Source organism: Ovis canadensis, chromosome 13 (assembly GCF_042477335.2).
Source record: "Ovis canadensis isolate MfBH-ARS-UI-01 breed Bighorn chromosome 13, ARS-UI_OviCan_v2, whole genome shotgun sequence".
NCBI lineage: Eukaryota > Metazoa > Chordata > Mammalia > Artiodactyla > Bovidae > Ovis > Ovis canadensis.
This window is the reverse complement of record NC_091257.1, coordinates 15,626,122-15,754,348: the sequence shown is the minus strand read 5'-3', so window position 1 is coordinate 15,754,348 and position 128,227 is coordinate 15,626,122. Positions and strand designations below refer to the sequence as shown.

The following is a 128,227-nucleotide window of genomic DNA, read 5'->3' as shown; positions in this document are numbered from 1 at the left end:
TCTGAGTGTGGTGTCATACCCATACAAGGCGGTAGGAAGCAAAGAGTTCTAGGAGATATGCTCTTAGGCAGGAATCCAAGAACAGTGCTTCTTTGATAGAATCCCCTTGCTGTGCCAAACCTTAACTATAGTGTGGAGAGAATCAGTACCCAAAGGCTCTTTTGAGGCATGTTTGCCACCGAAGCATGCTTGCTCTCACACATTGAGAACACTCATTTGGCCAGCAGATCCCAATTAGCATTTACACCCAGCATATTTCCCTACATTGTCCCAGGGGTGCAAAAACACACTGGGGACAAACTGATGTTTTCCATGAAGGAAGTGTTGTGAACTTGTACTTCTGTACAGTTTCATACCCATACAAGGCAGTAGGAACGGAAGAATTCTAAGAGATGTGCTCTATGGGCAGGAATCCAAGCATAGTGTTACTTGCAGAGAATTCCCCTGCTTCTGCTAAGCATTAAGTATAGTAAGAAGAGCATCTGAACCCAGGAAGTTTTCCGAGGTGTTTTTGAGAGTGAACCATGCTCGCTTTCACAGACAGGGTGAGAACACTTTATTCCAACATACCCAAATTGGCTGGTTCTCACCCAGCATATTTCCCTTCAGTGTCCCAGCACTGAAAGGACCCTTGAAGGACAAACTGATGCTTTCCGTGAAGGAAGTACTGAGAACTGGTAGTTCTCTGTTAGTGAGTGGCATCCCCAAATTCTAGGAGATGCTCTCTTAGGCAGGAGATCCAAGGGCAGCGTTTTGTTCAGAGAAGTCCCCTGCTTGCGCCAAGCATTAACTATTTAGTGCGGAGAGAATCCGAACCCAAGGAGTTTTCAGAGGTGTGTTTCAGAGTGAAACATACTAGCTTTCACACGTTGAGAATAGCCATTTGGACTGCAGACCCAAATTAGCATTTTCATACCCCGCATATTCCTTGCAGGGCACCAGCACTATAAATACATGCCGGGGACTAACTGATGCTTTCGATGAAGGAAGTGCTCTGAACTGGTAGTTCTCTGTTGGTGGCGGCATACCCTTACAAGGCATTAAGAACCTAAGTGTGCTATGAGATGCACTCTTAGGCAGGAGATCCAACATTGTGCTTCTTTCACAGAAGGCCCCTTCTTCCACTTAGTATTAATTATATTGCTGACAGAAGCAGAACCCAAGTTTTCTGAGATGGATCTGTGTGTGAAACATTCTAGGTTTGACACAGTTCCATTCACTCGCTCAGTCGTGTCTGACTCTTTGCAACCCCAGGACTGCAGCACACCAGGCTTCACTGTCCATCACCAGTGCCCGGAGCTTGTTCTAATTCATGTCCATCAGGTCAGTGATGTCATTGAACCATCTCAACCTCGGTCATCCCCTTCTCTTCCTGCCTTCAGTCTTTCCCAGCATCAGGATCTTTTCCAGTTCTTTGCTTCAGGTGGCCAAAATATTGGAGTTTCAGCTTCAACATCAGTCCTTCCAATGAATATTCACGACTGATTCTTTGAGCACTGATGGGTTTGATCTCCCTGCAGTCCAAGGGACTCTCAAGCGTCTTCTTCAACACTACTGTTCAAAATCATCAATTCTTTGGGACTCAGCTTTTTTTACGGTTCAACTCTCACTCACACGCATACATGACTACTGGAAAAACCATAGCTTTGACTAGACAAATTTTTGTCAGCAAAGTAATGACTCCTCTTTTTAATATGCTGTCTAGGTTGGTCATGGAGAAGGCAATGGCAACCCACTCCAGTACTCTTGCCTGGAAAATCCCCTGGACAGAGGAGCCTGGTAGGCTGCAGTCCATGGGGTCGCTAAGAGTCAGACACAACTGTGAGACTTCACTTTCACTTTTCAGTTTCATGCACTGGAGAAGGAAATGGCAACCCACTCCAGTGTTCTTGCCTGGAGAATCCCAGGGACGGGGGAGCCTGGTGGGCTGCTGTCTATGGGGTCGCACAGAGTCAGACACGACTGAAGTGACTTAGCAGCAGCTTAGCAGCAGGTTGGTCATAGCATCTCTTGCAAGGATCAAGTGTCTTTTAATTTCATGGCTGCAGTCACCCCCTGCAGTGATTTTGGAGCCCAAAAAGATAAATTCTGTCACTGTTTCCCCATCTATTTGCCATAAAGTGATGGGACCAGATGCCATGAACTTCATATTTTTGATGTTGAGTTTTTAGCTAGCTTTTTCACTCTCCTTTTTCACTTTCATCAAGAGGATCTTTAGTTCTTCTTTGCTTTCTGCCATAAGGGTGGTGTCATCTGCATATCTGAAGTAACTGATATTTCTCCTGGCAATCTTGATTCCACCTTGTGCTTCATCCAGCCTGGTATTTTGCATGATGTACTCTGCATATAAGTTAAATAACCAGGGTGACAATACACAGCCCTGACGTATTCCTTTCCCAATTTGGAACCTGTCTGTTGTTACATGTTCAGTTCTAACCATTGCTTCTTGACTTGCATACAGATTTCTCAGGAGGCAGGTCAGGTTATCTGGTATTCCCATCTCTTGAAGAGTTTTCCACAGTTTGTTGTGATCCACACAGTCAAAGGCTTTGGCATAATCAATAAAGCAGATGTAGATGTTTTTCTGGAACTCTTGCTTTTTCAATGATCCAATGGATGTTGGCAATTTGATCTCTGGTCCCTCTGCCTTTTCTAAATCCAGCTTGAACACCGTGAAGTTCATGGTTCATGTACTCTTAAAACCTGGCTTGGAGAATTTTGAGAATTGCATTGCTAGCCTGTGAGACAAATGTATTTCTGTGGTAGTTTGAATATTCATTGGCACTGCCTTTCTTTGGGATTGGAATGAAAACTGACCATTTCCTGTCTGGTGGTCATGGCTGCATTTTCCAAATTTCCATATTTCCAGTATGCCATGGCTGGCATATTGAGTGCAGCACTTTAACAGCATCATCTTTTAGGATTTGAAATAGCTCAACTGGAATTCCATCACCTCCACTAGCTTTGTTCATAGTGATGCTTCCTATGGCTCACTAGACTTTGCATTCCAGGATATCTAGGTGAGTGATCATAAGTGATCATACAATTGTGATTATCTGCGTCATAACGATCTTTTCTGTATAGTTCTTCGGTGTGTTCTTGCCACCTCATCTTAATATTTTCTTCTTCTTTTAGGTTCATACTGTTTCTGTCCTTTATTGTGTCCATCTTTGCATGAAATGATCCCTTGGTATCTCTAACTTTTCTAAAGAGACTTATGGTTTTTCCCATTCTATTGTTTTCCTCTATTTCTTTGCATTGATCACTGAGGAAGGCTTTCTTATTTCTCCTAGCTCTTCTTTGAAGCTCAGCATTCAAATGGGTTTATTTTTCCTTTTCTCCTTTTCTTTCTCTTCTCTTCTTTTTGTAACGCCTCTATTTGTAAGGTTTCCTCATATAGCCATTTTGCCTTTTTGCATCTCTTTTATTGAGGATGGTCTTGATCCCTGTCTCCTGAACAATGTCATGAACCTTCATCAATAGCTCTTTAGGCACTCTGTCTTTCTGATATAATCCCTGGAATCTATCTGTCACTTCCACTGTATAGTCGTAAGGGGTTTGATTTAGGTCATACCTGAATGGTCTAGCGGTTTTGCCTGCTGCTACTGCTGCTAAGTTGCTTCAGTCGTGTCTGACTCTGTGCGACCCCATAGACAGCAGCCCACCAGGCTCCCCCGTCCCTGGGATTCTCCAGGCAAGAACACTGGAGTGGGTTGCCATTTCCTTCTCCAGTGCATGAAAGTTAAAAGTGGAAGTGAAGTCGCTCAGTTGTTTTCGACTCTTCGTGACCCCATGGACTGCAGCCTCCTCCATCCATAGGATTTTCCAGGCAAGAGTACTGGAGTGGGGTGCCATCACCTTCTCTGAGCGGTTTTAACTACTTTCTTCAATTTAAGTCTAAATTTTGCAGCAAAAAGTTCATGATCTGATCCACAGTCAGCTCTCGGTCTTGTTTTAGCTGTCTATATAGTGCTTGTCCATCTTTGGCTGCAAAGAATATAATCAATCTGATTTTAGTATTGACCATCTGATGATGTCCATTTGTAGTGTCCTCTTGTGTTGTTGGAAGAGGGTGTTTGCTATGACCAGTGCATTCTCTTGGCAAATCTCTGTTAGCCTTTGCCCTGCTTCATTTTACACTCCAAGGCCAAATTTGTCTGTTACTACAGGTATCTCTTGACTTCTTTCTTTGCATTCTAGTCCCCTATGATGAAAAGGACATCTTTCTTTGGTGTTAGCTCTAGAAGGTCTTGTAAGTCTTCACAGAACCATTGAACTTCAGCTTCTTCAGCATTACTGATTGGGGCATAGACTTGGATTACCCTGATATTGAATGGCTTGCCTTAGAAACGAGCAGAGATCATTCTGTTGTTTTTGAGATCACACCCAAGTACTGCATTTCAGGCTCTTGACTGAGGGCTACTCCATGTTTTCTAAAGGGTTTTGCCCACAGTAGTAGATATAATGATCATCTGAATTAAATTTGCCCATTCCAGTCCATTTTAGTTCACTGATTCCTAAAATGTCCATGTTCACTCTTGCCCTCTTCTGTTTGACCACTTCCAATTTGCCTTGATTACATGGACCTAACATTCCAGGTTCCTATGCAAGATTTTTCTTTATAGCATCAGACTTTACTTCCATCACCAGTCACATCCACAACTGGGCCTGGTTTTCACTTTGGCTCCATCCCTTCATTTTTTCTGGAGCTATTTCTCCACTGATCTCCAGTACAATACTGGGCACCTACTGACCTGGGGAGTTCATCTTTCAGTGTCCTATCTTTTTGCCTTTTCATACTGTTCATAGGGTTCTCAAGGCAAGAATACTGAAGTGGTTGCCATTCCCTTCTCCAGTGGACCCCGTTTTGACACAGTTAAAACACTCTTTTGTCCAGCAGACCCCGATGAGAAGGTTCACACCCACCCTGTATTCCTGCAGTGTTCCAGCACAAAAATATAAACTTGGGGGGGGGGAACTGGTCTTTTCCATGAGGGAAGTGGTGTCAATTTGTAATTCACTGTGTGGCCCCTGGCATACTCATATGATGCCTTCTGAAGCTAGGTGTACTAAGATATGAGCTCCTAGTAAGGATGTCCAGGCACTGGATTTCCTTTAGAAAAGTAACTCATGTGCTGATAATTAATTTTGTGAAGAGACAATTGGAACCTAGGAGGCTTTCTTAGGTGGGATTGAGTGAAATGGTCTAGCTTTTCAGAGTGTATGAACACTGTTTTTGCCAGAAAACAACAAATAAGCATTTAGACACCCAGCATATTTCCCTGCAGTGTCCCAGCACTGAAAATACACACTGGGGAGTACTGATGCTTTTGATGAAGGAAGTGCTGTGAACTGGTTGTTCTCTGTTGGTGAGCAGCATACCCATACAAGGAACCTAAGTGTTCTCGGAGATGTACTCTTAGGCAGGAGATCCACACACAGTATTTCTTTCAGAGAAGGCCACTGCTTCCACTTGGTATTATATTGTGGAGATAATCAGAACACAAGAAGTTTTCCAAGGTGGGTCTGTGAGTGAAACATTCTAGCTTTGACATAGTTCAGTTCCATTCACTTATTCAGTTGTGTCTGACTCTTTGCCACCCATGGGCTGCAGTACACCAGGCTTCCCTGTCCATTACCAATGCCTGGAGCTTGCTCTAACTCATGTCCATCAAGTGGGTGATGCCATCCAACCATCTCATCCTCTGTCATCCCCTTCTCCTCCCATCTTAAGTCTTTCCCAGCATCAGGGTCTTTTCCAGTGAGTCAGTTCTTCACTTCAGGTGGCCAAAATATTGGAGTTTCAGCTTCAGCCTCAGTCCTTCCAATGAATATTCAGGACTGATTTCCTTTAGGATTGACAGGTTGGATCTCCCTGCAGTCCAAGGGACTCTCAAGAGTCTTCTCCAATACCACAGTTCAAAAACATCAATTCTTTGTGGCTCAGCTATTTTTACAGTCCAACTCTCAATCACATTCATACATGACTACTGGCAAAACTGCAGCTTTGACTAGATGGACCTTTGTTGGCAAAGTAATGTCTCCGTAGCATTTTCACACCTAGCGTATTCCCCTGCATTGTCCCAGCAGTGAAACTACAAAATGGGGACAAACTGATGCTTTCCATGAAGGAAGTGTTGTGAGGTGGTACTTCTCAGTGTGGTGTCATACCCATACAAGGCAGTAGGAATCAAGGAGTTCTAGGAGATGCACTCTTAGTCAGGAATCCAAGCACAGTGTTCCTTGCAGAGAATTCCCCAGCTTGTACAGAGCATTAACTACACTGCAGAGAGAATCAGAACCCAAGGAATTTTCTGAGGTGTGTTTTAGAATGAAACATGCTAGCTTTCACATGCTGAGAACACATTTTTTTTTTTTTTGCCAGTGGACCGAAATTAGCATTTTCACACCCAGCATATTTCCCTGCATTGTCTCAGCAATGCAAATACACAGATGTTTTCCTGGAAGGAAGTGTTTTGAACTGGTACTTCTCATTATGGTGGCATACCCTTACAAGGCAGTAGGAAAGAAACAAGGAGTGCTACTTCTCTGTACACCAATGCCAAATGAAATCTCAGAGACAAGAGTTTGTGTGAAGTAGAAAAGGATAGCTTTATTGCTTTTCCAGGCAAAGTGGGCTCCAGCAGACTAATGACTTCAAAACCAAGTGTCTCAATTTGGGGAAGATAATGACAAGTTTGATAAGTTTTATAGTAATTGTTCAAAAGAGGGCATGATCAGCTCATGGACATTATTCTGATGTGTTAGTGGTGCAGTAAGTAGGGGTCCACATTGTCAACCTTCATTTCCAACTAATTTTATGTCTATATGCTTGTGGACATAGACAAGCACGCCTTATGAATCATTAACTTCACCCACGTAGAAGGAGTTTCAGTATCTGCAAAATAGCTCAAAGATTATGTGTGTATCTTTTCTCGGGGAAATAGGACCTTGCCCCAAGGCTGCTCTTTATTGTTTGTTTCTTCATGGTCTCCTGTTTCCTTCTTCTCTAATTGACAACTTCTTGAATCTACCCACTGGAACTCAAGGAAGGTCATGGAGGCTGAATGAAGGGTTATAATCAAAGAAATGAGGGACACCAAGTGTTTGTGCCCAGGGGCCCCACAAGGCCCTTAATAGTGTCAATTATGATTATTATAAAATATGAATTAAATGGGTAGAAGAAAGAAGAGCTAGGGAAAGGGTGAATGGAGTGTAGCTGTTAAAAATCAGACAAAAATAAAACAAAACAAACAAAACCCAAACAAGAATGGTAGGAGGAAAGGCAATGAAACATTTAAGAAACCAAGACTGGTGAGTAGTTTTCAGATGCCAAACAATGTAGAGGCCTTTAGGAAGATAAGAACTTGGACAATGCTTTGGGATCTGGCAATTAACACATCTGTAGTAATCTAAAAAAAAAAAACAAAACAAAACACACACACACAATCAATGTGACTTTTAAAATAAAGAATAAGCGGGAAAGACACTTGGGAAATTAGGTTAGGATCTCCTTTGGAGAGGGAATGGGAGAGTAGGCAAGTTTAAATGTTTGGCTGGAGAGTCTAGACTTTATATTTAGGCAATTGCACAACCTAGGAGGTATCTGAGTATAAGAAATCCTGGTGCTGCTGTTTACAATAGCAAGGACATGAAAGTAACCTAGATATCCATCGGCAGACAAATGGATAAGAAAGATGTGGTACATATACACAGTGGAATATTACTCAGCCATTAAAAAGAATACATTTGAATCAGTTCTAATAAGGTGGATGAAACTGGAACCTATTATACAAAGTGAAGTAAGCCAGAAAGAAACACACCAATACAGTATACTAATGAATATATATAAAATTTAGAAAGATGGTAATGATAACCCTGCATCAGTTCAGTTCAGTCGCTCAGTCGTGTCTGACTCTTTGTGACCCCATGAATCGCAGCACACCAGGCCTCCCTGTCCATCACCAACTCCTGGAGCTCACTCAGATTCATGTCCATAGAGTCAGTGATGCCATCCAGCCATCTCATCCTCTGTCATCCCCTTCTCCTCCTGCCCCCAATCCCTCCCATCATCAGAGTCTTTTCCAATGAGTCAACTCTTCACATGAGGTGGCCAAAGTACTGGAGTTTCAGATTTAGCATCATTCCTTCCAAAGAAATCCCAGGGCTGATCTCCTTCAGAAAGGACTGGTTAGATCTCCTTGCAGTCCAAGGGACTCTCAAGAGTCTTCTCCAAGACCACAGTTCAAAAGCATCAATTCTTCAGCACTCAGCCTATTCCCAGTCCAATTCTCACATCCATACATGACCACAGGAAAAACCATAGCTTTGACTAGACGGACCTTAGTCGGCAAAGTAATGTCTCTGCTTTTGAATATACTGTCTAGGTTGGTCGTAGCTTTTCTTCCAAGGAGTAAGCGTCTTTTGATTTCATGGCTGCAGTCACCATCTGCAGTGATTTTGGAGCCCCCCCCAAATAAAGTCTGGCACTGTTTCCCCATCTATTTGCCATGAAGTGATGGGACTGGATGCCATGATCTTCGTTTTCTGAATGTTGAGCTTTAAGCCAACTTTTTTACTCTCCTCTTTCACGTTCATCAAGCGCCTTTTTAATCCCTCTTCACTTTCTGCCATCTGCAAGACAGCAAAAGAAACACAGATGTATAGAACAATCTTTTGGACTTTATGGGAGAAGGCGGGGGTGGGATAATTTGAGAGAATAGCACTGAAACATGTGTATTATCATATGTGAATTAGATTGCCAGTCCAGGTTCCATGCATGAGACAGGGTGCTCAGGGCTGGAGTACTGGGATGACCCTGAGGGATGGGATGGGAAGGGACGTGCGAGAGTCAGGATGGGGAACACATGTACACCCATGGCTGATTGATGTGAATGTATGGCAAAAACCACCACAATATCGTAAAGCAATTAGCCTCCAATTAAAATAAATTAAAAAGAGAAAAAAAGAAGAAAAGAAATCCTGGTGCTGGCTTGAGACATGACTGGATGGGACAAAGGGAAGGAAGGGCTGAGGCATCAGTGGTAGAATGTCAAACCCACCCTGATAAATGTTAGAATTTCATTGACAAGAGCTTAACATTCCCATGTTGAGATCTCAACCACTCAATCATTCCAGAGACTAATTTAGGTTGATTTATGTTTTACCCCACCTCCAAAAGCGCAATAAGGAGAATAATATGTAAATCCCCCAAATTTACACTTGCACAAATTGGAAGCAGTGGGCAGAGAGAAAAAGGAGTTGAGATGGGAATGTTGCAAGACGGAGGCAGACTCAGGCAGATGGAAGTTGCAGCTGTCAGTATTTTTTTCTGATGAAGGCTCCCATATATAATGATAGAAGACTCTGAGAACCTATAAATAATAAGTTTTATTTGAACCTCTCCTGTTGGAGGGTGCTTACTGAGCATTTAATCTCTGAAGAAGACCTCAATTAACATAGCTTGTCAAATTTTATCATGATATTTCAGTGGCAATGAGAGCCACCCAGAGATGACTTGTAAACAACCCAGATCATTGGAAATACCTAGGGTTTGTTATCTGGTGAGCAGAATGATTAACACAACACTAGAGTCTATGCCCCAACCAGTAACGCTGAAGAAGCTGAAGTTGAATAGTTCTATGAAGACCTACAAGACCTTTTAGAACTAACAGCTAAAAAAAGATGTCCTTTTCATTATAGGGGACTGGAATGCAAAAGTAGGAAGTCAAGAAACACCTGGAGTAACAGGCAAATTTGGCCTTGGACTGTGGAATGAAGCAGGGCAAAGACTAATAGTTTTGCCAAGAAAATGCACTGGTCATAGCAAACATCCTCTTCCAACAACAAAGAGAAGACTCTACACATGGACATCACCAGATGGTCAACACCGAATCAGATTGATTATATTCTTTGCAGCCAAAGATGGAGAAGCTCTATACAGTGAACTATAACAAGATCAAGAGCTGACTGTGGCTCAGAGCATGAACTCCTTATTACCAAATTCAACTGAAACTGAAGGAAGTAGGGAAAACCGCTAGATCATTCAGGTATGACCTAAATCAAATCCCTTATGATTATACAGTGGAAGTGAGAAATAGATTTAAGGGCCTAGATCTGATAGAGTGTCTGATGAATTATGGAATGAGGTTTGTGACACTGTACAGGAGACAGGGATCAAGACCATCCCCATGGAAAAGAAATGCAAAAAAGCAAAATGGCTGTCTGGGGAGACCTTACAAATAGCTGTGAAAAGAAGACAAGAGAAAAGCAAAGGAGAAAAGGAAAGATATAAGCATCTGAATGCAGAGTTCCAAAGAATAGCAAGAAGAGGTAAGAAAGCCTTCTTCAGTGATCAATGCAAAGAAACAGAGGAAAACAACAGAATGGGAAAGACTAGAGATCTCTTCAAGAAAATTAGAGATACCAAGGGAACATTTCATGCAAAGATGGGCTCGATAAAGGACAGAAATGATATGGATCTAACAGAAGCAGAAGATATTAAGAAGAAGTGGCAAGAATACACAGAAGAACTGTACAAAAAATATCTTCACAACCCGGGTAATCACAATGGTGTGATCACTCACCTAGAGCCAGGCATCCTGGAATGTGAAGTCAACTGGGCCTTAGAAAGCATCACTATGAAAAAAGCTAGTGGAGGTGATGGCATTCCAGTTGAGCTATTTCAAATCCTGAAAGATGATGCTGTGAAAGTGCTACACTCAATATGCCAGTACATTTGGACAACTCAGCAGTGACCACAGGACTGGAAAAGGTCAGTTATCATTCCAGTCCCAAAGAAAGGCAATGCCAAAGAGTGCTCAAACTACTGCACAATTGCACTCATCTCACATGCTAGTAAAATAACGCTCAAAATTCTCCAAGCCAGGCTTCAGCAATACGTGAACCGTGAACTTCCTGATGTTCAAGCTGGTTTTAGAAAAGGCAGAGGAACCATAGATCAAATTGCCAACATCCGCTGGATCATGGAAAAAGCAAGAGAATTCCAGAAAAACACCTATTTCTGCTTTATTGACTATGCCAAAGCCTTTGACTGTGTGGATCACAATCAACTGTGGAAAATTCTGAGAGAGATGGGAATACCAGACCACCTGACCTGCCTCTTGAGAAATCTGTATGCAGGTAAGGAAGCAAAAGTTAGAACTGGACATGGAACAACAGACTGGTTCCAAACAGGAAAAGGAGTACGTCAAGGCTGTATATTGTCACCCTGCTTATTTAACTTCTATGCAGAGTACACCATGAGAAACGCTGGACTGGAAGAAACACAAGCTGGAAGCAAGATTGCCAGGAGAAATATTTCTAACCTCAGATATGCAGATGACACCACCCTTATGGCAGAAAGTGAAGAGGAACTAAAAAGCCTCCTGATGAAAGTGAAAGTGGAGAGTGAAAAAGTTGGCCTAAATCTCAACATTCAGAAAACAAAGATCATGGCATCTGGTCCCATCACTTCATGGGAAATAGATGGGGAAACAGTGGAAACAGTGTCAGACTTTATTTTTGGGGGCTCCAAAATCACTGCAGATGGTGACTGCAGCCATGAAATTAAAAGACGCTTACTCCTTGGAAGAAAAGTTGTGACCAACCTAGATAGTATATTCAAAAGCAGCGACATTACTTTGCCGACGAAGGTCCGTCTAGTCAAAGCTATGGTTTTTCCTGTGGACATGTATGGATGTGAGAGTTGGATTGTGAAGAAGGCTGAGCGCTGAAGGATTGATGCTTTTGAACTTTGGTGTTGGAGAAGACTCTTGAGAGTCCTTTGGACTGCAAGGAGATCCAACCAGTCCATTCTGAAGGAGATCAGCCCTGGGATTTCTTTGGAAGGAATGATGCTAAAGCTGAAACTCCAGTATTTTGGCCACCTCATGTGAAGAGTTGACTCACTGGAAGACTCTGATGCTGGGAGGGATTGGGGGCAGGAGGAGAAGGGGAGGACAGAGGATGAGATGGCTGGATGGCATCACTGACTCGATGGATGTGAGTCTGGGTGAACTCCGGGAGTTGGTGATGGACAGGGAGGCCTGGTGTGCTGCGATTCATGGGGTCTCAAGGAGTCAGACACGACTGAGCAACTGAACTGAACTGATGTGCTTAGCAAAAGTAATATATAAAATGAATTTTTTAAAAAGCAGATAAAGAATACTACCTTAATAGAAAAATAGAAAAAGTACATAAATTTACAAATGGCCAACAAACATATGAAAAGATATTCAACTTTACTAATAAAAACATACAAACATGATATATAACATTTTTGCCAATCAGAAGAGCAAAGTAAGAATAACAGAACAAAGTATAGGAGAGGGTGCAGAAAGAAGAATATATTCAACATTCCAACACTTGGAAATACTTTTTTGACTGTCCCACACAGCTTGCAGAATCTTAGTTCCCCAAACAAGGACTGAACCTGGGCCAGAGTAGTGAAGTGTCTAACCACTAGACAGCCACGAAATTCTCCATTTTCAAATACTACTAGAGGAAAAGCAAAGTAGTTGGTATTTCAAAAAAATATAGCTATGGACATCAAAAACCCTTAAAATGTATATAATTTGATTCAGCAGACATATTCTACAATTTATGCTAAGAAAGTAAACACAAGTACACATGATGTATAACTGAAATGTTAATACAGAAACCCAGAGACAATCTGAAAGTCTACCAATAAGAAACTGGTTAAACTAAGGTACAACCAACACATAACACACTAAAAATGATGAGCAGGATCCTTATACACTGACTTGAAAAGACAGTAACAATACAATAAGTGAAAAACAAAATTTTAAATGGTTTACAAAACAGCATATAGTCTCCCACTTTTGTCAAAAATATACATAAATGGAACAGAATAAAACTACCTGAATTGTTTAAAAATACAATATTACAGGGACTTCCCTGGCAATCCAGTGATTAGGACTCCACACTTCTACGTCAGGGAGCTCGAGTTTGATCACTGGTCAGGGAATTAAGGTTTCACAAGCTGCACAGCATGATCAAAAAACAAAACAAGAAGTAGTAAAGTATTATAAATGCTGCAATATTATTTTAAAGTCTGTCGCATGTTATTTCTGTATGGGAAAATTAAGTCTGCTAAATCTATGAATGTGTGCTGACAATACTACTACTTGAATCAATGATTTACTGGCTGTTGATTGAACAACAAGCCAAGGGACACAAAAATACCCTACTACAGGTAGCAAGAAAAGCAAAAAAAAAAAAAAAAAAAAGATGATAAACTTAGAATGGGTCAAAAATTGATTTTCAATACTGAAAAAAAATCAGATCACCTCTCAGCTGAACCAAATATTACGCACAGTTAAACAAACAAACAAACAAACAAACAACTTTTGATATGTATTCTAAATGGCTTTTCAATAACATAATGAAATAAATACTTCTAATTAGGATCACGTGAGTATGGATAGCAACAGTCCTTTTTCCTAAGAGAACCATTCTTGAAGAAGCTGTAAGTTTCAGAGGGCACACAGAAGATTGAGGAAACCAGGAAATACAGACAAAATATAGCAACTGATCACATAAAGGTTAAACAATTTTTTGCATTCTTTTCGACATTTTATCTTTTACTATAGGAATCTGCAGAATCTCAGCTGAATAAAGGAAATTGCTGGATTAACTGGAGGGAACAGTTTCAGAGGCCAAGGATCAGTAAAAAATGAGGGGTCTGGCAACAGTTTTTCATGCCCTAACCCTGAGAAAAGAGACATTCACTTCTTTACAGAGCAATATAAGATATATGGAATAACTAATTTCCGATTAAGTGACCTGATGACTATTTCATCAGAAAACAAAAAGGACTAGATACATTTAACCCTACACTTTAATTTTTATCAATGTGTAACATCAGGAATCTGATATTCCCCAATTTACCAGTTCTCTTTTGATGATAAAAAGTTCAGTTCAGTCGCTCAGTCATGTCCGACTCTTTGTGACCCCATAAATCACAGCACGCCAGGCCTCCCTGTCCATCGCCAACTCCCAAAGTTTACCCAAACTCATATCCATTGAGTCGGTGATGCCATCCAGCCATCTCATCCCCTGTCATCCTCTTCTCTTCTTACCTCCAATCCCTCCCAGAAACAGGGTCTTTTCCAAAGAGTCAATTCTTTGCATGAGGTAGCTGAAGTACTGGAGTTTCAGCTTCAGCATCAGTCCTTCCAATGAACACCCAGGACTGATCTCCTTTAGGATGGACTGGTTGGATCTCCTTGCAGTCCAAGGGACTCTCAAGGGTCTTCTCCAACACCAAAGTTCAAACGCATCAAGTTTTCAGCGCTCAGCTTTCTTCACAGTCCAACTCTCACATCCATATATGACCACTGGAAAAACCATAGCCTTGAATAGACGGACCTATGTTGGCACAGTAATATCTCTGGTTAATATGGTATCTAGGTTGATCATAACTTTTCTTCCAAGGATTAAGTGTCTTTTAATTTCATGGCTGCAATCACCATCTGCAGTGATTCTGGAGCCCCAAAAATAAAGTCCAACACTGTTTCCTCATCTATTTGCCATGAAGTGATGGGACCAGATGCCATGATCTTCGTTTTCTGCATGTTGAGCTTTAAGCCAACTTTTTCACTCTCCTCTTTCACTCTCATCAGGAAGCTTTTTAGTTCCTCTTCTTTCTGCCATAAGGGTGGTGTCATCTGCGTGTCTGAGGTTATTGATATTTCTCCTGGCAATCTTAATTTCAGCTTGTGCTTCTTCCAGCCCAGCGTTTATCATGATGTACTCTGCATATAAGTTAAATAAGCAGGGTGACAATATACAGCCTTGACATACTCCTTTTCCTATTTGGAACCAGTCTGTTGTTCCACGCCCAGTTCTGTTTAATTTTTATTAATGTGTAACATCAGGAATCTGATATTCCCGAATTTACCAGTTCTCTTTTGATGATGAAAAGTAAAAGCCCCTAAAATAAGTTGAATATTTGTCCTGAAGACCAGCAATAAAGGGGATGCAATCTTGGAAGACTGTCTTCAGAGGTTGGCTACAAAGCCAGACCCAAAGAACTCAGGTGGGAAAAGCAGGAGATGGCAACTGTGAAGAGGAAAGAAAGCAGGCAGAATCCCAGAAGAGACAATGAAAAAAGTGGGCCCTGGGGGCTTGTCAGCAAGTCCCTGCAACAAAAGATGTTAGCAATTCTATTCCAATTCACGCTTTCTACACAGAAAGTGATTCCCTTCATCTTTCTCAGCTTAGATTTACTTATCTGGACACACTATACATGTACATAACATTTGCATTTCCAATTCACAAATTAAAGGTTGCCTCAAACACACCGGCTACAATGGGAACAGGAGGATATTCTTTTGTCTTCTTTCAGTTTTCTCCAAGACTGCATTATAAGGATTGGCAATCACTACCTCTGAAGCTTCTTCTCTCAAGGAAATTATCATCTTCTTAGAGAGCAAAGTACACACTGAGAGCATATCACTGCTCAAAGTGCTAGATTCCTGTTCCTAAAACTCATGTGGGTTTTGGCCTTTTGATTTCCATATCTTATTTAAAAAATAAATTCATTCTCAGGATACTGTTTTCTGGTTGCTAGTGTATATAGCTTCATATTTAATTCATCGGAGAAGGCAATGACAATCCACTCCAGTACCCTTGCCTGGAAAATCCCATGGGCAGAGAAGCCTGGTAGGCTGCAGTCCATGAGGTCGCAGTGGGACACGACTGAGCGACTTCACTTTCACTTTTCACCTTCATGCACTGGGGAAGGAAATGGCAACCCACTCCAGTGTTCTTGCCTGGAGAATCCCAGGGACGGGGGAGCCTGGTGGGCTGCCGTCTATGGGGTCGCACAGAGTTGGACATGACTGAAGCGACCTAGCAGCAGCATATTTAATTCATAGGGCCTAGATTGTTACTAATCTCAAGATATCACTTTGCTACTTTATCTAATTTTTAAAGTCCGTCTAGACATCTACTGATTACAAAAGATAATCTAATCTTCCAGTGTGCTGAGTGATGGGGCTTAAAAAAATACAGGAAAAACAAATACAGTTAAAAACTAAAATGAATAGTAGGCATCAAAATCCAGTCCATCTTACAAATTATACATTACTTTTAATAGTAGAGAAAGCAGAAGCAGAAGATCTTTTAAAGCTAAAAACAAAACTGGAAAGTTAAAAGATGGCCAGAGTCTGGACTTAAAAAAAAAAAAAATCAGGTTGAAATTCCAGCCTGGTTTCCCTTTTCCATTAAAATGTGTTCAGAAAATGCTCTAATATCAAGCTCCTGATTTTTTTTCCCCCTTTAGCATGGTTGCATGTTTTGACTATAAAATTAGTTTAATGATATAAAATTTGGGGACCAGGATTTTTTTTTAGGCCTACTAGCCTAGTCGTTTGGAGAAGGCAATGGCACCCCACTCCAGTACCCTTGCCTGGAAAATCCCGTGGATGGAGGAGCCTGGTAGGCTGCAGTCCATGGGGTCGCACAAAGTCAGACACTTCAGACACGACTGAAGTGACTTAGCAGCAGCAGCAGCCTAGTTGTTTTTTCTTAAACTTCATTCACAGCACATTCCTTGGATCCCCCAAAACTGTTGCTAGTTCTCAGCATAACAAATTGTAACTCAAAGACAGATTCATCATTTCTGATGCAACAGTCAGTTAAAACTAATTTCTAGTCAAAGAGGAGTTGTTACTCTTCAAACATTCATTCCTAACCTTCTGGAAATGCCACTATTAAAAACCTTCACTTCTTTCCTCAAGACGCTGTGACCCTTCTTCTCCCAAATCTATACTGAACAATTCCTCTCATACATATTTCAAAGTCTTGCTTTTCATTTGCACTACTGCTCTTTTTGTGGGCAGCTGCAGCTTTAAACGTCTCTAATTCTAGAGATTTAGGGGTTAAAAAACACTTGAGGCCAACACTGCTCTTCCCTGTAAAAGAAGGTAAAGTTGCAGCAAGAACTGTTTCCTATCACATGTCTCCTGAAGAAAATAAAGTCAACAGCAGTCTAACATCAACAAACTAACATGCTCAGAATAAGTTTTCAGAATGAAATCTCATAGTTTTACTAACACACAGGAAATTTAAATCGGGGAGAGAGATTTTTCTGTCTGTCAAGTTGGCAACAGAGGACTTACAGTGAGTTTAAAACCCTCTCTCTTTGTCCACTGACGACGTGCTCACAACACTGTGCTATACAAAAAAAGAACGCGCATTTTACTATTTATCTTCCCCTCAAGCCTCCCTACTTCAAATATCTCAATCATGGCTGGGGATCTCTCTAGAAAAATCCACCTAAATGTTCAAAGCACAAAATAAAAGCTCAGAGGAATACAGTACCTAAGATGAAAAAAGGGATGAAAGAACCAAAAGTCCTTTCTTCCTCTATTAATAGGGCACTGGTAGATTTAGGAGAGATGTAGAGTCAGGGAATATTAATGGATGAGGAAAAAAAAAAAAAAAACGGAAGAGGAGGAAAGACAATAGGCTTTACTAATTTTTGAGGTCCTTTAATGGACCGGAACCTGGTGGTCCGGAGTCGATGATAAGAAAGTAAAGGAGAGAAAGAGGCTGATATTCCTTGGTTTATGCAGAAAGCCAATAAATCCCCTGGCATGGAGCCCGCTCTGTTCACAGAGGCCTCAGGCGCCCTCTCGATGGGGTGAATGCGCACAGCACTTTCTCCAGAGGGTCTTAGAAGCCCAGGCAGGAAAGTGAACTCAGAGGGCCTCTGCGCTCCAAAGAAATAGCCTGAGAGAGAGAGAGAGAGAGAAAGAAAGACACGGGGACCAGAGCTCTGATGGAGCAAAGGTGTTTTAATTAACATGGTGTGGGCATATATACTGTCTTACAAGGTAGTTATTCTCAGGAAAGATAAAGATTAAAATTCCAGACTTACAAAACATAGGCGATCCATATTAAAGAGAGAGAGTTGTAAACAATCACTTTTACCGTATGGTTCACAAGAAGGAAGAGGGCACTTTTCTCAGTATAGAAAAACTATTGAAGGAAATGCTTGGATTCCTCAGCCCCAGGGAGAGGCTTGCCTCTCCTCTTAATAAATTAATAAGGAACAGAGAATTCCTGACAGATCCAAAACAGCACACAAGAAGCCTCCTGTTAAATGCTTCCTGACAACTAATTACCTTCTTTTCCTAACAGTTTCAAAGCATTTGGAGGGAGGGGGGTAGAGGAGCAACCTGTTATTTCACTAAATAAAAGGCAACACTCTAAGAAGAACTGCATCTCAATTATCTTTCATTTTCAGCTCTATCCTTGCAAGCCTGCCCACTTAAGCTTTTACATCACTTTCCTATCTTATTACTTCTATGTTGTGGTTTGGTACTTCAAACAAACACTTTTTTTTTTTCCCCCTTCTTATGGAGGAAAAAGATGGTATTGATTTGCTTAAAAGTACGGATGGGGGAAAAAAAAGGGATGGATGGAAAGCATTATCTTGAGGAGTAGATGGTTCCTAGTAACAGAACTACGGATTTATCTATCCCTTTGACTGTCAGTACACCACTAAAGGCTAAAAGAACGCTCAAGAGGGAGGTAACATCCCCTTTGTCAAGTCTTTGTTTCCTTGCTCCTGCGGTATTGGCTTTGCCAAGTAACCCAGTTCCGGTACATAAACATAGGTCTCTCCAAACTGCTTCTATAAAATAAGATATTGTTTGACCAATCTTACAGAGCAGTCATTTATTTCTATAGCTGCTGGTCTGCTCTGCTGCTCTGCCTACATTCAGAAGGGAACCAAAATTCAAAATTTCATTTATTCTGGACCAAAAACTGGACCTTTTGTCCTTCCTAGATATTTTGCAATTTCGAGTTGACTCCTCTGCCTAAATTAGTGGCATATGCTTTTGTTCTTTTAACAAAGAAAGAAAAAAACCACCCCTTTTTCTCTTATTGAGGAAGGCACCTAATTCTGAAAAAGGCCTCTAGGAAGATGTTAAAATGTCTTGAAATGTTTAACAGCACCTTATTTCAGAGGCTATGGATGAACTTCCCCACAATACCCCAGGGCAAACACACGGAGCGTCCAAGGGGCAGAGAGGGAAGCCGAGGAACATGCAGACTTTGCAAAACTGATGGGAGGGAGGAGAGGGGACAACTTTCAGGACTAGGAACAGGAAGCTGTCCAGATGCTGCGACGCCGCCCGCGCCCCCGCACCCAGCCCTCGGTGCATCGTCCTCCCCGCCAGCGGCCGCGCGCTCCATCCACAGCCCGCAGCGGCCCGGGAGCGCCACATGCCCTTGCGGCGCCGACCGAGCCCCAGGGCTGGGCCGAGGGCGGCGCGCAGGGAGCGCGGGCCACACTCCAACAGGTTGCTCGGCGCGGGCTCGGGACCGAGAGGGTTAATCCAGTCCGCGCGCTCGGTGCGTCCAGCCCCAAACTCGGGCTCCCCCGCCGGCCGAGAAAACCCCGAGACGCCCCTCCACAGCGCGGCGCCCAAGGCTTGTGTTTTGGCGGCGACGAGAATAAGGATCCCTGAGGAGGAGGTGCGCGGCTGCTGGCGGCTCTTCGGCGCAGGGTTAGGCCGAGGAGCGGGCAGCCGCGACGGCACCTCCTCAGTCCCCACTCCCGAGTCCTTTCCCCGCTGAGCCGGACGGGAAGGAGCCTGCACGACCCGGGGCTCACCTCACACCTCGGGGCCGGGCTCCCGGGGGTTTGCGGCGCCGGCCGGGGGCGGCCGCAGGCCCCTCAGGTAAACGGAGCCAGCGAGGACCGCCGGCATGCGCCTCGGAGGGACCGCGAGCTTTCGCGATGGCCGGGGCGCGCGGCCCGGCGTCGGGGCGGGGAACATGCGCACCCACGTACGGTGCAGGCGCGCTGCGCACGCTCGGCCGAGCGCTCCTATTTTAGCCCAGCTTCTGGATTCCCATCTGCGGGTTGTGTTGCTCTTTACCTCGCGCGGAGGCTGATACCTGGCCCTGTCCTGCTCCGGCGGAGTCGTTCCGAGGTCTGGAAGCTTTTCTTAAATGCCCTCAGTCCCCTTTGCAAAGCTCTCCCTCCCTTCCCTGCTGAGACAGTGCAGCGACTCTCTTCACTCAAGCCTGGAATGCTTTTATTGCGAGACCACCAAAATCTGTTTCGAAAACCAGCGTGGCCCCTGGGGACGCGGGGATTGGAATTGGTTAAGAGGCGGGTGCTGAGAGTGGTACTGGGTGCAGATGGAAGTAGTCAGCTTTAATACTGCAGAGCTCCAGGCTAAAGCAGCAGAACAGATACCCTCTTTACCAACACTCACTTTAGCGAGCAGGTGGGGCTTGAGGTTATTGCTGGCATTCCCCATCTTCTGTTCTTTGAGAAATGTTTCTTCTTTTTCTATATAAGTGATTTTATTTTTTTCTACATAAGCTATTTCAGAACTTAAAAGATTCCTTAGAAATCATCTAAACCTAACCTCTCATTATTCAGACACGGAAAAGAACGGTCCAGAAAGGTTAAAAAGACTTAGCCAAAGCCAGGCAGCGTTTTAAGGGCTGAGTCTGGATTCACTCATTCCAAGCTAAAGCTGTTACCTTTGCCTCCATCATTTTACCTACCTTCCTTTCTCTTCCTTTTCCTCCCTTTTCAACCTAGACTTCACAGGCATCATTTTGTTCTATGGTAGCACGTAGGACTTAAATACGTTGATCTTGTAGCATAGTATGACTGTACTTAACGTTATCCAACTGTACGCTTGGTTAAAATGGTGTATTTTAATATAATCTTCTGTCTGAATCTTTGCCACCCCATGTTAGGAGACTGACCAAAAATAGCTATATAATCTGTGGTTTGTCCAAACCCTTGGAACACATCTCTGTGGCATCTTCAATTATAGGCAACTATTTTATACCAAGAAAAGTGGAAGCGTTAGTCCCTCAGTCGTGTCCCACTCTTTGCAATCCAATGGACTGTAGCCCACCAGGCTCCTCTGTCCATGGACTTCTCCAGGCACGAATACTGGAGTGGATTGCCATTCCCTTCTCCAGAGGATCCTCCCTACCCAGGGATGGAACCCAGGTCTCCTGCATTGCGGCCAGATTCTTTACTGTTTGAGCCACCAGTGAAACAATCTTTTTTAAAGGTTCTCCCTAAATGATAATAAATGCTGAGCTTAGACAGTCATAAAGTTTAATGTCAGATGAGCTATAGGAATTGCATCATAAAAGGGATCTGAAATGACATTTTCAATTTCATTAATAAATACTAATGAAGTAATACTTTTTTTAAAAAAAAAGTAATGTTGATCCCTAGGCTGATTCTTATCAAGTCATTGTGTCTTGTGGAGCCAACACTGCCTCTACTGAGGGTGAGTGAAGCAGCTAAGAGCATTTATGAAAATCAGTGTGGACCTGCTTCGGGCACTTCTAGATCCCTTGTACCTTCAGATCCTCTAGAGATGTGCTGCTCTCACATGTTTATGCAATTTCACATGGTCTTGTGAAAACTGTCAGCCATAGAACATATCTTGGCTCCTAGTGGGAGGTGGGAATGATGTAGAAATTATCATTGAATGTATCAACACGATCACATCTCAGAAATAGACCACTGAGTGAAAGAAGCGGACTACAAAGTATATAAATTATGATAGCGCTTTAAAATACTCACACTGTTTACAAGGCCAAACATGTATATATAATAAGCATAAAAAGTGGACAAGTAGGCAGCACACTAAATGTCATGACAGTGGATGCCTCTAGGCAGGCAGGGTGGAAAATGAGATCTGGGCAGCATGTAAAAGAGGCTTCAACTGTTAATCACACACACGAAGCAAAATGTTAACATTTTTAATAATCTCTGCAGGGAGAAAAGGGTGTTTCTTAGGCAAGTCTGTAAACTTTCTTTATAGTTGAAATATTTCCTTTAAAAATAATGTTGAGGGGCTTCCCTGGTCATCCAGTAACTAAGATTCCACCCTCCCAATGCAGAGGACCTAGGTTTAATCCCTGGTCTGGGAACTAGTGAAAGACAGGGAAGCTTGGAGTGCTGTGGTTGATGGGGTTTCAGAGTCAAACATGACTTAGCGACTGAAGAACAACTGGGAACTAGATACCACAAACTGCAACTAAAGGTCCAAGGTCTTGTGTGCTGCAACTAAGATCCAGTGCAGCCAAATAAATATTTTTTAAAGGAATTTTTAAAACATTTAAATGAAAGTAATGTTAAATTTTCAAGGACATTGAGCCAATGTGCTCACCGTGAACGCAGTGTGAATGGTGTTATTCATTGCGGGATCAGCAGTCACACTGACGAAGGGCTGAACAAGGAGAGGTCCGGAGGATGCTAGTTGAGAGGATCAATGAAAGGGACCTTATTTTCAGGGATAAAAATATTCAGATCTAACAGGGATAAAGTGTTGGGCTCTCTTTAATCCCATCTTTCTTTCATTCAATGTTATAACCACCAATAGAAAGTCTTTAGGTCTTCCCTGGTAGCTCAGAAACTTCACCGAGACCCAACACTCCCAGGGAATTGTTAAAACTGGTCTCTTTCTGGATGAACCCATTTTGAAACCATCCATGTTAACTGGTAATACATGGTAATTTCGTATTGCATCTACTTACCTCCACCAGGCCTCCACCCCTGCAAAAGTCTTTGTTTATTCATTTTACATACAACCTGATCATAAAACATACAACCATACTTAAAACCACTGGGCTGGAATTCAGACAACATAAGTTCTCATTTCAATTTGGCCACTTACTGATCCTTTGTCAACTCTAAAGAAAGCAGCAACCTCTATGAGCTTTACTTTTCATTTTCGTTTTAAATGGGAGATATACAAATGCTGCCTATTTCAAAACAATGAAACAATATAAACATAGGGTTTACATTTATTTACCTTGGAAGAAAGTACATTTTTATTTTAGAAAACGTGAGATAATGAGAAAAGTCTTTTTTTTTAAATTTGGTTATCTGCTTCCCATAAGAACTGTTTTATACTTCCCAGATGTCCCTTCTGAAATGTTGTTTTTCTCCAGCATTAATTTATAGTTATATCCCAGTAGTTATTTCTACATTGCATTTTCAAACCCTCCTCATTAGATTTCTTTTTTTATTCTTACATTCTCACTCTGCCTCTCATTACATGGTAGATGCTTCATAAATTTAATTAATTAAATTAGACCAGATCGTAAAATTCCCCAAATTTGGAGTTATCCTTACTCAGGCATGCCATCTGCTGGTTCCCTGGTGTATCTGTTAGTCTGCCTGAATTCCCTAATACAATAACTTGAAATTCATGTTGAAGCGTTGCAGAGTTTGTGTGTTGGGCAATTTTCCCACGTTCTTCCACTTCCTGTGTGCAAGTGCTATTCTTTCATTGAACTTCTCCAGAATTGCTTTTCCTGCAACCGTCTTTTACCTGTCGGCCACTCTAAAAACCCGGAGAAACGGTGTTTACGTTTCAGAACCCTGGAGTGACCAGAATGATATAACTGGGCATGCTCAGTAGGTTGTCCTGATTTGGAACATACTTACGGCTTAAATGGGGGCATTTAATGCTGTTTGTTTGAGGATTGGCTGCATATTCGTCCTAGCATTATATCGAGAGACGGCAGCCTTTCCCCCCCTCTGGGCGGTCCCACTTTGTCCGTGTGCCCAATTTTGGAGCCAGCCCTCTAGGATCTTCCAGCCAATCAGGAGACCACACAGTGTTGCCTAAGAGACCCCGGATGCCAGCGAAAAGATTTATAGGTAGTGATTGGCCTACTGGAAGGGGTAGGGGCTAGACGGAGTCACAGAAAAAGGAGCTATGGCAACACCAGCGCTAGAGGCGTGAGGAGAAAGCCTTGAACAGGTGAGAGCAGGGATCACTGTATGAGAAAGATGGAGACTCTTGAGAGCTCTTCTCTCAGGTCCTCCTGCGCTTCTCATGAGCCGTGGCAGTGACCCCGGGAATTACATTTTGCGCTATGTTAGCAGTTAAATTACCAGATGTATCATATATATGAAATTAATAACCAACAAATAATTACTTCTATGCTTATCAAAGCACTATGTCTCTGCACTGTCTTATAGTTTCTCTTTGTTTCCACCTAGTTGAATATAAGTTGAATTCATATTTAAATCTAACCGTACCCTCTTTCCTGATCATTTCCTGGTAATCTCTATTTCCTTCTCTGATGATACTACAGTGTACAATGGGTGAGCTGTGTGTTAGTGGAGAAACTGAACCGTGTTCTGCTCTGTAAACGCCAAATAAAAACCCGATTATCCTGAGTCTAACCCCAATGCTCGGTTCCTAATGTTGAGTTTTACCTTCTTTGCCACTAGCTTTAATCCTTAAACCATCTCACCTCCACTATTGTGTTCATTCATTCCACTGATTTAGACAAGTTTTTATTGAGCATCTACTGTGTACTACTGAGTTTAGGATTCAGGTGAGCACATTCAGAAAACAGCATTAAAGCACCAGTGTTGCACCCCATTCTCTGGTCTGAAGTGCAGTGTCTGTACAGATAGTGCGTGAAGGGAGAGGAAGGAGGATGAACCAAAAAGGTAGATTCATGGTGTACCTAGATCAGCATGCTAAGGATTCTGTAGCCATTAGCGAGTCTCTGAAGGTTTTTGAGCTGAAAAATAACTAACAGACCTTTTAAAAAATACTTCCCTGAATAGAGTAGTGGTTAGCCAAAGTTGGGGCGTAGGGAAATGTGGAGATATTGATCAAACCTTCAGTTATAAAATGAATAAGTTCTAGAGACCTTATGTACAGCATGGTGACTGTGTGGTGATGGTGGTGGTAGTTTAGTCGCTAAGTTCCCACTCTTGCAACCCCGTGGACTGTAGCCCACCAGGTTCCTCTGTCCATGGGATCCTCCAGGCAAGAATACTGGAGTGGGTTGCCATTTACTTCTTCAGGGGATCTTCCTGCCCAGGGATCATGGCGACTATAGTTAATAATAATATATTATATACTTGAAATTTGCTGGAAGAGTAGATCTCAAGGGTAATCACACACATAAGCGCACACATGCACACACACGCACGCACGCACGCACACACACACAGTAACTATGGGAGGTGATGGATATGTTACATAGGTTGATTGTGGTAAGCATTCCACAATGTGTACATATGCTAAAACATCACCTTAAATATATACATTTTTATTTGTTAAAAAAACCCCTCTTGTAGTAGACTGTAATCTCCATCATAGTCAAGACTTGTCTTTATATCTGTAATACAGACCTAATAAGTCTTCAGTGAAGCTGTGCAATGGTGACAGTGTGAAGAATGGCTTTGAAGATGGGACTGGAGGTGTGTAACCACTGGCACTTTACCAGAGGACCTATCCTTGCCTTTAAACAGGACACTAGAAGCACACACTGGGGGGTAAGGGTCAGAAGCCCTTTTTCTTCCCCTTTATCCAAAGAAAAATTAAAGGGGAACATGCAAGGACAGCCATTAAGGGGGAAAGAAGTCATGAAAATACAACAGCAAGGTTTGTATGTAGAAGGAGGGAAGGCAACTTGCTTTGTCTTGTAATTGTTTTTTATGTTGTATGAAAGCGTCTGAGTGGTCTATACTGTGAACCAGTGTGGGCATGCAGATATGTACACTGCACGTCTTCTAGAGTGGGCAGAGGAAAAAACTGTAAAAGGATAATGACAAAAACCAGGACAGGATACCTTCATTTGCCTGCTTCAGGAAGATTATTACCAAGAGGGCTCTTTTTCTCAGCCAGGCCTATCTCCTGAAAACCAAACTTTGTTCAAGTTGATTTGAAAAAAAAAGCCTAATTCAAATAATTTCTAGCTCTGAAGAACCAGGAAGGAAAAAAAAAATAATGCAAAACCTTAGGGAGGCCCTGGAAAAGCTGCTGCTGCTGCTGCCGCTAAGTCACTTCAGTCGTGTCCAACTCTGTGTGACCCCATAGACAGCAGCCCACCGGGCTCCCCCGTCCCTGGGATTCTCCAGGCAAGAACACTGGAGTGGGTTGCCATTTCCTTCTCCAATGCATGAAGGTGAAAAGTGAAAGTGAAGTCGCTCAGTCGTGTCCGACTCTTCGGGACCCCATGGACCGCAGCCTACCAGGCTCCTCTGTCCATGGGATTTTCCAGGCAAGAGTACTGGAGTGGGGTGCCATCACCTTCTCCGCTGGAAAAGCTACTTTGTCCTAATCAGAAATTGTGCTTAAAATCAGTCAGATTGTTTTCTACTCAAACTGGGAAAAGAGTTTCTGAGCTTGCAATGGAAGTTTTTAACCTGGTATAAGCAAAATGTAATGTTAATATACATTGTTCTAGGGAGAAGATTCATAGTTTTCATCATATCCTCAAAGAGTTTTATAGCCCTGAAAAAAATAAAAGATTGAAAACAATTGGTTTAAGGAATTCCCTGGCGGTCCAGAGGTTAGGCCTCTGTACCTTCATTGCCGAGGGCCAGGGTCAGTCCCTGGTTGGGGACTAAGATTCTGCAAGCCGTGTGGCTTGGCCTAAACAGATATATAAAAATGAAAGCACACACACACACACACACACACACACACACACACAACTTCAATCAGTTTAAATAGAAGAAATATCTAACGTGAATAAATAGCAATATAAAAGGAAATATGTGATTTTTAACTGAGCAGATCTAGACTCAGTGACCGTGCTTTATATATTTGCCTGCTCATGTGTGTTTTTATAGCAGCCATTTAATAATACTGTAATGAAATCATTTCTTACACCTTTGCAACTTAGCTGTTAGGAGCTAAGAATGTAGGGCTCATCTGAACCTCCTTAATTTCCCCTTATTCCAGTGGAGTGGTATCAGCAGGCAACTGCAGGAAGATATTATCTAAGGTTTAAAATCCTGAGGTTTTAAAACATTGGCTTTCTCTTCAGCTCTAATTTAAACCTGAGAGGGAATATTACATGTCAAGTGAGAGTCACAAAATTTCAGATCTAGCATTTGGGGGAGTCATCTGTAAGTCAAAAACTAATGGTGTTTTAATTTAAAAAAATATTTATTTTTATTTATTTGGCTGTGCCAGGTCTTAGTTGTGGCATGTGGATCAAAAAATTGTCCAGGTAAATTCTCTGGTGGTCCAGGGGACCTGGGTTCTATCCCTGGTCAGGGAACTACAACCCATATGCCCTAATGAAGACCTGGCTCAGTCAGATAAATAAATAAAAATAAATATTTTTTTAAATTGTCATATTTGTTGCTATAATCTTTTGGAGCCCTGGCTCAGGCAGGCAGGCAAATCCTGTGCAGTCCCCAACTCAGCACCACTGCTTTGGATATGAAACATACCTTCAGAGAGGAAGAAGGCACAAACAGAAACACTGAGGATATATACTGAAAATGCCATCAATCTGCTTTAAATATTTTTTACCTTAAAATATTTTGTTGTGTCCCCTTCAAGGACAGGCTTTGAAGAACTCTGTAAATAACAGGAAGTTCTAAGAAAGTCTGTGGTGATGCTACTAATTTGTTTTAACTTTTTATTTTGTATTGGAGTATAACCAATTAACAGTGTTGTGGTGGTTTCACATGAACAATGAAGGGTCTCACCCATACATGTACATGTATCCATTCTCCCCCAGCCAGGCTGCCATTGAGCACGGTTCCCTGTGCTATATCGTGGGTCCCTGTTGGTTATCCATTTTAAATATAGCAATGTGTACCTGTCCAAGTCAATCCTAAAGGAAATCAGTCCTGAATATTCATTGGAAGGAATGATGCTGAAGCTGAAGCTCCAATTCTTTGGCCACTCGATGCGAAGAGCCCACGCATTAGAAAAGACCCTGATGCTGGGAAAGATTGAAGGCAGGAGGAGAAGGGGATGCCAGAGGACGAGATGGTTGGATGGCATAACTGACTCAATGGACATGAGTTTGAGTAACCTCCGGGAGATGGTAAAGGACAGGGAAGCCTGGCGTGCTGCAGTCCATGGGGTTAGTCGGACACGACTGAGTGACTACTTGCAAAAAGTTTCAAAGCTAGTAAGTTTTAGAGCCAGGATCCAAAGTGTGTGATGTAAAAAGTTTTGGTTGCAAACAACAGAAATAGATTCTAGCTACTGTGTGCGTGCTGTGTGCTTAGTCGCTCAGTTGTGTCCAATTCTCTGTAGCCCGCCAGGCTCCTCTGTCCAGGCTCCTCTTGGCTGGGGATTCTCAAGCCAAGAATAATGGAGTGGGTTGCCATGCCCTCCTCCAGGGAATCTTCCCAACCCAGGGATCGAATCCAGGTCTCCCGCACTGCAGGCAGATTCCTTACCATCTGAGCCACCAGGGATGCCTGTACAAGAAGGGTCTTCTAGCTAATGTAGGTGAAATTTATTGAAGGCTATCAGGTGGCTCAGAAAATGGATAAGAAAGGACATGCGTGTATGCTAAATTGCTTCAGTTGTGTCTGATTCTTTGTGACCCTGTGGACCATAGCCTACCACGGTCCTCTGTCCCAGGGATTCTCCAGGCAAGAATACTGGAGTGGGCTGCCATGGCCTCCTCCAGGGGATCTTCCTGAGCCAGGGATCAAACCTGCATCTCTTATGTCTCCAGCATTGGCAGGCAGATTCTTTACCACTAGCACCACCTAGGAAGCCCCTACAAGAAGAGTCTAAGAACAGCTTAACAAACTCCTCAGAGCATCTACAGTTCTTTGAATAATCACCTTGGCTGTAAAGCAAGGATAAGCCAGCATCAGTTACCTGGCCTAGCTTAGTCTCATGACTGGGCAAGGGGAGGCCACCTTGATTAACCAACCCGGCAGACCCTATACACTGAGGGAAAAATAATCCCTCATGGAAATTAGAGTGTTTTAATTCAATGAAGGCAGACATAGGGACTTCCCTGGCTGTCCAGTGGTTAGAACTGGATCATAAAGAAGGTTGAGCATTGAAGAATCGATGCTCTTTAATTGTGGTGCTGGAGAAGACCTTTGAGACTCCCTTGGACAGCAAGGAGATCAAATGAGTCAATCCTAAAGGAAATCAACCCTGAATATTCATTGGAAGGACTGATGCTGCAGCTGAAGCTCCAAAACTTTGGCCACCTGATGCGAAAAGCCGACTCCTTGGAAAAGACCCTGATGCTGGGAAAGGTTGAAGGCAGGAGGAGAAGGGAGGCAAGAGAGAATGAGATGGTTGGATGGCATCACCAACTCAATGGACATGAGTCTGAGCAAACTCTGGGAGATAGTGAAGGACAGGGAAGCCTGGTGTATTTCAGTGGGGCAATGTACCCCACTCCAGTACTCTTACCTGGAAAATCCCATGGATGGAGGAGCCTGGTGGGCTGCAGTCCATGGGGTCGCTAAGAGTCGGACATGACTGGGCGACTTCACTTTCACTTTTCACTTTCATGCATTGGAGAAGGAAATGGCAACCCACTCCAGTGTTCTTGCCTGGAGAATCCCAGGGATGCGGGAGCCTGGTGGGCTGCCATCTATGGGGTCGCACAGAGTCTGACACGACTGAAGTGACTTAGCTTAGCTTAGCTTACATGGCCAGAGTTGGCAAGAGATACAGAGCTCCTGCTTAGAAAGAAAGATCTTAGGGACTTCCCTGGTGGTCCAATGGCTAAGACTCTCTGCTCCCAGGGCTGGGACCCAGGTTCTACCACTGGCCAGGGAATTCAGTCCCACATACTGCAACTAAAGACCTTGTGTGCTGCAACTAAGACCCAGAACAGCCAAATTAATAAATATTTTTAAAAAGATTTAGGAGATGAGAAGGCAGAGTGTCTACCAGCTCCACTTCACGTCCATATCCAACTGGTTTTCAGGCTCTGTGAGTCTTCCTCCGAGGTCTCTTCATCCAGACCCCTCTTCTCCTTTGACTGGTGCACATCCAGCTCCACGTTCTCAGTTCACACACTCACCCCTCTTCGCCTGGCACATTGCAGTAACCACTCAGCTGGTTTCACTGTCTCTAATCCATCCTCTATTCTGGTCCCAGAATGATCTTTCTAAAATACCAAACTAATCCTATGAAGCAAAAGTGATAACAGAGTGCTCCAAAGGATAAATTCCACCCTACCCACCATGCATAGCACAGAGGACCCTTCGTGTGTGTTAGTCACTGAGTCGTGTCCGACTTTTGGAGACCCCATGAACTATAGTCGGCCAGGCTCCTCTGTCTGTGAGATTCTCCAGGCAAGAATACTGGAGTAGGTTGCTGTGACCTCCTCCAAGGGATCTTCATGACCCACGGATCGAACCCTGAGTCCTTTATATCACCTGCATTAGCAGGTGAATTTTCTTTTTTTAATTTTTTTGGTTGCAATTGTTGGTGAAGCATGTGAACCTGTAGTTGCAGCATGTGGGATCTAGTTCCCTGCTCAGAAATCAAACCCAGGCCCCCTGCATTGGGAGCATGGAGTCTTAGCCCCTGGACCACCAGGGAAGTCCCAGCAGGTGAGTTCTTTAACACTGGCTCCACCTGGGAAGCTTGAATAGCTTTTGTCAAATTTTATGAGAATTTCTAGGGTATTCCCTGGTGGCCCAGTGGCTCAGAGCCTGTGCTTCCAATGCAGGGGGCCTGGGTTCCGTCTGTGTTCAGGAAACTAGATCCCTCATGCTGCAAGAGTTTGCATGCTGCAGCTAAAGAGCCCACATGGCACAACTAAGACCCAGTGCAGTCAAATCAATACAAATGTTTAAGCTTTCATGATAATTTCTAGGTGAGCAATGATAAGAGAAACAACAGTTTCTATTAGGAATGATATTTATTTTGTTGTTCAGAACTCCCATTTTATCACACCCCACCCCCCATTTTTATTTTGGTTTAGTTAGGTTCTAGTTTGGAGTAAAAGCATTTTCAAAAATCTTAGCCTGCCATATGCAAAATAGATAGGCAATGGGAATTTGCTGCATGGCTCAGGAAACTCACACAGGGGCACTGTATCAACCTAGAGGGGTAGGGTGGGAGGGAGAGGGGAGGGAGGCTCAAAAGGGAGGGGATATATGAATACCTATGGCTGATTCATGTTGAGGTTTGACAGAAAACAACAAAATTCTGTAAAGCAAAATCCTTCAATAAAAAAATAATTAAAATTAAAAAACTGTCAAATCACTATGTTGTACACCTGAAACTAACATTATATTATATGTCAATTATAATTCAATAAAAATTATATATAATGCAAATTAAAAAAATCTTGGCCCATGTATATACCCATATGTATGTGAATGAATGTATCAGTACTTAGACACACACATGCAATTTGCATATGTATACAGCAAACTGTTAATAGTGTGTGCACATGTGCTCAGTCTTGTCCGACTCTTTGCAACTCCACAGACTATAGCCCTCCAGGCTCCTCTGTCCATGGAATTTTCCAGGCAAGAATATTAGATTGGGTTGCCATGCCCTCCTCCAGGAAATCTTCCCATCCCAGGGATTAAACCCACATCTCTTTATGTCTCCTGCATTGGCAGGTGGGTTCTTTACTGATTGAGCCACCAGAGAAGCTCAGCTATCAATAGTGGTTTCCCCTAAAAAGTTGGATGACATGGAAGAGTGGGAGGGAAGTCTGTTGGAAGAGAGAGTTTTTGTTTTTTACCATATACAGTGCAATGATATTTAACAATTTAAAAAACAAATATAAGTAAAAGCGAGCAAAGAACGGTAATGCTGAGACTTGAAAAACACAGGTTCCAGATCATCTATACTAAATAATCTCCTGCTTGACTTCAGCAAGTCTCTTATGCCTCTGATCTTTATTACCTGCCTTTGGAAATTGAGTGGCTTAGATCAGATGACCTCAAAGGCCCCTTCCAGGTCTAACATTCTGACACTGTGAAAGGGGTTACAAATAGATACCTAAGTTTACAGCTGGGCAGACCGTGTTCATACGATAACTTCAAGGGCTTTTCTACACTTCTACAACAGGGCATTTGCCAATGATCAGCGTAATTTTGAGGTCCTCTTTTTTTGTTTTGGCCACACTGCACACATATGGGATTTTAGTTTGTTGGCCAGGGATAGAACCCAGGCACCCGCATTGCAAGCACGGAGTCTTAAACATGGGACCCACCAGGGAAGTCCTTGGTTTTTGTTTTAATTTGGCCTTTTATCTATTCTGTAGTAAAATGAAAAATATGAAACTGTTTCAGTCTAAAATAAACCTCATAGGAGTTTAACTTCACAAGAGGCTTTAAGCAGAGAGATTGAATTCAAATGTAGATGCCAAAATTATAGCATCCTCAGATTACAAGATAATTCAGGCCTTGTGAAAACGTTGAGAGGAGGAATGTTTTATAAGTATGTATTTCTTTGCTGTCTAGTGTAAGGTTTTTTTTTCCATCTAGTGTTTTAATTGAAAGTGATCAACATTTCTTTTTTTTTTTTTAATATGGTTCACACATGTAGTTCAGTACACGTGTAGTTAAAAGGGTGTTCTGAGAAAAAGCACCTAACCACCATCCATTGGTCATAATTCAGGAGCGCCAAATGTCTTATGCCTCCACGGTAATGATGGCACTTGGTGAAATATGCAACCACAGTGTCAACAGACTAAAATAACAACCGTGGGATTTTGACTTAACAGCAGGCTCTGAGTAAACTGTGATGTAAACAAATTGCAACATTCTGCAAGGAAAGATGATTCACTCTAATGTTTTCCACTTGAAGTGATACTGTTTCCAGGCTCTTTTTTAATTTTAATTGAAGTATGGCTGATTTACAATGTTGTGTTAGTTTCAAGTGTACAGCAAAGGGGTTCAGTTATACATATCTATGCTTTTTCAGAGTCTTTCCCTTATGGGTGATTACACAATATTGAGTAGTGTGTGTCCAACAAGTAGGTCCTTGTTGGTTATTTATTTTATATATAACAGTTTGTATATGTTAATCTCAAACTCCCAATTTATCCTTCCAACCCTCTTCCAGCTTTTAAAGATCAAAAAATCTGATTGCAAATCCTTGGAATGAAGACTTGCTCCCAACCAGAGACTACAAGATTCTGAGTCTGCCTGAGGGCCTGACAGTTAAATAATTTGTTCCAAATTAAACTTCTTGTCAAGGGTAGAGTCAGAACCAGATCTGGGTTTGTCTAGTGTTTCTCCTTCTGCCCCTCATGCCTATCAGTTCCTACCTGACTCTAATCGCCTTTTGGTGAAGAACTGGATTTGCTTGGACTCTGCTTAGACTTGGTCATTGGCCCTCTAAAGACCCTATCTCCTACCCTCTTTATTTTATTTTATTATCAATGACTGACTTTATTATTTTTTTATTTATTTAAATATTTCTTTTCTTTATCTATTTGGCTGCACTGGGTCTTTGTTACAGCATGCAGGGTCTCTAGATGCGGCGTGTGGGATCTTTTTAGGTGCAGCAAGTGGAATCTAGTTCCCTGACCAGAGATGGAACTCGGGCCCCTACATAGGGAGTGTGGAGTCTCAGCCACTAGACCACCAGGGAAGTCCCCCTGCCACTTTCTTGCCGACTCTCCACACCCCGTCAAGTCAGTGCCCCTTTCTTTCTGATGCCTTCTGTTGTCATTGCACACCACAGCGGTCCTCCCAACCTCCTTTTGAAAGGAGGTTGTCATCCTGGGACCTAATTGGTTTGTTTTTTCCCCCACTGTCAGGTCAAACCATGGGCAGCAATTCATTGAGAATGTAGGGCTTGAGATCAGAACAGGGAAGATCAAGGTTGGGGGTCAGAATAGAAAGACCATGGTTCTAGCAGGGTTTCCTAGGTGTTAGTGATGAAGAATCTGCCTGTCAATGCAGAACATGCAAGAGACGTGGGTTTGATCCCTGGGTCAGGAAGATTCCCCTAGAGTAGGAAATGGCAACCCAGTCCAGAATTCTTGCCTGGAAAATCCCATAGACAGAGGAGCCTGGCAGGCTACAGTCCATGGGGTCTTCAAGACTTGGACATGACTAAGCACGCTTGCACCACAAAACCCAGTATATTATTCAGCTGAACATACAGTCTAGAACCAATGATTTTTCTTTAAAATCTATAAAGGTAACCCTTTGGGTCTCTGCTTATCCTCTCTAAAACAGAAAAAGTGAACAAAAAGATCCTAAGATTCCTTTTAGCCCTAATATTCTATGACATCTGAATCTCTTGTTGTTATTCAGTCAGCATGTGTTTTGCTGAGAGCTTCCCCTGGAACCTGTGGATCATACAAGGGAAAGTAGCTGTAATCTACCTGGGAAGAGAAAATGAACAGAATCACCTGGGGTGGGGGCAATAGTGAATCCTAGAAAGGCCAGGTGGAGCATGGGCTACAAGTGGAGGAGGAGTTGGGAAGAGTGAGACCAGTGGGTGCCAGAGAATTGCTGGTGCCCGAGACTTGGGAGGGGAATTAGATGCTTGATAGGACTTTGTTAGACACAGAGAAGGGTTCAGGAAATGTGTGAATCCTGATTTTTCTCTTTTTTTGTTATTCTTTATTTTTTCTTGGCTGCACTGAGTCTTCGTTGGTGCATGAGGGCTTTCTCTAGTTGCAGCAAGCAGGGGCTACTCTCTAGCTGCAGTACGTGGACTCTAGGCCATGCGGGATCAATAATTGTGGATCACTGGCTTAGTTGCCCTGAGGCATGTGGAATCTTCCTGACCAGGAATGGAACCTGTATGTCCTACAATGGCAGGCAGGTTCTTAACCCCTGGACCACCATGAAAGCCCTGAATCCTGATTTCTCAGTCTTCTGAAAAATTCTATAGGTTTTTTTTTTTTAAATTTTATAGGCTCTCTTCTGTTTTCTTTTTCTTTGTTTGCTTGTTTTGACCACTTCATTGGCCTGTGGGACCTTAATTGCCCAACCAGGGATTGAACCCTTGATTTCTGCAGTGGAAACACACAGTCTTAACCATTGGACCACCAGGGAAATCCCCTCTTCTACGGTCATCTAGAAATTCTGAGATTATCTGTCACTGTTATTTGAGGGTCCTAGTCCAGGGGGCAATTAATTAGAAGGGAGGACAAAATGGTATTCTTTTTCTTCTTCTCTAAAGTATAAAAAGTGTCTACCTGTGATATACGATATTTCCTGGTTAGTAGCAAAGATGGCATTTTACAGGCCTTGAGGTTGTTGTTGAATCAATTATTTCAGTCTCCATTTTGCCTGCCCTTTGAAAGCAGCATTTGAGAATCTAAAAAAAGGAAGGAAAACAGATCTGTTGGAAGCATGAAACCAGCTCCTCATCCTCCTCCACAAAAGGGAAGAAACATCGCTGAGCGCAGTCCATGGAGTCGCTGAGTCGGACATGACTGAGTGACTTCACTTTCACTTTTCACTTTCATGCATTGGAGAAGGCAATGGCAACCCACTCCAGTGTTCTTGCCTGGAGAATCCCAGGGACGCGGGAGCCTAGTGGGCTGCCGTCTATGGGGTCGCACAGAGTTGGACACGACTGAAGCGACTTAGCAGCAGCAGCAGCAGTTTCTAAATAGGAATGTTCTGACAGTGTGAGAGAATTTAAAAAGTGCCAGGAGAAAGGGAAAACATTGAGCCCAAGTTTGAAAGCTGACAGAGTGCAGGGTGGGCGCCAGAGAGACAGTCACACCTGTTACCTGCTGTCTCTTGCTTCCTGGCTCCAGCTTGCCCTCCTCTGCCAAACCTTCTCACTCGAGTTATCCCTTCCTCAGATAGATACACAAATGACTGAAGCTCAGGAAAACACCTCTCCACTAATACGTAAACACACTTACATGGTAGCGATACATCCAAAGGATATTCATTTGTCACAAGCATAATCATTCTTTCCAGCAAGCTTAAGCACCTGTAATATGCCACGTACAGCACTCTGCAGTGGAGAAGTCAAGGCGAATAGGACATAACTTCTGTCCTCAATGGTATATAACAACAAACCTATACAGATAAACACTGAGCTCTAAGCCCAGAGGTGCACATATGCAAACATATATGTAATGTACACCCACTGGTATGTGAACTCATGAAATAAAAAAACAGAGCTACTCACTCATAAATTTCACAAGTTCTAATACTAGTAATGCTGAAATGTTTGGAGGGAGGTTGTCCGTTTTCCTATTTTTCCTTTGTCAGTTTTGTCACTGCCTTTCATATTTCAAAAATGATTTCACTTTATAGTTCCATTCTTTTCTTATTTCTTGCCTTTAAAAAATTATGTATTCTCTAAGATGAATTGTCTCACATGGAGAAACTGAGAAAAAGGGAAGTTTGCCCAAGTTATAAATAAAGTTACCCTTTCAGGTACAAAATCTGTCTCAGTTGATAAAATGGAAAAGACTGGCAATATTTAGTGATTGATCTTTAATGATGTCTTTTTTAAAATTTATTTTATTTTTGACTGTGCTGGGTTTTCATTGCTGTACATGAAAGTGAGGACCATAGTAAGTCCACTCTGTATGAATGAGTTCTGTTCCAAAAGCCAATTCATAGGTCCAGTTTGATCATAAATCCAACACAGTCAGCCTTGGTACCCAACTAACACAACTGGCTACACCCCGCTGTTTGTAAGCTTGCTTCCAGACATCCTGGGCTTGAAATAAAAAAAAAAAAACTGCTCTACTGTACTGTAAAGTACACAAAGCACAGCCACCTGTAGAGGATGGACACACATGACCATGCACGCCAGGCATATGAACTGATGTGACTGGACACGCGAACACACATTTGCATCTTTGAAAGTTCGAAACTCAAATGTTTGTATGAGGAGACTTACTCTATCCATCTCTGGCTAATGTGTATTACTCATCAAATTCCTCTACAGTCTCATTGAGAGTCTCTTCCACCCAAGAGAACTGGAAATATGGTCATACAAAAATGTGTACACTAATGTTCATAGTGGCATTATTCATAATTGTCAAAAATGTAAACACCCAAACATCCATTTGCTGAGAAATGGATAAACAAAATGGGGTCTAGGCAAACAATGGAATAGTATCTGTTTCAAGCTACTCACATGAATGAACTTTGAAGACATTGTGCTAAGTGAAATAAACCAGACACTAAAGGACCAATATTGTTTGATTCCACTTTTATGAAGTTCTTCGAATAGGCAAATTCACAGAGAAAGAAAGTAAAATAGAGGTTACGAAGAACCTCTATTTTACGGGTTATTTAACAGGTAGAGTTTCAGCTTGAGTTTTAAAAACAGTTCTGCAGACGGATGGTGGGGATGTTGCACCACAGTGTGCGTGTGCGTCATGTCACTGGACTGTACGCTTAAAAATGGTTAAATTTTAAAAAGCACAGGCAAGAAAAAAGAATGAAGTACTGATATATGCTACAACACAGATAAACTTTGAACATAGTATGTTGAGTGAAAGAAACCAGACACCGAAGCCATCTAGTATATGATTCCATTTATATGAAATATTCAAAATAGACAAATCCATACAGACAGAAAATAGATGAGTGGTTTCTAGGGGTCAGGGAGCAGGGGAGGAGTGACTGACTGTAATGGGTATGGAATTTATTTTGGGGTGTAATGAAAACGTTCTGAAATTAGACAGTAGTGCTGGCTTTACAGCCTTGTGAATATACGAAAATGCTGGGTGGTATGGTGTATGAATTGTACCTTAATTAAAAAAAAAACAACAAATCCGGATCCCTTTTAAAAAACTATGCTTTGATTTCTTTAACTCTAGATGTATATAATGAACTTGAAATAGTCCATCTTTAAAGTATACAGTCAAAGCCTTCTTTCCTTTTAAGGGAGCATCTTTGCCCCAGAATATGGCAGTAGACAGAATATCCTACCCTGTAAGTTACTGAGATTTATTTTCCCATATGTCTTAGTCCATCTCAGGTGCTATAATGAAACACTGGTGGGGGCGGGGCTTATAAACAGCAGAAAATGTGTTTCTCATAGGTCTAGAGGCTGGAAAGTCCCAGATCAAGGTGCTAGCAGACTCAGTGTCTGGTGGGAACCTGCCTTCTGGCTCAGAGACTCTCCGTGTGTCTTCACATGACAAAAGGGCTAACAGGTCACTCTGTAGTCTCTTTAATAAAGGACACTAAACCCATTCATGAGGGCTTCCCTGGTGGCTCAATGGTAAAGAATCCGCCAGCCAATCAGGAAACTCTGGTTCGCTCTCTGGGTCAGGAAGAGCCCCTGGAGTAGGAAGTGGTAACCCACTCCAGTATTCTTGCCTGGGAAATCCCATCAACAGAGAAGCCTGGTGGGCTACAATCCATGGGGTCACAAAGAGTCAGACACACTGAGCGACTGAGCATGGATGCTCGCAATCCCATATATGAATGCTCTCCTCATGACCTAATCCTCTCAAAGGCCCCACCTACCTCCCTGGGTCATTACCACAGGGTTAGGGTTTCAATTTAGGAATTAGGGGTGACATAAACATTCAATCCATAATAAAGCTCTGTATCTTACTGTTCTTGTTTGTCTGATTTAGTCACCACTTCTTTTCTGTGCTGGTCTACAAGCTCCAGTCTAAAGATATTTACTAACCTAAAGAAGGAAAAAAAAAAGTCATGTACACAGTGTTTCTGGAAGACTTTACATATCCCCTGGAGAAAGAAATGGCAACCCATTCCAGTATTCTTGCCTGGAAAACCCCATGGACAGAGGAGCCTGGCAGGTTACAGTCGTGGGGTCGCAAAGAGTTGGACATGACTAATCGACTTCACTTTACTTTTACTTTTACAAGAAAAGGGGCAATATTGATTTCCTTCAGACAGGAAAACTGTCTAAAGGGTGGAAGAGACTCTTACCTGGAGAGCCTTTTGTGTCTTTTGAATTTTTAATCATGTGAAGGTAATATCTATTCAAAATAACGATAAAATTTTATAAAATAAATTCACTAAAAATAGCAAAATGAGAAATACCTGAAATTTAAAATCTAGCTAAGTTTTTCTCATATTGTATTTGTGTTTTTAAACTAACTTTGTTACCAATAACTTTAAAAAGAGACTTATAAAAAAAGCAAATAGATAAAATAAAAACGGACATATTTAAAATGACTATATTTGCATTTTCATTCTACTTACTGTGAATGGAAATCCCTAAATTAATATAACCAGGGCTAATGTTCACACAGAATTCATTGGTATGGCTGACCAGCTTCTGTCTGTTTTGATTGGTTGGTAGAATTGGTTAAACATTTTTAATATCATCCTGGATAAAATTCAAGGTCTTCAAACTTTTTAAAAGATCTTGTTAATTCTTTTCTTTTACCATAATTAATAGAAGCATATATTTCAAAGGTCATTGATATTTGCAAAGATCACTAATTATCTCTCTCCTCCAATCAGCCAAACTACAGGGTCAGGGTCAGGCATGGTTTTACCATGCTCCTTGTTGTACATTGCTTGATGCTATTAGGCATTTAATAAATATTTTCTAAATGAATAAATGATACTCACTGATTTTTCTCTTTTGCCCAACAACAAACTTATTGCATAAATTCACTAGATCATATGGTAATCTTTATACCTCCATGAAAGCCACAGGAATTAAGTTTGAAAGGGATATTTCAAGTTTATTTTTATTCAGTTTTCTCTCTCCATTTTAGGTTTTAGGCTTTATTTGTCTGTGTGTTTTATGAACAACATAACAAATTGATAGCATAAGAAATGCATTTTCAATAAAAAAAAGAAAGGAGAGAAGTAAGCATACAGATTTTTAAAAATTTCCTTTATTTATGGCTGTGCTGAGTCTTCCTCGCTGCACAGGCTTTTCTCTAGTTGTGGTGTGCAAGCTTCTCATTGCCATGGCTTCTCTCGTTGCAGAAATTGGGCTCTAGAGCCTTCTCATTTAAGTTGTAGTGCGTGGGATCAACACAGGCTCACTAGTTGTGGCACACGGGCTTAGTTGCTCTGCTGCATGTAGGATCTTCCCAGATCAGGGATCAAACCCATGTTACCTGCGTTGGCAGGTAGATGCTTTACTACTGAGCCACCAGGGAAGCCCAAGGATACTGATTTTTTTTTGACGAACTCAATTTATTCTTTTTTATTTTTATTTTTACTTTATTTTACTTTACAATACTGTATTGATTTTGCCATACATTGACATGAATCCACCATGGGTGTACATGCGTTCCCAAACATGAACCCCCCTCCCACCTCCCTCCCCATAACATCTCTCTGGGTCATTCCCGTGAACCAGCCCCAAGCATCCTGAAGGATACTGATTTTTAAACTTAGCATTACTTGGGATTTTCATTGTAGGAGTCAAGTATTGGCTTTAAAGCTCAATCTCATATAAGAAATCAAGTCACTTTTAAAAACAACCTGGATAGTAAGGGGCAAGAGGTAATGTGAAACCTATTCAATGATAGACAATCCAAAAAGTGTTTCATATTTAGCCATGTGTGCATGCTCAGTCGTGTCTGACTCTTTCGTGACTCCATGAACTGTAGCCTGCCAAGTTCCTCTGTCCATGGGATTTTCCAAGCAAGAATATTGCAGTGGGTTGCCATTTCCTTCTCCAGGGGATCTTCCCAACCCAGGGATCAAACCTAGGTCTCCTGATTGCAGACAGATTCTTACCAGCTGAGCCACCAGTGAAGCCCAGGATAATATAACCAAAAAGCAAAAAAAAAAAATAACGGCCTCTTCCTTCATCTGGACCTCACTGCCTGAGGACATTCCTTTCCTTGCCATTTGGTGTGAGGTGAGTGGCGCCGATGCCCTAACAATGGTCCTCGCATCTTGAAAGTGCAGCAAGAATCCTTGTAACAACTACTGAAAATGGGATTTTCACAATCCTATTGTCAAGAAATCCCGAAAGGCATTAAAAGTAACTATAAAATATAATTATGATATGATATAAGATAGTATTGTTGCTGTTTAGTCACTAAGTCGTGTCTGAGTCTTTTGCGACTCCGTGGACTGCAAACCCAATCAGGCTTCTCTGTCCATGTGATTTCCCCAGCAAGAATACTGGAGCCAGTTGCCTTTCCTTCTTCAAGGGATCTTCCTGACTCAGGGATTGACCCCCTGTCTCCTGCTTGGCAGGCGCATTCTTTTCCACTGAGTCACCAGTGATGGTCATGTAAGATAGTATAGCACAAATTAATGTAGCACAATGTCGTATACTAATTATATGATATTAATATTAAAAAGGAACTAACTGTAAAATGAGGTATCATACATGGGACTAGGATAAGAAAATGGTCCTAGCTGCTCCCCTGCCTCACACGTTAGATCCCTGGCTGTGATGGTATGGCTCTTTTTTCTTGAAGAGCTGAAGCAAGAGATGTGGGACAGATATATACATACTACTATATATATATATATATAATAGACTTGAAAAAAAAACCCAGGAACCTACTGTATAGCACAAGAAACTATATCCAATATTTTATTATAACCTACAGTGGAAAAGAATCTAAAACAGTATGTGTGTGTGTGTGTGTGTGTACATATATAAATCACTATGCTAGATACCTAAAACATTGTAAAATAACAATGCTTCAATTTAGAAGTTTTTTTTAAAAAAGAGAAAGATACCAGGCAATTACCAAATTCGTGTACAGTTAATTCTTCCATGGACTATCTACTTTTGGGTTTATTCCCAGCACCTTTTAAATTCCAAGGGGATTTTCCCCAGCTGTTAAGCATTCTTCTGTCATCTACCCACCTTCAACTGGTAGAAGTTCAAGGAATGCAAATTCATTTTCTATTAGACTAAATAAACACTATTAAAAAGGAGAAACCCCCAAGGCAAAGAACACCTATCAAAGCCAAATATAAATTATCTTTGACTGTTATAATCAGGGAAATAAATGAGAAACCAATGTAATTATCTTTTTAATCTCTACAGGAAAAGTTTGAATGTTTTCTTTTATAGATTTCTTCAGTGCTTTATAATCCTAATGTTCTTTTATATTCATTCTAAATGACCGTTCTTCAATCTGAGCCTGTTCTGTTCTTCTGGGCATCCATGACAATAATTGAGCTGACCTCAATCCTTGCAAATGTGCTTCCTGTCCTATTTAATGTACAAACATGGTAACTTTATGCTTTGTAATTTAATTATTGTGTATCTAATGATTTACCCCTCATGCTTATTATTTTTAACATCACTATCAAATTGCCAACATCCGCTGGATCATGAGAAAAGCAAGAGAGTTCCAGAAAAACATCTATTTCTGCTTTATTGAATATGCCAAAGCCTTTGACTGTGTGGATCACAATAAACTGTGGAAAATTCTGAGAGAGATGGGAATACCAGACCACCTGACCTGCCTCTTGAGAAATCTGTATGCAGGTCAGGAAGCAACAGTTAGAACTGGACATGGAACAACAGACTGGTTGCAAATAGGAAAAGGAGTACGTCAAGGCTGTATATTGTCACTCTGCTTATTTAACTTCTATGCATGAGAAACGCTGGACTGGAAAAAACACAAGCTGGAATCAAGATTGCCAGGAGAAATATCACTAACCTGAGATATGCAGATGACACCACCCTTATGGCAGAAAGTGAAGAGGAACTAAAAAGCCTCTTGATGAAAGTGAAAGAAGAAAGTGAAAAAGTTGGCTTAAAGCTCAACATTCAGAAAACGAAGATCATGGCATCTGGTCCCATCACTTCATGGGAAATAGATGGGGAAACAGTGGAAACCGTGTCAGACTTTATTGTTTTTGGTTCCAAAATCACTGCAAATGGTGACTGCAGCCATGAAATTAAAAGACGCTTACTCCTTGGAAGAAAAGTTGTGACCAACCTAGATAGCATATTCAAAAGCAGAGACATTACTTTGCCGACTAAGGTCCATCTAGTCAAGGCTATGGTTTTTCCAGTGGTCATGTATGGATGTGAGAGTTGGACTGTGAAGAAGGCTGAGCGCCGAAGAATGGATGCTTTTGAACTGTGGTGTTGGAGAAGACTCTTGAGAGTCCCTTGGACTACAAGGAGATCCAACCAGTCCATTCAGAAGGAGATCAACCCTGGGATTTCTTTGGAAGGAATGATGCTAACGCTGAAACTCCAGTAGTTTCCACCTCATGCGAAGAGTTGACTCATTGGAAAAGACTCTGATGCTGGGAGGGATTGGGGGCAGGAGGAGAAGGGGATGGCTGAGGATGAGATGGCTGGATGGTATCACTGAGTCGATGGACGTGAGTCTGAGTGAACTCCGGGAGATGGTGATGAACAGGGAGGCCTGGTGTGCTGCGATTCATGGGGTCGCAAAGAGTCGGACACGACTGAGTGACTGAACTGAACTGAACTGATGATATTTTATAACAGGGGTCCCCAACCTCTGGGTCACAGACCGATTGGTACCTCTCATCAGATCAGCAGTGGCATCACATTAGAAATACAGTGCACAATAAATGTAATGCTGTAGTTTTTCCAGTGGTCATGTATGGATATGAGAGTTGAACTATAAAGAAGGCTGAGCGATGAAGAATTGATGCTTTTGAACTGTGGTGTTGGAGAAGACTCTTGAGAGTCCCTTGAACTGCAAGGAGATCAAACCAGTCAATCCTAAAGGAAGTCAGTCCTGAATATTCATTGGAAGGACTGATGCTGAAGCTGAAACGCCATACTTGGGCCACTGGATGCGAAGAGCCGACTCATTAGAAAAGACTGATGCTGGGAAAGATTAAAGGCAGGAGGAGAAGGGGATGACAGAGGACCAGAGGGTAGGAGAACATCACTGACCCAATGGCGGTGAGTGTGAGCCAGCTCCAGCAGATGGCGAAGGACAGGGAAGTCTGGCGTCCTGCAGCCCGTGGACTTGCAGAGTCGGACATGACTGAGCAACTGAACTACATAAAATGCAATGCGCTTGAATCACCCCGAAGCCATCCCTCCCTGCTTGTTCCCCCAGTCTGTGGAAAAATTCTCTTCTATGAAACTGGTCCTTGGTGCCAAAAAGTTTGGGAACCACTGTTTATAATATTAGCTACCGTGAGTACAATGAGTCATACACTCTTTTAGGAATTTTATACATATTTTCATTTATTTAATCTTCCCAGTAACTCTAAATTTAGACATAATTATTCAATCAATGTATAAAGGAAGAAATTAAGAGATTCTTAGTGAGACTCTGAATGGCCTCACTCCCAAAGCCCCCATGAGTCCTTAATGCCATATTTTCTCTTATCATGTTGTGGAGCTGATTCACTATTGTGAGGTATTTGGGGTTATTTCTGATTTACTGTAGTGATAATTATATCCCATAAAAATTTCTTCCCTAATCATCCTGGGTCCCCACATAGCTCAGTTTCTACAGAGTAGCTCGTAGCACTGCCCAAAGTAATTTTAAAGATGAATACCAATTTTCATGTTGTCTCTCAAAGAAAAATCACAGGGGATGCAATTCAGAACTCATAACACTACTCACCAGACCCCCTTTCTTCATTCCCCAGTTCTTTCCAGCAGTTATACAGTGTGAGAGCTGGAAAGGCAGTTACAGTCTGAACTGTCTCCATGTGCCCCCCACTGACTCCTTGTTTTAGAGATCACCGCAGCATCGTGGGCTGGTCCTTCCCCTGGCCCTCACCACTCTGGTCTGGCTTCTCTGTCATTCTAATAACCCATCCCCAAAGGAAAGAAGTCTCATAGTATGTTAGTTAGAAATATGGACTGTGCAGAAACAGGCCAAGAGGAAATCTGGGAACATTCATACGTGAGTACATTTTATTCAGTTACTTGTAAGTTAAGGTTTCTGATTTTTTTTTTTTTTCATTGTCGCGTCCCCCTCCCCCTTGAATGATAGTGTCCAAAGTGAGATTGATGAGCACTGAAAAGATCTGGTAACAGTGACTAGTTTTTGTTTTATCTAAAATTCTTTGGTTTGGCTGCACTGGGTCTTTGTCGCAGCACATAGGCTTTCCCTAGGTGTGGCATGTGGGATCTTAGTTCCCCGAGCAGGTGTCAACCCTAGTCCCTTGCGTTGGAAGGCAGATTCTTTTTATTGGTTTGTCCATGGCTGAGCTGGTCTTCGCTGCTGTGTGCGGGCTTTCTCTGGTTGCCGTGAGCGTGGGGCCACTCCTCTCTGCTTGCAGTGTGTGGTCTTCCTGCTGCAGTGGCTTCTCTTGTTCAGCACACAGGCTCTAGGGTGCTTGGGCTCCAGTCGCTGTGGCGTGTGGGCTCAGCAGTTGTGGCCCTCAGGCTTACTTGCCTTGCAGCATGTGGAATCACCCCAGACCAGGGATGGAACCCATGTCCCCTGCACTGGCAGATTCTTAACCACTGGACTTCCAAGGAAGTCCCACAGTGAATGGTTTTAATCAAGAAGTACTTCGACTGATTAAAAAAAAATAGATCCTATGATTATAAAGAATTTGACTTATCATAAGGCTTGTCAAAAATACATTTTTACTTTATATGCCTTTTTTTTTTTAAGGGCTTCCCTGGTGACTCAGACGGTAAAAGCATCTGCCTGCAATGTGGGAGACCTGGGTTCAATTCCTGGGTCAGGAAGATCCCCTGGAGAAGGAAATGGCAATCCACTCCAGCACTCTTGACTGGAAAATCCCATGGATGGAGGAGCCTGATAGGCTACAGTCCATGGGGTCGCAAAGAGTTGGACATGACTCCACTTTCACTTTCACTTTCATGCCTTTTTAGGTGGTCAATGTATTTTATGATTAATAACTAGCAAATATCTATTGGTGAAATACAATAGCGTATAAAATACAAGTAGCCCCAAACTTTCCTGTTTTCTCTTCTCTAATGGACTAAAGAAGAAAAACAGAAATTTAGACTCTGATAACAGCTCCTTCCACTGCTAGCTGTTCCCATAAGAACCTTTCTTTAAATTTTGGCCAGCTCTCATGGTCTCATCTTTGATCAGTCACTAATCTTGGGACTGGTTTAGGGTCATCACTGGGGAAAATTATGAAGTAACCCAAGCATTTGTTTGGTATGCCCCAGATTGCTTTGACATGTACTTCCTGTCTCTGGCACTCTTTTTTTTTCCAGGTCCTCCTATCAACTTTTCCTTTCCAATCATATCAATCATTTACATATTAGTAGGACTTTAACTCGGAGAAGGCAATGGCACCCCACTCCAGTACTCTTTCCTGGAAAATCCCATGGATGGAGGAGCCTGGTAGGCTGCGGTCCATGGGGTCGCTAAGAGTCAGACACGACTGAGCGACTTCACTTTCTCTTTTCACCTTCATGCATTGGAGAAGGAAATGGCAACCCACTCCAGTGTTCTTGCCTGGAGAATCCCAGGGATGGGGGAGCCTGGTGGGCTGCCGTCTATGGGGTCACACAGAGTCGGACATGACTGAATTGACTTAGCAGCAGCAGCAGCAGGACTTTAGCTGGGGCTTCCCAGGTGGTGCCAGTGGTAAAGAATCCACCTGCCAATGCAAGAGACTCAAAAGACACAAGTTCGATCCCTGGGTCGGGAAGATCCCTTGGAATAGGAAATGGCACCTCATCCCAGTATTCTTGCCTGGAAAATTCCATGGACAGAGGAGCCTAGTGGGCTCAGCAAAGAGTCAGACAACAGTGAGTGACTGAGAACACACACACACACACACACACACACACACACACACACAGGACTTTAACCCTATATACTCCCCCTTCTCAGAGATACTTGCTTGTATTGCCTTATCTCTAATTGTGAATGCAAAGGTTTGTTTCTGGTCCTGGAGTTTTAATCAATAATGAGCTGATGTAGAAACTGTGGGGGGAGACTGCCCAGGTGTCTTCTCTTAAGGTTGTACAGACAGTCCATGGCTTAAGATGCTTTGGCTTAGTAACTTTTTAGCTTTACAGTGATGCAAAAGTGATAGACATTCAGTGAACACCATATTTAAAATTTTGTATTTGGGTTTTTTTGGGGAGGGGTGGCTAGCCATGTGCAGTAGGATACTCATTTATGGTGCTGGGCAGCCAGTGAGCCACAGCTCCTAGTCAGCCACTCGGTCACAAGAGTACAGGCCAAATACACTTAATACCATTAGCACCCAGACAGCTATTCTGGTTTCACATTCAATGTGCTTGTGTACATGCTAAGTTGCGTCAGTCGTGTGCAACTCTGTGCAACCCCATGGACTGTAGCCCACCAGGCTCCTCTGTCCCTGCAACTCTCCAGGCAAGAATGCTGCAGCGGGTTGCCATTCCCTTCTCCAGGTGTGGTAGTCAGTAAATTACATGAACTAGCCAATGCCTTATTATACAATAGACTTTGTGGTAGATGATTTTGCCCAACTGTAGGTTCATGTGAGGGCTTCCCTGGTGGCTCAGGGATAAAGAATACCCCTGTCAGTGCAGGAGACTCAGGTTTGATCCCTGGGTCAGGAAGATCCCATGGAGGAGGGCATGGCGACCCACTCCAGTGTTCTTGCCTGGAGAATCCCATGGACACAGGAGCCTGGTGAGCTACAGTCTATGGGGTCGCAAAACAGTTGGACATGACTGAGCAACTAAACAACAGCAACTAGCATCAGGGTTCATGTGAGCATTCTGAGCACGTTAAAGTAGACTGGGCTAAGCTAGGATATTTGGTAGGTTAAGTGTATTACATGCATTGTAAATTTATGATATTTTCAACTTATGATGGATTAATTGGGATATAGCCCCATCAAAAGTTAAAGATCTGCATTTTACAAGTCTGTATATATTCTCAGTTTATGACTATGGACCACCTCCCAAATTTTTCTGTAACTCCAAGTTTTGAGGTCAAGTGCACGTCTACGTGCACACCGGCCTTGCTTGGGCTCACACACACAGATGTGAGAAAGAACAGGTAGGTGGCAAAGCGTGGGATGTGCTTGTTAAGGAAGGAAATGCATGCAACTCGTTAGGAATAAGTTACTAAACTCACTTTCTGTGCAGTTCTTTGTCTCTTTCATAATGCGTCTCTGGTATCAGACTAAACCTAGAGCTTTTTTTTTTTTTTTTTTCTTTGCCATTTTTTTTTCCAGTTTGACAAATGGATGGACACCAGAAGAGAAGACTCCTGACAGTCCTGTTAGAATGCTGCTCCCTGTCACAGCAAAAGTTCTGCTGTTGAAAGCTTCAGGAGAAAATTCCAGCAGAAGCTCTGGATTTTACTACCAAGCTCCCAAAGGTGTTATCTTTATACATCTTTTCTTTCCTGGACCCCCAAAGCCTTTGTCACTGTGCACAGGCACAGATAAAGAAGCAGGGTTCGGTGTTTTGTAAAGATAGCCTAGAAAACACTGAAACTTGAGGGAAAAAAGAAAGCATGCATACAAAACTGAGCACCGACAAGACACTCACCACATTTCATCTGCACAGTTTGGATTGGCCCCATCTCTTTGTGTCTGGCTGTGCACTTAGTGCTCAAAGGGGCGAAAAAGTAAGCTATTGCTATGTGTCCGTAAAATAGTATTAGCCAGTTGGGGAAACATATACACGTATATAATGGTTCATCGTCAGAATAGTCTTATATTGCACAGCAGAGGACCATAGTAAAACTTAAAGTGTAGAGTGCAGGCCATTCATAAATACAAAAGCATGAAATAAGGTGCTAATGTGATAAATACAGAAGCATGTGAGACTAAAGGAGTTCAGAGTGGGCAAATGTGCTCACAGGTTGGAAAAGCATCTGACCATTATTTTCTTACAAATAATTTCATGGTGTATTCAAGTATATTTTTAAGATATAAAATTGATAGTCATTTTGTTGATTTCTTTTCATAGTCTAGAAAGACCAGATATTACCTGTTTCTGTGCATTCATATGGTAACTAGAGTTTTTAAAATTGAGAAAATGAAAAAAAAATAAGAAAATGAATGCAGTAAGATAGATGATGTATTTAATAATTGGTGTTGGGACAATCGGGCAGTATCTGGAAAAAAATTCTAGAAGGATAAAAGATTGATATGAAATTATGGGAAACAATTCCCTACTCAAAGGAGGGAATTCCCTGGTCCAGTGGTTAAGTCTCTGCTCTTTCACTGCTGAGGGCAGAAGTTCAATCCCTGTTTGGGGAACTAAGATCCTGTAAGCCATCAGGCATGACTAAAGGGGAAAAAATGTAATTAAAGGAAATCTAGGGAAGGAAGACTTTGTGAGTAATCTATAATATTCAGAGCCTCAAAAGAAAATGTATAACTTAAAATCTTGCTTTATTTATTTTATATATTTTGTATATATATTATATATGCTTTATAAATAAAGAAAGGAAGATTTTAAGTTGTGATTATAAAAGTTAAAATTTTCTCCATTGAGAAGAAAACTGTAAACAAATACAGATGGTAAACAGGAGGGAGCTCCCTGGGAGTGGTTAGGACTCAGTGCTTTCACTGATGACGGCTTAGGTTCATCCCCTGGCCGGGAGACCATGAACCCACAAACTGCTGCAGTGTGGCCCCCCAAAATTGAAATAAATGGGGGAAAAACATATTGCCAGCAAAGGGGTAACTTTCTTATTTTTTAAAGAATGACTATAAATCTACATTAAGAAAAAAACAAAAAGCAAAGCCTAGCAGAAAAATGAGCAAAGGAAGTGAACAAATAGTTCACAGAGAGAAAAGCAGATGTTTCTAAAATAGATAAAATGCTTAGCCTCATTTTCATGCCATCATTTGTGACTCAGATGGATTGAGTTTCTTTTTTTCTTTTTTTAGTTTCTTTTTTAATGATAACATTTTATATTGTTAGGGGTGTGGGGAAACAAGCACCTTCATATGTTTCACCTTCATAGATAAATTGATGCAAACACCAAGGAGAGCAATTTGGTAGTACTCAATTTTTAAATAAAGATTCCTGGACATTCCCTGGCGATCCAGGGGCTTTCACTACCAAGGGTGTGAGTTTGATCCCTGGTCGGGGAACTGAGATCCTGCAAGCCATGAGACATGGCTAAAAACTTAAAATATTTTTTTTAATTAAAAAAAAATAAGATTACCTTTGGCCAGTAGTTCCACTTCTTGGAATTTGTCTGATGGGTATACTTCAACACATGCAAAATTTATGTCCATGTAAGATTATTGCATCATTGTTTGTAGTAGCAAAAGGTTGGAAACAATGAAAATGTCTGCTAATAGCAGACTGATTGCAACTATCTCCTCAATATATCATCAATGAAACAACAAAGGTGCAGAATTATCCTACCACTTTGGAAGAATAAAGAATGTATCCATATTTGTTGCTTTTCTGGAATGGCACACAAGAAGCCAGTAACAATGGTTACATTCAGGGAGGGAAATGAATGGCTAGATGACAAGGATGAGAGGCTTTTTTTTTTTTTTTAAACTGTGTGCTCCTTGGTATCTTTGAATTTAGCATTGATATACACATATTATTCTAAACTTGAAACAATTTAAAAAAAACATAGTGTTTTATATGCCCAGTAATAGAGTATCATTCCACCATATAATGAATTATTAGGCAGTCATTAGAAAACATGTTTTGGAAGAACAGAGATGTTTATTATGTGTAAAATGAAGAAAGCATTGGTAGATTTCAGCATTGTATTTTATGTCCCAGAACTGACTGTGAGGCAATTGTTCTTTAGCTAGATTTAAAGTAAACAATAAAGTCATTGCACCAAGATGAGCTTTGAGCTGTTTAAAAATGTGGTAGGGGTTGTCTTACAGTTTTGAAAGAGCATACCTACCCTCAACTTTCCTCATTCCAGTTTAAACAAACAAAAAGCAGCAAAAATCAAAAACAAAGCAAAATATTTTCTATCCCCAGTGCAGGGGAGAAACCCCAACTTAACTACCCAGGTCTAAACCCAATCTAAGTCAAAAGAGGAAAAGGGTGAGAATTGAGAAAAACTGTCTCCCCATCCCCTCCCTCCCAAACGCCACATCTTGATTGGATTAACCAGCCATATGAGGAGTCAGGGCAGTGCAGTTTCATTCTGGGTTGCGCGTAGTGGTTGGGATCTCTGTTTCTGCCTGCAGTGTTGTATCAGATCCTCTAAGCCTTTTCCTCCATCTAGATCCTGAACCCACTGTTTCTCCTATTTGTGCCCCCTTCTGCTTCCCTCTCCCCTACATGTCTTGTCTTCAGCCCATAAAATAATCCTGGACATAATAGAAACTCCATACACAATGGATGGAAGGAGGGAGGAAGAGAGACAGATAGATAAACAGATGGATGGGTAGCGAGTTCCATTAAAGAGTGTTCTGCTCCTTTTGGGGGCACTCAAACATTATTTATTATTGAGTTAACCTTGAAAAAGAGGCCAGCTTTCCAAGGCTGAAATGAATGTGAAGATTAGCTATCATCTCTGCAATTCTTGATAAGAGACATGGAATGCCTAGTCTCAACTTTATATATGGACTTGACTCTAGTTTCTACTAAGACTTATTTAAAACCTGGAATAAATTATTTTAAAAACTACTGCACATAATAGGGTCACATCCACCATTTGCTGGATATGTAGGATTGGCCATAATGCCATGAAAATGGAAAGTACAGAATACTTTTTAAAAAATGTATTAATCTGGCTGCACCAGGTGTCAGTTGCAGCACGTGGAATCCAGTTCCCTAACCGGGGATCAGACCCTGGACCCCTGCACTGAAAGCATAGAATCTTAGCCACTAGACCACCAGGGAAGTCCCCAGGACAAATACTTAATGCTTTATTGAATCTTAAAGGCTATTTAGGGCACACCAATATACTATTAGTCATTGTGTTCCCTTTATATATTTAGTTAAATCATAAGAATGGAGGGAAAACAGAAGCATATCATGAAAAAAATAAGCAAAGTGCCAACTGGAATTTCTGTAGCCTTCATACAACTTGCATATGCAGACTCCCAGAGCTCCTTCAGTTCAGTTCAGTTCAGTCACTCAGTCGTGTCTGACTCTTTGTGACCCCATGAATCACAGCACACCAGGCTTCCCTGTCCTTCACCAACTCCCGGAGTTTACCCAAACTCATGTCCATTGAGTCGGTGATGCCATCCAACCATCTCATCCTCTGTTGTCCCCTTCTCCTCCTGCCTTCAATCTTTCCCAACATCAGAGTCTTTTCAAATGAGTGAGCTCTTCGCATCAAGTGGCCAAAGTAATGAAGTTTCAGCTTCAACATCAGTCCCTCCAATAAACACCCAGGACTGATCTCCTTTAGGATGTACTGGTTGGATCTCCTTGCTGTCCAAGGGACTCTCAAGAGTCTTCTCCAACACCAAAGTTCAAAAGCATCAATTCTTCAGCGCTCAGCTTTCTTTATAGTCCAACTCTCACATCCATACATGACTACTGGAAAAACCATAGCCTTAACTAGATGGACCTTTGTTGACAAAGTAATGTCTCTGCTTTTTAATATGCTGCCTAGGTTGGTCATAACTTTCCTTCCAAGGAGTAAGCATCTTTTAATTTCATGGCTTCAATCATCATCTGCAGTGATTCTGGAGCCCAGAAAAATAAAGTCAGCCACTGTTTCCACTGTTTCTCCATCTATTTTGCCATGAAGTGATGGGACCAGATGCCATGATTTTAGTTTTCTGAATGGAGCTTTAAGCCAACTTTCCACTCTCCTCTTTCATCAAGAGGCTCTTTAGTTCTTCTTTACTTTCTGCCATAAGGGTGGTGTCATCTGCCTATCTGAGGTTATTGATATTTGTCCCAGCAATCTTGATTCCAGCTTGTGCTTTCTCCAGCCCAGCGTTTCTCATGATGTAATCTGCATATAAGTTAAATAAGCAGGGTGACAATATACAGTCTTGATGTACTCCTTTTCCTATTTGGAATCAGTCTGTTTTTCCATCTCCAGTTCTAACTGTTGCTTCCTGACCTGCATACAGGTTTCTCAAGAGGCAGGTCAGGTGGTCTGGTATTCCCATCCCTTTTAGAATTTTCCACAGTTTATTGTGATCCACACAGTCAAAGACTTTGGCATAGCCAGAGTTCTTTAGGAAGTTCCAAAGTCTTATCTGAAGCTTACTTTCCCCATTTGCAAGGGGAGAATATTAATTATACTACCCTTCAGGTTGTGACAAGGATGGTTAATAGGTGCTTGATAAATATTAGTTGACTTGGATTCTGTCTGAATTAACATTTAAAAAAAAAAGAAAGAAAGAAAGAAAAAGGGATACCCAAAGCCAGTGCTCTGTGAGAACCTGAAAGGATGGGATGGGGAGGGAGGTGGAAGTGATGTTCAGGTTGGAGGGGACACATGTATACCTATGGCCAATGTATGGCAAAACCATCATAATGTTGTATTTATCCTCCAATTAAAAAAAATAAAATTCCTGCCTGGTTAGGAAGCACTTCAGGTAAGAGGTAACTTGGTTGTGATTCAGAGGAAAAGGATCAAAAAGAAACTACTTGTGAATTCCAGGCCTGGTTTATCTAGTTAAAATTATGTTTGCTCTGATTCATTCATGAATGAATCCATGAATCCACTTCCCCAGTGGCTCAGTGGTAAAGAACCCATCTGCAGTGCAGAGAAGTGGGTTCGATTCCTGGTTCAGGAAGATCCCTTGGAGGAGATGCATGGCAACCCACTCCAGAAAAAAAAAAAATAAGTTCTCTCAGTATCAGGGTGATGGCTCAAAACCTAGAGAAAGTGGACATGTAAACTGAATAGTTTTTTAACATTGTTTTTCCAGGTGAGCTGGCATTGGAAGAATTTAACTGAACTGGATCAGCTCTGGATGCTAAAATGTTTGCGGTTTAACTGGTACATCAATGTCTCCCCAACTGCCTATGAGCAGGGTGTATGGAAGAAGCATTATATTCAAATGGTGAAAGAACTCCATGTTACCAAGCCCAAGGTAAATTTGGAAAAAGAAGAGTTACTAACATCAGCTACTCAGGAATTCTAGAACTAAGTTGGAGAAGGCCATTTGTTCAAAAGAAATATACCATGACTTCAAAATTCCCTTGTTCTAAGAACTTAACAGCTCTTTTCAAGATATCCATGTTAGTTGAAAGTCATCTGACTCTCACAAACCACAGTTCCACCCAAGTTATGACTTGGAGCTCCTCATTCTCTCCAGATTCCTGGATTTCTGTGTCTCTGATGCCTACAGTACACAATTCTGACACTGGGATTCTGTGGGTAATATGCAGTATTTATTACCTATGGGTCATCAAATTTTACTTAACTAATTCAAATTTTCTGTGATTCTACCAGGCAAACTGAAGTTTATGTTTCTATCATTAATAAAGAAAAGTTTGCAAAAAATTAGTAATTAGGAAAGGGCATAATGGGCATATTAAAGTTCTTTTCACTTTAGATACTAGCAATGTAAAGTCCTTACATGGAATCATAAACAGTAAATAGTATGAGCATAAATGTTTCTAGTGGTTTTCTATGCATTGTAACCAATGTTTATGTTCATTCTTATAGTCACAGTTAATTAGATAACTTATGGGAAAATTTTATGAGCTTTTTCTTTGTGGCATGAGCTATATACATGCAGAGCTGTGCATTGTTTTGTATAATAGAAGAGTTCCTGAAAATTATGTGTAAATTACAATTTTTAAATTATTTTTAAAACCACAGTGATTTTTTTTAATAGAAAAGGTACAGTGAGTCCTTTTTGAACTGAAGAATCCTTTTGAAATATGAATAGTTGGCTCTTAACATGCTCATTTGCGTTTCATTTTATTGTGTATTTGCTTGAAGTAGAAACCCTCTACATTTAATATAGTAATAAACTGCATAATTAATATTGTTATAATTACAATGATAAAAGCAGTCTTTCTGATTTCAATGATGGCTGTTCTTCATGAGAATTTCTTTTGGAAAGAAAAATGTAAAGTGCAGTGATGGAAGAGTTATTTTAAAAATTGCAATAGCTATGACTCCTTTTATCACAAGGCTTTCCTTAACTCTCATTCAAAGTCACTCATAGGCAGGGAAAGGCTTCAATAGCTGAAGCGTGGGCTATTCTGGGGCAGAGGAGAGAAAAGTGATTAACCAGGTTGTAGAAAAAAGGTTTTGATTTTAATACTTGGTCTTCAACAATAATTCTTTTTCCAGAAACTATTTATGCACTTCCCTGGTGGCTCAGACGGTAAGGAATCCACCTGCAATGCAGGAGATGCAGGTTTGATCCCTGGGTCAGGAGGATCCCCTGGAGAAGAGAATGGCTACCCACTCCAGTATTCTTGCCTGGAGAATCCCCATGGTTGGAGGAGCCTGGTGGGCTACAGTCCATAGGATCATAAAGCGTCGGACATGACTGAGCAACTAACACACACATATTTTAAAATGATGAATAATTCTGATACAAGAAAATTGCCACATTGTTGCTTAGTATTTAATTTCTTTAGGGAGTACTTTGTTATAGTAAATTTCAGTTTTTCTATTAAAGAAAAAATTGGCAAATTAAACCCAGTAAGATATAAAAAAAAGAATAATACATGATGACCAAGTGGGATGTATCCAAGGAGAGTAAGGTTGGCATAATATTTAAAAATCAGTCCATGTAATTCACAGACTAGAAGAGAAAAGATGTCTGGTCATTTCAATATATGCAAACAAAAGTATTTAAAATTTTTTCAACATTTGAGATTTTAAAAAGGCTCAAACAGCTTTGGGTAAAGGGAACAAAGTTTTTCTTTACTTAACAGAAAGTCATCAGTTTTCATTATTATCTATTCTGTTAATGGTCAAATATTTTGTACTTTTCAGAATTAATGATGTTTATTTAGGTATATAGTTACTAGCATTCATGCCTAAATTTTCTCCCCTGAAAATGCTTTTTTATCCAGCAAAAATAGATTTCATTCAATATAAACTCAGAAAAATGAAGTGAATGTCCATCTTATTTTATTTATTTTATTTTTTTGGCCACCCCGTGTGACTTGCGCTCTTAGTTCCCTGACCAGGGATCGAACTCCTGCTCCTCGGCAGTAGAAGTGTGGAGTCCTAACCACTGGACCCCCAGGGGATTCCTTGAATGTCCACTTTAAGTGAGATCTGCACTGTGCTGTGCTTAGTTGCTCAGTTGTGTCCAGCTCTTTTCAACCCCATGGCCTGTAGCTCACCAGGCTCCTCTGTCCATGGGGATTCTCCAGGCAAGAGTACTGGAGTGGGTTGCCAGGACTCACACAAAACACTGAATACTAATCTAGTAATGAGCCATCAATTATATAAAAGTAAAATGTCTTCTTACTCTACTACTTACAATCACTCACTAAATCAGTAAATATGTATGAAATACTGTTATATGCTAGCTGCTAAGGCTACAATGGTCTTAACCCCACTTTCTGGGAGCCTAGTCTATGGACCAGAACACAGACAAACAGATAGTTACCACATTGAATACGAAGTACTATCTTGTAAGAGAAATATATACAAAGAAAGATCAGTTGAAACAAGGATAAGAAACTAACTGATTCTGCTTGGAGGAACTTGGGGAATTTTTAAATTTTCACAAACAATTTAAGCAAACCAATTTACTGAGCAAAGCTTCCCTAATCTCTTAAAGAATAAAAATTAAGCCTTTAATGGCTTCTCAACATAGCAGTACCTGTTCCCTTAGGCTACAACCGCATAAAAACCCTTATGAATTTTATATATAAGAAAACCAGACTTTCATTTTGGGCAATTAAAAAATAGACTTTCAAAAAAAAAAGACTTTCATTTCCCAATTCTTTAGAAATGGCTGAAGTTTTGATAATTGATAAAATCTATAGTTTACCCCTACATGATGGAAATTGTCTCTGTGTTTTAGATAGGGAGAACAGGGTACTGTTTTTAAGAACGTATATTTTTATGAACAAACTAACTTCAGTTGTGGAATAACTGTATAATGATATTGTAGGAGAGGTGGCGATACAGGATAGAGAAGTTCATTGTGTGCACTTGAAGCTGGAGAGTCCTGGATTCAAATTCTGACCCTGGGTCTTACTGCTTATGTCTTCATAGTAGTAATGGAAAAATTAATCACTTTATCCTACCTTCAGTTTTCTCTTCTGTAAAATGGAAGCAGTTACGATTACCTCTTAAAGTTATTATGAAGGTTAAATAAAGTAATGTAGGAATGGGACTTTCCTGGTGGTCTAATGGTTAAGACACTGCGCTTCCAGTGTAAGGGGTGCAGGTTCGATCCCTGGTAGGGGGAACGAAGATCCAGCATGCCTCACTGTATAACCCCGCTCAAAAAATAATAATGCAGGAATACTTCCTGAGACGGTGCCTGGCACATACAAGTACCTCTGGGTTGGTGGCTGCTGTGATCACTGCCACCATTATCAGTGCAATCATGGTGATGATGATAATGATGATTTTTTTAAAAGCATTTATTTACTTATTCATTTTTGGTTGCAAAGGGTCTTCGTTACTGCCCTTGGGCATTCTCTAGTTGCAGTGAGCAGAGGCTATTCTTTACCTTCCATGCTCAGGATTCTTATTGCAATGGCTTTTCTTGTTGCAGAGCACAAACTCTAGAGCACTGGCTCAGTGGTTGTGGCACACGGGCATGTGGAATCTTCCTGGACCAGGGATTGAACCAGTGTCCTCTGCATTGGCAGGCAGATTCTTAGTCACTAGACCACCAGGGAAGTCCATGTTCTTTGTTTTACTTTTGTTATTATTATACTGTTTTGAGAACAGAAATAATTTTCTCCTTCTAGACACCTCCGAAAGATGGGTTTGTGATCACGGATGTTCAACCTATTAGAAGCAGTTCTCCAGGGGGAAAGCTGTCTTCTTCATCTGCTTTCCGATCCTCTTCCTCTTTAAGAAAGAAGAACCACCCAGGGGAGAAAGAACTCCCACCGTGGAGGTCTTCTGACAAGCATCCAACTGATATCATTTGCTTCAATTACCTGGACAATAGTGACCCCATTGAACACAGCTGGCAAGGGTAAGAACTGTGCCCTTCTCCACTTCTTTCCTTTTAGAAACAATTTACTGGCACTTTGGTCTATGAAAAGATGAAAACAGAAGCTACTATGAAATACAAATGCTTTTCACTGGTGGTGGTGGTTTAGTCACTGAGTCATGTCAGACTCTGTGCAACCCCATGGACTGTGGCCCACCAGGCTCCTCTGTCCATGGGGGTTCTCCAGGCAAGAATACTGGAGTGGGTTGCCATTCTCTTCTCCAGGGGATCTTCTCAACCCAGGGATCAAAACTGCATCTGCTGCATTGCAGGTGGATTCTTTACTGCTCAGCCACCAGGGAAGCCCCAAGAAGCAAAAAGTGATTGAAAGTGAATGAACCTTTATTGGTAAATTTGACCTTTTATTTAGGATTTGTTTGCATTTTGTAGCTGTAATGCTTTTCTTACAGCTTCTTTTAATATTTTAATACCGCAGATTCCAATCCAGCACCATAGGGTTCATAACAGTCTTTTCTGTATTTGCACCTCCCTTCTGTGACATATATATGTGCATACATAATTTTGTACGGGCTTCCCTGGTGGCTCAGGACCCACCTGCAATGCGGGAGACCTGGGTTCCATCCCTGGGTTGAGAAGATCCCCTAGAGGAGGGCATGGTAACCCACTCCAGGATTCTTGCCTGGAGAATCCCCATGGACAGAGGAGGCTGGCGGGCTACAATCCATGGAGTCACAAAGAGTTGGACACAACTGAGCAACTAAGCACAGTGCAGCATAATCTTGTATAAAAAAATGTATTATATGAAGTATACACACAGAGTATACATTTACTTAACAAATCCTGGAAGTAATTTCTGAATTGCTAACTCATGTCATTGTCAAAACAAATCAATGTTTGTTTCTGGTTCATTTTGCCTTTAGCTTGAAGGTATATACTCATAATAATAATAATGTGAATCCATACTTTATCCTATTATATGCAATCACTTTATTTTTTTTTAATTTTAATTTTTTATTTTACTTTACAATACTGTATTGGTTTTGGCATATATTGACATGAATCCGCCACGGGTGTACATGAGCTCCCAAACATGAACCCCCCTCCCACCTCCCACCCCGTATCATCCCTCCGGATCATCCCCGTGCACCAGCCCCAAGCATCCTGCATCCTGCATAGAACATAGACTGGCGGTTCGTTTCTTACATGATAGTATACATGTTTCAATGCCATTCTCCCAAATCATCCCACCCTCTCCCTTTCCCTCAGAGTCCAAAAGTCTGCTCTACACATCTGTGTCTCTTTTATGCAATCACTTTAAAAAACAAATATTAATGTTAATACAAACAATAAGGTTACTGAAAACAGTTTAGGATGTCTTCGCCTGTGTTTTTGTCCTTAGGATATGTTCTACTAAGGCTGTTCAGACAAATGACTGTGTTAAAGTCCCATGAAGTTATTCCTTTGTGTGGGGTAACACCACCAGCTGTTTTTAGATTTTTGAAATCTTTTTTTCTTTTATTTCATAATTTTGAAATGGTTCCAAAGTCAAATATACAAAACAAAGTGTATCTGGAGAAGTCTCCAATACTGTTCCCTGTCCCTAATTGGATCACAGGGGAATCCTACAGATAGGTAAACTATTTTTTAAAATGTCCCTACATTTAAAAAATCATAAAGGAGGGGAAGTGGGGCGGATGAAAAAAATATAAACAAATACAGACACATGCACCCCTTCCTGAAAGAAATGGTGTCTCACAATACATACCACTTTATCTCACTTTCTTTCTTCATGTAACAATATATCCAGGAGCTCAGTCCATAGGTATATGAAGAAATACTCTGGCCTCCTTTTAACAGCCCACAGTCCTCCATTGTGTGGATGTGTCAGAGTTTATTCAACCCCTTCACTATTGATAAACACTTGGCTTCTTTCCAACTGAGTGAAGATAATCTTTTAAACCGCAGGAACAACAAAATCAAATAGACAAAGAGCTATGCCAACCACCAAAGCTTTAAAATGATGTTTATAATTTTCCCAATGCTCTCCAGTTAACAGAAGAAGGAAAACACATGAAATGACCCCAGCTTTCAACCGACGGTCACATGATAAGAAAAATAAATCACAAGACAGATCTAAACTAAGAAAAGCATAGTCGCTGGTAAGTATTGCTTACAAAACATTCCCCTCCATAATGTTAATAAAAAATGCTGGATCTCTATAATCCTATTCTTGAGATTGATTTTTTTTTTTTTATGGGAACCATCAAGTAAATGGTTTAAATTCTGGTCTCTGACACTGACTGGCTAGCCGTGTGACCTGGAAGATGCCCTTTATTTAATCTCTCTGAGCCTCGTTTTTTTTAAAAGCTTGGATGGATTGATGTGTGTGAATCTGCTTTTGAAAACTATACAATATAAAGGAAGTATTATTATCATTGTTTCTTTCTTCTTCTGTGAGTCCTTTGGGGTCACAGAGGGAAGCCTATAGAAATTTCTTTGTAGAAATTACTTATCTGTAGAATGCAAGTTCCACTGACCTAAGAAAAAGGTATTGTGCTGTGCTTAGTTGCTCAGTTGTATCCAACTCTCTGCAGTCCCATAGACTGTAGCCCGCCAGGCTCCTCTGTCTGCAGAATTCTCCAGGCAAGAATACTGGAATGGATTGCCTTTTTCTATTCCAGGGGATCTTCCTGACCCAGGGATCAAGCCCATCTTCTCTTGCATCTCCTGCATTGGCAGGAGAATTCTTTACCACTGGCACCACCTGGCAAGCCCAAGAAAAGGATATTGAGTTGGCCAATAACTTGATTCTGATTTTTCCTTAACATCTTATGGAAAAACCCAAATGTTTTGGCCAGTCCAATATGTGTTCCATAGCTGTTCTGTCACCAAATAACTTCAGAAAAAAAAAAAAAAGAATTAAGAACTTTTCTTTCCCTAATTAAAAAAATGGCTAATTGACAACCTAATAAAGTCAGTGGTTGTGACTAGGGAGCATTATTATTTCAGAGCAGAATTTCCCAAATTCTGTACCCTGGTTCTGTACCCCCAGTAGATCCCTTTCAGTACACATGAGAGTCTTTGGAGCCAAGCAGAAGGAAATAAGGTTGGAATAAAAAGTTTCCATTAGTAGTAAAGATTTAGAAAAAGGCTGCAGATACACACTAAAGAAAAAATAATATAAAGTGGGTGTAATTGGGAGAAGGATAAGTGTGTACTCATGAATAAATCACTTTTATAGCTCTCCTTTAAAGCTTAATTACTTTCTGTTTCAATGCATTTTCAAGTGTTAGGTTCCAAAAAGAGAGAGAGAGATGAGCTTTTTGAAATAGGTTAGCCTATATTCTGAGGAGACAATCTGGTTGGACGGGATGAGACTTATCACAGACATATGTACCGAGGTCCAAGGGAATGAAGAAGCTTAAAATGGAACGGTAAAATTGTCAGTGAAAACCTTAATTGAGAAAAATAACTGTGAGGTTTATCACCCGAGCCACTCAGGCATGCGGCTGCCTAGTTGCCCAGCCCCTCCTCAGCCAGAAGTAGAAGAGAATCTGGGGGAGAACAGGGAGTTTGCAGGAAGATAAAAGTTGGTGACGTATGCTTACAAACTATGAGCTGCTGCTGCTGCTGCTAAGTCGCTTCATTCGTGTCCGACTCTGTGCGACCCCATCGACGGCAGCCAACCAGGCTCCCCCATCCCTAGGATTCTCCAGGCAAGAACAGAGGAGTGGGTTGCCATTGCCTTCTCCGACAAACTATGAGCACAATCAGATATTTCTCTTGCTTAAAAAACAAAACAAAAATCAAAGGCTAAACAGAAACCCTCCCTCTGGGTTTTTGACATTCACCATCTGTCACCCTCTAGCAGGGCTTGCTTAAGTTAAAATAGTCATAAATTAAAGACTTAAAAAGTTGTGCTCATTCAGGCTGAAAGGGAAACCAGGGCAAAGTAAACAAGGATGGAACACCATTAAGGTACAAGTAGGTGAAGTGTGCAATTATATGGATCTACTTGTGTGTGTTCTTTGCTCAGTCACGTCTGACTCTTTGCGACCCTGTGGACTGTAGCCCGCCAGGCTTCTCTGTCCATGGAATTCTCCAGGCAAGAATACTGGAGTGGGTTGGATCTTCCCACCCAGGGATTGAACCTGGGTCTCCTGCATTGCAGGTGGGTTCTTTACCATCTGAGCCACCAGGGAAGCATACTTGTGTGGTTTCTGTAAATATGCTAATTAGAATCACTATTTCTGCTTAATTATAATAAGGAGCATTAAGGCATAATTAAACCCTCCAAAAGTGAGCTGGGATGTTTGACTCCACGTTGGTGTCTATGATGTGCATGCATGCTCAGTCTTGTCTGGCTCTTTGCAACCCCATGGACCGTAGCCTACCAGGCCCCTCCTTTCCATGGAATTTTCCAGACAAGAATACTGCAGTGGGTTGTCATTTCCTACTCCAGGAGATCTTTCAGACCCAGGGATTGAACCCTAGTCTATTGCGTCTCCTGCGTTGGCAGGCAGAGTCTGTATCACTCTGCCACTGGGGGAGCCTTGTGGCTGTTCAGGCCGCAGGCTGCAGGTGGCTCAGGCCCCCTCCCTCCACTGCACCAGTCTGCCCGCCGCCCCCCCCCCCCGACCCTGCCCCGCCCCGCCCACCACACCCCGCCCTCGGAGGAAAGGAGCAACCTCCTGCATGAGGCAAGGTGATTGTGAAAATGAAATACTAGCTATGGGGCCTGAGACGAGAGGAACTGGGTTTTGAGGAGATTCATTTAGGGGACATAAAGAAAGTAAGGAGTAAATAAAATCTGACAATAAAATGGATAATGAAAGACCTACTGTACAGCACAGGGAACTCTGCTTAATGTTATGTGGCAGCCTGGGTGGGAGAGGGGTTTGGGGGAGAATGGCCGCATGAATACGTATTTCTGAGTCCCTTTGCTGTCCACCTGAAGCCATCACAACATTGCTAATCGGCTGTACTCCAGCGTAAAATAGAAAGCTGAAAACGAAACAGAGACAAGTGCAGCTGTGGAGAGAGTGTGGCAGACACAGCCCGGGTGGGATTAAAGTGGAGAAAATCACAGATTCATTAGATAGAAAATTCTTGCATCATTTAGACAGGTTTATCTAGGAAGATTCAGGAGAAACTCTTGCCTGGAAAATCCCATGGACGGAGGAGGCTGGTAGGCTGCAGTCTATGGGATCGCTAAGAGTCGGACATTTCACTTTCACTTTTCACTTTTCACTTTCCTGCATTGGCGAAGGAAATGGCAACCCACTCCAGTGTTCTTGCCTAGAGAATCCCAGGGACAGGGGGGCCTGGTGGGTTGCCGTCTATGGGGTCGCACAGAGTCGGACACGACTAAAGCGACTTAGCAACAGCAGCAGAGAAACAAGGGAGCAGGAAAAACTTAGGGGAGTGCCTTACAAAGCCAGGATGAGAAGGACAGATCACCAGCGCCCAGGGAGGACCTGAGGCCTGAGCACTGGCGTGCACCCTGCCCCTCAAAGTGGGAAGAGGAGTGTGACGCTAGGAGAGGTTAAAGCTTTGTGAGATGGGGCGGTTAGAAGAAAAAAAGCGTGAGTGTGAAGGACAAAGAACATTCCTTTGAATATCCCCAAACTTTTTGGCACTAGGGACCAGTTTCATGAAAGATAATTTTTCACATGAATTGGAGAAGGGGGGATGGTTTCAGGATGATTCAAGTGCATTACATTTATTGTGTACTTTATTTCTATTATTATTACATCAGCTCCACCTCACAGCTGGGCTTTGGGCTTCCCAGGGCTGGAATTGGGACCCAGCTGAGCTGACATCTTGTTTTTTCTTTCCTTTTTCCTACCAAGTTAAGTATAAAAACAAATACCTTTTTTGTTTCATGCTCAGCATTTTTTTCTTAAAGTTTAGAAATCCTCACTTTCCAGGTTTTGATTTAGCCAAGGATTTCAAAAAGCTTTCTGTTCACAGTGTTCAGCTAAATACAAGTAACAAAAACTTCTAATTGCCTGCTTACTCTAATTGCTTTAGATAAGAACTTATCTTGCCTGGTGCTCCTCCCCTTAACTCCAGAGTCTGTGGTTACCATCTTGACCTCCTTCCAGGATAACTTGATTCTTAATGTTCTGATTGTTTTTTAATAGTCTTTAAGCATTCTCCCAGCTATCTTGATTCCAGCTTGTGCTTCTTTCAGCCCAGCATTTCTCATGATATACTCTGCATATAAGTTAAATAAGCAGGGTGACAGTATACAGCCTTGACGTACTCCTTTTCCTATTTGGAACCAGTCTGTTGTTCCACGTCCAGTTCTAACTGTTGCTTCCTGACCTGCATATAGATTTCTCAAGAGGCAGGTCAGGTGGTCTGGGATTCCCATCTCTTGAAGAATTTTCCACAGTTTGTTGTGATCCACATAGTCAAAGGCTTTGGCATATTCAATAAAGCAGAAATAGATGTTTTTCTGGAACTGCCTTGCTTTTTCCATGATCCAGCAGATGTTGGCAATTTGATCTCTCGTTCCTCTGACTTTTGTAAAACCAGCTTGAACATCTGGAAGTTCATGGTTCACATATTGCTGAAGCCTGGCTTGGAGAATTTTGAGCATTTTTGAGAATTTTGAGCATGTGAGATGAGTGCAGTTGTGCGGTAGTTTGGGCTTCCCTGGTGGCTCAGAGGTTAAAGCGTCTGCCTGAAATGCGGGAGACCCGGGTTCGATCCCTGGGTCGGGAAGATCCCCTGAAGAAGGAAATGGCAACCCACTCCAGTACTCTTGCCTGGAGAATCCCATGGAGGGAGGAGCCTGGTAGGATTCAGTCCATGCGGTCCCAAAGAGTTGGACATGACTGAGTGACTTCACTTTCACTTTCACTTGAGCATTCTTTGGCATTGCCTTACTTTGGGATTGGAATGAATCAGTGGTCACTGCTGAGTTTTTCAAATTTGCTGGCATATTGAGTGCAGCACTTTCACAGCATCATCTTTCAGGATTTGCAATAGCTCAACTGGAATTCCATCACCTCCACTAGCTTTGTTCATAGTGATGCTTTCTAAGGCCCACTTGACTTTACATTCCAGGATGTCTGGCTCTAGGTGAGTGATCACACCATCGTGATTATCTTGGTTGTGAAGATCTTTTTTGTACAGTTCTTCTGTGTATTCTTGCCACCTCTTCTTAATATCTTCTGCTTCTGTTAGGTCCATACAATTTCTGTCCTTTATCGAGCCCATCTCTGCATGAAATTTTCCGTTGGTATCTATGAAAATGAAAGAGGAGAGTGGAAAAGTTGTCTTAAAGCTCAACATTCAGAAAACAAAGATCATGGCATCTGGTCCCATCACTTCATGGGAAATAGATGGGAAAACAGTGGAAACAATGTCAGACTTTATTTTTTGGGGCTCCAAAATCACTGCAGATGGTGACTGCAACCATGAAATTAAAAGACTCTTACTCCTTGGAAGAAAAGTTATGACCAACCTAGATAACATATTGAAAAGCAGAGACATTACTTTGCCCACAAAGGTCCATCTAGTCAAGGCTATGGTTTTTTTCAGTGGTCATGTGTGGATGTGAGAGTTGGACTGTGAAGAAAGCTGAGCACTGAAGAATTGATGCTTTTGAACTGTGGTATTGGAGAAGACTCTTGAGAGTCCCTTGGACTGTAAGGAGATCCAACCAGTCCATTCTGAAGATCAGTCCTGGGTGTTCTTTGGAAGGACTGATGCTAAAGCTGAAACTCCAGTACTTTGGGCACCTCATGCGAAGAGTTGACTCATTGGAAAAGACTCTGATGCTGGGAGGGATTGGGGGCAGGAGGAAAAGGGGACGACAGAGGATGAGATGGCTGGATGGCATCACCAATTTGATGGACATGAGTTTGAGTGAATTCTGGGAGATGATGATGGACAGGGAGGCCTGGCATGCTGCGATTCATGGGATCGCAAAGAGTTGGACACGACTAAGCAACTGAATTCAACTGAAGCTTCCTCACTTTTTCCCCTCTATCTGAATTAAGAGAGGAGGAGAAAGGAGTATTCTCTAAAGCGATTTATGGTTCATGTCTAAGAAAAAACAGTGGTTTAAGAATTGGGAAACTCCAGGTTCTGGCCTTTGCTCTCCTGTTGACTAGCAGACACTCAAGCTATTTCTAAAATAAGTTAGAATTGCATCTTTTTTTTTTAATAATTGAGTTTTCTTTTAAATATTTATTTTATTTATTAAATATTTATTTCAGTGCACTGGGTCTTAGTTGCAGCACATAAGATCTTCAGTCTCCCTTGTGGCATGTGGGATCTACTTCCCTGACCAGGGATTGAACCCACACCCTCTGCATTGGGAGCACAGAAAGTCCCTGAAATACCTCTTTAATGTCTCTTCCAGGCTAAAGTCTGAATCTCTGGACCCTCATAGTTTCCCACCACATTTACTCTCTGCTTTCCCCTAATACCTAAAAAGAACCCAGTGTATTCATGAATCCTAATTCTAAATCACTAAAAACTGGTTTCTGTCTCCTTTTTTTCCCTTTGAATTTTAGAAAACCTAATTAATTAAAATTGAAGAATTTATAAAACATAGTTTATACAGTGGTTTTCTTGCAAACAGTCTTTAATAGAGTTCTTTCAAATTCTGACAAATATACTAGGTGTTTGGTTTGGATGTGCAGATCTAAAAATATATATAGGAGAGATTTTTAATTACTTAGTTCAAACCATTAAATTCCTGAGAATTCCATCTGGAAGAAAGAATAAGAAAGAATATGGGGGACTTCCCTGATGGTCCAGTGGCTAAGACACTAGTCTCAATGTAGGGGGCCTTGGTTTGATTCCTGGTCAGGAAACTGGATTCCACATGACACAGTGAAGACCTGAAGAAGCCAAATAAATAAATAAATAAAATTTAGGAGCAAAACAACAATATTTTTTTTTTAAGAAAAATGGAATATGGGCTTTTCAGTCTGAGAGACCTGGCCTTTTTTTTTCTTTTTCATGGTAGCAAGCAAACAGGATTTATTTCAGAGAGAAAGTACTAAACTCTCAGCATAGACACTGAGAGGAGGTAAAGTGCCCCAGACCAGGCCTTTGCAGTGCAACTTTAAATAAGTTACTTAACCTCTCTGAGCCTCAATCTTTAAAAAATGTTCCCTGTTTTATTCATGCTTTTTAAACATTATTTTTAATTGGAGGAAAATCACTTTACAATGTTGTGATGGTTTCTGCCATAAAAATATGAAATGCTTCACCAATTTGCATGTCATCCTTGAGCAGGGGCCATGCTAATCTTCTTTGTATCATTCCTATTTAAGTATACATGCTGCCAAAATGGGCACTGAGCCTCAATTTCTTCATCTATAAAATGGGAATAATGATACCTCCCTTGCAGGACTGTTGTGAGGATTACATGCCAGGTATATATTAAATACTCAATACATGTTCCTGTTCTCCTCCATTAAACACCATCTTATTATTTACTTTGCTCACCAAGAGCACACGCTTGGGCCTGAAAAAGCCTAGGTTCAATGCCTGATCCCACAATTTTAGCAGCTCAGTGATTTGGGACAAGTTGTTAACAATCTCGGAAGCACTATTTTCTCATCTGGAAAATGGAGTTAGCAACAACAGTGCCCAACTCCAGGAAGTGTTCATGAACTAGTGGCATCCATCAGAATCACATTAAATCACTGTCGAGACAGCAGGGATGCTGACAGAGTGCTAATGCTGAGTGGCTGCTGAGTTGCTGACGAGGGGTCAGCCAGGTGGCCAGGAGGAGGCTCCAACCTTCTCTTTCTCGATTTTACCTTTACTTTCCCCACTTTTCTTTTTTAAATATTTTTAATTGATTATTTTTTGGCTATGCTGCTGCTGCTAAGTCGCTTCAGTCGTGTCCGACTCTGTGCGACCCCATAGACGGCAGCCCACCAGGCTCCCCTGTCCCTGGGATTTTCCAGGCAAGAACACTGGAGTGAGTTGCCATTTCCTTCTCCAATGCATGAAAGTGAAAAGTGAAAGTGAAGTCGCCCAGTCATGTCCGACTCTTAGTGACCCCATGGACTGCAGCCCACCAGGCTCCTCCATCCATGGGATTTTCCAGGTAAGAGTACTGGAGTGGGGTACATTGCCTTCTCCGTATTTTGTGTGTGTGTGTGGGGGCTAAGGTGGGCCTTAATTGCGGCATGTGGGATCTTTCATTGCGGGGCGTGGGCTTCTCTCTAGATGTGGCCCCCAGGCTCCAGGAGTTGTGACTTGCAAACTTAATTGGGCTGTGGCTTGTGGGATCTTAGTTCCCCCACCAGGGATCAAACCCTCGTCCCCTGCGTTGGAAGGCAGATTCTTAACCTCTAGACCACCAGGGAAAGCCCCTCCTCGCTTTTCTTTGTCTTTCTCCTTTGTCTTCTCTCTCACAGTTTCTGCTGTGTGAAAAATGGTTGCATCCAGAGCGGTATGACATGTAACCCATATATTTTCTTTCCCTGCATGGTCTCCATAAATCTTGTGTCTGCATGACTCCTTCTCAGTGCTGGGTTTTTGATTCCACGCCCCCAGGTAGAATACTGTGTGTTGAACTCTGTGCCATGGATTTGGTGCTGTGCGCCCTGCTCTGCCTCTGATACCTCCAAGATGAAAAGACCTAATTGGTAAGAATCCTGGGGGCAAAATTAATTCTCAGGAAGGACCACGATTTAGCATCTTTGCATTTCTGTTTTACCTCTGAAAGAGCATAGTCTGCTTGTTCTGTCTTGTGGCCTCTTGTTTGATCATGCTATGCATAATAAATTAACATGGGATTTCCAACAGGAGTAATTCTACTTGCTTCTTTCCCTGAATATTTAGACTGGGGCAAAATGGCTTCTTGTTTTTACTTAAGAGTTAAACAAAAGGGACTTCCCTGGTGGTGCTGTGGTTAAGACTGTGCCTTCCAATGCAGGGGTTCAATCCCTGATGGGGGGACCAAGATCCCACATGCCTCACTGCTCAAAAACCAAAACAAAAACCAGAAGGAATATTGTAACAAATTCAATAAACAGCTTTTAAAATGGTCCACATCAAAAAAATTCTTAAAAAATATATATGTGTGCATATGTAGTCTATATGTATGTGCATGTGTATAACCCTTTGTACTAAATAGTTTGGCTTTTTACAGCAAACTACATTAGAAGCCAATTTTTTCAGACATGGATGCTTTGAAATGTAAATTCATAGCCTCTACTAACAAAGAACCATAGAAATTCTATGTCCTGTGCACATTTGGCGGCACACCCCGACTTTATGTCACCTATTTGGGAAGCTCGATGGTGCCATCATATAATCTTGGACTTAAATTTCAAAACCCTGTCTAGAATTTTCTGCTTGGCCTTTCCCCTAAAACTGATGGTTTTACTCCAGAGCTAAAGACAAATGAAGAACAAAAACAGGCCTGTGCTGTGTTATTTCTTGCTCACCTCTATTTCTCTGTTAAAAAAAATTTTTAAGGTATATATTTTTTAATGTGAACCAATGTTTTTTAATGGCCACATCATACAGCATGCAGGATCTTTAGTTGGGGCATGCAAACTCTTAGTTGTGTCATGTAGGATCTAGTTCCCTGACCAGGGATGGAACCCCAGCCCCTTTGCATTGGGAGCTCAGAGTCTTAGCCACTGGACCACCAGGGGAGTCCTAGACCCATTGTTTCTTGACTGCTTTCCCTTCGTTCCTGCAGTCCTTTCTTCCCTTAAGATCATTAATGACTGAGACCTGTTTAAGGGCAAGCATTGTGGCCAGGCTTAGATCACAAAATGTCTTGGACCAAAATGACGTCATGCTTGATTCTCTTTCTCCAGGGACCCCCTCCCCTATCTGCTTACAACACCCAATGTTGACATAAAAGAAATTTCTGGTATTTCAGCCAGATCATCAGATGCTCTGGACCAGACTCAAGCTGTCAGGTTTGTACCCTTTGTATATTTCCTCAGGCTTCCCAGGTGGCTCAAGTGGTAAAAAACCCACCTACCAGTGCAGGAGATACAGGCTTGATCCCTGGATCAGGAAGATCCCCTGGAGGAGGAAATGACAACCCACTCCAGTATTCTTGTCTGGAAAGTTCCATGGACAGAGGAGCCTGGCAGGCTACAATCCACAGGGTTGCAAAGAGTCAGACACAACTTAGCCACTGGACACACACACACACACGCATGTAATTCCCCATATTTTGTCTTTCCTCTTGCCATGATGGGCATTAAAGTCTTAAAATGAAGAAGGTCTACAAGCTTTCTTTCAGGGACAACCAGGAAGGGTGGTGGCTGACTAGCCCACTCAAGATGGCTGTTCCCTTGCTCTCTGTCCATCCCTTGCCCAACCAGTGCCTGCTTCATTTACACTTACTCTGGCCTTCCTACATACTTGCCTTAGGTGCCAGCTAGTGATTGTTCTTATCAAAGGGGCAGTGAGGGGTGTGCCCTTCTGTTGTTTTCCCTGGTAATCGATGAGCCCATCTGACATCGACTCCCCTGTAACTGGCCGTCTCCCCTCCACCAGGAGCAAAGCCTGCTGCCGCGTCCTGAAGGTGTCTGCTGCACAGAGTGGGGGGTCACTCTATGTAACTGGCAGTCTCCCCCTTCACATGGAGCAAAGCCTGCTGCCACGTCCTGAAGGTGTCTGCTGCACAGGGTGGGGGGTCGCTCTAGGACTTTGCTTCAGACACGGAAGCTCCCCATCTGTCAAACCACTGATGTCTCTGTTGCCTGATGCATCTGTGCATGCTAAGTCACTTCAGTCATGCCTGACACTTTGCAACTTTATGGGCTGTAGCCCGGCAAGCTCCTCTGCTTATGGGATTCTCCGGTCAAGAACACTGGAGTGGGTTGCCATTCCCTTCTCCAGGGGATCTGTCTGGCCCAGGGATCGAACCCCCATCTGCTGTGTCTCCTGCATTGCTAGTGGATTCTTCACTGCTGAGCCACTGGGGAAGCCCTCTGTTGCCCAATCCAGGCTTTCTTCAGTCTTGAAGCTGGGCAAATGCAGGCTTTGTAGGCCTGTGTGGTGCAGTCCAACAGGTGGGCATAAAGAGACCAGCTTCCAGAGCCCCTCAGGAAGGGGTGAGAAACTTGACAGTTTGGGGAGGTGGTGACAGTTACCAAGAGGAGAGGTAGTGGGGCGGGAGAGTCCCTGGGACCTGCCAGGGTGGAAAAGGAGAGCTTGAGAGGAGCCTGCCTGGGCCTGTGGATCTCCCTGGGGGGACTTAGGAGAAAGGGTTCCTCAAATACAGTGATAAATATACTTTGCGCTGCAATAGGATTCCATTCGAAACTGTTACAGCCGAGGTATTATGAGTCCATTCTTGTGTCACAGAGAGCTAGGCTGTTCCTCCATTTGGAAGGTATTATTTTATTTTCCTTGTTCCTAAAATAGCTTCTGTTTGTTCTCTTACCTTGTGCTAATCTTAGAGCAACATGAAAATGCTGACTGTATGCAGATCTTGAAACAACACTGAAAACTTCCAACATGGGAAAACAATTAATTCCCACTCCTTCCCCCTTTCCTCTTGGATTACAACGACTGGCTGTGTTTAACCCTAGTTTTGCCTACTCTTTCCCAGAAAAGTCACAGCTAACATGCATGGATCTACTAGCAGGAGCATAGATTCAGGAGGGTGTGGGATTCCAGCTTAATTCTCTGGGGGCTGATGTCTCATCAGAGAACTAGTCCTGAAGAGCATATGTTCAGTACTAAGCTAAGTTTGGGGGTCTGGATGATAATGGCTTCAGGAATGCAGCTGAGACAAAAATCCCTGAGGGTTGAAACACTCAAGCTTCTTGGAGAAGGTGGGCCTCCAAGGATAGATGTAGAGAAGGAGTAAAGAGAGCCAGTGAATAAGTCAGAGAAAAACAAATATTGTATATTAACGCATGTATGATATGCATTATGGTCTGTATGACCAAAGTCACGACCAAAGTGACTTAGCCTGCACACACCACACATATATACAGAATCTAGGAAAACAGTACTGATAAACCTATTTACAGAGAAGAAATGGAGATGCAGATGTAGGGAATGGACTTGTGGACACGGCAGGGGAAGGAGAGGCTAGGACAAATTGAGAAAGTAGCATTTATGTACATACACTCACTCACTCTCAAAGTCACTCAAATGTGTCTGACTCTTTGAGACCCCATGGACTGCAGCCCGCCAGGCTCCTCTATCTATGGGATTTTCCAGGCAAAAATACTGGAGTGGGTTGCCATTCCCTTCTCCAGGAGATCTTCCCAATCCAGGGATCAAACCTGAGTCTCCTGCATTGCAGGCAGATTCTTTTGAACCACCAAGGAAGCCCCATGTATGCTCGTAACTTGTGGGAGGCTGCTATATCACACAGGGAGCCCAACTTGGAGCTCTATGATGACATAGAGGGGTGGAATGCGGGGGGAGGGAGGCTCAAAAGGGTAGGGGGATATATATATATATATATATATCTCATTATGACTGATTAACTTTGATGTATGGCAGAGAGCACCACAACATTGTAAGGCGATTATCCTCCAATTTTAAAAATATATATAGAGAGAAACAGGCAGGTGGAGGGTGCAGGTGAAACCAGCCTGTGTGGGGTATCTCTGTGGAGGAAGAGGGACCCAGTTCACTGGAGACAGCAGTCATGGCTGGAGCAATTTCTGATTCAGTGAAAGCCTACAGTAGGAGTTTCCTCAGATTAATGGAAACCCTGTGTATTGCAAACATATCCATCAGAGCATTAGAGGATGCTAACGGATGACCTGACTCCTGGGACCTGCCTGCTGAATATGAAGGGGGGGACCATGTTCAGAGAGGCTCAGCCTCTGTACATCTGCTTGCTCTCCTGTGTTGCTCTGCCCAGTTGGGGCCGAGATAAGGGTGCACGTGCCCCCTCCTGCTCCCTGTAAACTCAGCTTGTATTATGTCTTTCTCTCGCTCTCTTCTCCCTTCCTCTGCCTTTTCTGCTCACAGCCAGATGTTGAGAAGTCCTTTCTCGCTGTGAGTTTTGGATGGAATGTCCACCTGTGACATCAGTCTTTTGTGCGCATGCCCAGATTAGCAGGGAGGGTAAATGATGGGAACTCTATCAATACCCACCTGGTCTCAGGATCACGAGTCTCCAGACCCAGCCCTAACACCTTTTAGCTCCTTGAACGCTGGCATTTCAACTACCTGCTCTTCAGTTTCATTTATTTGTAAAACGGAGACATTAATACCTCCCTATCTACCTTACACAATTTCCTTGAGGCTCAAATGAAATATGGTTGTGAAAGTGCTTTGGAGACAAAGAAGTGTATTTATTAGGAGTAACTCAATACTTGACGGGTTGCATGAGGCAGAAGGTGGTAAAACTGGGACGTCTGAAGAAATCCCATCCCGTCCTATGATTTTATAAAATTGTTTTATATTACTTTGTCATTGGTTAGTGACTAGGTTGTGTCCGCCTCTTTTGCAACCCTGTGGACTGTAACCTGAATTCTCCAGGCAAGAACACTGAGGTGGGTTGACGTTCCTTTCTCCCAGGGATCTTCCCAACCCAGGAATTAAACCCACATTTCCTGCTTGGCAAGCGGATCCTTTATCACTGAGGCACTACAGAAGCCCTTTATACTCCTTAAATAAGTTGAATTAGATAGCTTTTTCTGCTGTTCTAACAACCCTCACTCTAGCAGTATCTTTTTTCCTCCCTCAATCTTAAATGCAGAACCCAGGGCCTCCCTACACGTTCCAGCTCACCTTGCTTGGCTTCCTCACCAGCCACTGGGCCTCCCAGCCACTGAAGCAGCAACAAAAACTCTCACACAGCATCTCCAGAGGCTCTCTGGACTTCAGTCATCACCCCAGGCCTTCCAGCATCAGCTGATGTAAAAAATGTGAAAAGATTTTTCCAAAAATGACAAGATGCTCTACACAGAGACTTGGATTTCACTTGGCTCCTCGCTTAGAAATGGCTTAGGAACCTTATTGTGAAAGCAAGTCCTGCAGTATTTCAGGAACAGGTATTCACAGCACAAACGTTGACATATTTATAAACTTAGCAATGTGATGATAGATACTATGGAGTGGATAAAGGGACATATGATAGTGTCCTTGCTGAGGTTGGCTGTATGAGACCAGGTCTGAGAAGGATATAACCAGCACATCCCCAAGGCTCCACAAGCGGTTTAGAGATGGGATAATTGACCATGGTGTCATAGTTTGCTGGGGCTGCTATAACAAAGTGTTAGTCCGTTTAGGCTGCTGTAACAAAAGTACCATTGATAACTGGGCTTCCCTGATGTCTCAGAGGTAAAGAAACAGCATGCGATGCAGGAGACTTGAGTTTGATCCCTGGATTGGGAAGATGCCCTGGAGAAGGAAATGGCAACCCACTCCAGTATTCTTGCCTGGGAAATCCCATGGACAGAGGAGCCTGGTGGGCTACAGCCCACAGGGTCACAGAGAGTTGGACACGACTGAGTGACTAAACCACCACCACCATTGATGAGTGGCTCAAAAACAACAGACATTTATTTTCTGGAGGCTGGGAAGTCCCAGATTAAGATGTGGGCAGGGTTGGTTTCTTCTGAGGCCTCTCTCCTTGGCTTGCAGATGGCTGCCTTCCCCACAGACTGTCTTCCTTCTCTGTTGATGTCCTAATCTTCTCTTCCTGTGTATACGCTAAGTTGCTCAGTTGTGTCCAACTCTTTGCCACCCCAAGGACTGTAGCCCACCAGCCTCCTCTGTCCATGGGATTCTCCAGGCAAGAATACTGGAATGGGTTGCCATGCCCTCCTCCAAGGTGATCTTCTGGACCCAGGGATCGAACCAACATCTCTTATGTCTCTTGCATTGGCAGGCAGGTTCTTTACCACTAGTGCCACCTGGGCCTCTTATTATATGGACACAAGTCAGATTGGATTAAGGCCCACCTGTATGACTTTGTTTAACTTTAATTACCTTTTTGAAGACACTCTCCTAAGACAGTCACATTCTGAGGTCTTGGGCGTTAGAACTTCAACGTAGGAATGGGGGGCAGGGGTTACAACTCAACCCTTAACTCACACTGTAGGCAAGGCACAGAGAATCAAGCCAAATGGAGAAGCCACTGGGAACTATTAACAGCAGAAGCCTCTATCATCCTTGGGCCTGGAGAAACAAAAGAGAAAGGGTGTGCTATTCCTAGAACCCATCCAGAGCTGTGGTCAAAGGAGAGGGGCCACCCAGCATGGGTGCTATATGACAGAGGAAGGCACCCATGGTGGAGACCAGGCTCTGGCAGAGAGGGAGGGAGAAGACCCACCTCTCTATCTCCCCGCCCTTCACACTCCTCCCTTCTCACTCTGATAGTGCTTCCCTTTGGTCAAGAGCCGAGAAAGACGCTGAGAACAGCGAAGCCTGGGGGCTGCAGTTGTAGATGTCAGGCTTTGAGGCAGGGAATGGGCTGACAAGTGTGGCCAGGGGTGGGAGGATACTGGTAGGATTTGAGTGGGACAATGAATAATCACCAGGTCAGTGGAGAAAACAAAGACATTTCCAAAGGAGGAATTAATTATGCATACTCAGGTAACATAGAAAGGAAAGTGAAAGTGAAGTCGCTCAGTCGTGTCCGACTCTTTGCGACCCCATAGACTGTAGCCTACCAGGCTCCTCCGTCCATGGGATTTTCCAGGCAAGAGTACTGGAGTGGGTTGCCATTTCTTTCTCCAGAGGATATTCCCGACCCAGGGATTGAACCCGGGTCTCCCAGATTGTAGGCAGACACTTTACTGTCTGAGCCACCAGGGAAGCCTATAACATAAATGGGCTTTAAAGTGTCATTGGAAAACAGAAAATGCAACTTAGCTGCAAAAAATATTAGTCATACATTCAAAACTGAACCATATATTCACGTAACCATTTCCAGTCCCAGAAGTTACTATTCTAAGATACTTGTTTGCAGAAGTAAAGCAGAATGATAGAAAAATAGGTTTGTCAATCTTGTCATGTTGAACACCTATGGTCTTGAAATGGAATGGGAAGTATTACTGGAACTGTTTTGGAATAGAAAGCAGCTGGTCTCTGCCTCAGGAGGGTGCCTGTGTGACCGCACCCATCAATGGTTACGGCATGGTTGTATGAACTGGGTATGTCCCCTGTGTTATCGAGCTGGGGCTGCCATAACAAAATACCATAGGCTGGTGGCTTTGACAACAGAAAATTGTTTTCTCACCACTCTGGAAGCTGGAAGCCTGAGACCCAGTGTTGACAGGGTGGATGTCTGCTGAGAGCTCCCTTTGGGTTGCCTTTTCAGTGTGTGCTCAATGGTCTTTCCTGGGTGACTTTGCAAGGTGAAAAAGTGAGGGGGATGGAGGGAGGGGGAGAAAGAGTGATCTCTTGGTGTCTCTTCTTTTTTTTTTCCCCCTAAGTTCAAATCATCCTGATTTTATGGTCACAGAAATACTACAAATATCCACAGTTTGTAAACACCATTATAACAAATACAGATAGAAGGATGGATAGAGATCTACATAGAGTGACTGTAACAGGAATAGGCTCAATCTGAACATGCTCTTTTTAAAGTATAGTGTTGAATTTAGTGTTACTTGAATTTAAAAAAAATTATTTGACTACACCAGGGAACGGGCTGACAACACCAGGGCTAAGTTGCAGCATGTAGGATCTAGTTTGCTGACCAGGGATCAAACCCAGGCCCCCTGCATTGGGACACAGGCTTGATCCCTGAGTCAGGAAGATCCTCTGGAGGAGGAAATGGCAACCCACTCCAGTATTCTTGCCTGGAAAATCCCATGGACAGAGGAGGCTGGCAGGCTACAGTCCATGGGGTCGCAGAGAGTTAGAGACGACTGAGCTCCCTAATACACACTCATGCATCTCCTTAAAGGTGCCACATCCAAATACAGCCTCTCTGGGTGTTAAGACTTCAGCATATGAGTTTTGAAGGGGACCCAAACATTCAGTCCATAACATCCCACGTAGTGATATGAAATAGATGACACTTGATATGTTGATACTGATAGTCATTAAATCAAGAAAACTTCATTGCGCATCTGCTGTGTGCCAGAATCTCTGCTAGGATCTGAGATTATAGGTAGAAGGAAAAAAAAAAAAAACCTGCCTCAGTTTTTAATGAGTTTATAACTTGAAGAGAGACAGAGATGCTGTTAGAACACAGTGGCCACTGCCAAGAGAGCTTGAGCATTTGTGCTAAGTCGCTCAGTCATGTTCGGCTCTTTGAGACTCCATGGACTGTAGCCCGCCAGGCTCCTCTATCCATGGGATTCTCCAGGCAACAATACTGGAATTGGTTGCCATTTCCTTCTCCAGATCCAGGGATCGAATCCACATCTCTTAGGTCTCCTGAATTGGCAGTGGGTTCTTTTCCACTAGCACCCTGGTAGCTCAGATGGTAAAGATTTCACCTGCAATGTGGGAGACCTGGGTTATATCCCCAGGTCAGGAAGATCTCCTGGAGGAGGGCATGGGTACCAGTATTCTTGCCTGGGAATTCCATGGACAGAGGAGCCTGGTGGGCTACAGTCCATGGGGTTGAAAAAGAGTCAGGACACGACTGAGTGACTAACACTGTCACTTTCTGTTCAGTGCCTCCTGGGAAGCCCCAGAACACCTAGATAGGATGAATAAACCACTCCCTGGGGGCTACAGAAGTGATGTGCAAGCAGAAATGGAGGATGAGGAGTACTGGATAGTAAACACAGGGTGGGACAAACAAGGGGAAGCATTCAGGATTTAGGAAGACGATACACAGAACTAGGGTGACCAGGATCCTGGTTTGCCCGGGACTGTCCTGGTTTTAGCAATAATCATCCCACATCCGGGAAAGCTCGGGGTCACTGGGCCTTATACGCTGCTGCTGCTGCTAAGTCGCTTCAGTCGTGTCTGACTCTATGCGACCCTATAGATGGCATTCCACCAGGCTGGGATTTTCCAGGCGAGAGTACTGGAGTGGGGTGCCATTGCCTTCTCTGGAGGCTTATATGTAGAGGTGTAAATAGTGCAGTAGAGCTGGTGCACAGAGGAGGACGGTTGCAGCAGGGTTGATGGGAAAAAAGCTAGAAAAGTAGGCAGGAGCCCAAACAGGAACTGAACCATGCTCAGGAGGTAAGGCTTTCTTTTGGAGCTTGTTGAGTACTCAGTGCTGCTGTGCTGTGCTTCCTCGATCAGTCATGTCTGACTCTTTGGATCCCATGGACTATGCAGCCCATGGACATTCTCCAGGCAAGAATACTTGAGTGGGTTGCCATGCCCTCCTCCAGGGGATCTTCCCAACCCAGGGACTGAACCCAGGTTTCCTGCATTGCAGGCGGATTCTTTACCACCTAAGCCACGAGGAAAGCCCAAGAATACTGGAGTGGGTAGCCTATCCCTTCTCCAGGGGATCTTCCCCACCCAGGAATCCAACCAGGGTCTCCTGCATTGCAGGCAGATTCATTACTAACTGAGCTGCCAGGGAAGCAAGTAATCAGTAAGTGATCTTAAGTATGGGAGCAACTTGCTGAGACCAGATTTTTTTTCCTACAGCAAATTATTGTAATATTTATTTATTTAGTTATTTTCTGTAATCTGCAATGTGACTTTATTTATTTTTTTAAAAATTTTATCAGAGTATAGCTGCTTTACAATGTTGTGTTAGTTTCTGCTATCTGACTCTTTGTGACTCCATGGACTGAAGCACGCCGGGCTGCCTAGTCCTTCATCATCTCGTGGAGTTTGCTCAAACTCATGTCCATTGAGTCTGTGATGCCATCCAACCATCTCATCCTCTGTCAACCCATTCACCTCCTGCCTTTAATCTTTCCCAGCATCGGGGCCTTTTCCAGTGAGTTTGGCTTTTCAGGTAGCCAAAGTATTGGAGCTTCAGCATCAGTCCTCCCAGTGAATATTCAGGGTTGATGTCCTTTAGGATTAACTGGTTTGGATCTCCTTGCTGTCTCTTTTTGGATGTCCTTCCCATCTAGGTCACCACGGGGCACTGAGTAGAGTTCCTTGTGCTCTATAGAAGATTTTCATTAGTTATCTATTTTATATATAGTATCAATAGTGTGGGGCTTCCCAGGTGGTGCTGCTGGTAAAGAACCTGCCTGCCAATGCAGGTGACTAAGAGACACAGGTTCAATCCCTGGTTCAGGAAGGTCCCCTGAAGGAGGGCATGACAATCCACTCTTGTATTCTTGCCTGGAGAATCCCGTGGGCAGACGAGTCTGGTGGGCTACAGTTCATGGGGTCGCAAAGAGTCAGACACGACTGAAGGGGCTTAGCAAGGCATGCATGCAAATCAGTAGTGTATACGTGTCAGTCCCAATCTCCCAACTCTTCCCATCATCCCCAGAGACTTGCATTTAGAAAGAGCTCTATCCGCTGGGTGATGAGGAAGAGGGGTGTTATTGAAGGCCATTCAGGAAGCTGTGGTGGTTTTCCAGGGAGCAGCGATGGAGAGTGAAAGTAAAATGATGGATGGAGACGGAGAGACTCGGAGGATTTGGAATGTCTTAAGGAGGCGTAACAGGCCTTAGAAATACACGTATGGGAGGTGAGAGAGAAGGAGCAATCAAGGATGACTCCCAGGTTGCTGGCTTGGGCAACTGGAAAAAGTCTTGGGAAATAATTAAGACGGTTTGGAAATACCTTCCCCACTGCACCCTGCATGAGAATACGAAACAAAGCAGCCTTTCTTCTGCTTCCCAGACTGCTCTCGGTGACCTAAAATCTCAGTTATTGTGCAACTGCCCCCAAGGTCTCGGCCCCATGCAGCCAGGAGACTGCCGTAGTGTGCTCAGGTTGGGGAGGAGGTTGCAGGTGAGAGGGGGAAGCAGAGGGGCATTTATAACGCTAGATACTTCCTCAAGGTCTGTGTACTCTGTCTTGTTAAGCTTCATGAGAATCTTACCAGAGAGGGAGGTGGGGACCGTTATTCCCATCTCAGAGCTGCTGAATGGCGATAAAGTAACATGCTCTGGGGGGCCATGGACACAGAGCAGCAGAGCTGAGCTTTAAACCCAGCTGTGGGGACTTCCCTGGTGGTCCAGAGGTTAAGAGTCTGCCTGCCAATGCAGGGCACATGGGTTCATCCTTGATTGGGGAAGATTCCACAGAACACAACTACTGAAGCCCCCGTGCCCTAGAGCCTGTGCTTTGGAACAGGAAAAACCCCCGCAGTAAGAAGCATGAGCACCACAGCTAGCGAATAGCCCCCACTCACCACAGCTAGAGAAAAGCCTACGCAGCAATGAAAACCCAGTGCAGCCAAATAAATAAATAATAAAAAAAAAGACTCCACCTCCCAATGCAGGAGGTGTGAGCTCAATCCCTGGTCAGGAAACTAAGATCCCACATGCTACACAGAGTGTGACCCAAAATTATTAAATAAGTAAATATTTTAAGGAGATATATTTAAAAAAGTAAAAACCCACCTGTGTCTGACTCTGAAGAACGATTCTTTCCACCAATGAGCTCCCTAGTTTCTACCCAGTTGGATATGTGGTCAGTGTACAGGCATGCCTTGATTCTGTCTTTATTCAGCAGATCCAGCAGGATGCAGACAAGGTAAGGACTGTCTCCTTCAGGGCCCTAAGAGGCCAGCTGAAGGCTGCTTGCCTGATGGAGCAAGGTTTGCAAGACAGCATCTTCATCCTCTGTAACTGGTCCCCATGCTGATGAAACCTGCAAACGTACTTTCTGTATAATTATCTTTGTGAGCATCAAGGCTATGGAGACAGTGTGCCAATCAACAGCCTGTTTAGGGAGGTGTGGAGGTGTGTGTCAGTCTCTAAGTCATGTCTGACTCTTTTCGAGCCCACCAGGCTCCTCTCTCCATGGGATTCTCCAGGCAAGAATACTGGAGTGGGTTGCCATTTCCTTCTCCAGAGGATATTCCCCACCCAGGGTCTCTGAAGCAACTCTAGAAAACTGACAGCCATGAAGGGGTCCTGACAGGGAGGCTGCCCTCCTAGGTCAGGGACCTTCTAGAACCGAAGCCTTAAAAGAAACCTGAGAGCCAACCCGAGATCCTTTGTAGCCAGTCACGCTTATATTTTGATGTGAATCTTGACCTAATTCCTGCAGTCTTAACAGATAATCCATCCATTTTGCATATGTCTTTTATTGTTATTTCTGCATGTATTTTGTTCCTCTACCCCTTCTAGATTGAGATTTCTTTAAAGACCCTAGGTTCACTCTGTCATATTTTCTTTTACCCAGTAGATACGTGACTGGCATTTGTTGTCCTTGGAGTGAAACGGTCATTTCTCAACTACCTTTTTTAGTCACTGACACTGGCAGAGAAAGGACACAAGAGGGCACTCCTTCCCCACTTATCTGAGGTCAGGTCTTGAAAACAGGACAGACATGGATAGAAACATGTTTTTAAACTAATTTGGGGGAGTTTTGAATATTTACCTTGCCACACTTAGGGAAATCTTTCTTTCAGCCCAAGTCTTCAATTCCATTTGAATCAAACTAATATTCACATAATTTTTGAAGAATTTATAATCTAAGGAAGAAGCATCTATTTAAAAAAAACCAACCAACCACTTTATATCCATTAGTATGGTTTTTATTGAAAAAGCAAAATAGCAAGTGTTGGCAAGGATGTGGAGAAATTGGAAGTTTTCTGTGTTGCTTGGGGAAAGGTAAATGACAACTGCTTTGGAAAACAGTATGGTGGTTCCTCAAAAAAATCAAACATAGAATTACCATAAGATCCAAGCAATTTCACTTCTGGGTATATTCCCAAAAGAACTGAAAGTGGCAACTCAAAGAGCTGTTTGTACAACCATGTTCATAGCAGTATTATTTGCAATAACCAAAGAGTGGAAGCACCCAAGTACCCACTGACAGATGAGTGGATAAACTAAATGCAGTGCAACAAATGCACAGTCATGTCCAGCTCTGCGACCCCATGGGCTGTAGCCCACCAGGCTCTGTCCATGGGATTCTCCAGGCAAGAATACTGGACTGGGTTGCCATTTCCTTCCCCAGGGGATCTTCCTGACCCAGCAGCTGAACCTGAGTCTCCTGCATTGGCAAGCAGATTCTTCACCACTGAGCCGCCAGGGAAGCCTGTAACATACAAGGGAACAGTATCAAGCCTTAAAAAGGAAAGCACACATGCTGTAGTGTGGATGGCAAAGGACAGCGTGTGGTTCCACTTACTGGAGGTCCCTAGAGTAGTCAGATTCATAGAGACAGAAAGTAGAATGGGGGTTACCAGGGGTACGAAACATTTATTTTACTTTTAAAACCAAGACTGTATCTTTTAAATTATTTGTTCGGCTGTGTTGAGTCTTAGTTGTGGCATGTGCGATCTGCGCTGTGTTGAGTCTTAGTTGTGGCATGTGCGATCTGCGCTGTGTTGAGTCTTAGTTGTGGCATGTGCGATCTGCGCTGTGTTGAGTCTTAGTTGTGGCATGTGCGATCTGCGCTGTGTTGAGTCTTAGTTGTGGCATGTGCGATCTGCGCTGTGTTGAGTCTTAGTTGTGGCATGTGCGATCTGCGCTGTGTTGAGTCTTAGTTGTGGCATGTGCGATCTGCGCTGTGTTGAGTCTTAGTTGTGGCATGTGCGATCTGCATGGTGCCACGCAGGACCTTTCTTTGGTGCAAAGACTCTAGTTACAGTGCCTGGGCTTAGTCGCTTCGCAGCGTATGGGACATTGGTTTCCCAGCCAGGGGTTGAACCTGCATCCCTTGCATTGCAAGGCAGATTCTTTACGGCTGGGCCACCAGGGAAGTTCCACCAAGCACTTAATAGATACAGAATTTTGCTTTGGGAAGATGAACAAGTTCTGGAGATGGATGATGTTGGAGGTTGCACAACAATATGAATCTACTCGACTCTACTAAAACATACATTTAAAAATGGAAGAAACCGAGAAAGATGTGTCTTTAAGCCCAGTTTCACGTACAGCCTTATCTCTTGCCAAGGTGCCTTGGAGTAGTGAAGACCCTCGTGACAGTGCATCATGCATGTTGGTGAGGGAGAGAGCCAAAGTTTCTGAGCATGGCCCTGCTATGACCAGTGTCCCACCCATCTGGGCTTCTGGTTCTGTCCCCTTTGGTGCTGGGACCACACTATCTGAGTTTAGCGTCTTTCAGGTGCCTTACATGCTTCACCCCACACGTAACCACTTGTCTTTACACCATTATCGTTGGACCCAGCCCTATTCCGCTCCTTCATTTCACTAAACACTTTCCAGCAAGTTCCCTGTGTGTCTGTCTTTTGTTCTTTAATATCTCCCTCCTCTCCTTAAGCCAGGAAACCTGGTCTCAGCCCTCACCTTGTGGCAATTTTACTCTCATGGTGTCTCAGTCTAGTCTGGGCTGCCAAAACAAAATACTGTGGATCAAGGGGCTTAAAAACCACAGCCATTTATTCCTCACAGTTCTGGTGACTGGAGTTCAAGATCAAGGTGCCGCAGATTCCGTGTCTGGTCAGGCCCCATTCCTCCTTCCTGTGTCCTCACCTCTGGAGTCTCCTTTATAAGGGTGCTCATTCCACTCATGGGGCTTCCCGGGTGGCTCAGCGGTAAAGTATTCACCTGCCAACAGGAGAAGCAGGAGGCTCGGGTTTGATCCCTGAGTTTGGAAGATCCCTTGTAGGAGGGCATGGCAACCCACTCGAGCATTCTTGCCTGGAGAATCCCATGGACAGAGGAGCCTGGCAGGCTACTGTCCACGGGATCACAAAGAGCTGAACACCACTGGCTGAGCACACATGTGCACCCCATCTGGTGGCTGCTGCTGAAGTCTGTTCCCTCCTCCAGCTGCCGTCTCCTTTGCCTTCTGTACACTGCAGGGTTCTCCAACCCTGGTTCTCCTCCGGGCCTTAATCGTGGTTTGTTCCTTGAATCTGCAGCAACCTTCTGGTGACTCCGTGGACATTCTTGCGGTCTTGCCTGAGAGGTGCTCAGCTCTGTCAGCTTCACCCGATTATGATGACTACTCCCAAATCTCTGTCCTCGAGGACAGCCACCCTCCCTCATGTCATCCTCTCTCTCCCCCGATTTATAGGGTGTTTGTGCTTCGGGTGTTCTGCCAGTACCTCACACTCAGCCACTGAGGCTGTCTCATTTATTTCCTAAACCTGAGATGGGGCGGGAGGGGTCTTAGGTTGCTCCACTCAGCTTCATGGTTGAGGGTGAGTGGGGGAATCATTTTATTTCTCAGTTCCCTTACAGAGGAAGAGATTTACTTCCCCAAAAGTCCTACCTGTGAGAAATAAGAAAAAAAGTAATCTGAGACTGCCTTGGGAGTCCATGGTTAAGACTCTGTGCTTCTAATGAAGGGGGCACGGACGCACTGATCAGGGAACTAAGATCCTGAGTGCTGTAATTGAGACCAAGTGCAGCCAAATAAATGAATAAATAAAATCCCACATGCTGAGTGGTAAGGCCAATATATATATATATATATATATATATACGTATATGTGTGTGTGTACTGTAAGGAAAAATACACAGGTACCAATGAGTGGCAGAAGCTGGGAATGAGAGGCTTTGCCTTCTCCTGAGTGCACCATTGCACACAAGTGGAAGCTCAGGTGGTCTAGAAATGCTTGTGCAAGAGCCAGTGAGCTATCAGGGTGGTCTGCCCCACCTGCCGGTGTGGAGACACAGGTTAGCTCCTAGACCTGTCTTATTCTACCCCACTTTGTCTAGCAGACTCCCTTACTCCTCAGTTGTCAAAGAACTAAGAAGTTATATACTCTCAGAAAGGCGCAGTTCTAACCCAGTATGACTGAAATAACCTTACCTTAACAAATACCACCAACACCTTCAATTCCTGTTTTGATGGTTCTCAACCCAATATCGGGAAGGCAATAACACCTGACTCCAGTACTCTTGCTTGGAAAATCCCATGGATGGAGGAGCCTGGTAGGCTGCAGTCCATGGAGTCGCAAAGAGTCAGACACGACTGAGCCACTTCACTTTCACTTTTCACTTTCATGCATTGGAGAAGGAAATAGCAACCCAGTCCAGTGTTCTTGCCTGGAGAATCCCAGGGACAGTGGAGCCTAGTGGGCTGCCATCTATGGGGTCGCACAGAGTTGGACACGACAAGGGACTTAGCAGCAGCAGCAGCCCAATAAACTCAAGGGATATGACGGTCCTATGACTCTCTCTGCTGATGATTCTGGGAGAGTGCATAAAAATCGGGGTGTGCAATGTGATTTAGAGTTTGGGAGGGCATGCACCCCGAGTTGAGAATGATGGCTCTCTTACAAGATTGTTTTATGGAAAAGCCCATCTTCATTTATTTATTTATTTACTCCCTTGCTAAATCATTGAAACACTAATAACTGAGTTTTTCATGAGCCCCTATCCCTTGTCATCAGTGTATTTAACAAAGATACCATCCTTTTGTACTTAAAAAAGTTGTTTCTCTTTGAGACTCCATAAAGGATTCTAAAGGTGAACAGGATTCTTGCAATTAAGGAAACTATAATGTAACAGGAAGGTTCCCTTTTTTTAAAAAAAAAATTATTTATTTATTTTAATTTTAAAATCTTTAGTTCTTACATGCATTCCCAAACATGAACCCCCCTCCCACCTCCCTCCCCACAACATCTCTCTGGGTCATCCCCGTGCACCAGCACCAAGCATGAGAAACAATTGGAGGGACTTCCCTGGTGGTCCAGTGGCTAAGACTCCCTGTTTCCACTTCAGGGGGCCAGAGTTAGACCCCTGGTCAGGGAAGTAGATCTCACATGCCACAACTAAATATCCCTTTATGGGGATCCCTTTTTAAGATGCTGTATCTAAAAAAAAAAACCAACAAAAAACCCACATGCAGCAACTAAGACCTGGTATAGCCAAATAGATAAATAATTTTAATTAAAGATAAATAAATAAATAAAAATTAAAAAGATTCCTGGATATTTCTTAAGTTCTTTTATGTTTGAAGAACACTGTTGTATACCATTCTGTTTTTTTTTTTTCCCATGCACTTTTCATAGCAACATACAATTGTGAGTTAGAACAAGAGATTGTTATGATTTTAGGGGTTTTCACCAAGTAAAGAGTTGATTTGTTCCTTTAAGGCTGGATGGGATTTGTATGCAAGGCCTGGGCCAAGACAGAGTTCCAGGGAGATAAAATTGTTTATGCAATGGGGGAAAGAAACAGAAAATGTGAACAGAGATTAGAAAACTTTTTCTGAAGTCAAGGATTCATAAAGGGGAGTAGTTGCTAGAGTCCAGCTCCAGCAGCCAGGGATTCAACCTAAAGAGATGGACGGTGCCGGTGAGAGAAATGAGACAGCCTCTCAGTTTTCTATGGACTGCCTGTTTATTTCAAGCTTATGATTCGCTTTTATACTTTTACAAAAGCATTAGGTCAGAAGTTTGATATTTTCAGTTCCCACTGACCCAGATTTATTGTCTCCACGAATCACTGTTGCTCTTCAGAGTTCCTGCTTCAGTGATTCTCTCGAATCAGCCTTTCATCTATTATCTACCTCCTCTAATGTGTCCTGTAGTTAACTTGTGATCACATTGTAACTCATGATATATTCCTCAGTTTACTACTTATCTTCCTAAGTCCTGTTTGCCCCTAATATCCTGAGCTCACTATCTCTTAAAAAGGTTTGTAGCTATAGTGTCTCTAAAAATTCTAACTTCTATAAGCTATAGTAAAATATGCTAGCTTTACAACATTCCTTAAATCTTTAACTTATAACTATTTTAATTATTTCTAAACCCTAAATTCAGTAAACTCCTTTGTCATAAACATTTTCCTCACAAATAGGCTTCAGATAGCAGTCCCTCCCATGGCCTCAAGCTATGGCCTATGTGCTCATACTGGAACACTCTTTTGTAAAAGTCCTTGAACACATGTCAATGATTAACTTTATGAATTATTTTCTGAGCACAGCTGCAGAAGGCTTTGTGCCTTCTCATGCTCCTCTCAAGAACAAAAAGCACCTTATTATTCCTTTACAGTCAACTCAGCTGAGGAGAGGAAAAGACAAGTCAAAATTACAAGGCCTAACTCCTTAATCCCGGGTCCGTGCCTGCGGAATGAAGGGAGGGGGCTGGGGGCCATGCCTCCATTTTGTCAGTAATGGCTAACATGGCTCCTGACAAGTAGTAGTGATAAGGTTGAATAAACTCTGAAGAAGAGGCCAAAGTATTTACTCGGGAAGTGAAGTGAAGTCGCTGAGTCGTGTCTGACTCTTTGCGACCCCATGGACTGTAGCCTACCAGGCTCCTCCCTCCATGGGATTCTCCAGGCAAGAGTACTGGAGTGGGTTGCCATTTCCTTCTCCAGGGGATCTTCCCTACCCAGGGATTGAACCCGGGTCTCCAGCATTCCAGGCAGATGCTTTAACCTCTGAACCACCAGGGAAGCCGGAGGGCAGTGTTTTCTCTAATGTGCCATGATGAAATTTTGATATATTTCATTCCATCATCCCAAAGAGAAATAATTTTTAAGAAAGAAAAAGACCGTATCTTTAACATTGTAATGATTGCAACTACCAGCCCAAGTGCCTGGGAGAAAACCAAGCTGTTAAATATGACCTTGCAATCGCCAAATCTTTTATTATTTACTTGCTGCTCATTCGTCCAGTTTGTCATCAGTTAATGTGAGCAGATGGGCTTCCCTGCTGGCGCAGACAGTAAAGAATCTGCCTGCCAATGCAGGAGACACCGGTTCAATCCCTGGGTCTTCAGGGGGAAGACCCCCACCCGCCACCCCTGGAGAAGGGAATGGCTACCCACTCCAGTACTGTTGCCTGGAAAATTGCAGAGGAGCCTGGTGGGCTACAGTCCATGGGGCCGCAAAGAGTCAGACATGACTGAGTGACTTCAATGCTAGTAGATAAAACGTTTGGATCCTTACTATAGAAAAACAGATGGGGCGGGGGTGGGGGGAACTTACACGTTGAGGAAATTCTACCCATTAAATGTTCCTTTCTCTATAAATTGGGGAAAGGTCACAAGGGCAGACCACCTTGGTTCAGCTCATGGAACATCAGACTTCCCAGAGAAAATGGTTCAAGTCCCGCTGTCAACTGCGGGAAGTAAGGCCCAGAAAGGATAAAGGTGTGCTTTTAGGCAGATTACTTTGGCAACCATATACACACTGGGTTGTTGAAGGGAGCAACCAAAGACAAGAAGACCAGTTAGGAGATTAAAGCAGTAAATAGCAGTAATCCAGACTGGAGATGGGGTGTTGGACCTTGTATCTAATCTACTCTGCTTTATGTTATACACATTCTTTTCACAGGCACTTCCTAAAACAATTATGTGAAGGAAGAAATGTCACTTAAACAAACAAACAAACAAAAAAGATGTACGTTTGATTTAAAAGGTGGCTATGTGAAGCTGGATACCCAACCTAGGGGCACAGGGAGCGTGATTCTCTCCGTGTGGTGCTGAAGCGGTGTGGCCCAGCAACAGCTTGAAAATCCACCTGATAGCTCTTCCCTTACCTCTGACAGAGCTCCCATTGGTCTAGCCCTTGACAGTTTGGAAACAACCGGACCCCAAACCCTCTCCAAGTAGGCCTGGGGCCTAGTTTGGTGGAGTCCAATAGCGGAGCTGAGGCCAGTAAGTCGCCAGTCATGTCTCACACAGCCTGCTCCTTCATGGGCAGTAACGCTAGAAGCTAGGAATGTCTTTGCAAGGCTTGCAAAGGGCAGGGGAGAAACTCAGCCCTGACTCTGGAATTTCGGTCCCCTGAGCAGATTTGGAGGTCTCCCATTATAGGAGCTAACCCATGTCTTCCAAATATAGGATTGCAAAAACACACCGGACCTCTTAGGGCCTCTTTCCCCAGACAGGATCACTTTAAACGTGTCCTGTGAACTCGACTTCCCAGGTTGTGGGAAAAGCTCTTCTTAGAGATCTTTCTTTGTGCCCTGTTTCCCCTGAGCTGGAGCTGAGGTAGGGGGACCCATACACACGGGAAGGCAAAACCACATCCAGACATCTTTGCTCTGTAGGAGACCTCTAGTAAACCTAAGTCTGTCAGGTACATTCTTGGCTCCTACAGAGATCCATTCTGTGTGTGAAGCTGCATACCCAACATAGGGCACAGGGAGGCTGATTCTCTCCGTGTGACCCTGAAGCTGTGTGGCCATGTCACAGCTTGAAAATACATCCAATTGTTCTTCCCTTACCTCTGACAGAGCTCCCATTGCTGTAGCCTTTGGCAGTTTGGAAACAACTGGACCCTAACCCTTCTGTAAGTAGGCCTGCAGCCTCATTCATCTGAAAAGGCAATAGTGGAGCTGAAGACAGTAAGGTACCCAGTCATTTCTCACACACTCCCACAGCCTGCCCTTTCATGGGCAGTAACGCTAGAAGCTAGGAATGTCTTTGCAAGGCTCGCAAAGGCAGATGAGATGCTCGGCGCTGACTCTGGAATTTCGGGCCTCTGAGCAGATTTGGAGGTCTCCCGTGGTAGAAGTTAACCTGTTCCTTCCAAATCCAGGCTTGCAAACACACGCGGGTTGGCTGCCTCTTCTTCCCCGAAGGAAGCTCACTTTCCCCGCATCCTGGGAACATCACTTCCCAGGATGTGGGAAAAGCACTTCTCAGAGGTCTTTCCTCGTGGGCTGTTTCCCCTGATCCTGGGGCTGAGGTAGGGGACCCACACATGCAGGGTAAGGCAAAACTTCATCCGCAACCTCTGCTCTGTAGGAGAGCTCTAGTGAACCTAAGTCTGTCAGGAACATTCTTGGCCCCTATGGAGACACACTGTGTGTGAAGCTGAATACCCAGCATAGGGGCACATGGAGCCTGATTCTCTCCGTGTGGCACTGAAGCTGTGAGGCCAAGCATCAGCTTGAGAATCCATCCAATTGCTCTTCCCTTACCTCTGAAAGAGCGCCCATTGCTGTAGCCCTTGGCAGTTTGGAAACAACCAGACCCTAACCCCTCTACAAGTAGGCCTGGGTATGAATGGAATGCTAAGGCAATAGCGGGGCTGAGGCCAGTAAGGCAGCAGTCATGTCTCACACACTCCTGCAACCTGCTCCTTCATGGACAGTAACGCTAGAAGCTAGGAATGTGTTTGCAAGGCTCGCAAGGGCAGGGGAAAATCTGGGCCTGACTCTGGAATTTCGTTCCTCTGAGCAGATCTGGAGGGCTCCTGTTGTAGAAGCTAACCCATTCCTTCCAAATACAGGCTTCCAAACACACGCCGGTTGGCTGCCTCTTCTTCCCCGAGGGAGGCGAGCTTTCCCTGCATCTGCGAACTCAGCTTCCCTGCTTGCGGGAAAAGCGCTTCTTGGAGGTCTTTCCTCATGGGCTGTTTCCTCTGAGCCTGGGGCTGAAGTAGGGGACCAGACTCACAGGGCAAGGCAAAACCACACCCACATGTCTTTGCTCTTGCAGGTGAGCTCTAGTGAACCTAAGTCTGTCAGGAACAGTTTTGGCTCCTACAGAGTCTCACTGTGTGTGTGAAGCTCCATACCCAACATAGGGACACAGGGAGCTGTGCGGCACTGAAGCTGTGTGGCCAAGCAACAGCTTGAGAATCCATCCAATTGCTCTTCCCTTACCTCTGACAGAGGTCTTATTGCTGTAGCGCTTGGCAGTTTGGAAACATCCGGACCCTAACCCCTCTCCAAGTAGGCCTGGGTCCTAGTTCGAATGGAAAGGCAGTAGTGGAGCTGAGACCTGTAAGGCACCAGTAATGTCTCACACACTCCCGCAGCCTGCTCCTTCAAAGACAGTAACACTAGAAGCTAGGAATGTCTTTGCAAGGCTTGCAAAGGGCAGAGGAGGGTCTCGGCCATGACTCTACAATATCGGTCCTCTGAGCAGACCTGGAGACCTCCCCTTGTAGAAGCTAACACGTTTCTTCCAAATAAAGGCTTGCAAACATATGCAGGCTTGCTGCCTCTTCTTCCTCGAAAGAGGCTCCTTTTCCCCGGAACCTGTGAACTCCGCTTCCCAGCCTGGGGGAAAAGTGCTTCTTGGAGGTCTTTTCTCAGGGGCTGTTTCCCTGGAGCTGGGTCCGAGCTAGGGGACCCAAACTCACAGGGGAAGACAAAACCACATCCACATGAACTTGCTCTGGAGGAGAACTCTAGTGAACCTGTCTGTCAGGAACAATTTTTGCTCCTAAGGAATCTCACTCTGTGTGTGAAAGTGCATACACAATAAAGGGGCACAGGAAGCCTGATTATCTCCATGGGGCACTGTAGCTGTGCACCTGAGCAACAGATTAAAAATCCATCCGATTGCTCTTCCCTTAACTCTGATGGAACTCCCATCGCTCTAACCCTTGGCAGTTTGGAGACAACGGGACCTCAACCCCTCTCCAAGTAGACCTGGTGCCTAGTTCGACTGGAAAGGCACTGTCCAAGGGACAACGGGATATCCTTCCAGGAACCCTGGCTTCTGAGTTTTTAACGAGCTTCCCCCACAGCATGGTCATTAACTGGCAAGTGTTGACATTGAGAATAAACTAGGGTGGAAATGTAAAAGGCTCTTTTAAAGAATGTGTCTACCGGCTGTGCATCTTATGGAGTATTTCATTTCCTCCCCAACCCTTGCAATGTGCTGGGCACAGGGCAGATGCCTCATTTTTATTGAATAAATTCTATTTCACATAATTATATCCATAGTGTCAGCAACACTATGAGATATATTAGAGCAGTGATTGTCACAGTTGGTACTTCACAGATCAGTAAAGAAAGAAACCATTTTATTAGGAAGACTGTAAGAGAATTGCTAAGTTTTAAGTTTATTCCACAAAGATATTTTAAAAAAATGAAACAAATCTCTCCCATCGTCACCAAAGTTATCAGTGTGTTGACCTCACGCAAGGGAGTTTCTACCTCTCAGGACACCCTTCTTCAGCATCTCTCTAAGCCAGCAACCTGGGACAACTGAGTACACTTGAAGTTCCTTCCTTGACCTCAGGAGGTTTTTTTTTGGAAGACAATTTTTTGACAGACAGGGGTAGGGGAAGGTTTTGGGATGTGTCAAGCACAGTTCATTTACTGTGCACTCTATTTCTTTTTTTTTTTTTGACAAGAGGTTAATATTTATTTGTAATGTCTGAGTTTTGTACCATGTGTACATATTTTTTTCCTTTCTTTTTTTTAAATTTTTTTTTATTTTTTAAATTTTAAAATCTTTAATTCTTACATGCATTCCCAAACATGAACCCCCCTCCCACCTCCCTCCCCATAACATCTTTCTGGGTCATCCCCATGCACCAGCCCCAAGCATGCTGCATCCTGCGTCAGACATAGACTGGCGATTCGATTCAAATGATAGTATACATGTTAGAATGTCATTCTCCCAAATCATCCCACCCTCTCCCTCTCCCTCTGAGTCCAAAAGTCCGTTATACACATCTGTGTCTCTTTCCCTGTCTTGCATACAGGGTCGTCATTGCCATCTTCCTAAATTCCATATATATGTGTTAGTATACTGTATTGGTGTTTTTCTTTCTGGCTTACTTCACTCTGTATAATCGGCTCCAGTTTCATCCATCTCATCAGAACTGATTCAAATGAATTCTTTTTAACGGCTGAGTAATACTCCATGTGCACTCTATTTCTATTTCTGTTCCCTGGTGGCTCTCTTGGTAAAGAGTCTGCCCGCAGTGCGGGAGACCCGGGTTCAATCCCTGGGTCGGGAAGGTCTCCTGGAGAAGGAAATGACAGCCCCATCCAGTATTCTTGCCTGAAGAATTCAATGGACTGAGGAGCCTGGTAGACTACAAAAGGCTGGACACGGCTGAGTGACCGAGCACTTATTTCTAGTATGATTTCATCAGCTCCGCCTCAGATCCTCAGGCATCAGATCCTTGAGGTTGGGGGGCCCCTGCTTTAGTTCCCTCTTTCATCTTCTACACAGCTCCAGCCTGTTTCCTCCTCCTCTTCCACCTGCAGAACTACCTGCCGGGCTTCTCTGAGTGTGACTAAGAGTCTCCTTCCCTCACTTCCTTTCCTCTGAGTCCCTTCTCCTAACTGGGTTTCCCTGATCTCCATTTAGGCACTTTTGCCCCAGGTCGTGCTAGTGGTAAGGAACCTACCTGCCAATGCAGGAATCCGATTCCTGAGTTGGGAAGACTCTCTTGAGGAGGGCACAGCAACCCACTCCAGTATTCTTGCTGGAAAATTCCCATGGACACAGGAGCCTGGTGGGCTCTGACAGTTAGACGTGACGGAAGCGACTTAGCACAGTCGCTTGCATGTGCCAGAGGACCTTAGAGCTGCAGACTCACGTGATTGCTCTGGCTCTTTGGAATCCCTTGTCATTCCACGTGTATGTTAGGGTCAGCTTGTGTATTGCTTCCTAAAGGCCCCGAGAGGATAACAGGCAGGAAGGCCAGGGTCTGCAGACAGAGGGAATAGGCTGCAAGTGTCAAACTTTTTTTCATCTCTCTCTTAAGCAGCCCGAGGAAACTAACTAGTGTTAATTTTTTTCCCCTTCTTGATACAAATTTAAAAGGAGTTTTCTCTGAAAATTCTGTGTTGCCATGACGACTCCTGGCTCCACCTGGACTTAATTTTTCTGAAACGTTGAGTTAAGCACTGCATTTTTCCATAGGGAAATGTTTGTCTTAAGCTATGTTAATATACTATGTATTTCTGCTAGACTCTGTCTTTAGGTCGGTTCCCCCTAAAGGCTCAGAATCAACTTGACAAACCAGGATGTTTTACTCATACCTTGTTCTCCTAATCTATGTTAGTGAAACGATATATTTGCCTGGAAATCTGCCTTTCTTCAAGATTCATGTCAATTTATGGCCCGGGGTGACTCACCTGCTGCCACTGTTACCTCAGTGCATGTTGTGGGTGAGGGGCCTGGTGCCATTCTCTGAGCCATTGCCTTTCTTTCCTTAGCAGACTGCTAGTGGCTGTATAACATCTGGCCAAAGATCAGCAGGGGGTACTCTTACTGCCCCCGTCTGGAATCTATATCAGCAGGTTTCTGTATCTCTTTTATACTTTAATAAAATTATGACACAAAAGCTCTGAGAGATCAAGCTTCGTCAACTGGCTCTGGATTGAATTCTTCTCCTCTGGAGGCCAAGAATCCTGGCATCTTTCATGGTTCAGCAATGACCTTTCAGTCTTTTGTAATTCATATTGAATCTTCATTTCAGATTAAAGATGCATTCCATGGTATTGCCATCGTAAGTCGTTCCATAGTTATGGCAAATCCATACATGTCTTCAGGATATTTTTCAACAATCATGTATAATTTCCAGTGTGCCAGTCTTGTCATCCTCGTTACATCCATGGCAAAGTATTTTATTGATGTTGACAGTATTGAAAGGGGATTGTTTTTTAAAATTCCTTTTCAGAATATTATTTGCTAGTGTATAGAGATAAAAGTATGTAATCATTCAGTTTTATCAGTTTGGACAGCTCGACAATTGTCTTTCCTTTCTTTACTTTCTCATACTTTAAGATTATCCTGGCTCATATAATTACTGCCTCACCCCTAATCTCCGTCATTTATTCAAAGAACTTCTGTCCTTTTTTTTTTTTTAACATTGAATTATTTTTGACTATGCTGGGTCTTTGTTGTTAGATGTCTAGTTGTAGTGAGCAGAGGCTGCCCTCTAGTTGCTGTGCCATGGCTTCTCATTGCAGTGCTTTCTCTGGTTGCAGAACTTGGGGTCTGGAGCATGCCAGTACTTCAATAGTTGTACGGGGGCTTAGTTGCCTCTGGGCATGTGGAATCTTCTAGCACCAGGGAGTGAACCCATGTTCCCTGCATTGGTAGGCAGATCCTTTACCACTGGACCACCAGGGACATTTCCTGTTCCCTTTCACTATAGGATGATATGTAAAACATACATGTAGGCGCTAAAGATGCTCAGCTGACAATACTTGGAAATATATACATGTATTCCAGCTTATCTTTGAACATATTCAGTTAAAGGTAATTTGTGATGATGTCTCAATGGATCTTGTAACCTTTCCTTTTGTTTCTCCATAATTTCCCGTTCCGATGGTAAGACACCTGGCTTCCACCACTTGTCATCTATAGAATTCAGTGCTTGTCCCATGTGGTTACTGAAAAAACTGTCAGACTGTCTTCCAAAGGGTGCATGTATCCCACCAGTATCTTGAGTGTGTTTCTGTATAATAGTTTGCTATCAGTATACCCTCAGTGGCCAGGTGTCTATTTCAATCTTTACCAATTATGAATGGGCTTGTTTGCTCTAGTGTTCTTGGACAATTTGAGTAGAGATTCTTTGTCAGATATGCATTTTTTAGGAAAACAATTGTATGTATTTTTGGCTGTGTTGGGTCTTCGTGTGTGGGCTTTTCCCTAGTTCGGGTGAGCCTGGGCCATAACTAGTGGTGTGTGGGCTTCTCCCTGCAGCGGCTCCTCTTGCTGCGGGGCACAGGCTCACGGGCTTCAGTGGCTGCAGTATGTGAGCTCGGCATTGTGGCTTCCAGGATCTAGAGCATGGGCTCGGCAGTTGTGGCACACGGGCTTAATAGCATGTGGGATCTTCCCATAGCAGGGATCACTGGCAGGTGAATTCTTTACCATGGAGCCACCAGGGACACCCTCAGGCATATTTTTGATTCTAGTTTTCCACACATGTACCTGGTGAGAGAGGCCAGGATCAAGAGGCCTGGCCACTGGGAGCCCTCAGCCACAGTTCTGGCTGTGCCATCCAAAGCTCTGGGAACTTTGGCGAGCACCTCAGCTTCCCTGGGACTGTTTCCTCCCCTCAGAAATGCCCTGCTGATGGACTGTAGCCCACCAAGCTCCTCTGTCCCTGGGTTCTGAGGCCAGAATACTGGAGGGGGTGCCATTTCCTTCTTTAAAAGGTAGCATTTGGAAGATATTTTCTCCTGGATCGTGGTTTTGGTGAAGGAAGGGGGATCCCTTCCAGGGCTTGAGAGTGGCTTCTTGTCTGACACTTGGAAATGAATCGTCCAAGGAGAGGAGTGCCGTCCAAGCGAGAGACTATTGGGAAGGGCTGCCGGGGCGGAGGGCGGGAGGGTGAGGGAAATGGAGAGAACTGCTCTGCCACATGGCTCACAGTCTCAGGTTTTCTGGTCATTGGGTTAGTTTCTGGTTTGTCTCTTGCCAGTCATTCTGAATTGGGATCCTTCCTGGGGGCACACACATCACTCAGCCAAGATGGATTCCAGCTAGGAGGATCCTGGGAAGTATATTTACATAGTTATTTGCCATTTCTATTGCTCTTCCTTTATTCTTGAAATTTGTTTCCCTCTGGTATTATTCTCTTGGAATCTGAAGAATTTCCTTTAGCCTTTCTTTCTTAGTGGGTCTGCTAGAGAACTCCCTGCTCGCTTTAATGCAGATGGTACAGAAGATGAGGATTCAGCGTAGCGCTGCTGATCAGTGAGTGTCCAGGATGCCCAGTCACTGCTAAATTGCCTTGTGTGAACGTCATGGTTAGTGTACTGGAATTGCATGGTTTCAGTCACACAACATGTGCACCACACGGCAGACAGCTGCCCTGTCCTGTGCCAAACAGGCAGAGGCAGCTGAACCAGGATGAGTGCCGTCTGATAGCTACCTTTGCTCCTTCTGACTCAGTGACCCACCTATCTTCTTGAAATTTGTGCTCCCCTTCCCTTGTGATAGAGCAAAGTCCAGACATCAACCATATGCTTTCACGGTCACCTGGTAACATGGGAGCGCTGTGCGCCAGCTTTTCCAAAACCATCAGATATTTCTCTTTGATAGTACAGAATTAAATAGGAATTTAATAGAATTAAATGGAATTAAATAGGTTTCTTTCTCCCCTCATTAAAGAAATTTCAGGCTTTAGAAGAAGGCAGGGAATACTCGGGGGTTTAGGGACCTCTTGAAATCATTTGCGGCCAGGCTGGCTTTTCAAAAATATTTAATATTTATTTATCTATTTGGTTATGTCAAGTCCTAGTTTCCACACGTGGGATCTTCGCTGTGGACTCTCTAGTTGCAGCTTCTTGGCTTAGTTGCTCCATGGCATGTGGGATCTTAGTTCTCCAACCAGGAATCGAACCTTTGTTCTCTGCATTGCAAGGGAGATGTTAACCACTGAACCACCAGGGAAGCACCAGGCATATGTCTGCAGACCAAGATACACGACCTTCAGACGTGCAGAAAGGTCCCCTTCTCAGGAAGGCCTTCCCCATCTGCCCCATTTAAGGCTGTGAGTCAATGATACCCCTCCTCCTCCTGCTCTGTTTCTCTCATATTATCACCATTTAAGATAGGATTTGCTTATTTGCCAGGTTGTCTGTTTAGTTAGTTGCAGTGTCCTAAGTGCCTAGAATGGTGCATGCTCAGTATATATATATATATATATATATATATATATATGCTTTTTTTTTTTTTTTTACCTTGCTGCACAGCTTGTGGGATCTTAGTTCCCTGACCAGAGATTGAACCCAGGCCCTCAGCAGTGAAAGCATGGAGTCCTAACCACTGGACTGCCAGGGGATTCCCTCAGTAAATATTTCTTGGATGAAAGAACACAGTTTTGAACTTGGTTTTCTTCCTTTTTAAAAGAAGTTGATCCTGACATCCTCCCATGGTGTGCATAACAACACCGGGCACCTCCTCTCTTTTCATGTTCCCCCTGCTATCCTTGGGCTTCCCAGGTAGCGCTGGTGGTAAAGAACCTGCTTGCCAAAGCAGGAAACATAAGAGCCCCAGCTTCAATCCCTGGGTCAGGAAGATCCCCTGGAGGAGGGAATGGCAACCTACTCCAGTATTCTTGTCTGGAGAATCCCATGGACAGAGGAGCCTGGCAGGCTACAGTCCCTGGGGTCACAAAGAGTCGGACACAACTGAAGTGACTTAGCACACATGCGCACTGCCATCCTAGCTTGGACCTAAAGCTACAGAGTGTGCTGTTACTACCTGTAAGTGATTTGAGGGAAATGAAATGCTCTGGGACCCTTGAGCTTTAGGATGGAGAAGCATGGGCCCCTGATGTGGTCTCTTCCGTGTGAAGGAAGGCCGTCTCATGTGCTGACGCCCCGACACAGGCCTGTCCTTTCAGGTCTTATGCAGGTCTTATATGATAGTCCCTGGTGCCTCAAACAGTAAAGAATCTGCCTTCAGTGCAGGAGACCTGGGTTTGACCCTTGGGTTGGGAAAATCCCCTGGAGGAAGGTATGGCCACCCACTCCAGTATTCTTGCCTGGAGAATCCCCATGGACAGAGCAGCCTGGTGGGCTACAGTCCACGGGGTCGCAAAGAGTTGGACACACCTGAGTGACTAAGCACAATCTGTTGAAGGAGGTTGTACAGGTCTCATGAATCAGAAGCTGGCAGGTAAGTGTTGAAAAGCAACCGTGCTGTGGAGCCTAAGACCCTGGAGAGCATCACAAGGCGCTGGCAGTGAAACCACCTCCTGGGAAACACAGGAGGCTCCAGCTCATGCCTCGCCTTTGCTGCTTGCTGATAGGAAATGAACACGTGCCTGCCAGGTGCCACTGCTGTGTGATGAAACGGGGGTGCAGCCCAGGCCCATTTCCTCTGCTGTGCTGTTAGCAGCACTCCAGACCCACGCACCTGGATGCTGTCTGTCTCTGGCTGATGGCTTGTGATTGGCCCCCAACATATTTCTGCAGGGGATCAGGGGTTCTTGTCAAAACCACCTGGGTTCCAGGGAGTAGAGAATTAAAACATCTAAGAGGAAAGAATACAGGGTTTGTGTCTTGGGGAAAATAGGATGGTTTTGAATAAGTCTTCATGTTTGAAAAGGGTGTTAAGAAGGAAAAAGGCATCTGTGCAAATTACCTTGGTCACCTCCTTTCAGAAGACCGCCTTGATGGTTCATCTAGTGGTTAAGAATCTGCCTATGACACAGGTTCCATCCCTGGTCCAGGAATATTCCATATGCTGCAAGACAACGAAGCCCGTGTACCACAACCTCTGAGCCTGTGCTCCAGAGCCTGCAGGCCGCAGCGTCTGAAGCTCACACAGCCTAGAGCCAGTGCGGTGCAGCCAGAGAGGCCCCCACAGTGAGAAGCCCGCACCCCGCAACCAGAGAGCGGCCCCCACTTGCAGCAGCCAGAGAAGGCTCATGTGCGGCCGCGGAGACCTGGCATGGCCCAGAGTAAATACATAAATAATAAGAGGAAAGAAGATAATAAGAAATCTTAAAGAGAGGTTTCAGACCACTGAAAGATCCTTAGAGGTTCCAAGGAGACAAAAAATTATTATGAAGTGAATGCTTAACCACTGCTTGTTATACTCAATGTATTTTAAAATTAATTTTTATTGGAGTAGAGTTGCTTTGCAATCTTACTTTAGTTTCTGCTGTACAGCAAAGTGGCTCAGTTATATGTATACATATATTCTCTCTTTTTTAGATTTCTTTTCCTACTTAAGTCACCACAGAGCATTGGATAGAGTTCCCTGAGCTATATAATACGTTCTCATTAGTTATCTCTTTTATACATCAGTAGTGTACATGTGTCAATTCTCAACATATTTATTTTAGACAAGGTGGTTGATGGTACTGTGTACATTACTTATATACCTGCCCCCCTTTGGATCTGCTTCTATTACCTGTTAAGAAACTGGTGTTTAAAATTTCCGTCTGTTTTCACCTTTGGTTCCTTCAGTTCTTGCTTTGTTTGTTTCGAGGCTCCGTTGTTAGGCATGTGGATATTTATGACATGCCTTCCTGCTGAATTATCACTATGAGAAGTCTGTCTGCTATCTCTAAAGGTCTAGAGACTTCTTCAGTATTCTTCAGCATTCAAATGTTTAAAGAATGCATGCTATGGGTTCTAACCAGTTACTTTTTAAAAATTGCAGCTTTACTTAAGAAAATGACAGTTTTATTGAGATACAATTCACATACCATCAATTCACCCATTTAATATATATAATTCAGTGGTTTTTAGTATATTCACAGGGTTGTGAGACCGTGGCCACAACAACTTTCAGAACATTTTCATCATCTCAAAAGAATCCCATATTAGCAATCATTCCCGGTTTCATTCAGACACCCCACCCCCATTAGCCCAGGGCAACCACTAATTTATTTTCTGTCTGTATAGATTTGCCTCTTCTAGACATTTCATATACATGAAATCATGCTGTATGTGGTTTTTATGACTGGCTTCTTTCACTTGGTATAATGTTCTCAAGGGTCCTAAGTGTTATAGCATGTTTCAGTATTTTATCCAAGCATTGTTTTTGTTTTCTTTAAAAAAAAATAGACTTTATTTTTTAGAGCACTTTTAGGTTCACAGCAAAATTGAATAGACGGTGCAGAGAGCTCCCATATATTGGGTTAGCCAACAAGTTCATTCATGTTTTTCTTTAACATCTTATGGAAAAACCCAAACAAACTTTTTAGCCAACCCAAAACTTCTCCCACCCCGTAGCCTTTTAGCTCCATCATGTATTCCATTTTTTTTTTTCAAACAGCATAGTCTCCTTAGAATTCTGACTACCAGTCCTTGTTCCCAGTGAAATGTTAGGAATATTTCTTTATCAATTCCTTTCCCTCTAGTAATATTTGACAGCATTCAGGTAGTGATAGATGACCATGTGTGGCTAATTGAATGGCTTTTTTTATAGTGGCAAAATTAAACTCTTGATTGTAGTATTATTTATAAACAGTTTTAAACTAATATAAATCATTATTATTATTAGGGATATACAATGAACAAAAGCCTCTGTTTTAAATATATGTTTTATATATAACTTATGTTGATATTTTCATAAAACTTGAACAGTGTACCTATAATTTATGTATTAATAACATATAAAGCACAGGCTTTGTTCATAGTGTATCCTTAACAATACTGATATATTACTGATTTGTTCTATATAAATTCTAAATATATATGTTTTCCCACATACCTCATTATACTTATGCTTTTCTTTTTTTTTCCCCTTAAGTTTGTGCTTCACTAGGCATATCTTACCTTTTCCTTTCTTTTTCCTACCCTACCTTTTGTCATTTTTAATATTTCCTGTTAACCTAATTTTTCCTTGCAGAATACATTTCTTCAGTGTCTGTTCTTTGAGTCCATCTCTCTCTGCCTCTATTGTTAGCATGTTTCCTTATGGCTTTCTGTTTAGAGTGTTTGTGGCTTTCATTCATGATCATTGCCCTACATGTTTACTCTTATCTTTTCCCCTCTTTCTTAGAATGAACTAAATTTAAAAAATCATTTGTCTTTAGCTCTTTGACAAACAGAATAGAAATAACTTTTCCTGTTTGCAGTTCTAACCCATCTAAATAAGGTTCTACTAAAAACTAAACTTCCATATTTTCCTTCCCAAGTGATAATTCATGCATATAGAAATCATGCAGGTTAATTTCAAAACATAGCAACTAATTTAAATAGTTTAGTTTTTCAGACATAGTACTCTAAAGCATTGGGGATAAATTTTTATTCTAGGACATTTTGGTAGAGAAAGTAATCTAGTGGGTGTCATAGTATTTCTTTAGCAGTATATTAGGGGTAAGGGGAGCAACATCCAGGGCTTCCTATGTCATCTGTCATAATCCTTACCCCATGAGAAGGTTAGTTAGTGGCAGAACTGTGATTTGAATCCACATCTGAATGACTCCAGAGCCTGTGCTCTTTGTGTTAGATCATAGAGTAATGGGGGATGTTATAATTATTTTATTAAATTTGACTCTTATTATTCTTAAAATTCTTATTTTCTTCTCCAGAATGTCCTGAAACCAAACTTAACGAAGCTAATGAATGCTTCTCAGCAATCCAAGAGAAACAGTAAGTTATCTAAGACTGTCCTCCTGGTTTTATTAACTGATTTGCAGTTAAAGATGTTCTCATGTACTCTCCCTTGTTTTCACTGTAGTAGAAGCAAAATGTGGCATTGTGAGACCAGAGAATACAATCTTCTCTGAGGACAATAATTCTGATAGTGAAATTGAAGATGTGGTTGAAACCATTCCCGAACCATCACCTGGAGTCCAGGGCTTCTCTCATCCTGCCTTCCCATCGCCTGAGCCTCTTCCACAACCTCTCATGTCTCTCGCGGGCCTTGGTCTCACAAAGGCAAGTTGTTTTGTTTGTAACTCTTTTTTCCCTGTACTTTTTCACATGCCATTCACATATCATGTCCCCTTATATGACAGAAAGGATCCTGCCACAGAAATGGAAGCCTTCAAAGTCACGATACAAAATGGTGTGATAATAAGAGCAATATGTGTGTATGATTCAGATTTATAAATGTTGGCGTACTAAGTATGCCCTTATGAAAGAAAAACATTACAAAGCAATTAGGAAGAAGAGCTAGATGAATATGAACATGGGGAGGGGGATGAAGGGGGAGAATTCATTTAAGAAGGACAAGATGAATATGAAATGGAATGAGGGTCAGGATGAGACAGATTATTACACAAACACAACAGAAATAGTGAGGGTATGTCAGATGAGGAACTCTATATTATAAATATGAGAAGAATTATTTCAAATTCAACTAAAGAGGAGACAGTGAGGTCGTGAAAAAGCAATGCACATACTCTTTTGAATGACATGTAGCTGATTTTTATGAAGAACTGAAAGAAAATTTCTTCCTTACCTTTTTTGGTGGTTGTTTTTGAGGTTGGTGGTGGTTCTTTTTTTTTTTTTTTTGATTGCAGTATAATCAATTTACAATATTGTGTTAGTTTCAGGTGTACAGCAATGTGACTTGGTTATACTTATACATGTACACATGGCTTCCCTGGTGGCTCAGTTGGTAAAGAGTCTGCCTGCAATGTGGGAGACCTAGGTTCAGTCCCTGGGTCGAGAAGATCCCCTGGAGAAGGAAATGGTAACCCACTCCAGTATTCTTGCCTGCAGAATTCCATGGACAGAGGAGCCTGGTGGATTACAGTCCATGGGGGCACAAAGAGTCAGACACAACTGAGGGACTGACACACACACATGTACGTATATATTTGTATTGAATATAGTTCCCTCCAGAAGTTCATTTCAGTTTGAAGTGATTTGTCTTTTTAAACAAATTCTCACTTTGAAAGTAGTGAAGCGATGTCTTCTATTTAATATAGCAAAATAGACAATTCAAGGTGAGTTCAGTTTTAGGCCTTAGCAGACTTACTCTGATTTAAGAATTTTTGGCCTTTCCGTTTCTTGTGGTTTCTAACTTACTGTTAGATAAATACTTAATGTACTTAACTAATTTATCTTACTGTTTGGTATAATCTTGGTGGGTGTTTAATAAATAAGCATTTTATCTAGTCTTTTTACAAAAGTTATAATTATATAAATGAGATTCTTACTCTCTCTTCATTCAGTGAGAAAATTTTCAGCTGCAATAGTCTTAAAGAAAAAATGTAGAACTTTTTTTTTTGCTGAAGAGATTTTGATTTGTCTTTTCCTAATATCTACGTGTAATGGCACTTACAGTAAATGAATGAAACCACAATTTATGATTTTTTTCTTATGCAGACTACTTGTTATTATAAAATCATAAGGAAAGAAAAATTACCAACAGGGTTTAAAAATTATCTCTGGAAGATAATTTTTTACTTTTTAAAATATCTCTAGTCATATGTATACTCCATGTTATTCTTGAGAAACTTTATATTAACTTCAGTATTTATAGGTGTTAAAGTAGCCTGTCAATTCTTTGTTATACATATGAAACTAACATATCAATTCTTTTGTATCCAGAACTCAGAAATTGTGGTTACTTGATTTTTTTAGTTTGTTTGTTCTTTCCTGATATGAAGTTTGAACCCTGCTTGATAATCATAGAAGTATTTGAAAACCTTTATATATCCAGCTAGGATAATCATAATTTTACTACTATTTTTAATATCTAGATCATTCCTTCAATCTTTACCTACTATTCCAAAAGGCACAGATAGGAAATTAGAGTTGTTAGTGTGCTGTTTACAGTGAATAAGAAGAAAACCTTGTGAATTTTCAAATAGGGTTTTATATTTTTTCTTAGTTCATAGTAGTACTTTAAAATGACTCATAATTCCACACTCACATAAGCATTTCTCATCTACAATTTAAAAGTTGTCTTTTAAGATCAATTTTAAAAAGGAATCTTCTTGTAGCATCTTGAATTGGTGTTTTACTATTAAACCTTTTCATTACACTCAAAAATGCTTATTATTGTAATATCCCAGACATGAATATTAGCACATATTTATAAAAGTATATTTTTATGTCCTTGAAACAGGTGTTAAAATATATAACTGAAAATTTTAATGTCATAATTTTCTTCCCCTGGTATTGTTTTATTTTCAAAAGTTCAGAATTCTGCATAGGTTTGCATTGATTATACCAGGTTAGCATATTTCACAAATAGTTATCTTAACAGCTATGCTTTTCCTGAATAAGGCTATCTATTTCTAATCCAAAGGTATTTGTCCAAATCCTTTCTTCTGAGTCCCTTGTGCACCTCAGATTAATTCATTACACCCCAAACTGAAGGCCTTGTTCCTGACGCTTCCCTCATCCCTGACTGTTTGTAATCTACACTGTCATCTGTTTTCCCCATCATAGTAGAGAGTATCACTGAAATGCTGCAGCAGGAAAGATACCAGACTCCAAACTTCCTTGAAATTACTGCATCCAGTCACTCAGCAAGTTCAGTATTTTCTACCTGCTTATCATTTTTCATGTCTTATTATCATAATCTACTTTCTCACCTATAATCTTGAAATACTCAAGTTTTGCTTCCCTGATGTTTATCTTTATGTTGCTGCCAGAGTAATCTTTCTAAAATATATTTGTCAATCTTTTCATTCCTCTTGGCTTTGATGTTTGTTTTAGAATGATTTTTACTGTTTTTATTTGGCTGTTTTTAAAGCCAAATTCAACTTTTTAATTACAGTTTCATGGAAACTCTGGGTGATGGACAGTGTTTAGTTTGCTTCCTGTCCACTCTGAAGCATCGCTTGTAGTGTTTTTTTTTTTTTTTTTCTACAAAGCTGTCCTGTAAAATAATGTCATGTTTGCTACTCCCTGGTGCAGTGTAGTCTTTCCCCTTTCATTTGAAAAAAAGCATGGCACCAAATAAAATTAAATATATTTGTGATGGTGTAACCGTTTACTTGTGTAGTAGATGCCTGTCATGTGAAGAAAAAAGGTGACACTTGCTTTTTGCCATTTGACCCGGTCCTTCCGTTTTGTCTCTCTGTAGGGTTCCCAGTAACTGTGCTCTAGTTTTCCCCATGACTTATTCACATTGTTTCACACCTCATCCTTTTCTTGGGCTGCCCTTCCCAGAATCTCCCTCACACCCCGGCTCTGTACTCTGTCTTCTGAGACACAGCCCTTTGTCACAGCGTTCCTTGAGCTTCATGGGCTCACCTGCCTCCTCTCTCCTTTGTGTCCTTCCTGTGCTTGGTCCACTTCAGTTGCAGAGCTCTTGAAGGACACTTTTCTGCCCTCTTGTTTGTTTTTACATGTCTCTGCCTTGCCTAGAACACAGAACAGAATCGCTCTTTTCTTTACATTTCTAACTTCTCTGAGGATAGCGTCTATAATTTCTTAGACAACAGTGAATGTCATCTTACTGATTGACTGAATGACTAAATAAATGAATATGTTTTCTGAAGTTGGGTTTTTTTTTTATTTTGTCTTGTTTTTATAGGAAGGAGCCACAAAGCCAGAGATTGTAGACAAAGAAGGTGATACAGATATTACTGAAAGGGCTCCACAAGAGCAAATAAATCATGACCATTTGAGTTTTGTTGATGGAACACACAAAAATAATAGAAGTGGTAAGTTCGTGAATGTCTGTGGATTTTTTTCTATGCTTAAAAGCTCAGATAAAAAAGTGTATAGATGCAAATATGGCATCCATTTCTTTTTAAGTGTGTTTCTTTTGCTCTCTTTCTTCAGAAGTGTCCCAAGTACTACCAACTTTTTCTTCCTGAAAATGCTTCAACCCTCTGAAATTCTTTTCCACTAGTTCATTTTATTGAACTATTTGTGGATAGAGATAGACATATATGTATTAAAATTCATAGTAGTATCTGTGATTCTATTTTACAGATATGACGTAAGAGAAGAGGAAGATATAGAATCACCTTGAGATTCTGAGGTACTGTCTTCTGCTATTATTTTGAAATGTAAACAATGGAGTGATGTAAAAACGTAAATGCAGAAGATGCTGTGACTTTCTCACCTTTGGATTTGCCCATCAACATTTTTTTTTATTTTTAATCTGATGTTAATCTTTATTTTTAATTATTGATTTTTAATCAAGAAGAAAATTCTGTGCTAAATACTACCATATAATACACTTTAGCTAATTATTAAGATTTACCTAATGAAATCAGTGTAATACAGAAATCGAGGCTTAGGAATAAGGAATAAGGAATAAGGAATAAGGAATAAGGAATAAGGAATAAGGAATCTGTTTGTGTTCTGAAGTTACATTTATCTAAAAACTGAAGCATTGTTCCAGGTGAGTCTATGATCACATGTTCCTTTCTTTCTTTCTTCCTCTCTTCCTTCTTCCTTCGATTTTTATTGGAGTTCAGTTGATTTACAATACTGTGTTAGGTTCAGGTGTGCAGCAAAGTGAATCAGTTATATCTCTCTATATGTATATCACCTCTGTTTTAGATTCTTTTCCTGCATGGGCCAGTACAGAATATTGAGTGGAGTTCCCTGTACTACACAGGAGGTCCTTGCTAGTTATCTGTTGTATACACTGTAGTGTGTAATGTGTTTGTGTCATCCCCAATCTCCCAAGCAAATGTGTATTTCTTTGACACATGTGCATGTGTAAAACTGCTAGAGAGGGCCAGAGAGAAACAGGTTGAATTGTAGTTTTTTACCATGTCAACATTGAAAAGATAGTGCTTGAAACTTGAAGGTATTATTATGTTTGGATTGTGAAGTTAATCTGCAAGGAACATTTCTAGAGAAGCAAAACCATAGGGAATAGTAAGAAATATGTGGCATAATAACAGCAGTTAGCTTTGCTTTGTGATGTTTTAGTAAGTACAAACCATTTTGGATAGTTTAACCAGCATGCGCAGAGAACCTTTATGGCAGCCGTCCTTGAAGTAGCATGAAGTAGCAGTGCTCTGTTTGAAGGCGGCAGCTATGGAAGGAGATGAGAAGGGCCTGATCTCTTAGGTGCAGGTAGCTGCTGCCTGCTGATACAGCACCGTGTTTGAAGTCAGCATCCTGAATCTGTCACTTAGCAGCTGTGGATTTTGGCAAACCTGTCTTAACTGGGTTAAATGTAGGCAGTTTTTAAAAGTAGGATATTTTCTTCAAAAGGAATTAGGAAATCTTCCTGCAACTCAGTATTAATTTTAACAGAGTATCTCTGAGAGCCTTCCATGGAAGTATGTGGCTCTTTTATCTGGAGCTGCTGGTCAAAGAGGAAAAATTACATTAAATGGACAAGTAGAAGGTAAGAACTATATTTTATAGAAAAGTCATTTGACAGAATGTTAATTTAAAAAGGAAATGCTGATATATTCTAATAGGCAAAGAAAATCACCTGTCAGATGTGTAGTGAGGTAAAAGACGAGAAAAGGAGGGAAATAATGTATCTTATTAGGTGTCAGCCACAGATTAAATTGAGAATCCAGTTTAAGGAGCTAAGTGACTTAGCTCCTGGACTTCCTTGGCGGTCCAGTGGTTAGGACTCTGTGCAATTAAGAGTCTCCAGTGCAGGGGATGCTGGTTTGATCCCTATTCAGGGAACTAAGATTCCATTTGACGCATGGGCCAAAAAAAATAAAAAAAATAATAATTCTATTTCAAGATACTGTATGACCTAAGGAAGGTTGAGAAACAAGAGGAAAGGGAATGAGGGATTAGAGAGGCAGAGGGTGTAGGGAGGAAATGAAGGAAAGGAAGCACAGGTCTGTGGGAGAAGGGGGCAATAAGTAAGATAACGCTTTAGAAAAAGGGAGAGTATTTGATATGGACAATGCATTTGAAGTGAGCGTCCAGCTCCAAAATGTGTCAGAAAAGAACAGCAAAGCTTTCCCCTCTTCCTGTTTTTCTCATTGTTAGGAAGGCATTCAGGATTGCAGTCCCTGGGCATGCAGAGCTGTGCGTTATCCTCTGTGGAGGAGCACTGGCATAGGTGCTCAGCTGTAAATGTTTGAAAATTGGTGTCATACAAAATGTTGGTGCTTTATAGGATGGTGTCACATAGGCCAACAAAAGAGAACTAGAAAGAAGGAGCGAGCAGGGGGCATGATAAAGAGATCAAGGAACCTACAGCCTGATAGAGAGTCCACTGGAAAGTTTCCTACTTGTAATGCAGTTTCACTTTGGGGGGAAGTGTTAGAGTGAAGAAGTTGAGGCTAAGATTTCAGGAGAATAAATTTAGTTGAAGTAATGTAGAAGCAGTCTCAGTATAGACCAGAGTTTCTCAGATTTTAACTGGTAGCCTGGGGACCTTGTGTGAAGTGCACATACTGAGCAGGAAGTCTGAGAATCTGTGTTTCTAACAAGCTCTGCAAGTAGCAAGGGTGTAGCCTTACATTTAGAGAAATCTGGAAGTAGAGCTTTGGAGAGTTCAGGACAAGGAAAGCATTATTTTGTTTTCTTTCTAAACATGTCTGTAGCCAGAGGGAAGCAAAGAGTTGAAGCAGCAATTACAGGTGTAAGATACCATTGCTAAGCAAAGAGGGAAAAAGAAGTGGTGGGGATGATCCATAGAAAGAATGTAAAGGGGGAAGAATTAGGACCACAGATCCAGAGATTACCCTTTATAGAGGAAAGAATCTAGTGAAAGGACAAAGGGAGGAAAGTAAGGCCTTAGGGAGGTGAGTTGGGAATTGAGGAAACTTGAAGGAACTCCTAGATGGCTTCAGTGTATTTGCAATGAGAAGAGATGAGATCATTGTTGCTCCAGAGAAAAGTGGAGGTGGGAGGGGGGTGCTAGAAGTGGGGGAAACTCCAGCCACTCCAAATACCTATCAGGCATCAAAGATATATGTTGTATTGGTATTTGATGCCCAAATTAGACTAATGTGAATATGGGGGCATTGAGTTTTTTTGACAGTGGTTTCACAGAAATCCTTTGAAGCAGTAATATGGTGTACCAAACCAAACTAAGTTTTGAAACAAAACAAATTAATAGGGTTCATTCCCTAAATACTCAGTTCAGTTCAGTCGCTCAGTCGTGTCCGACTCTTTGCGACCCCGTGAATCGTAGCATGCCAGGCCTCCCTGTCCATCACCAACTCCCAGAGTTCACTCAGATTCACGTCCATCGAGTCAGTGATGCCATCCAGCCATCTCATCCTTTGTTGTCCCCTTCTCCTCCTTCCCCCAATCTCTCGCAGCATCAGAGTCTTTTCCAATGAGTCAACTCTTCGCATGAGGTGGCCAAAGTACTGGAGTTTCAGCTTTAGCATCATTCTTTCCAAATAAATCCCAGGGCTGATCTCCTAGCAGTCCAAGGGACTCTCAAGAGTCTTCTCCAACACCACAGTTCAAAAGCATCAATTCTTCGGTGCTCAGCCTTCTTCATAGTCCAACTCTCACATCCATACATGACTACTGGAAAAACCATAGCTTTGACTAGATGGAACTTAGTCCGCAAAGTAATGTCTCTGCTTTTGAATATGCTATCTAGGTTGATCATGACTTTTCTTCCAAGGAGTAAGCATCTTTTAATTTCATGGCTGCAGTCACCATCTGCAGTGATTTTGGAGCCCCCAAAATAAAGTCTGACACTGTTTCCACTGTTTCGCCGTCTATTTCCCATGAAGTGATGGGACCGGATGCCATGACGTTTGTTTTCTGAATGTTGAGCTTTAAGCCAACTTTTTCACTCTCCTCTTTCACTTTCATCAAGAGGCTTTTTAGTTCCTCTTCACTTTCTGCCATAAGGGTGGTGTCATCTACATATCTGAGGTTATTGATATTTCTCCCGGCAAACTTTTTTTTTTTTTTTGAACAACCTCTTTTATTTATTTATTTATTATTATTATTTTTTAATTTTTATTTTTACTTTATTTTACTTTACAATACTGTATTGGGTTTGCCATACATTGACATGAATCCTCCATGGGTGCACATGAGTTCCCAACTCTGAACCCCCCTCCCACCTCCCACCCCATTTCATCTCTCTGGATCATCCCCATGCACCAGCCCCAAGCATCCTGTATCCTGTATCGAACATAGACTGGCAATTTGTTTCTTACATGATAGTATACATGTTTCAGTGCCATTCTCCCAAATCATCCCACCCTCTCCCTCTCCCTCAGAGTCCAAAAGTCCATTCTATACATCTGTGTCTCTTTTGCTGTCTTGCATACAGGATTATCATTACCATCATTCTAAATTCCATATATAAGTGTTAGTATACTGTATTGGTGTTTTTCTTTCTGGCTTACTTCACTCTGTATAATCGGCTCCGGTTTCATCCATCTCATTAGAACTGATTCAAGTGTATTCTTTTTAATGGCTGAGTAAACTCCATTGTGTATATGTACACAATGCTGAATGTACGTATTGCTGAAGCCTGGCTTGGAGAATTTTGAGCATTACTTTACTAGCATGTGAGATGAGTGCAATTGTGCAGTAGTCTGAGCATTCTTTGGCATTGTCTTTCTTTAGGATTGGAATGAAAACTGACCTTTTCCAGTCGTGTGGCCACTGCTGAGTTTTCCAAATTTGCTGGCCTATTTAGTGCAGCACTTTGACAGCATCATCTTTCAGGATTTGAAAGTGCTCCACTGGAATTTCATCACCTCCACTAGCTTTGTTGGTAGTGATGTGTTCTAAGGCCCACTTGACTTCACATTCTAGGATGTCTGGCTCTAGATGAGTGATCACACCATCGTGATTATCTTGGTCGTGAAGATCTTTTTTGTACAGTTCTTCTCCATATTCTTGCCACCTCTTCTTAATATCTTCTGCTTCTGTTAGGTCCATACCATTTCTGTCCTTTATCGAGCCCATCTTTGCATGAAATGTTCCCTTGGTATCTCTAATTTTCTTGAAGAGATCTCTAGTCTTTCCCATTCTGTTCTTTTCCTCTATTTTTTTGCATTGATCGCTGAAGAAGGCTTTCTTATCTCTTCTTGGATTCTTTGGAGTTCTGCATTCAGATGCTTATGTCTTTCCTTTTCTCCTTTGCTTTTCTCTTCTCTTCTTTTCACAGCTATTTGTAAGGCCTCGCCAGACAGCCATTTTGCTTTTTTGCATTTCTTTTCCATGGGTATGGTCTTGATCCCTGTCTCCTGAACAATGTCATGAACCTCATTCCATAGTTCATCAGGCACTCTATCTATCAGATCTAGGCCCTTAAATCTATTTCTCACTTCTACTGTATAATCCTAAGGGATTTGATTTAGGTCATACCTGAATGGTCTAGCGGTTTTCCCTACTTTCTTCAATTTCAGTCTGAATTTGGTAATAAGGAGTTCATGAGCTGAGCCACAGTCAGCTCCTAGTCTTGTTTTTCCTGAGTTTATAGAGCTTCTCCATCTTTGGCTGCAAAGAATACTATCAATCTGATTCAGCGTTGACCATCTGGTGATGTCCATGTGTAGAGTCTTCTCTTGTGTTGTTGGAAGAGGTTGTTAGCTATGACCAGTGCATTTTCTTGGCAAAACTCTATTAGTCTTTGCCCTCCTTCATTCCGCATTCCAAGGCCAAATTTGCCTGTTACTCCAGGTGTTTCTTGACTTCCTACTTTTGCATTCCAGTCCCCTATAATGAAAATGACATCTTTTGGGGGTATTAGTTCTAAAAGGTCTTGTAGGTCTTCATAGAACCGTTCAACTTCAGCTTCTTCAGCGTTACTGGTTGGAGCATAAACTTGGATAACTGTGATATTGAATGGTTTGCCTCGGAGATGAACAGAGATCATTCTGTCATTTTTGAGATTGCATCCAAGTACTGCATTTCGGACTCTTTTGTTGACCATGATGGCTACTCCATTTCTTCTGAGGGATTCCTGCCAGCAGTAGTAGATGTAATGGTCATCTGAGTTAAGTTCACCCATTCCAGTCCATTTTAGTTCGCTGATTCCTAGAATGTCGACATTCACCCTTGCCATCTCTTGTTTGACCACTTCCAATTTGCCTTGATTCATGGACCTGACATTCCAGGTTCCTATGCAATATTGCTGTTTACAGCATCGGACCTTGCTTCCATCACCAGTCGCATCCACAGCTGGGTATTGTTTTTGCTTTGGCTCCATCCTTTCATTCTTTCTGGAGTTATTTCTGCACTGATCTCCAGTAACATATTGGGCACCTACTGACCTGGGGAGTTCCTCTTTCAGTATCCTATCATTTTGCCTTTTCATACTGTTCATGGGGTTCTCAAGGCAAGAATACTGAAGTGGTTTGCCATTTCCTTCTCCAGTGGACCACATAAATACTAGAATTGTTAATTTTTGATAAGTACTACACTGATTTTGAAACATGCAAGATTTTTAATATCTAATAATTGTGTGACAGTTAAATTTATTAAATCTTTTTTGATGATTGTATCTCAATATTGAGAACTCATTATAGATTATTTTCTAGATGTGTCTTATATACCTTCTTGCATGATTGGATTGAGAAACTTTAAGATGGCTAATCTAGAGGAGCCAAGACATGTAGGCATACCAGTAGCCCATATGGGTATGTGAAAAAGTGAATATTTTTATGAACCATTATTCTACAAGTGTGTATCCCAGCCAATCAGTTCATTACTCTTTCTCTGATGAGCAATGAATTATGCATTCAGTTGAACTGTCATCCCAGCTGTGCACTTCTTAAATGACTGGACAGATTGAAGACTATGATAAGTACTTATAGTATAATGGTGTAAATGATACTGCTGTAGTGCATTCTAGATAATGCTGTTGCATTTTACTATCTACTTTCACATTTATCTTCTTGGGGTCATGATTTGTTCCTCTGATTAAAATCACTTTTCTCCTCATCAGTTGGCATGTTCACATTGGTTTGTGTGTACTTTAATATTTTATAAAGTCATTGAAAATGTAATGTTACTTTTGAAATCTTAACTGCATGTTTTGTTACACCTTTATTTCTATTTTTCTTCACTATGTATACTGGGTTCATAGTCTGCTTGCTGGTGTCCTTACATCCCCCTGAAAACAAGACACTGAAACCGAATGTATTCACTGCCAAGGCCGAGCACAAGGATTTCTGCTCAGCGCTAACTCTGCATGAATGTAGAGCTGGCTTTCATGTTTACATGTAATTAACTCTATGTCCCTTTTGCCTTTTAGATTCTCCTGAGAAATATCCTAATGTGAAGGTAAAATCATTTATGTTTTTATCTTGAATTATGAAGTGTGGATTGTATCAAAGGTACATTATTTATTAACCAACTTGTTTCCAAACCCATTCAGCCTGCAGTCTTAGTGAAAGATTCTGTTCTTAGTAAAACAGTCAGAATGAAGGATTTATAAACATCCACTTCAGGTAAATTTTGCAATACACACGTAACTCTGAAAAGAGGGACACTGAAGTATTTGAAATGCTCAGTCTTCATACTGCTAAAATTTTTTTTTTGCAAAATTAATTGAAGCATTTGACATACATAACGGAAATATTATTGGTATCCATGTTTTGAAAAAATATAGGTACAAGCATAAGAAAAAGAAATTTTAAAAATGTAAACTTGAACTCAGTATGTTTCCGTATATGTTTTGATACCCTGAAGTTCTCAGTTTGCAATCTGTATACTTCTTAGGGATTCTCAGAAATTAATTATTAGATCCTAAGATTTTTCCAGTGTCCAAAAATGCTTATTTGAACTCTGACCTTTACCTAGAGTAAAGCTTCTCTTGCTAATATTTCAGCTTATAATTATTTCACTTTAGTGTTGTTATACAGATTAATGTAGGCCAACCAGATGTTTTGTTTTGCAGACTTTGTGTGTGTGCTGTGTTTGTGGTGTCTTTGGTTATTAGAAGTAGGGGAAGTACTCATACTTTAATGACTTTTTGGTAGACATAATCTTTTAAAACAGTGATTCTGAAAGTTTTGGCTTTAGGATCCTTTTGTACTTCTAAAAATTATTAGAATGCCATGGAACTTTGGTTTAAGTCGGTTGTATTTATTGATGTTCACCGTATTGGAAAACAAAGCTGAAAAACTTAAAATGCAAGAACACAGAATGATAATGGCTAATTCCATTTGTCATTAGAGTTATAATATCACATATCTTGTCTCTGAAGAACTCTACTTTGCGCTCAGAAGAGAATGAGAATGGAAGTAACATTTAGAGTTGTTGTGAAAATAGTTCTGACCTCATGGACACCCTGACCCGATGGTCTCTGAATTTCAGGGATTCTCAGGGCACACTTGAGAACCACAGTTTTAAACTGTTGAAGTGGTTAGATGTGAAATGATAAAGGGGGCTCTGAGTTGAAACGGGGTTTAAAGTTTCAATTATACATTTCTTGCTTGTCTCTTTGACTTCTCTTAAGAAATTTAGACCTGACAGCCTTTTTTTTTTTTTTTTTTTTTTTAGCAAACATTTTTGTGTTGTATTCATTCTTGTCTCATGGTGCTCCGTGCTCTTTGGATCCAGTGTTGTCCTCGACTTATCCTATTTTCACATGGAAACAATTAGTCACACACAAGCCTATCATTTCTTATATGTTTGTAATGTTTATCCAAGGCTTAAAAAATGGGTTCTGAAGATATTGATAGATTGAAAAAAGGCTGTCTATTTGTAATTAAAGTAGTTGTTGTTGGTGATGTTGAGTCGCTAAATCGTGTTCAACTCTTTATGATGCTATGTACTTTAGCACGCCAGGCCTCCCTGTCCCTCACCATCTCCCTGACTTTGCCTAGTCATGTGTCCTGAATCAGTGATGCTATCCAACCATCTCACCCTCTGCTGTCCCCCTCTCCTCCCCTCGATCTTTCCCATCATCAGGGTCTTTTCCAGTGAGTTGGCTCTTCACATCAAGTGTCCAAAGTATTGGAGCTTCAGTTTCAGCATCAGTCCTTCCAGTGTGTATTCAGGGTTCATCCCCCTTAGAATTGACTGGCTTGATCTCTTTGCTCTCCAGAGACTCTCAAGAGTCTTCTCTAGCATCCGTTCTTCAGCACTCAGCTTTCTTTATGGTCCAACTCTCACATCCCTCAGTGACTACTGCAAAATCCATAGCTTTGACTGTACAGACCTTTGTTGGCAAAGTGATGTCTTTGCTTTTTAATACATTGTCTTGGTTTGTACCATTAATTGAGGTAGTACCTCACACTAAACTGTGGAAAATTCTGAAAGAGATGGGAATACCAGACCACTTGAGCTGCCTCTTGAGAAATCTGTATGCAGGTCAGGAAGCAACAGTTTGAACTGGACATGGAACAACAGACTGTTTCCAAATAGGAAAATGTGTACATCAAGGCTGTATATTGTCACCCTGCTTATTTAACTTCTATGCAGAGTATGTCATGAGAAATGCTGGACTGGAAGAAACACAAGCTGGAATCAAGATTGCTGGGAGAAATATCAATAACTTCAGGTATGCAGATGACACCACCCTTATGGCAGAAAGTGAAGAGGAACGAAAAAGCCTCTTGATGAAAGTGAAAGAGGAGAGTGAAAAAGTTGGCTTAAAGCTCAACATTCAGAAAACGAAGATCATGGCATCTGGTCCCATCACTTCATGGGAAATAGATGGGGAAACAGTGGAAACAGTGTCAGACTTTATTTTTTTGGGCTCCAAAATCACTGCAGATGATGACTGCAGCCATGAAATTAAAAGACGCTTACTCCTTGGAAGAAAAGTTATGACCAACCTAGATAGCATATTCAAAAGCAGAGACATTACTTTGACGATGAAGGTCTGTCTAGTCAAGGCTATGGTTTTTCCTGTGGTCATGTATGGATGTGAGAGTTGGACTGTGAAGAAGGTTGATCACCGAAGAATTGATGCTTTTGAACTTTGGTGTTGGAGAAGACTCTTGAGAGTACTTTGGACTGCAAGGAGATCTAACCAGTCCATTCTGCAGGAGATCAGCCCTGGGATTTCTTTGGAAGGAATGATGCTAAAGCTGAAACTCCAGTACTTTGGCCACCTCATGTGAAGTGTTGACTCATTGGAAATGATTCTGATTCTGGGAGGGACTGGGGGCAGGAGGAGAAGGGGAAGACAGAGGATGAGATGGCTGGATGGCATCACTGACTCGATGGACGTGAATCTGAGTGAACTCCGGGAGTTGGTGATGGACAGGGAGGCCTGGTGTGTTGCGATTAATGGGGTCGCAAAGAGTCGGACATGACCTAGTGACTGAACTGAACTATTCAATAAAAGTGTTTTTAAAACCATGGCCTCTAGAACACACAATATTGTCATGCATAATTCAATGTAAAATAAATGCCATAAAGTTTGTTAATAAAATATTTGTATGTTGAGGAAAAATAATTATTAATAAAGTTCTTATGGAATACAGAATATGTAGTAGAGACTGAGTGAATCAAAGCAAGTAATACTAGAAAATTAGCAAGTAGAAAAAATGAGACATTAGTTAACGTCACTTCATGAATGGCAGTGAAGTGTAAGATAATAAGCTCTGAAGGACTAGTGAGTGAGGGGAGAGGAGGGCATGGAACTGATCTCTGAAGTAAGACTATACAAGTTAGTCAGAGTAGTATTCTTACTGACATTCTAATAAATGGAAACTGTTTTCAGAGTTTTCAGATTCTGATTCTCCTAGTTTAAGGCTCAATAATGAGACTTATCAAAGAGCGGGGCATTGAAAAATTGATTAGTGTCCACCGGTGTCACAATCAATGAGCAAAAATCAGTCAGCATCCACAAAATTTGGACAGATGACTGTAATAGATAAAAGATGACTATTGGAGTGGTGTTTCTGGGGAATTACACGCTCCATGACCTGTGCCAGTTTCAGCTGCCAGAAAACAGAAAAAGCAAACAAGGTAATGCAGAAGCCTTGGGCACTCAGCTGTGGGCCACCTGGGCACGGCCTAACCATCATTCTGACACTTCCAAATTAGATTTTGTGGCAAAACCTACCTTTTATGCAACGTACAGCCAAGCAATACCTCTTAGCAAGGTGTTTGCATTCTCTGACTATAGTAATACAATAAATACTAAGAGACTTAGGACCTAAGTTTGTTTAGCCTAGTATTTAGCATACAGCTGAGAGTGGGTAGCAGGATTATATTTAGAACTCTGAGACTAGTTGGGAGACTTAGGTAGACATCTAGAGATTGCCTTTTCAAAATGTAACTTCATAGCAATATTAAAGGAGTACTGTATCATTTAAAAGCAGTATCAGTTCAGTTCAGTCGCTCAGTCATATCCGACTCTTTGCGACCCCATTAATCGCAACACACCAGGCCTCCCTGTCCATCACCAACTCCCAGAGTTCACTCAGACTCATGTCCATCGAGTCAGTAATGCCATCCAGCCATCTCATCCTCTGTTGTCCCCTTCTCCTCCTGCCCCCAATCCCTCCCAGCATCAGAGTCTTTTCCAATGAGTCAACTCTTTGCATGAGGTGGCCAAAGTACTGGAGTTTCAGCTTTAGCATCATTCTCTCCAAAGAAATCCCAGGGTTGATCTCCTTCAGAATGGACTGGTTGGATCTCCTTGCAGTCCAAGGGACTCTCAAGAGTCTTCTCCAACACCACAGTTCAAAAGCAGTATATAGAAAGTCAATTCTGATTCTACCCAGTCTGTTGAGTAACCATGTATAATATATGTTGTCCATAAATACCAACTAATTTAGCACCTTTAATCAGTCATATGGTCAGAGCTATAGTAAGAAATCATATACTGTTTCTTTTTTTCACTCCTAGTTTTTTCTTTTCTATCCTCACCTATAGGGTTAACCTTGCATTTACAAAAGATTCTCAGTTATTTCCTAGAATAGTGACTACAAGCTATAAATGCAAAGTGTTGTTGTTGTTTTTTTAATCTATAGGAGGGACTTGTTTGCCCTTGTTTCTCCATTAGCTTGCTATGTCCACGAAACACAAATTCAGATAAAAACCTATCCAGTCCCTTCAACAGAGGAAGATGTGAAATAGGAAAACTAAAAAATAAATAGAAGCAACTTCAGACCATTCATGTAGATCATTTCTCATCTCAGTCGATGCCATTTATAAAGTAACCAGCAGAGTCTACTCCTTCAGGGTCCCTGGATTTGTACATTTACTCATTTCATAAAGATTTATTCTATACTGGACTCAGAAAATTTTATATCCTAAATATTTCTGGAAATGCTCCCCCTGTTCAGTCATGCATCACCTTTTTTTTTCCATTAATAATGCCTTCAGATTCATCTCCCTCCATTTGTTTGTATGCCCTTCAAATTCATTCCTATTGTAGCATTTAGAGTCACCTCTCTCAAAAGCAAGTGTGACTGTGAACCACTCTTCAAATCACATTAATGCCCAAGCATCATAAAGTGACACATGAGGCTTTCATAATCTGACTTCTCCCTGACTCTTCATCTCTTGCCCTTTCTGTCATTTGCTATGGAATTCTGAATTGCTGGTGATGCCCTCCTGACCTGTCTCTGTACTTTCTCAGATATTTACCCTGTTGTGTGTGTGCTTCTCTCCCCATCTTGTTACAGCCTTGCATGCCTTCCCTCTCCTTCCCTTGGACTGTGTAAGTCTCCTCTCAGGGATTATCTCTAGAAAAGCATTCCCTGACATGTTTTATCTACATTTTTCTTTAAACTCCAGAGTCTAGTACAGATCAGAAAGCTGATGAATAATTATTGAATAAAATAAATAAGGGCTAAAAAGTGATTTTTAAGAGCTTGTCCTGTGCAGTTTAGGAGCCAAGAAGATAGACATGTGAAAAAATAATTTACAATTCAGGTGATGAAGATACACTAGAAAAATCTATAAAATACTAAGGTAGCTACAAGGAAAGGGATACCTGTTTATCTGAGGAAAGATAGCTGTAGTCAAGGACAACTTCACAAAGCAGGTTGAGTCTTAAAAGATGAAAAGTAATTTGTCAGAAGAGTACAGGGTAGCATTTCAGATTAAGGAATTGATAAAAGCATAAAAAGTAAGAAGAATTTTGTAAACCATGAATAATGTTGCAGTTGAAGCTTGGCATGTTGTTAAAAAGGTACTGTATTTTGAAATTTTGTTTTGTTTCTGATTGTTTTGTTCATTGATGTTTGGATGATTTTGTGAATGAATCTTTGAGCTGTTTGTGTGCCCGTATCCTGGTGACATCTGGTATTTTCCAAATTGTTTGTTGAAATTTTAGATCATTGAAAGTATGTCTTAAAGAAGGAAATATTCAGCTGAAGATTAAGATTGATTTAAGATGTCATTTGATATCATATTTTAAATACATGTTTTAAATAAAATTATGTCTTTTATCTAAATATTCTAAGTAATTTTAGCTAAACATACAGATTTGTCAGCAGAACTGGACTTAGAAATGACATCAGAGGAAGAAGAAGAAAAACCTGTTGGAGATGAAATAAGCCATTCCCAGGTATGTAAAAATGCAAATTTAAATTTCTGTTTTAATACTGTTTCCTATGCTTCAACAGCATAATACAGTGTGTAGCAGAGGTCATAACAAATAAAATTACCTTTCAAAATTAGCCTTTTAGAATCAATAGATAATAATTTAATAGTTTTTATGACACCTTAATTATTAAACTTCACATATTGTTAGAATCTATTATATTTATTGTTTGGTTTTGGAATTGAGGGAAAACAATTCCTGACTATTGTTTACTTCTTCCAGTTTTATAACTTCATTACATGATTAAGAAGGTGATATCAAATACTGAATTGTAAGAGTAAACAGTTGAAATTATGAACAATATGACAATGATGATCCCTGACCTAGATACATGTAGAGAGAAATCATTCCCAGTGGTTCAGGGTTTTCCATTGAAATTGCCAGTCAGTGATGCCAAGATGAAAGAGTCATTCTGTCTGTGATCTCGGCGTAACTGATTAGGGATGTACATTCAGGGAGAGAGTGGGGTCATAGAATCAACCCAGTTACCTGTTAAGAGAATCAAAGCTTCCAGATTGGACCTTTGTTGTTAGGACACAAATAATAACTTTCTAATTTATCTCATTTTGTGGTGAGAAATCAATAAATATTACTAAAAATGCTTTATCCACTTTCATTGGTAGATATTAGAATAGAACTGAATGTAGGGGCTTCTTTGGTAGCTCAGCTGGTAAAGAATCCACCTGCAATGCAGGAGACCCCAGTTCATTTTCTGGGTCAGGAAATTCCCCTGGAGAAGGGTTCGGCTACCCACTCCAGTATTGTTGGGCTTCCCTGGTGGCTCAGATGGTAAAGAATCCACCTGTAATGTGTGAGACCTAGGTTTAATCCCTGGGTTGGGAAGATCCCCTGGAGGAGGATGTGGCAACCTATTCCAGGATTCTTGCCTGGAGAATCCGCATGGACAGAGGAGCCTGGCGGGCTACAGTCCTTAGGGATGGAAAGAGCCAGACATGACTGAGCACACACATAACTGAATGTAAGCAGGTAATATGTATTGATGAGTAACACTATCATGATATATAATTTGCATTAAAATTTAGGGATTTGTTCCTCTTTCTGATTGTTGTTAATTTGATTTTGGTTTCTAGTAATATGAAGTTTGTCTGTTTTGCATGTATTAGTCGTTAGAAAAAAATCTTACAAATGTGTTGTTGCTGCTGCTGCTGCTAAGTCGCTTCAGTTGTGTCCGACTTTGTGCGACCCCATAGACGGCAGCCCACCAAGCTCCTCCGTCCCTGGGATTCTCCAGGCAAGAACACTGGAGTGGGTTGCCATTTCCTTCTCCAATGCATGAAACTGAAAAGTCAAAGTGAAGTCGTTCAGTCGTGTCCAACTCTTAGCGACCCCATGGACTGCAGCCTACCAGGCTCCTCCATCCATGGGATTTTCCAAGCAAGGGTACTGGAGTGGGCTGCCATTGCCTTCTCCGCAAATGTGCTGTAGGGACTCTCTATTTAAGATATAGTGAGGTGAAATATTTTTAAGTGAGGAAGCCTTTATAACATTAAAAATAATCTAATTAATTTTTGGTAGATTTAACATATGAATTACTTAATTCAAACAGTGACAAAATTGGGTTTGTGAGTTCATGTTTTTCTTCTATTTTAGGCTAAGGCAAGTTATTTTTCACTTCTTACTTGTGATCTGGTGGTTTGTGAGTAGCTAAGCATAGATTAAGAAGTTTAAGTGTTAAATTTTAAAAATTTTAGATTTCCAACATGGACACTTCAGGATATTTTTAATGACAAATACATATACTTCCTTCCTTTTATGTATTTAATAACAATAAAAGTAAAATTAAAAAATAGAATAAACAATATAAAATAAATTAAAAAATAAATAATTTAATAACAAATACATGTATTGCCTTCCCAATATGTGTATAAGGCTTCCCTTGTGGCTCAGCTGGAAAAGAATTTGGCTGCAGTGCAGGAGACCTAGGCTCAATTCCTGAGTTGGGAAGATCCCCTAGAGAAAGAAAAGACTATCCATTCCAGTATTCTAGCCTGGGGAACTCCATGGTCTGTATAGTCCATAGGGTTGCAAACAGTCAGGCACAACGGAGTGGCTTTCACTTTAATTTTCACATGTACTCCCACATATTCTTTAATCTTCACTTGCAGATATTTCTTTTGAGACAGACTTTTACATTATGTTGTTTAGTAAAATGTAGTAAGTTTTGACACCTGTGATTTTGTCACATAGGTAGTATAAACTCCCACCCCCCAAAAAATTATCTCCAAAGGAGAAAACTGAATTTTGAGATGCTGTGCGATTTTTCTTCCTACCAGTAATAGATTTTTAAATTTCTTTGCTTGCTTGCTCTTTTGTGTAAGAGGTGCCTTGACTGAGTTTTAACAACAGACAAAAATCTGTGGGTATTCTCCTTTAAAAGGAAAGGAGATCAGCCCTATCCCCAGCTAAGGCATTAAATTACTTGGGCAGTCATGCTTTTAACTTATCTGATTCATTTGATTAATTCATTTGATAACTTATCAGATTCAAGGTTACAGAATTTTATCATCTCTTTTGGTGCCATAAAATGCTAGGGAATGCCACTTTAGGGGCTTTGAAGAAATCATTTAGTTTATCTTTGTGTATGATGTTAAGAAGGGTTCTAATTTCATTCTTTTACATGTAGCTGTCCAGTTTTCCCAGCACCATTTATTGAAGAGGCTGTCTTTTCCCCATTGTATATTCTTGCCTTCTTTGTCAAAACTAAGGTACCCATAGGTGCATGGGTTTATTTCTGGGCTTTCAGACTTGTTCCATTGGTCTATATTTCTGTTTTTGTGCCAGTACCATAATGTCTTTATGACTGTAGATTTGTAGTATAATCTGAAGTCAAGAAGGTTGATTTCTCTGGCTTGATTGGACTAAAATGGATTAAAGACCTAAACATAAGACTAGAAACCATAAAACTCTTAGAGGAAAACATAGGCAGAACACTCGATGACATAAATCAAAGCAAGATCATCTGTGACCCACCTCCTAGAGTAATGGAAATAAAAACAAAAGTAAACATGTGGGACCTGATTAAACTTAAAAAGCTTTTGCACAGCAAAGGAAAATATAAGCAAGGTGAAAAGACAATCCTAAGAATGGGAGAAAATAATAGCAAATGAAACATCTGACAAAGCATTAATTTCCAAAATATACAAGCAGCTCATACAACTCAATATCAGAAAAACAGTCCAATCAAAAAGTGGGGAAAATACCTAAATAGGCATTTCTCCAAAGATGATATACAGATGGCTAACAAACACATGAAAAGATGCTCAACATTGTTTATTATTAGAGAAATACAAATCCAAACTACAATGAGAGATAACTGCACACCAGTCAGAGTGGCCATCATCAAAAAGTCTATAAGCAATAAGTGCTGGAGAGGGTGTGGAGAAAAGGGAACACTCTTGCACTGTTGGTGGGAATGTAAATTGATCCAGTCACTATGAAAGGCTATATGGAGATTCCTTAAAAAACTAGGAATAAAACAACCATATGACCCAGCAATCCCACTCCTAGGCATATACCCTGAGGAAACCAAAACTGAAAAGACACATGTATCCCATCATTCATTGCAGCACTGTTGCTATAGTTAGAACATGGAAGCAACCTAGATGTCCATCGATAGATGAATGGATAAAGAAGTTGTGGTTCATCACACAATGGAATATTACTCAGCCATGAAAAGGTATGCACTTGAGTCAGTTCTAATGAGGTGAATAAACCTAGAACCTATTATACAGAGTGAAGTAAGTCAGAGAGAGAAAGATAAATATTGTATTCTGACACATATATATGGAATCTAGGAAAATGTTACTGAAGAATTTATTTACAGGGCAGCAGTGGAGATTCAGACATGGAGAATAGACTTATGGACTTGGAGCAAGGGGAAGAGAGGTTGAGACGCATGGAAAGAGTAACATGGAAACTTACATTACCATATGTAAAAAGATAGCCAACAGGAATTTGCTGTATGGCTCAGAAAACTCAAACAGGGGCTCTGTATCAACCTAGAGGGGTGGGATGGGGGGAAGGGGAGATGGGAGGCAGGTTCAAAAGGCAGGGGATATAGTATAACTTTGGCTGATTTATGTTGAGGTTTGACAGAAAACAACAAAATTTTGTAAAGCAATTTTGTTCAATTAAAAAATAATTTGAAAAAAAGAAAAAGAAGAAAAAATCATTTAACCTTTCTTAGTTTTACTCCTATTTCTGGTAAATAATGGGGCTACAATAGGTAATTATTTCTATACCCTTTAGCTATAAAGTTTGATGGTTATTGAATGTGGAATTGGGAAGCATTATTTATATTCCAAAATTCCACACTAACAACTCATCAGTTTCACTCTACTCCTTGTGTTTTGGTAAACTTTGGTTCATATATTTTAGTGAACACCATCACTTTTTTGTTATATCCTGGATCCAAATGAACAAAGAAATGTAAAAGGCAGTGGGGAAAGAATAGCTTTAGTGTTTTTGAGGCACTAAGGTGTCAGATCCTCTAAATCTGTCTGTTTAATGGAAAATCCAGGTGGTAAAGACTGAAGAGGACAGATTTTGTGTGTTTTGTCTTTTTATTTCTGTCTCTGCCAGTTAGATTGGGAAGACTGGGGATGAATAATTGCATCATCTTAAGGAAGCCTTTTTGGAAATTTGGTTTCTTTTCGTCAAACAAGAAAAAGTAGGATTTACAGATATTTCAGTGACTTGTTAATGATAAAATTAAAGTAAGCACAAAAAGATTTTTTTATCACTTAAAATCAGGCCAAACCCTGAGTCAAATAATAAAATTAATGAAAACAACAACAAAAAAAGATGTTTATAATTAAGTAACAGAATTTCTTAGTGTCAAACTTTCATTAAAGGTTGAAGAAGAAAAGAAGCACAAAAGTAGTGAAGTGGAAGTATCAGACAATGTATGTGATACTGCTGATGAGAGTGGATTGATTCAGCAGGGAAAGAGTGGAGGAAACAGCAATCAGGAGTTTGCTGCTATGGAGAATGAAGGTTCTGATCAGTTCAGTTCAGTCACTCAGTCGTGTCCAACTCTTTGCGACCCCATGAATCGCAGCACGCCAGGCCTCCCTGTCCATCACCAACTCCCGGACTTCACACAGACTCACGACCATCGAGTCCGTGATGCCATCCAGCCATCTCATCCTCTGTCGTCCCCTTCTCCTCCTGCCCCCAATCCCTCCCAGCATCAGAGTCTTTTCCAATGAGTCAACTCTTCGAATGAGGTGACCAAAGTACTAGAGTTTCAGCTTTAGCATCATTCCTTCCAAAGAAATCCCAGGGCTGATCTCCTTCAGAATAACAGCAGGTCATTTGTTATTTTTCTGTGAAATAAGTTTGGATATGAGAGTTGGACTATAAAGAAAGCTGAGTACTGAAGAATTGATGCTTTTGAACTGTGGTGTTGGAGAAGACTCTTGAGAGTCCCTTGGACTGCAAGGAAATCCAACAAGTCCATCCTAAAGGAAATCAGTCCTGGGTGTTCATTAGATGGACTGATGTTGAAGCTGAAACTCCAATACTTTGGCCACCTGATGCGAAGAGCTGAGTCATTGGAAAAGACTCTGATGCTGGAAAAGATTGAGGGCAGGAGGAGAAGGGGACAACAGAGGAGAAAATGGTTGGATGGCATCACTGACTCAATGGACATGGGTTTGGGTAAACTCCGGCAGTTGGTGATGGACAGGGAGGTCTGGTGTGTTGCAGTCCATTGGGTTGCTAAGAGTCAGATACGACTGAGTGACTAAACTGAACTGAACTGAACTGAGCTAATGGTTGTGATGATCACATTTTACATTTTGCTAGGGATATAGTTATTTTTATTTTTTGTCCTTTAGACATAATACTAAAGTTAATTTAACATACCACCATGTTACAGTATTAGAGTATTCTGAATTTGACTGCCTACTTGCCTTTACCAGTGTTTGGTATATTTAAATATATTTTATGTCACTACTTAACATCTTTTCATTTCAGTTTGAGGACTTCTTTCAGCATTTCTTATGAAACAGGTCTAGTGGTAAGGAACTCCCTCACCTCTGATTTTTCTGGGAAAGTTTTTATTTCTCCTTCATTTCTGAAACATAACTTTTCTGGATAAAGTATTCTTGGTTGGCAGGTTTTTTTTTTTCTCATATCACTTTGAGTATGTTCATGGAAGCCAAATTGTTGTTGATGGTGGAGGAACTGATGAGGTACTGGTCTTTCAGCCATAATGCTGAAATCACCCCATCATGTGGGTGGTTTAAAAGTAAGCTGCCTCACCGCCCCTCCACCCCAAATATTTCCTTGATTTTTTTCTTTCATGGTGTATGTGCCTCATGTCATTTAAAAAGTCACCCAAATTAAGCATTCTTTTTTTTTTTTTTCTTCCTTTTTGGCTGTGCTGGGTCTTTGCAGCTGCAGTGCTTGGGCTCCTCAGTGTGGTGGCTTCTCTTGATGCTGAGCATGGGCTCTAGGGTGCTGGCTTCAGTAGTTGTGCAGCATGGGTTTAGTTGCCCCGTGGCATGTGGGGTCTTCCTGGACCAGGGATCGAACCAGTGCCCCCTCACTGGCAGGCAGACTTCTAAGTACTGGACCATCAGGGAAACCCCTAAATTAAGCATTATTGTATTTAAAAGCAAAACAGAAAATAAAGTGTAAATCTAATTATGACTCCCATGGGTAAGAGTCGTTGTGTTAGGCAGTGAACTCTAGGTTTCCTGTGTAGCCCTTGAGGTTCTTCCCAATGTCTCTCCAAAGATGCACCTCTCTGCTTTCTATCATGTGTTTCATACTTTTCCTTCCAGGTTCCTAGGAAACAGACTAGATGCCACGTGCCTGATCTTTGTGCTCCGTATTCGAATCTCCAAGTAGAATGATTTTCTCCATTTTTTCTTCTTTGTAACCTTCTCTCTTCACTTCTTCTGTAAAGCCTTCCTTATTTCACTGATCACTTTCATATATCTCTTACATATCACATCATATCATAATTGTATATCTGTCTTTGAGGCAAGAATTTGTGTTTTCTTGCATATGGTTGGTACTTAATAACTATTTTGTGAATTAATCAATGATTTAAGATGGGTAAGAGTAGGAATTTTACAAGAATTGCTTCTTTATTCTTTTTCAGTTGAGTTATTAGAAAATATTGGCTTTTTTTTTGTGGATTTTTAAAAAAGTGATCCTGGCATGCATAGGAAGGAAGTAAAGAAAAAGGACAATAGCAAATGGACACCAGAAGAATGTGTGATTGCACCAATATTTGAAAAGACTGATTCACTGACTGGTGGTCTGCTGCATGTTAATGATGACAGCATTTTAAGTGAAGTGGATCAGGATGATGACAGGTAATATCTACAAATTCTTTATTTCTAGAGGAAGAAATAAGCACTGACTACTTCTTCTGGAAATAGAGCAGCATAATATAGTGTATAGGCCAAGACAACAGATTCCTCAACTATAGTGGACAAACACTGCTGAAAGATTAAAGTGAAGACTGATGCCTTTGGCCAGAAATCGTTTCAGTAAATAGTCTCCTTGAAAGCTGGACTGTACTGAATACATGTAAACATCCCTGTAGGGAATATTTGCTGGGACAGGCAATAGAGAACTAGATGGTAACCGAAGAGGAATGTGGAGTTCAAAGGAGTTTCTTGTTTTATGTTAGATGGGAGCTTTTAGAGTATGTATGCTGTTAGAAATGAGCCAGCAGAGGACGTGTTTATTGAGTTTAATCTTGTTTGCATTTCCAATATTAGAAAGCTTATTGATTGTATGGCATTATCTTTAAACTATTACAGTAAACTGATTTACATAATACTTCTGTTATATATAGTTTTATGGTAAGGGCTTGTTTGTTGGTTCTGAAGTGTAATATTCCTATGTAATTGCATGTGTGGATGATTAGTTCAGCTAATTCTATCCTACATAGATTTTAATTGCAAATAGAACTGCCTTATGACCCAGCAATCCCACTGCTGGGCATACACACCAAGGAAACCAGAATTGAAAGAGACACATGTACCCCAATGTTCATCGCAGCACTGTTTATAATAGCCAGGACATGGAAACAACCTAGATGTCCATCAGTAGATGAATGGTTAAGAAAGCTGTGGTACATATGCACAATGGAGTATTACTCAGCCATTAAAAAGAATACATTTGAATCAGTTCTAATGAGATGGATGAAACTGGAGCCGATTATACAGAGTGAAGTAAGCCAGAAAGAAAAACACCGATACAGTATACTAACACATATATATGGAATTTAGAAAGATGGCAATGATGACCCTGTATGCAAGACAGCAAAAGAGACACAGATGTGTAGAGCGGACTTTTGGGCTTTGAAGGAGAGGGAGAGGGTGGGATGATTTGGGAGAATGGCATTGAAACATGTATACTATCATGTAAGAAACGAATCACCAGTCTATGTCCAACGCAGGATACAGGATGCTTGGGGCTGGTGCATGGGGATGACCCAGAGAGATGTTATAGGGAGGGAGGTGGGAGGAGGGTTCATGTTTGGGAACACATGTACACCCGTGGTGGATTCATGTCAATGTATGGCAAAACCAATACAGTGTTGTAAAGTAAAATAAAGTAAAAATAAAAATTAAAAAAAATAAATAAAATAAAAAATTATGCAATCATGAACTTACAAACCCTTAGGCTATACTGAATAGGATTTGATCATTCCTTGATGATTCTATTTGATAGTAACATCGTGAGTAACTATAATTTTGTAAGGTACACTGAACCATTACATCATATCAATGTCATAGTTGTTTGTAGATTCTAAGGAAAAGGGAAATTTTTTGTTTATATTCAGCAGAAAAAAAAACTACTAACAATCTTTCACAAATTAATTAATTTTGGTTTATAAAGTTCTAAATTAGAAAAACTATGTTTCCCATTATAAGAGTATTATCAAAACGTATTGTGTCCTCAATAAGTGTATATCAGATTCATGAATAAACAGCAGAATGGTTGAATGAATGCCTACTGATGAATTTCTTTACAAAAGCACGTGTTTAGTGAAAGTAGATTTCCAGCATTGCCTACCTCTAAAGTCTTTTTATTTTTTGAGAAACGTGTTAAAATTCAGAAATTATTATTTATAGTTATAACTGGACATGGAATAATAATATAGACTCATTTGCTCTCATTATTACTTAAGAAGACTTATTTAAATATTACTTTTTCAGCATATTTTTGAACTGCAGTGTTGAAGCCAGATTTCCTGAGTTTGAACTCTGGGTCTGTTGGTGACCTGCTGTGTGGGCTTGGGCAACTTACTCAGCCTTTCTGTGCTCCGT

General features: G+C 41.9%; 2 long non-coding RNA genes and 1 other non-coding gene across 3 annotated transcripts; 1 reads left to right on the top strand and 2 right to left on the bottom strand.

The window, feature by feature from the left end:
* Positions 1 to 6,587: 6,587 nt before the first annotated feature.
* Positions 6,588 to 20,052, bottom strand: LOC138416903 (uncharacterized). Its single transcript, XR_011247875.1, has 2 exons — positions 19,655 to 20,052; positions 6,588 to 8,634 (listed from the first exon to the last, which is right to left on the bottom strand). It is a non-coding gene; the product is annotated as an uncharacterized lncRNA (long non-coding RNA).
* A 3,471-nt stretch (positions 20,053 to 23,523) lies between these two features.
* LOC138416904 (uncharacterized) lies at positions 23,524 to 69,461 on the top strand. Its single transcript, XR_011247876.1, has 8 exons — positions 23,524 to 23,801; positions 47,750 to 47,895; positions 53,363 to 53,527; positions 57,342 to 57,574; positions 59,603 to 59,712; positions 67,498 to 67,640; positions 68,093 to 68,184; positions 69,370 to 69,461. It is a non-coding gene; the product is annotated as an uncharacterized lncRNA (long non-coding RNA).
* On the bottom strand, positions 66,773 to 66,879 carry LOC138417961 (U6 spliceosomal RNA). Its single transcript, XR_011248372.1, has one exon. It is a non-coding gene; the product is annotated as a U6 spliceosomal RNA (small nuclear RNA).
* Positions 69,462 to 128,227: the final 58,766 nt, after the last annotated feature.